The 144,179-nt window shown below is 38.5% G+C and overlaps 9 protein-coding genes and 1 non-coding gene across 11 annotated transcripts in view; 5 read left to right on the plus strand and 5 right to left on the minus strand.

Annotated features, from left to right (window-relative positions):
• Window positions 1–330: 330 nt before the first annotated feature.
• On the minus strand, window positions 331–18,605 carry LOC135480583 (WD repeat-containing protein 46-like). Its single transcript, XM_064760455.1, has 15 exons — window positions 18,582–18,605; window positions 16,759–16,974; window positions 15,449–15,526; window positions 15,024–15,133; window positions 13,908–13,992; window positions 12,370–12,431; window positions 10,484–10,588; window positions 9,441–9,591; window positions 8,501–8,636; window positions 6,910–7,009; window positions 4,234–4,387; window positions 3,330–3,477; window positions 2,399–2,493; window positions 1,279–1,374; window positions 331–980 (listed from the first exon to the last, which is right to left on the minus strand). The coding sequence occupies exons 1-15, from the start codon at window positions 18,597–18,599 to the stop codon at window positions 753–755; spliced, it is 1,782 nt and encodes a 593-aa protein (XP_064616525.1). The 5' UTR covers window positions 18,600–18,605; the 3' UTR covers window positions 331–752.
• A 438-nt stretch (window positions 18,606–19,043) lies between these two features.
• LOC135480195 (cell division cycle 7-related protein kinase-like) lies at window positions 19,044–33,046 on the plus strand. The gene is made up of 11 exons (XM_064759963.1): window positions 19,044–19,126; window positions 19,763–19,910; window positions 21,855–21,941; window positions 22,415–22,547; window positions 23,148–23,241; window positions 24,128–24,270; window positions 25,714–25,849; window positions 26,888–27,186; window positions 27,586–27,668; window positions 28,533–28,682; window positions 29,419–33,046. Exons 2-11 carry the CDS (start codon window positions 19,763–19,765, stop codon window positions 29,715–29,717), a joined length of 1,572 nt encoding a protein of 523 aa, XP_064616033.1. The 5' UTR covers window positions 19,044–19,126; the 3' UTR covers window positions 29,718–33,046.
• Window positions 33,047–40,283: 7,237 nt separating this feature from the next.
• Window positions 40,284–72,491, plus strand: LOC135481077 (glycerophosphocholine phosphodiesterase GPCPD1-like). Of its 2 annotated transcripts, none has more exons than XM_064761009.1 (16): window positions 40,284–41,518; window positions 48,867–49,291; window positions 50,107–50,267; window positions 50,553–50,609; window positions 51,397–51,740; window positions 52,883–53,048; window positions 53,621–53,756; window positions 57,564–57,618; window positions 59,910–60,002; window positions 60,655–60,729; window positions 63,404–63,440; window positions 64,310–64,425; window positions 65,769–65,899; window positions 67,170–67,302; window positions 68,466–68,626; window positions 69,940–72,491. In XM_064761009.1, the coding sequence occupies exons 2-16, from the start codon at window positions 49,140–49,142 to the stop codon at window positions 70,082–70,084; spliced, it is 1,962 nt and encodes a 653-aa protein (XP_064617079.1). In that variant the 5' UTR covers window positions 40,284–41,518; window positions 48,867–49,139; the 3' UTR covers window positions 70,085–72,491. The 2 variants fall into 2 exon arrangements, with proteins under 2 accessions (XP_064617079.1, XP_064617078.1); XM_064761008.1 differs by lacking the exon at window positions 40,284–41,518 and adding an exon at window positions 43,122–43,256.
• A 4,849-nt stretch (window positions 72,492–77,340) lies between these two features.
• LOC135480251 (ATP-binding cassette sub-family F member 1-like) lies at window positions 77,341–98,718 on the minus strand. Its single transcript, XM_064760036.1, is given in 20 exon segments — window positions 77,341–78,385; window positions 79,864–80,014; window positions 80,016–80,099; window positions 82,348–82,419; window positions 83,698–83,730; window positions 84,758–84,828; window positions 85,258–85,332; window positions 86,126–86,300; window positions 86,991–87,103; window positions 87,753–87,877; window positions 88,629–88,712; window positions 89,396–89,544; window positions 90,435–90,574; window positions 92,290–92,375; window positions 92,844–92,944; window positions 93,422–93,529; window positions 94,744–94,808; window positions 96,138–96,308; window positions 97,169–97,253; window positions 98,426–98,718. Coding segments are annotated over 20 exon segments (2,211 nt in total). The 5' UTR covers window positions 98,579–98,718; the 3' UTR covers window positions 77,341–78,215.
• A 235-nt stretch (window positions 98,719–98,953) lies between these two features.
• On the plus strand, window positions 98,954–99,025 carry Trnae-cuc (transfer RNA glutamic acid (anticodon CUC)). Its single transcript has one exon. It is a non-coding gene; the product is annotated as a tRNA-Glu (tRNA).
• A 999-nt stretch (window positions 99,026–100,024) lies between these two features.
• LOC135480253 (surfeit locus protein 1-like) lies at window positions 100,025–115,014 on the minus strand. The gene is made up of 9 exons (XM_064760037.1): window positions 114,823–115,014; window positions 113,663–113,776; window positions 113,174–113,295; window positions 111,906–112,094; window positions 109,779–109,851; window positions 106,695–106,742; window positions 105,496–105,610; window positions 104,691–104,772; window positions 100,025–102,372 (listed from the first exon to the last, which is right to left on the minus strand). Exons 1-9 carry the CDS (start codon window positions 114,895–114,897, stop codon window positions 102,270–102,272), a joined length of 921 nt encoding a protein of 306 aa, XP_064616107.1. The 5' UTR covers window positions 114,898–115,014; the 3' UTR covers window positions 100,025–102,269.
• Window positions 115,015–115,132: 118 nt separating this feature from the next.
• LOC135480590 (prefoldin subunit 6-like) lies at window positions 115,133–121,210 on the plus strand. The gene is made up of 4 exons (XM_064760463.1): window positions 115,133–115,236; window positions 117,074–117,144; window positions 118,591–118,715; window positions 119,727–121,210. Exons 1-4 carry the CDS (start codon window positions 115,167–115,169, stop codon window positions 119,845–119,847), a joined length of 387 nt encoding a protein of 128 aa, XP_064616533.1. The 5' UTR covers window positions 115,133–115,166; the 3' UTR covers window positions 119,848–121,210.
• An 873-nt stretch (window positions 121,211–122,083) lies between these two features.
• LOC135480587 (leucine-rich repeat neuronal protein 2-like) lies at window positions 122,084–131,406 on the plus strand. Its single transcript, XM_064760460.1, has 3 exons — window positions 122,084–122,238; window positions 127,218–128,484; window positions 129,265–131,406. The coding sequence occupies exons 2-3, from the start codon at window positions 127,265–127,267 to the stop codon at window positions 129,587–129,589; spliced, it is 1,545 nt and encodes a 514-aa protein (XP_064616530.1). The 5' UTR covers window positions 122,084–122,238; window positions 127,218–127,264; the 3' UTR covers window positions 129,590–131,406.
• A 1,975-nt stretch (window positions 131,407–133,381) lies between these two features.
• Window positions 133,382–137,440, minus strand: LOC135480942 (intermediate filament protein A-like). The gene is made up of 6 exons (XM_064760874.1): window positions 137,427–137,440; window positions 136,905–136,975; window positions 136,545–136,681; window positions 135,927–136,031; window positions 135,254–135,364; window positions 133,382–133,417 (listed from the first exon to the last, which is right to left on the minus strand). Exons 1-6 carry the CDS (start codon window positions 137,438–137,440, stop codon window positions 133,382–133,384), a joined length of 474 nt encoding a protein of 157 aa, XP_064616944.1.
• Window positions 137,441–137,667: 227 nt separating this feature from the next.
• The window catches only part of LOC135480943 (60 kDa neurofilament protein-like), a 7,176-nt gene continuing 664 nt past the window's right edge, over window positions 137,668–144,179 (minus strand). The window contains exons 2-6 of the mRNA XM_064760875.1: window positions 140,340–140,526; window positions 139,736–139,831; window positions 139,012–139,173; window positions 138,256–138,387; window positions 137,668–137,892 (exon numbers count right to left, since the gene is read on the minus strand). Coding sequence (XP_064616945.1) covers window positions 137,668–137,892; window positions 138,256–138,387; window positions 139,012–139,173; window positions 139,736–139,831; window positions 140,340–140,526 — 802 coding nt within the window. The remainder of the gene's footprint in view (window positions 137,893–138,255; window positions 138,388–139,011; window positions 139,174–139,735; window positions 139,832–140,339; window positions 140,527–144,179) is intronic.

The raw sequence follows: 144,179 nt of genomic DNA on the forward strand, positions 1-144,179 counted from the left end.
CGTTGAACTTAACAATTTTTCAGTCATATGGCGATAAAGAGTCACTAAATGTGTGTACATATACTTTGTCTTTTTGTGGTAGGGTGCTGTCCATGTTGCCAAAGTGCTGCCGCCACTGAAATATCATGCAGAAGAAACCAGACATGACACCCCACCTTGTCACATTACAATGATACCGGGCCTACCAGTCCTGTTTTCTTTTTTTATATTCTCAGTTCTGAGTGGCAACTGAGGCAGTAGCAAGTACCATTTTTTGGTATGACTCAGCCTGGTTTTGAACCAGGGTTTCCCGACTCTGATGTGGACCAGAAATTAAAAGCAACAAGGAGCTGCCACATTGGTTGTCTTTACTTAAAAAACATATTTAATTACAGATTGTACTTGAAGCTGGTGTTACTTCATTTATACAATGATTACTTTTTGCAACTATTTTGAAACTGTAATTATTAGAGAAACAGAAATCAACTTTAAGTCTCAAGCTAACAGCCACCATATCTCTTCAAGTTTTTGGTAAACTTCTGAGCATAAACTGACATGGCTGTAGACAGGTTGACACTATCCATGAGTAAAATATTATAAACTTGAAGTCACTGTTAACTGATCAGCATTCTATTCCCAGTTTAAGGTGATACAGTCTGAAGATACAGGTAGCTTGCAACAAGTCTGCTGTTTGAACTCCCATCTTGGAGTGAAGTAAATAAATCACGTCAGCATAGTTCAAGTGTCAGCTTGTACTCTCAAGTCAACTGCTGTCAGCTTGGTTTCTTCTTGAATCTGTCTAACACGTTACCAGAACCTTTATTGTCCTTGGATAACTGTCTTTCTTTGATCTGTTTCTCTTTTTCTACAATCAGTTCCTTCACAATTGCTCGTTTACTGAACTCCTGGAATCCCTTTTTCCTCTTTTCCACTCGCCCTGTTTTACTTCGGCCCTTTTTCTTGTATTTTGGCACAAAGTCAACTTTCTGTGGCTTAAGGAACTGAAAATTGAAGACAGTCAGAGTCAGGGCCCATTTTCACAAAAATTCAAAACTCCATTTTTTCATCCCAGTCCTGGTAAATGATGTTAGTGATACCATTGAATTCTACAGATGCACATGCATAAAGTTTCTGGAAAAGATATTTGCTTGAAATCTCGAGTTCAGAGGTCTGAACAGAGTTAAAGCATGACTGAATTTTGTAGAAAACTCAGCTAAGTTAGTTTCTCAGAAGGTATATTTGCACTGTAGCAGTGGAAAGTTTTTCAATTCTCCTGAGAACAAGAAAACATTGACTCACAATAAGTTTATTCTTCTCCTGGATTGTCTCTTGTAATGTTTTCCCGTCCACTTTCCCGATTTTGGTCGTGTCCAGGTGTATCATGTCTGGGGATATCTACAACATCAGACAAATTTTCTTTATTATGTGGAAATGCAATATTCAGGCCCGTCAGTAAAGTTACATGACCTGGTATTTCTATAGTTTGGTTATACCTACCAAGAAAACCCTACAAGTCCAAATTAACAACCGATCCGAAATCTCGCATATGTTGTCTCCATGTTGTCTTCGGCTCCTCATTAAGAGAAATGCCCATGTTAAATTTATTTCATTTATTTCATTGTTGTTTAATGTCTACTTAAGAATTTTTCACTCATTTGATGGTGGTCATGTACGGAGGGAACTGAGAGCCCGGGATAAACCACCGACCTTTGGCAGGTTACTGACAAACGTTCCCAGATGTGACGCACAGATAAGCACACCATACTGGTGAAAGACAACTGATTTTTAACAATAATAATCGAACAAACCACAAAGATGCCGTTAACTGCTTATTTTGAGAGCAGGGGAATCTGCCGAAGGGTGGAGTTGAACCTGCATCTTGTGTGGCTCTGCCATGGAAAGGCAAGCTCCTTTATACGGTAGTTCAGACCTACTCTTCCCATGTTAAAAGATAGGATGTCCGGTCAACTGACTGAACAGCCAACTGTGTGATTTATAGAGCTGCTTGTCATGCAAAAATAAGACATGATGGATCTAGTTTTGGAGCTAACAGAGGTTTAATGGTCAAATCACAAATGAGAACATAAAACTATTGGGTCAAATTCCAATATGGTGATTCTTAAGTGCCGCACCCATGCACAGCACACCAAAAATGTTAAAATTACCCTAAATCTAACGCTATTAGACACAACCTTATCACTAAAAGCTGGTTCTTCAGTTCCAAGCTCACGCTAAAAGTCATTTAAGAACAGCCTAATTCACACTAATGAAGCCTTTTGACGGTCATGTTGTGTACAAGGTTGATTTTTTTACCAATAGATACCTGGAGATACAGTGATAATAAAATGTTAATTCTTATGTTCCGACTCCATGCTCAAATCCACTCAAGAACAGGTCAATTCTATCACCTCTCACTCACCTTTTCTAATAACATTTTCACCTCAGCCTGCCGTCTCTGAGACTTGGTCTGGTAAGGGTTTGTCTCCATGGCATCAAAGTTAGCTTCCCCAGCACCTTGGTGAAAAATTTACACACAATTATTTGTTTATTTATTTTATTGGTGTTTTACGCCGTACTCAACAATATTTCACTTATACGACGGCGCCCAGCATTATGGCGGGTGGAAACCGGGCAGAGACCGGGGGAAACCCACGGCCATCCGCTGGTTGCTGGCAGACTTTCCCACGTATGGCCAGAGAGGAAGCCAGCATGAGCTGGACTTAAACTCACAGCGACCGCATTGGTGAGAGACTCCTGGGTCATTACACTGCGCTAGTGTGCTAACCGACTGAGCCATGGAGGCCCCACACACAATTAAAACAAACACATTATAGCTGTGTGTCTTTTTCTAGTGGCCATAATATGATAATGTTATCATAATCATCATGCTGCCTCACTCAAACACCATACCAATGACACCCATCTCAGTCACACTGTACTAGTACCAGACTGAGTACATGTAGTATGTGTGTATGTATGCTTGGGATATAACGTCGTACTTAACAATTTTCCAGCCATATGACAACGAGTAGTCATTAGGCGTGTGTACATATATTGTGTCTTCTTGATGCCTAATGCATAACACGAAGAAAAAGAGCATCAACACATGTGCGTTATCCAAATTCAATTCATCTGTGATAATGGAGATTAGTTGGGTTAAATCCTCTGGTTAATAGTAGTATTCCCGTCACTCCTGAGACGCAATCTAACAAACATTAGACTGCACTAATGGCCACACCAGCATCCTCGGGCAGTTATTGTCACTAGGGCTCCACAAGTAGTCAGATTGTGGAAACCTACAAATTTTCTTCCCATGATGATAATGACCTCAGCACTTAGTTAGCACTTACCCGGAATGAGCAAACTGGTAAAGCCCTGTCCATGACCCACACCCAAGACATCCTCAAAGGGACAGAACTGCATCCCTCGTATTCCAGCATGGAGACGATGTGTTAAATAAGGGGAGCTAACCTGATTCCGACAACAGTCTTCGTACACCTGTAAGAACAAAGCAGTGATTTATTTGTTTGCTCTGGTATGCGTGGGTAAAATGTACATTTTTAAAAACAAAATGTACAAAAATTTTGTGCACAGCTTGACCTTGGGCAAGATTAAGCACAAATAATCCATTAAATTTTACTGGTGATACAGATCCAGGGACAGAAAGGTAGAGCATTGTCCATTTATCTGTGTATTTCTACACTTTAGCTGTGGCACAGGTTTTGCATTCTCAAAGTGCCTTCTAGTATGAGTAGCGGTCTTCACTACACTCAAGTATATTTCACGGTAAAGTTAGGAGGTTGATAAGGTTTGAAGGTGAAGAGACTGACAGAGCCCGAAATTTATTTATTTATTTATTTATTTATTTATCTGATTGGTGTTTTACGCCGTACTCAAGAATATTTCACTTATATGACAGTGGCCAGCATTATAGTGGGTGGAAACTGGGCAGAGCCCGGGGGAAACCCATGACCATCCACAAGTTGCTAACAGACCTTCCCACATACGGCCGGAGAGGAAGCCAGCATTAGCTGGACTTGAACTGACAGCGACCTCATTGGTGAGAGACTACTGGGTCATTACCTAGCGCTAGCGCGCTAACCAACTGAGTTACGGAGGCCCCTGGAGACCGAAAGAAACGGTCACATTTCACCTCGGGTCTTCCTGACATTAAGTTGCAGCCTACTAATGACCCTCAAAAGTTTCTTCATAATATCAGTCTAAGGATTCTGTGGAGGCATAGTTGTTACAAACCTCCACAACATTGCCTATTCCCGCTGCTAAAATTTCTCTTTGGCTGAAGGAAAGGTGGCTTGCTCCTGCTCCTACTTTGTACGACTGTAACATCTTGAACGTCCGTAAGTCCCAAATCTTGATGGTTCTGTCAGTGCCAGAGGTAGCCAAATAACTAAATACAAGGAAAATATAAAATATATATAAAAATATATGTAAAATATAAAATATAAAAACAAGAAAAATAAAAACAAGAAAAATGCTGATTTAGCACCATACATGAAAATTTTTGACTTTCACAATGGTGGTCAAAATTTATAAGTAGAGGAGAACCCAGAGAAAATCACTACCTTCTGTAATTTACTATTTTAGCCCACTGTTAGTTGCAGGCCGTGTGCAAATATATATATTAAATAGAGATGACCTTTCAAACAACATCCAGTGTGTCATGTAGCACACCGGCCGGTACGTTTACCGCCACGAGTAATAGCATTTCAGCCTGTATATTTCCACAAATTAAAGAATTTGAGTTTGTTTACTTGTTAGACTTGGTTCTGTGATTTATTTAAAGGTGAACTATTGGTATTTCCTTCAGTGATGAAAGTGTTATTTCACACAGTTTATAGATATTGCTTCTGTTTTCACATTTTTCATATTTTTCAGACGCCATGACATCGAAAAAGAAACATTTGTTTCATGACGTTCCAATCTGCGCAGTATGACATCAAGATACATGCAGTCCGTTGGCAACCTGCAGATGGTTGTGGGTTTCCCCCGGCTTCCGCCCACCATAATGCTGACCGCCGTCGTATAAGTGAAATAATCTTGAGTACGCCATAAAACACCAATCAAATAAATATTATTACATGCACAGTGTACTTTTACATTGCTACGTCACTCAACAATGAGGCACGATGTCATAAATACCTAAGCTTGAAATAACTAGGTCAAATGCAACGGAATAAGCTTGCCGTTGATTGGTGTAAAATACATGACCTCTGCAGAGGAAAGGAAAGAGAACGGCAGCATGAAATACACCATTTTTGTACCATTTTCTTCATTTTTTGGAGGGGGTAGAACAGACTTGAACACCTTTGTCTTGGTATTTGTTGTGTAACCCAGTACAGATGAACCTTATTTCCCACTAAGTCAAATCCTGAGAATGCGAACCTTGATTCATACAGAGCCTGTACAAAACAAGGTTCAGCGGTATCGGCTTACACAACAAACACTGCTATGGCAGTGTCAAACACTTAAAGGGGAAGAAAATTTAAATATCAATCAAATACCATTAAAAAAAGTGTGCATGCCGTAAAACAATTCTAACATGTACCTTAAGTTGATAAAATATAAATAAAGTCAGCGCCAAAATCTGCTGTCGGCGACTCCATTTTGCCCAAGAACTAGTCCTGAAGTCTTCTGTGTTAGGAGGAAAATTGCTGTTGAAAACCGCCAAAGTGCAGTTCGTACATTTGCGGTAGAACTCTTCTTTCCAGAAGGTAGTGAATAGTACAGCTCGTTTTCCTCTTGATGATCAGGAAACCGGAATGTTGAATGTAGGTTCCAAGTTTACACGAACAAGCTGGCAGTTTTAACAACTCTCACTGGCTGAGAGGCAACACACCCCCAGCATACAGTACAGGGTGTTAAAGATGGAGGACGCGATGGACTCAGCAATTTATGCGAGCTTTGCCATTTTCAGGCTTTGCGTGTACGGCAAGTAAAAATTGCAAAATTATGCAGCAGGCACCACCAGACAGTGCTCTTTTCAAGCTATAATGTCATGTTTTTAAGTTTTCTTCTTCTTTAAACCTCTTAACTTGAAGCTGAACCCAAACCAGTCAGAATGCAAGATGGGAGGACGAACTACACAGAAGGTCCAAATAACAGCGGAACGCATCGTTTTCTTCTGTGACATTGCAGTGCGTGTGTACACGTTTTACGAGCACATGTGCACAGATAACTGTGACGTAATAAAGAAAAGAGCAAATGAGTTCACAGCTTTGGGTCGTCTTGATACAGGCGGGAAGGAGTTTTACGAGTTCCCCACTGTACATTTATCAGTGGAAGTGAAAAAACAATGATTTATTGAATATGCATGTGAAGGCCCTAATGGTATATAAATCTGGAGTGAGTGAGTGACTGAGTGAGTGAGTGCGTGCTTGGGGTTTAACATCGTACTCAACAATTTTTCAGTCATATGACGACGAAGGAAACCTTAGTGTGCATGTAACGTGCCTCCTTGTTGCAAGACAGATTTCCACCGCTCTTTTATATAGTGCTGCTTCACTGAGACGCCTTACCGAAGGCAAGTAAGCAGCCCCACCCGAGCCATTATACTGATACAGGTCAACCAGTCGTCCCACGATCCCCTTCATGCTGAACGTCAAGTAAGGAACTTACAACTTCCTCTTTTAAGGTCTTAGGTGTGACTCAACCCAGGATAGACCCTGGATCTACTGCTCCCGAAGCGGACTCTCTACCACCTGTATTATGGGGGCTGCTTATAAATTTGGAATACCATGGCCATCAATTCTTTGCAACATAAATTTTAACTCACTCTTCAGGGTCAACAAACATAAATCACGGAACAGCAAAGCATAACATCATATCCTTCATTTTTTGGGAGCATATATGACTGATTACAAAAAGTCAGAATATTGCGTGTGTTTTTTAATGACTGTAACACAGACTTACTTTCCTTTCCGGTCCACATCGATGGACCTTACACCACCAGGGTGACACAGCATCGTTACCAGAGGTTCCTTTATATTTGGTGACCACATCGTCACTGTACCTGTGTGGGATGAACAAGATTAGTGACATACAATAATAATACCTGCATGGGAATAAATCAGTCACTCTAATTTAATACTTCACAACACAAACGCACAAAAAAAATAAATAAAAATAAATAATCACTGTATTTCACCCACAAAAGTTTGGACAACAAAGGCACTTTCAGAAGCACACAAAGGCCTCAATATGACACTTTCTATGCGAGCATTCAAATTTTTCTGATAAGGCATTAATCAAATTTCACCAAAAACTTCTTATTTGAGACCACAAGGTAAATGAATTGATTAGAATCAAGCAAAATGTGGCACTTGCAAAAAAAAAAGTTCAGGTGAAATACAGTAAGCAAAAATTCTGAGAAAAATCTGAGAATTTTTGTTAATACACAACAGAACATCATTCCAAAAGGTTGTTAAATGATTGTACTATCGATTTATGACAAATCACATTTTCACTTTACTACACAATACACATGCACATATTAATCACTCATTCTAAGACGTGGGGTTACGCTTTCATCTCTGTCCGTCTGTAGTCATGGTATCTCTTCTTCAAATATTAATTCATTTTGACAAATGTGAAAGTTAAATTCAAAAAAACTGAAAATCAATTTTAAAACTTACTAACAGCTTCAAAGAGGAATTCTTAAATACAGTAATGTCAATAACTGTTGCATGTAACTCTCATAAAATCCGTTCTTCGGGAAATATTTATTTGTTTATTTAATTGGTGTTTTACGCCATGCTCCAGAATATTTCACTTATATGACAGTGGCCAGAATTATCGTGGGAGGAAACGGGGCAGAGCCCGGTGGAAACCCACGACCATTCGCAGGTTGCTGCAAGACCCCTCTTCAGGAAATAAGCCAACCTGCAGTACAAACAACCTTTGACCTTTCACAACTCCTGTGTTTCAACTAAAACTTTACATTTATCAAGTTACACATTTTGATTTGTATGGCCATTTAAGAGTTTTTTTTTTGAAGTTTGATTAATTTCTTATCAGAAAAACTTAAGTTTTAGCATTAAAATGTACATGTATCATTTTAATGCGTTTATGTGCTTCTCAAAGTGTATTTTTGTAAACCAAACATTTAGTAAAATGAGCCTGTGGATGGTTGTGGGTTTCCCTAGGACTCTCTCCTGTTTACTACCACCATAATGCTGGTTGCCGTTGTATAAGTGAAATATTCCTGAGTATGGCGTAAAACACCAATCAAACAAATAAATAAATAATTAAATAAATAAATAATTAAATAAACTAGATGAAATGCAGTTAGTCCTTTACCACACTGTAGGCTTCCCAAAGACAACCCCCTAGGCAACCTACCAGCACACTAATAGCATTTTACACTGAAATGCCACTTCTCAACCTTTCTTCTTTGGAGAAAAAAATGGATTGCATTTGTACACAACATTTACTTTGAGAAAAAAAAAAAAACCCAAAAATCGTTGACTCTGTGCCCAGAGACAGTACTTTAACGTGTACCTACCCCTTGAATGTCCCAGACAGATGATGGCATTACTTGGGTTCTGGCACATGACATCGAGGCGGCCCATGCCTGTCTGGAACCCTGTGACCTTCTGACCCACAGACACGTCCAAGTAAGACAGATAACCTTTCATATTCTGAGGGGAGGAACCCAGGAAGGAATTGTCAGCAGTGTACCACGATGAAGACACAACAAAAAGGCACCATACTCAGTCTCACTTCTTATACTGACCAAATTTTATTTATTTATTTATTTGATTGGTGTTTTATGCTATACTGAAGAATATTTCACTTATATGACGGCGACCACCATCGTGGTGGGAAGAAACCGGGCAGACCATGGTGGCAGACCTTCCCATGTACTATACTGACATAAAGAAACTGTGACGAAGTATGAACTGGGTCAGGTGAGATGCCGGCAATGCCACTGTACGAACAGAGCCTATGTGATACCACAGTTATACCACTGTTCAAAGCTGTTCTGTTCTACACTCATCAACACTGAAATGTATATTCACACGCCCTTAATACCGCTGTAGAGCCTCTTTTCGCGGAATGCGTATTTCCCTGTGATGCAAAAAAGTGTGATCTAACATGGCAGTCAGTATCTTACACACTGTCAGAGTTACGGACTTACGTGCACATTTTAGCCAACATCAGTAGTTTAGACGACGTGGAATTTTTTTTACAAAGTGTCTTAGCACGTGGTGTGTTTCTGTCAAATCAATAATGTGGTAGACGAAACAGAACCAAATCTGTAATCTCACATTTCAGCCTCCATAGCTTATCCACGCTTTAGCTCTTTCTTCTCTATGAAATCCTACCCCGCAAAGCCCACTTGAGTCAACTCAGCCCATAATAAACTCCATTTCGATTTTTTACTTCCTAACTGCTATGCACTTTACAATTATTGGCAGCAGTAAGTGTCTTAGTTTACTCACAGAGCTGACCAGCAGAAAGTGGTACGGCAGAAATTCAAGTCGCAGAACTGAGTCTAAGGCCTTCAAACAGTGGAGTTCTATACCCTGGTTGTCGTACACGTAAGTCCACTGACGCTGAGCAGCCGCAAACAATGTCTCCTGATGTAACCATCTGTAACACAACACATTACAATCATTCAGCTTGTCAACGGACATTTAGGGGAACCAAACCTGCTGCTCATTGTTCTTCACATCTTCTGTCTCTTGTCTTTGGCTCTCAAAAACTGCAGTGTTTGACCAAACTTCCACATTCCTCACAGGACATGGTTCAATGTCTGCTCAATTTCAACAACTGAAAATTTCAGACAAACTTTCATACTCCTCACAGGCCAAGCTTCAACAAGTGAGAATTTCAGACACACTTTCATACTCCTCACAGTGTAAACTTCAACAAGTGAAAATTTCACACACTTTTATACGCCTCACAGTGCAAGCTTCAACTAGAAAAAATTTCAGACACACTTTCATACTCCTCACAGTGCAAACTTTAACAAGTTAAAATTTCAACAATGCTTTCATACTCCTCAGAATGGAGGGTGCCGTTCAGTGGTGAATGCTACTTATAGTGGTGGTTGTCTGCCAAACTACATGACCTGGCACTCTAAACCACATGTCAATCAATGAGACAGAAATACTGTAACATATTAAGAGAGTGGATTAGTCTTGCAAAACTTCATACTCTCTCACAGTACCTGGTGTGCAGCAGTTGGTCATGCAAGGAAGTGGTCACAATGCTCTGGACACAACCAAAAATGACATCAGTAAAATTTGCTTTGCTCTCCATGGCATGACTTGTATGGAGCCACTTTAGAAAAACACTCATTTTTAATTTCTTGTAACTGTTATCGTATGCAATGCTTTTCAAGTCATTGTGACATAACGATATGTCATTTACAACGAAAGTCTTGAAAGTTACAAAAACATTTTGGCTCCAAAACTTTTGTATAAGCACTGCTTGATTTCTAGAATATTTTCTTTAATGTGTAACATTAACAGATACTTACTTTACATCATTAACTGTTTCCATGACATTAATCTCACACATCAGCTTTTTCGTCAGCCAATCAATAGCAGCCACATGACCTTTGTTCCCACCAATCAACAAGTATCTGAAAAATTAAAAAAAAAATACAATTTAATTGTATATATCTAAATATAAAAAATTTGATGATTTGTCATGATACAGAGCCCATACTGTATGTGCACGTGAATTTACTTTTTTATCCTTTTTTTTTTCTCAGGCTGTGTTCGAGAATATATGAACAATGTAGTTCAGGATTATTGGTAGATGGGGAAACCAGTTCCAGGGACCTGTTTTCACAAAGCTGTCGCAAAGTTGTGTCAGCTGTAATTTACATGACAACATGTAGTGAAGATACATGTTACCATGGTGAATGCACTTCCACGTTTTGAAAAGTTTTTATTGAGCCAGCCCCTTGAGACAGTCAACGTTCTTTGCCAGGTAGCTTACATCCGGAGGATATGTTCATACGCTGTATCAAACAATAACATTTTATCTATTTGAGAACAAAAATAGACCTGGAATCACGGAAAAGCAAAATTTCCTGCAGTTTTTTTCCTAAATGGTTCCTGCAGTTTTTGTCCTAGATGTTGTGGTGATGGTAAAGACCCTCAAAATTAAATTCTTGGCTTTTACAAGCCTAGACAAAGTTTTAAAGACTTTCTGGTTATTATGTAGCTATTGTTACCCTGCACCTAATCTATTTATTTTATTTATTTGATTGGAGTTTTACGCCATGGTGTGAAACACCTCACTTATACGACAGCGACCAGCTTTATGGTGGCAGGAAGCCGAGCAGAGCTCAGGGGAAACCCATGACCAACCACAAGTTGCTGGCAGACCTTTCCACTTATGGCTGAAGAGGAAGCCAGCATTAGTTGGACTTGAACTCACAGTGACCGCATTGGTGAGAGACCCCTGGGTCACTGCGCCGTACTAACCCCCTCAGCCACGGAGACCCCCTCTAATCTATTTAAGTAGCAGACTAACTAATTAGCTAATTGACCAATTCCTACCACACTACATGTACCTTGCCCACCTACCAACCAACATCACTAATTTGACTCAATTAATCAATCAAAATCAAAATGAATTAATAATTTTAAATGAATGAATGAATGTTTGTGGTTTAAATCTTACTGAACCATTTTCAATCATATGACAATGAAGAGTCGTTAGGTGTATGTACATATACTGTGTCTTTTTGTGTCAGGAAGGACTGCAAGCCGCCAAAGTGCCGCTGAAAGCATCATGCTGAAAACACATGACACCTCACCCAGTCACACTATACTGACACCGGGCCAACCAGTCATGTTTCCTTGCTCTAACCCCTCAGTGCCGAGCACGAAGCGATGCAGTAGAAAGCACTATTTTTTAAAGTCTTTGGTATGACCGGGCACGATTTTAATCCCGGGTCTCCTGGCTTCGAAGCGATGTTCTAACAATTGGCCACTGAAGCGGTATAAAATCAATAACAGTTTCAGTGAGTATCACGCGTGTGATGTAAGCAGGCCATGCACACATTGACAGGTACAAGTCAAGCGTAAACAGAGCAGAGCTGTCTAAGATTTCGTTCGTCAAAATTTTGTTCAAAATCAACTTACCATTTAAAAACTAACAGTGGATGTGGGTGAGAAGGGATGGAAGTGCTTGGATGTAGGTGAAACAAGGAGATAAGGTGGACAATTTAGCTTTAGCAAAAACTCTCAATGACTAGAACTGCAGCATGCCGTCAAGCATATCAAATTACCTGTTGCAAGTTCTAGTCAGAAAATTTGGTTTAATACTGACCATGACATATCCATTTTCGACAGATATTTACACATCCAACCAACATTAACCAACATGAAAATAAAATGTGAAACAAACCTTCCGTTTCTTGTGTAATTCAATCTGTACGGACCAAACTGTGGTAGTTTTAAATCAAAAAACTGTAGGAAGAAAGTCGGGAAAAACACGCTTAGAAGTAGTACCAGGAGAATTTCAGCTCATAGTGTAACAATGTGCTAGATAATAGACATGTTTAGCTAATTATACATGTATATTATTTATTATTTATTTCATTGATACTATAATGGTGAGAGGAAACCACACAGAGCCTGAAGAAAACCCACGATCATCTGCAGGTTGAATGGAGAGAGTGAGTGAGTGCTTGGGGTTTAACATCATACTTAACAATTTTTCAGTTATATGACGATGAAGGAATCCTTAGAGTGCATGTAATGAGCCTCCTTGTTGCAGGACGGATTTCCACTGCTCTTATCTAGCGCTGCTTCACTGAGACGCCTAACCAAAGGCAAGTAAGCCGCCCTGCAGGAGCCATGATACTGATAGAGGTCAACCAGTCGTTGCACTATCCCCCACATGCTGAACGCCAAGCGATGAAGTTACAACTTCCTCTTTTAAGGTCTTAGGTGTGACTCGATCCAGGATTGACCCTGGATCTACCCTCCCGAAGCGGACGCTCTAGCAGGTTGAATGAAGTTAGCTACATGTTAATGATAAAGTCAGCCAGAAGCTATTTTTTGGTGAACAGCTGGTTATAACATCACGAAACTAATAAACATATATCTTGATATAAATCTAGTTAACTCAAACAATAATCAAGAATATTTCAATGATATTGACAGCTGTCAATAATGAACAGAGCCCTGTACCTTACCTGGTACATTACCCACCTAAAAACCAAGTCATAGTCAAACAAGCGAGTTATAGTTTTGAACCCTGGCCTTGACCTCATTACTGACTAGTAAAGGTTACATCCCAATCCATTTTAGTTCCAGACAACATTTGGGTTCCCAAACTCTTTGGCGCCTAAATTTAAAACTAACAAGTAAACTGAACAGAAAATATCATGGTTTAGCAATATAATTTTTACTTTTCATACAAATTTGGGATTAGAACATCAATTTGTTTTCTAAATAGGCAATAGTCTTGTCAGTCAGCAAGGAGCTGTTTTATGCCAACAATAATCAAAATTCTAGGGTCCTCCGTGGGCGGGGTGGTTAATGCGCCAGCTTGGCGCAATGGCGCAGAAGCCTCTCACCAATGAGGTTGCCGTGAGGTCAAGTCCAGCTCATGCTGGCTTCCTCTCCTGCCGTAAGTGGGAAGATCTGCCAGTGACCTGTGGTTTCCCCCCGACCATAATGCTGGCCGCAATATTCTTGAGTATGGCGTAAAACACCAATCAAATAAATAAATAAATATAAGTGAAATATACGGCGTTAAACATCAATCAATCAAAGAAATAAATTGTACTTCTTTGCGATAATGGTGTAAATCGCTTCTTTGATGTATCTCCCGCCATAATGCTGGATGTCATCATCGTCGTATATGTTTAAGTCAAATATTCTCGAGTAAAAAAAAAAATAAATAAAATAAATAATTCCAATAAATCTGTGACTTACCTTCTGAGCACTGTTGATGTCCACACTGTTCTGTATGTCATGCTGGGAGATGTTCGTAGTTGGTTCACGATCAGCCGCTAGAAAACTGACGAAAACAAGACAAGAAAAATCGGATTTATTTTACACACAGCACGAAGGGATATGGTAAATGAGCTAAAATTTTGCCCAGGAAAGAGCCGCACATTTGCCTGATGCTGAAAATCCTCTTGACCTTAGAAAGGTTTATTAATTTATATATTTGTTTGATTAGTGTCTTATGCCATACTCAAGAATATTTCACTTATACGACCACATTATGATGAGAGGAAACCAGGCAGAGCCCTCGGGAAATTCACAACAAGGTTGCTGGCAGACCTTCCCACGAACGGCGGGAGAGGAAGCCAGCATGAGGTGATCTTGAACTGAATTGAATTTAAACAGAATTGAAAGTTTATTCACCATACGTGAATATATGTATAATGATATATCTCGTAAATAGCGGGAATAAAGTCTGAGGGACTTGTTCTATCCCTGACTCACAGCAATCGCATTGATGAAAGCCTTATAAAGGCAACTGAGGTTTGTTTGAAGATGATAATCTACTGGAGTCTTTTACCATATTTCAATTATATGACAGCAGTCAAGTTTATGTTTGGAGGAAATGGAAGTGTCTGGGGTAATTAAAAAACCTGAGTGGACGAAGCTGACAAACCTCCTGACTTAAAAAAAGCAGTCGAAATGACGGGAGCTGGATTTGAACACACTACCCACTGGTTAACGGCTAAATATATGTAGTTCCAGCGAGCCTGTATCTTAATCATCTGACAATACTGAGTGTTAAACCATTCTAGACTCAAAAGTCGAATGTGGATTCGATGTAAAAAAACCATAAATTGAAAGCCTGTGTAAACATCTTCAATATACAATGAGAAACCTTTACTTTTAGTGTTCAGCAAAAATATGTTTTCATCGATTAAAATCAAGAATCCGTGTACCTTTTTGTATGTTTAAGGATCAAAATTGAAATAGATAATATATCATCCTAAGTTTAACTTAATGGCAGTAAAACATGGCCTGGTTTGGGATGAAGTTAATGTCCCGACACTGCATTTCATTATGGTTACCATGACTACATACCCTGCTTCCTCAGACAAGAAGACTTCTGATTGAACAGCAGCTTTCAAGGAGTTCTGTATCCTATCCTCCTCTAAGCTAAATTTAGCTTTATGATAGCGTGTCCTTGCACTCTGTGAGAGAGAACGATAAACATGATAAATAAAAACAGGAGTGAATGATTTTTTCAAGCCTTCAATGGAGACTGTGTCGTGTAAGTCCTTCTAATTTGGTTGCAAATCACTGCAGACAAAAATCTTCACAATTTGCAAGGTCATTTGGAGTAAGTTTCAATTGAGTACCATGAAGGAAAAAAAAAAAATCAGAAAGACCGAACAAAAATTTGCTCTTAAATTTTTATGTCAAAAGGCGGCAATAAATCTGTGAAAAATAAAACAGAGCATTAAATCTGAACTTAAATCTGGGAGTATGTCCCATGTGTTTAATACCTTGTCCATCTGATCTCCTCGAGAATATTTCTGAAACTTGTCGCTAGGCAAAGGTGCTTCACCTGGAAATGGATCAGCCTAGAAAAAAAAACAAAACATGTAAGCCGTAAAGAAGACAACTACAAGGGAAGACTAGAAACAACATGCACTGATTACTAAGTATAAATATTTTTATATTTACTTGTGTTAATTAGCTCTGTAAGAGTACGAGTTGGTCAAATTTTCGATCATCATCTTTCAACATGTTATTGAGGGGCAGCTTCTTCTTCATCCTTTGTCATACTATCCTTCAGCACAGATGATAGGTAAAACGGTGTGACAGGGTATTACCAGTTACATCATGAATCAGTGATAGGATTGACTTAGTGATAGGATTGACTCAGTGATAGGACTGACTCATTGATAGGATTGGCTCATTGATAGGATACGGAAACACATAACACCTCGCCCAATATGAGGATTACTGAAACCAACCATTGCGATATGCTATCACTGAGTAACTGTAACCAATTTATCCTGCAAAAGACCCACCAATTTAGCAAATAAGACCAATGTATATGTGAATCGTTTCAGCAATGTGACAAATGTTTTTGCACTGGAATAAAGGGAGATAACCTAGTCAGCAGCTATATGACATTAGCTGCAAGATAAGGGAATATACACGTCCCCGACCTGACTGTTGCTGTCCAATGAAAACGTAGTGTTTTCTTTGATGTCGGATATAAAGTTATCTTCCCTGTCTGTAGGACATCACACTCTCACTTATATTTCAAAATACATGTACGTCACCAAATACATGTACCACACCACATTTCAAGGACATACAAAGGGGTCTTTCAAATCATTAAAAATCAATGATGTGATATTGAGTAAATAAATAGGTATTATGACTTAATTGTTAATTTGAACAGTGCTTTCTCCAGTAAAAGTCATATTACAAAGCTGTAATATATTCCTTGTAGCCGAGCCATCTGAATGTTGACAATTAAAATCATGCTGAAGCATAATAATTTTATCTATGCTCTATGTCTGGATTTTTAGTGTAGGCTCACCTGCAAAACACAAAATGTAAGTGGGAAGGTCTGACAGCAACCTGCGGATGGTTGTGGGTTTCCCCCGGGCTCTGCCCAGTTTCCACCCGCCATAATGCTGGCCTCTGTCTCATAAGTGAAACATTCTTGAGTACAGCATAAAACACCAATTAAACAAATAAATTAATAAAATAAAATAAATTACAAAATAAAACTGTTGCTACCAAATGTCAGAATTATTGGAACAAGTACCATATCTGACCACAAACAGTTCATCACCTGTCGGAGATTCTTCGTCTTTGTTTTACTTTTTCTCCTCCTGTCTGCAATCTTCGTCCTTTTAATATTTGCATCATCATCCAACACGTTTATAACAGAAGCCTCATCATGACGGACAGTCTCGGCCTTTCCTTCCTTTGACTTCTTCTTCTGCTTTTCTTTAACAACATCTTCAGAAGAACTTTCAAAATACCGATTGGCTACTCGTGACTTTTTCTAGATTGACAAAAAGAAAAAAAAAGAAAAATATATATATATAAAAATAAACATGCATCAATTTACTTTACTGGTGCTTTAGAATATTTCACTTACACAAACTAGCAAGGTTTATGAGGAATCGGGAGGAAATTAGGGAAACCACTTCACCTCGCAAGGTACCTGACAAACCTAATGACTTAAAGCCTCACCTAAACCCTGGATCTGAACTGCAGAACTAATTGAAGAAAGAACAGTAAACTTCTATTAGCCCTAACCACATGTATCAGAAAATATTCATTCAAGTCTTTCTTGCTAAAATTGGAAAGTATATCTTTTTTAGATGGTGGTATGAATTATGGTTTGAAGTGTTCAGTGTGTTACTCAGTTTCACGTGATCAGGAATGGAATGATTTGGGAATGGTTAAGAGACACCAATTAAAGGAAGAACCAACTATGAACTTTTCACCATGAGTATCTGAGGAGGGGTTCACTGACCAGCAATCGAAGGACAAACATAATCTTTACAATGGCCAATGGTTTAATCATCTGATTTCCCAATGAGCTGATACTACACCGTAAGTTTATTAATGCAGGGTACTTTAGAAAATGATGAATTCTGGGATATAACAGTCATATATGGGGATCTACGAAGACTAAGGTGCTATTTACATATTGATTTCCGCATAATTTTTCCCCACAGGCACATGCTTTTGCTGATTTTTCATTGGATAAAAATGAATGCAGAGATGTTCAATTTACATACAAAGAAAAACAACTTAAGTAAGATGTTCTTCATTCTAGTCTCTGTCATGCGACGTTGTTATCCATGAGTTTTCTGCGCTCAAGTGTTCGCAGTTCATACATTTCAGAAAGTCATGTTTTGCTTGATTTGAAAAGCTCTGGGTTTGAACTTTCATCAGGCAGCATGTTGGGTCTGAAGCTGGATGCTTAAACTACTAGAACACTCAGGTTATTTTGAAAGAATGTATTTTGTTGACGTGTTTAAGACAGCTGAATACAGTAAGGGTTGAATGTGCATGTGCTTGTGTCACATGCTTTTGTCACATGGACTACATCTGAAAAGGTACGTGGGAAGGTCTTCCAACAATCTGTGGATGGTTGTGGGTTTCCCCCGGGTTCTGCCTGGTTTCTTCCCACCATAATGCTTGTTAATATTAACAAGAAGTTAATATTCTTGAGTACGGCGTAAAACACCAATCAAATAAATACGTCTAAAAAGAGTCTCATTTAGGGAAGCAAGAATGAATTGACGTAAGTAGTGACGTAGAAAGTTACGCGTAAAGAACGCCCTAGTCTTTACAATAGCCCATATATGTGTCAAGTGAAGCTATAAAACATGTGATAAAACATGTGATAATACGTGAACAGGCTACCATATGATACATCATTTACATGTACTATGATCTAGATGTTCTCGTTTTGTGGATAGGCTACCAATGGCTTTGCCTGCGTCGTTTACATTGGTGTGAATCAATAAGAACACAGGACTGGTCTACAATCAAAGCTGTTTGGGTTTAATGGCCTGAATATCAAGTCACTGTTGTTACCAACGATCCTACCATTACTACAGCAAAGAAAGTGAGATCTAAATCACCAGTTACAACCTTCACTTTCTTGTCCATCTTTCCCACGTGTGTAGTCAAAACAGGAAGTGGCTGGGGATGACATTTGAGGGAATTATGGGGAGTGGTTCTCCGCGTTACGATATATTTCGTGTACTTCTGTTTCGTCGGTGAAAATGGAACTGTTTGAATCTTAGAGCATACATACTTAGGTCTACATCGATATTTTCCAGGGAAATGGTTACATGGAAAATAAAATACATATAATAAAATACAAATTTCAAATAAGGCAAAAATCAATCGAAATATCCCACATCGGGGAGTAGGGGATATACATTTTTAAACTTCACCCGGAAACGAAAATCATAACCATTTTCATTCATTAGCCCCAATTACATGTTTTCTTGTCAGAAGAAGCTACATAAGCCTTTGTCTGTCATTTTGCCTGTCGCTTATTTTCTCTATAGATACATAAAAAGAAGAAACAACCCATCTCAAGAAAATCTGAAAGTCCGCTTTTCGATTCTTTCACTTCTCAATTTGTACAATCCTGCCCACTTGGCGCCCTATTCGGGGTCCATTCGAAGGTTTGTTGTCTGATTCTTTCTTCCTCGATTTCTTTTTTGATGTCAGGATTCTAAATTCTCTTGAATGATGTAGCGAAGAGAAAATCGTAACATTTTCGTCAGTCGGTCCAATTATACTCCCCCCCCTCATTCGGTTACTTTGAAGAAGGTACACTGTATGATATCGTCACTTGCAAGTGTAACTTGCTGATGCGGTGATAATCATAACTTTATTATGAATTTCAGCAGCGGAATTTTGAGTAGAAAACAAACAAGCTTATATGTAGACTGGAAAGACTGCCCTCACCCCACCCTCATTTTATCATCTATCTTGACTGATCGTCGCCTTCTCTCAGCTGATAGATTTGTCATCCTTGATTTAATTGTGTGGGATCCATTGTATTTTACGGTGACCCATATACGACATTTTCGTTTTTTCTTAACTTTTGTAACTTTTTCTTAGCTTTCCACCTGGGTGGAAACTCACGTGATACAAGAAGCCTTGGAGGGGAGGGGTGGCTATGACTCATCTGTGATTCTATTTTACAAATTTAAATAAGTATTTGAACAGATACGGGAGATAAGTAACAACAAGCCTTGAAAACCCAAAACCTGCACAGGATCTTTGTTTAATGTGAATGTTCTTTGTGTTTGCAGATGAAGAGAATGCCTGGGTACTCGGGTAGCACCGAGGTAGTGGACAGTGCTGGCAGTGACCATGAGGATGCCATGGGTCAGAATTTGGTGCACACCCCGCGCAAGAGACGGAGGGATGTTATACCACTTAGTCCTTCAGAACTACCTGGTTTGTACACCAAGTTTGTTGTGTGTTTTTTTGGGTGAGGTGACACTAAAAAATCAAAAAATGGAATAAAGATAAAACTTGAAATTCACCTTTTTAGCTCGCCTGTACGAGCGGAGGCAGTGGCGGTGTCCATTTTGGTTAGTTTGGCAAGTTTTTGGCCAATCATAGGGTTGCAGTGGCCACCCATAGTACAGAGATAGCCAGTTGTCGGTAGCGATTTACATATCAAAGACCAAGGAAGTTTTTTTTGCCTTCTAGCCTACATTTCCTCAGCCATTAATGTTCATAGTACATGGTAGCCAAATGCATTTCGCGATTTGCATATCAGAGTCCTCTGCGGTAATTTGGTGCACGGACTCCTCGGTGTCCTTTTACCACTGTAATGATTTACCACTCATAGCATACAAAGTCACTACTTTGCAGTCCTTACGATAAGCAGTCATAGTTGTGACGTTATAATAATTCTGGCCTTTCTGGTTGATTAAATGGCAAGACCTTAGCACTATGTGTGTGTGACAGTCAGTCATTCTACGTTATGTGTGTTTAGAGATTAATCTTTGATCGTATCACATGACTTGAACCCTACGCAGTTGTATGAACTGCTCAATCAGGCAAGCTACTGGTATCCTCTGAATGCCTTATTTTGTCCAGTCTTTATATTTTTTATGTTTTGTTCCTGTTTTTCAAGGCTTTTCGATCATGTTTTCAGCGGGAAAATTTACTTTGGCAATCCTCATTTCCCAAAAATTGGATGATTTTTATACACCGCGCCATTAGGCAGGGCATATAAAGTTTGTATACTATACTGTATACTATATAAATAGATATGATTTCGTGTCCGGGCTGTAACTCCAACAGTTTTCCACATGGAGTTTTAATGTTTAGTGGATACATAGGTACACAGATGACCTCACCTCTCACACTTGTCCGTTTTCTCGGTTGGTATGGTAACCAGATAAACATTTCCCTATGTATACTATATATATAGATATGATTTTGTGTCTGGGCTATTATTCCAACAGTTTTCCACATAGAATTTTAATTTTTGGTGGATACATACACAGTTGACGATGTGTCGTGGCTCACATTTGTCCATTTCCGCAGTTGTCAATCAGTTACCAAATTGCCCTTTCCCTATGTTAACTACATAAATAGATAAGATTTCGTGTCCGGGTTATAACCCCAACAATTTTCTACATAGAATTTTATTTTTTGGTTGATACATAGACATGCTGATGACGATGTGTCACGACACATGCTTGTGCATTTCCACAGTTGTCATGGTAACCATATAGCCATTTTCCTTGAATGTACTATATAAATAGATTTGATTTTCGTTTCCGGTCTACAACTCCAACAATTTTCCACATGAAGCTTGGATTTGAGGTGGATACCTTTGTCCACTTGCGATCAAGTTTCCCCTCAGGGATTATACTCACTACAATGCTGCTGGTAGAAAAAGCCCTACTGTATCATGTGACCTGTCAGAGGTGTTAAACAACTATTGTTGATCACATTTACTATGTTATGGACGTCTGGAAAAAAGTTTTACAAGAAGTAAGTTAGAGTAGATGAACGATGGAGAAAATTGAGAAGCCGAATGTGTATGAACTCACAAAGTTTCTAAAGTAAAGAGGTGTCATTTGTGCCTCCTGACAAGATATGTGATTGGTAAATTAATGTAAACTAGGTGCCTAACACTTTTTTTACAAGTCACATGATAGAGTAGGGCTGTTCTTACGACAAGAGTTTAAACTCGAAACTTCCCGATTGTTTATTCATTATCGTGAAGGAGGAGCGTATTTATATATTTTTTAATGTACTGAAGCTGCAGTCGTATAAGTGAAATATTCTTCAGTACGGCGTAAAACATCAATCAAAAAAATAAATAAATGTACTGTTACTTATGTATTTATATACTTTTCTGCACTACTCTTGTTACAGAATATGTTCAGGATGAAATTGATGATCTGTATGATGATGTACCAGAAGTGAAAAACTTGTTCAAGATTGTTGATAAGATTGGAGAAGGTAAATATGGCTTTGCTCATATTGTCATGTCTCTTGGCTAAGTAGGTGTAATTTTAATTTCCAAGAAAATAGTGCCAAGAGAGCAGAGTGATTTTTAAATTGTTTTGAAGAGTCACTATTGATTTCAAAATTATGGGATATGCTCAGTTTGGTATTGCTGGGTAATGTTGACTTGGGTAATGCCGTGTCCGCTGTGTTTTCCTAGATTTTAGTTACTGTAAACCTTCAACCTTTTCAACCACTGAAACACTACTTTCAGTGGAATTTGTACATACAGTTATTACATAAATGACACAAAAAGTGGTATGCTTATGTCATTAAAGATATGAACTTCTTAAAAATGTGCAAATTATTTCTCTACACCCCATAGTTCTCTCAGAATGTTTCAGTATTATGGTCGCAGTGGTGGTTGAAAAGGTTGAAGAATTAAGGATTGTTACATGAAATTTAATTTATGAGGACTGTGTTGTCAGGCACATTCAGCTCTGTGTTTCTGGCCAGGCTCAGGAAATATCCGAACGCAGAGCCATTCGCTCTCAAGCACATCATACCCACAAGCCACCCATCAAGGATAGAACAGGAGCTGAGCTGTCTACAGGAAATAGGGTTGGTATTTGTTGTTTGAATATAATTTGCTTGTTTGGGGCTTTATGCCCAATAAGAGTTTTGTTGTTACTAGGGATTTATACTTTCTTGATGTAGTATAGATTCTGGTGTTGAAAATTGGGTGGCCACTCAGGGTTTTGAACCAGCGACCTCAGAGTTGGGGCCTTAGTTGTCAGCATGTATTGCAGGGCATTTGGTTTCTGACTCTGGGATTGCTGAAACCCATGGTGATCAGCCAATTTGTAGCACTAGAATTTGTTTTATGTTCAGAAAGTGTAATCCCTAGTAATGATGAAACTGTTATGTAAAAATCCAGTTTCAAAATGACATTTACCAGCCTGGTTTTACTCCCATTCAAAACTGTTTTCAGATGTAAATATGAGGGAAACCTCAGTAGTTTCTAATGGGCTCTGCCAGTGTCTTCCACCCATGTCACAACTGCTGTTGTAGGAGTGAGATATTTTTTAATTAATGGCAGGTTGTGCTTGGATCCCTCCACCCATAGACCTGACATTTTCAAATACATGACAAATTCTGGAGTACAGTGTATGGTCAGCCAGTGAAATTAATAAATGTGGCGTATATTCTTCTCTGTTTTAGGGGTGTTGACAATGTGATGGGAGTGCGCTTATGCCTGAGACAGAAAGACCACGTTGTGATTGTTATGCCTTATTTCCCTCATGACAAATTCCAGGTATGCACTCTGTGAATCTCAGATCACAAAGCGATCTTAGACCTAAGTAAAAATTTTAATCATTAAATTTCGTATGTTCCTTTCAGTATTTTAAATGAAATTTGTTGAACAATAACCTACCCAGAATTTATGTTGTCAAGCAATATTTTAACCTTGTTACATGAGAAATATCTGTTTTAAAGTGATTTGTAATGTCTCCTTAAGTCTAAGATAGATTCTTGATCCTTTGGCCTGGTTCCAAAGAACATAATAAGTTAATGATCAGAGTGGAGAAAAAAAACTGTTAAAGGGTCACAACCCTGCCCCAATAATTTCAGCAAACTGCTGAATGAACAGCCGAACAAGATTTGACGGTACCTAGAGTTATTATATTGTTTGTTTAGACTGCAATTTATCTTGTTCGTTAAAGGACCTTAGGAAATGAATATTAGGATAGGTCTCATTCTTATACATGTGTATGGCTGTTGAAGTTAGTAGAATTAATATACAGTATGTCTTGGTGTTACTGGTTCTCTGGAAAGAGTGTCAGTTAGGCTAAAGTCAACCACTTTCTAAAGAAAAGTAAAGTTAAGAAACAAACTACATTTTGTTTGGCGGATTAAAGTAAGTGATAAGGGAGAGGTGGCATATACTTTAAATCCCTAGGTCCTGCAAGTGTGAAGCAGTATCTTGAGCCATTATTACATCAATAATGGATGGTTGCACAACATGTACAAGTTTTCAGTGTTGGTTTCTCTTATATCATCTTGCTGTCTTCTATGTGACGTCATCATGATGAGCTGGGAAAGGAACATTTGACATCGATGAAATGACGTCAGGGTCCTTGCTATGGGATGTTCGACAGGTCCCCATTATTAATGATTATTTGTATTTTATTTTATTGCAGGATTATGTACAGGGCCTGAACGTATCAGAGGTGCGGGACTACATGTGGAATTTACTGCTGGCCTTGAGCAGGGTTCACCAGTTTGATATCATACACAGAGATGTCAAGCCCAGCAACTTTCTATACAACAGAGCCACTAAACAGTAAGCCACTCTGGAATGCCCACTTATTGGAACAAACTAGAATTTGATTGGAAGTGATCTTTTTATCACCTTACTCATATTTTATTTGTGTGGTGTTTTAGACCATTCTCAAGAATTGTTTGTGTGTATGATGGCAGTCAGGTGTGTTAGGGAAGGTAACCACTAAACCCTGCAAGGTACGTGATAAGCTTAGGTGATGGAAAGTTGCACCCACAGCAGCAGGAGCTGTTAGGTTTAATTCATGGTGCAGTAATTGTTATTGAATTTTACCTGTCCTATTGAAGCACAATGACCAGGCACACCAATTTATTTCTTTTATTTATTTGATTGATGTTTTACGCCATACTCAAGAATATTTCACTTATACGACGGTGGCCAGCATTATGGTGGGTGAAAACCGAGCATAGCCCTGGGGAAAGCCATGACCATCTGCAGGTTGCTGACAGACCTTCCCATGTACGGCCAGAGAGGAAGCCAGCATGAGCTGGACTTGAAATCACAGCGACCACATTAGTGAGAGACTCCTGGGTCATCACGCTGCGCTAGCGCGCTAACCAACTGAGGCACAGAGGCCCCGATCAGGCACACCAAAGTTGTTGCACCAATGACCCCAGCTCATTCTGGCATTCCCTCATGTTGTACATGGAAAGATCTGTCAGCAACGTGCGGATGGTCTTGATTTAGTTTCCTCCTTGTACGTGGGAAGGTTTGCCAGCAACCTGCGGATGGTCGTGGGTATCTGCCAGGCTCAGCCCGGTTTCCTCCCACCATAATACTGGCCAACATCATATAAATGAAATATTCCTGAGTATAGCGTAAAACACCGATCTAGGAAATAAATAGTTTCCTTCCACCATAATTCCTGCCTTTGTATATGTGAAATATTCTTCTCACCAATGAAATAAATGAATAAATGAAATTTTTCTTCAAAGGTTATTTGATTCAAAGAGTTAATGCCCCCAGATACACATGATTAGCATGAGAAATCTGCATGCGGAGGCTGACATTTTTGATTTATTTATTTATTTGATTGGTGTTTTACGCCGAACTCAAGAATATTTCACTTATACGATGGCGGCCAGCATTATGGTGGGAGGAAACCGGGCAGAGCCCGGTTAAACTGACACCTTTCAGTGAATCTTTTCAGATTCAGGCTAAATTAAAGAAGATGTAATTTATGCTTTGACAGTAACATACTAGTATTTATGACATACATATGCTAAAGAATACTTTTCAGACTGGTCAACTTTGTCACTCAGAAAAATTCTAAAATTGTCTATGTACATGTAAATGTTTCACTGTGGAGTGTCTTGGGTTTCCCCGCAGGCTCAGCCCAGTTTCCTCCCACCATAATGCTGGCTGCCATTGTATAAGTGAAATAAACACCAGTCAAATGAAAAAATAAATGTAAAAGTTGCATTAACAATGATGTCCTTTTTCCAGATTTGCCTTGGTGGATTTTGGATTAGCACACAAAGCTCCTGTTTTAAAAATGCAGACTGCCGAAAAGGACGGTGTTAAAAGTCAGTCGTCGTCTACCACACGAAGGCAACCTCTCCACGAAACTACTGACAACCAGGTAGGAACAGGTCACACTGACATCAGTCAGTAGATTAACCTGCAGAACATAACCACGTGCCAGACTGAATCAGGTTTTTTTTTTTAATACAATACTAATTTTATGTTATGTTTTACGGCAAGCTGACACTAAAAAATTAAAAAATGGAATAAAAATAAAACTGAAAAACCACTTTCTGGGAAAATTTTCTGGGACAGTCTACATTTCCCACAAATTAGGCAATTTTTAAGTTTTATATGTATTTTTATATCCTCTGATAACATTGTAAAAAGATTTGTTATGCCCATTAAACAACAATTCAAATTGTTTTGTCCGAAAGTCAACAATACTGGTAGCTCTATAAGCCAAATCAGCATTTCAGGAGTCTAGCAATTTCATGCAGGTTTGGGTGAGCCAAGGTGGGCACTGTCATGGCTAAGTGGCGTGATTTTTCAAGACCATAATTACTCTCTTTTAATTATGCATTTTGCTCAGTTGAGTCCGTTGGCTGTACAGCAGCTTTAGCAAATACTATAAAATAAAATCTGTAGCTGCATGATTTTGTGAGGGCCGCCATGTTGTCTCACGTTAACCTGTGTGAACTCACGACACTTCAGAAATTCAGCTTACGTGCCGGTGTAAGGAGGGAGAAAGAAGGTGTTGCTCACAAAGTATGACACCTGAAGAATAGAATGTGCAAGTGTTTTGCAGTTTTGGCGTATTCCCGCGGCTTCAGACAGAACTGGCCGTGCGTTTATACTGGTTTGCACCTCATCTGCAACTCTATTGGTCCATCTTACACATGTCCTGTTTTAGACACAGCACATCATCATATTAAAGTCATAAAATGACTATAAAATTGCTGAGGGTTTTCGTCTCTTGGTTGTCTTGTACGTTGTACTCCTCTGATTTTAATTTGGAAAGTTTTTATGTATTGATTTTATTGTATTATAGTTTTGATATGTCAGTTCCGCACTTGATCACAATAACAGTATGTCAGGATCTGCATTTCTCTAATGAATAGGCTCAGTATTTTCAATAATTGTATTTTGTTTCCAGTGTGTAGCTGATAAAGCCACGCCCATCTTGAAAAACCACTCCTCTAAGCCGCCGATCACTAAACCCAACTATCAGACTCCGCCCACACCTGAGATGGGCAAGCTTGGAGCTCTGAGACAGAAGAAATCCCCACGGCGGTTTCTCTTGGCTCGACGAATGCTCCTAGCCAATCAGAAGATAGGAGAGGGCAAGAAGTGTGACACGGTTCAGGCGCGGCATATCGGCAGCCCGAGGCAGAATTTGGCGGTTACATGTCAGTGCTATGGACAACCTAGAGTGTGCAGTCAGTGCACAGGAAGGTATGATGGGTTTTGATTGGGTATCCCTCTACTAAAAGTGAAGTATAACCTAATATGCACTGTACAACACCAGAAATGTTGGCCATTACCTTCAAATATGAATTCAGATATTTTAAGACTTTTCTATAACCTATTTTACCTAAGTTCATAATCCCAATACTCATTTCTGATTTAAAAGGAAACCTTATCATTTACAAACAAAAACTTGCAAATAAAACTTATGATTCATAGAATTTTGTTAAAATGATCCCAACTTGAGAAAGTTTTCCTACATGTCCTTTAACGGATGCGTTATCACAGAATCTGTGAAACCTGATCTGACTACTTTGCTTAAGATGATTTTTGGTGGGATCATTATTTCCTTGTATAGTGCTGAAGCTTTTGTTGTTGTTGTTGTAGAAGTAACCAGGTTGCCCCTCGAGCAGGAACACCTGGTTTTCGGTCACCTGAGGTCCTCATGAAATGCCCAGATCAGTCTACAGGTAAATTTAGAAGCACCCAATTAAAGATCAAGGTGATATCCTTATGTTACCAGAGTTCAGACTTTAAATCTGGCCGTAGCTGATTAACAGACTCGTGTTCAAAATGAAACCATTCTTATTTCCGTTTATGTTCACTTTTGATGTTGAGCTTCTGTTGAGTAAAGCTTTGATATGACTGTGTTTCAGCTTTCATACACCTTGGTATTTGTCTTTCATCTGTCATACTTTGTAACTTGGTTTTGTTTTACACGTGTCTCAGACTCATCAGTGGGTTAGTGGTTACCCTCTGGTGTCTCAGTATTTCATCTTTGTTACACTTTGATGTCCATGTGATTCAGCATTCTTACACTTTTGCTTCTCTTTGTTTTTTTGTTTTTTTTATGTGTTTCAGCTGTTAAACTTTGATATCACTGTTCTTCAGCCATCTTGCACTTTGACATCTTTCTGTTTCAGCTGTTACACGTCAATGTACAAGTGTTTCAGTTTTGTTACACTTTGATGTCTCTTGCATTCAGAGGGTTGTTACCTTTTTGTGTTTCTTTGTTTTAGCTTTGTTACACTTTGATATCTCTGTGGTTCAGCTTTTTAACACTTTGAAGTCTCTTGCTTGAAGAACATGGTCACACTGTGTGTGTTTGTTTTAGCTATGTTACAGTTTGATGTCTGTGTGGTTCAGCTCTGTAACACTTCAACGATTTAGCTTTGTTACACTTTGATGTCTCTGTGGTTCAGCTTAGTTACACTTTGATGGTTCAGCTTTGTAAGACTTTGACGGTTCAGCTTTGTTGCACTTTGATGTCTCTGGTTCAGCTTTGTAACACATTTGCAGTCCAGCTTAGTCTCTTCTATGTCCATTTGTTTCAGCTGTGGATGTCTGGTCAGCAGGGGTAATTTTCCTGTCCTTGTTAAGTGGTCGCTATCCATTTTTCCGTGCCAACGATGACATGACAGCCTTGGCTCAAATTGTCAGTGTCATGGGTAGTGAAGAGGTAAAAGCTGCTGCAAAAACCTATGGTAAGTCTGGGAGAGACACGTCATTGAGGGTGCAATAACATGGTATGTGTAATATAACCCTTGTGTCTCCCACATAGGATGGTCTGACAAAAACCTGCGGATGGTTGTGGGTCCCCCCTGCCCCCACGCCCCCATCCCCACCATGATGCTGGCCACAACTATAAGTGAAATATTCTTGAGTACGGCGAAAAACACCAATCAAATAAATAAATGAAGCTCTTGTATATGATATAACATGGCCCTGGCTAGTTCTCATCAGAACTGACCAATCACAGGTTAGAACGAATCCAACTCCCACTGGTTTGGCAGTGGCTATGTCTGAAGGTTTGCTAGGTCTTGTTCTCTCCAACCATAAACCTGACTGCTGACGTATAAATGTAAATATGTATGGCATTAAACACTCATTTAGGTAACTTAATACATCCTTCAGTTGTAATTGAATAGAATTTGTTCAAGCCCATTTGTCTCTCACCAATATGGTGTGGGTGTCTTCACATCACTTGTTGGAAGTTGTGTGAATGATTTGCTGAAGGCTTGTGAGGCCACTGTCAAATGTCTAGTGCCCATCAGAACAAAATCTTGAGTATAGTGTTAAACAGCAATCAAATAAAAAAAAAAATAGTTTTGGGGATAGCCAAATCCTTTAATATACTTATCAGTAAAAAAACCTAGCTATTGATGCAAAACTGTTTGAATCATCCTTTCAAGTTTCACATAGTTTTTATTTTCTTTGCAGGTAAACTTTTAACCTGTAATCCGTCCATTCCAAGACTTGACATAAAACAGATGTGCACCAAGCTGCGCAGCGTTTCAAACGAATCCAAGCTTCGCAGCGTTTCCAAGGATCCCAAACTACACAGCAGGCGTCATAGTGATGCGTCTTCAGACAAGGAAAACAAGCCTAAAGATTTCAGTTTCCCGGACTCTGGCTTCGACCTTTTGTTGCGACTCCTTGATCTTAATCCACACACAAGAATCACAGCTGTGGAAGCACTGCAGCATCCATTTTTCCAGTCAGAAGGTGTGGTAGTATGACACAGGAGCTGATTAGACAAATAATCACATTAGGAAAAGTTGGGAATATGCAATATGGGAATAAATGCAAGGTTTAATTCTAAGGAAGCTCCTTCAATATGACTTTCTCAATGATAACCGTGAGGTTTCAGATTTCTAAAGGGGGCAAGAAAAGACACATTAAATGTATGTTTGAAACAGAAGAGCCTTTAGCATTTTGCAAATACAGTGCACAATTTTAATTGGCATAACATCAACTACTGGGACGGATTCCACAAAGCTACTTCTAACTTAAGTCAAAATTGAAAGACACTCTAAGATGCTTAGTTTTTGATACTGGAAGTAAAAATTCAGACGCGTTTTGTCATCAGACAACATTGATAGGATGGACCATAATTTTAGTTTCTAATGCTGAAATAAAAGCTTTAAGATTTTTAAGTTGTGAAATTGGCCCCCAGACCTGCTTGCATGAAATCCTCTTATTATTACCTGAACTTAACTACCATGGCAACCAGGTAATTTTCCTCTTTTTATCAAGAGAACAAAAAAATAGAAATCCTATTAACTTTATAGGAACCTTGACTGTCTTAGTACATCAGGGGTCGAAGTAGAAAAAACATTTTTGGGTGCACTTCGGCAGCCACATTTACAAAGTGGCTGTACAGGTACATTTTCTTGGGTGCTCAGGCTAAAAGGTGGGTGCGATATGTGCACCCTTTATCTACTGGATAACTTTGAAAAAGCAAAGAGGCAAGTGGAACTGAAAGTTGATTATTATGAAAGGAACACAGGTTTATCATTCAAATAACCACAAAACAATACTGCCCTCGCCAGAATACGTGTGCATGTCTGTACAATAAAAATTTCAGTGTGTGTCAGCATAATAACCCGGTACATATATCAGTCTGTTTATAGCTGTCAACTAAGCTGCAGGCAACTTCGTGTTTGAGTGAGCTATGCCATAACAGTGCTCCAGCTGTTTTGTTGTGCAGTGAAGTGCAGCACTTTCATGTTGGAGCTACGTTGCATTTATGAGTTCTTCCTGTAGTATTTTGGCACTGATTGATAGTTGTCATTGAATGAAAGCTTTATTTTGCACTTTTTCACCGTCTGTGGTGTCCTAATCTAATCTAACAAGATAATTTATTATCTTCATATCAAAAAAAAAATCTTTCATGGTCTAAAACTCATTTAGAACATCGCTGTGGGGAATATAAGAAACAAAATGGGAAAATTCAAACATGCAATTGTATGTTCTTAATATCTCAAAACATTTAACGTTTTTCCGTGCGACACATTTTGCTTGATATTGACTGCGTCATCTCACTTATAGGGCTCCTTAAGAGATTTTACTGAACTGATGAATTTCTAATCAGAAAAATGTATTTGTATAGAAGATATCCGTTAAAGGCCTTTATGTGCCTCTGGAAGTGTGTTCTGACAATCCAAACCTTAAGTGAAATGAAGTAAGTAGTTGGAGAAATATGCAACGATTGAAGAGATGTAAACTCATAATTAACAAAACAAAAAGAGATAAAATTTTTTTTTTTTTTTTTTACAAAAAGTTGCTAGGCAACTTTTGTTGACATTAATATACGGATCACTTATCTCACCGTGTTCAGAGGCAGAGTTGACATCTCTCTTCGTTTGAAACTTCCCGAGTTCACAAACGTTCAGCTTCTTCATTTTTCCATCATTCGTCTACTCTAAACAACTTTTTGTGAACTTTTTCCAAACACCCATGTTATAGTAAATGCGACCAGTGGTAATTGTCTAACATATCTGATAGGTCACGTCACTTTTTTTTATTTTACCTGTAGCGATAAGAGTTCTATCCAGAGACTCCTCTAGTGCCAGAACAGTGGTAAAAACAATTGTATGTTGATCTGCATATATGTTATTCATCAAAATTACATTTCTCACTTTCATACGCACATGTCCCATTGACATGAACCTTTAAAATCCTCTTTATGCAAATTCCATCTGTCTGTTACATATTAATATACATGAGCATTGTAGTGGAGAGCCAAGAAATAAAGTTAAGGTGAAAAAGAAGGTTATCTCTTCTGCACTGAAGTCTGAAAAAAAAAAAAAAAACAGTCTGTACTATGTGAGTTCATGCGATAAATTGTGCTACAAACAAGTGACGGCCATGATACAGTTAGTATTTGTTTCATAAAGTCGTAGCTTGTCTTAAATTTCCATGTGATGAACCACAGGCACTTAGAATCGATCAATAAAATAAAAATACAAAATTCTTGTTACATATGTATAAATGTTTAAAGAGGCTTTATTTATGACCAATCAGAATCCATAAAAATAGCCAATCCTGTTTGGGGGTATAACTGTTCAGTACATTTAAGCCTGATTCAGACTTTATGCTCAAGTTTGAAGTTTTGCATTAAGAATTGTCATGGAGCTAAACTGAACATTTCTGAAGTGCAGTTGTACAATTGTGTTAAATGTCAAGAATGAGAGGCTGTTGGATCAGGGTTTTTTTTTTTTTTTTCAACACGACCAGTGTTGCATGTGCTCAGAACTGGATAGACATGTGTATTGTAGTATTTTGTTTTTTTACTCTGATCGGTCCCAAGTGCCTGTGGTGATGACAACATTTTGCATCTTCTTGTAGAAAATCTGTGCGATGTTTGAGAACATATAGACTTGATGTTTTTTTCCTGAGTGTGTAAGCTAGCACAGGTGCCTGCCCTCGTAGCTTGTATCCTAGCTTTATAATATGCTACTGCAATAGCAAAGACGTCACACAACAAGGGCAGGCGCCTGTGTTGTAAGGTTGCAAAAAAAAAAACAGCATAGGAGTGTGAATTTCTCAGATATAAAGTTTGGGATCAGCTTTTGTTTCCCCAAGTGTTCAAGCCATTTGGCCTCATCATTTTCATAGTGGTAGCTGATTGTGGCAGATGTTGTTTTTGAAGCTTGTCTTTTGAAGGTGTAGGTTCAATCCTAGCCTTGGACAGGGAATTTGTAGATTCCACTGGTTTTCACCATTGTAATGTGCAACTCTGTATATATGTCACACATGGGAAAGGTTGTCAGTAACTTGCCAAAGGTAGATGGTTTATCTCCCTTAAAACTAAAGTCAGTGAAAAAGTTTGGTGTACTAGGCTTGAAACAACAAATGAAATAAAAAAAAAAAATCTCACAGTAGTTGTAAACTGTGATATTCTGTTATGCATGAATATGGCGTGCATCTTGTAGGTCACGAGAGCTATTTATTTGTTCAACACAGGCAACATATTTTTGTACAGAACTATTTTTATTGCCAATGAATTATCAAAATGTTACGACACTAATTTATCATTTAACTTGGAATAAAAACACCCCTTTATGCAGTATGGCAGAGTTGTTCTGTTGTTCCTTCATGTATGATGGGATAGAAAAGTAATCATCACTAAATCATGTAACTTTGAACGTATCTTTTTTTTTGTATTTTGAGTTAAAGTGCATTCTAAGGACTATATTTTTGTATTGGAGACCGTGTTCAGCGACACCATCTTTACTTTCCAGTTTTCATTCACTCAAAAGGGAGACAATCATGAATGATCAACACTGGCAAACAGTGAAGATACCAAATTATTAGTTAAGACGACTGCATAGGTGATACTTACATGCACACAAGCTCCATAGCGAATTTTGGATAGTACCAAAAATTGGGTTTAGAATGGAAGTTTTTTTCATTATATTAGATGAATAATGAAATCAGATTTGTTACCTTTATATGTAGGCAAATAACCCAAGAATACCTGAGCATAACGATACATATTTGAGCATACTGATATTCATGTATGCAAATAGCTCAGCATACCCATACTGGTATGTGCAAAAATGTCTAAGCATTGTGGTATCTGAGTATGGCAGCAATACCTATGCATGGTCATACCTGAATATATGGACACCTGTATATATGAATACCTGAGGATAGTTATAGCTGTGAGCATGAATACTTATATACACTGACGTGTATGTGAATATCTTAATACAGTGACCTCTGTGTTTGTGAACACCTGAGTACACTAACGCCTGTGTATGTGTATACCTGAATACACTAGCTGACACCTGTGTATACAAAAAGCTGCATGCGTAGGCCTACACTGACACCTGTAAATGTGAATACCTAAATACAGTGACACCTGCATGAGTATGTGAATACCAAGTACACTGACAACAGTATATGTGAGAGTACCTGAGCATAAGGATAGGTGTGTACTGATATGTGAATGTGAATAACTTTCCAGATCATAAGGCAATAAGATCATACTGACAGTTTCACTGGCAATATTCAGTTTGATTCAAGTAAGCAATGAGATCTGATATCCAATAAGATTTAGTAAGATTTTGAATCGTGTTAGCTTGTCAGTAAATTCTGAAAGCATATAAGAAAACATATAAGTAAATATGTACACATAATTTAAAACATTCTAAAATCAGCCAAAGAGCACAAAATGAACACGAAATTCTTTACTTGACCATTTGACCTGTGTAAATTCCAGATAAAAAAAAAACAGATCAAAACATTGCCAGGGACGGAGATGCTCGATTGGAATAGCCTCTCTGACTGCATCCTCTGAGGCATTTCTCGGACATTGGCGTAGCCCGTTTTGGCGTTTGGGGAGCCAGTTTGTTATGAACACTGTGATTGGTCAATCAATTGTGCGTTTCCAAAGGTCAAAACAAGGAACGACGGGGCGTATGGATGGCCGGAGGTAGGTTGTCTAAGTTCTTTTTTTTTCTTCTCTTAATTGTCCTTATTCCATGGAATTTTGGCCGTCTTGTCGTTTTTCAAATTATTTGCAGCGTTGAATGCGAAAAGGAATTAGCGTCGGTCTGCACATAGCGAGTTTTGCGACAGCGATTGTGAAAGGCTACAACAACAACAATATTATTTTGTCGTGATCTCCCTTTCCCTGTGATCTGATTAGGTATTTTTTCTCTTTCCAATCAGGCTGGTTTATAGAGAGCAGAAGAATGTGTTAATATTTTGATCAATTTCTTACCGGCTGCTTCAGAGATTTCTCTGAACTGCATGAAAATGAAGATAGGACCTACATCAGCTTATGAAATTAAACTGGAATGGGAACTGGGACTGGTTCATGAGCGAATATAAGAAAATATGAATGATTCGCAACTTGAAAACCAAGCGAAGTCCATGATAGGTAAAATGTATGTTTTATATGACGTGTATGTAGTTAGGAATTGTTATTTTGATCATTATGATGAGCTGAGAAAAAAAATGTTGTAGAGATGTCTAAAATGCTTGTCCAATTTGTTTTTAGATCAGACTCCTATTTAACAGTATTAATATTATTAAGGTCACAACTCATTTATACCCAGCTACAAAAAGTATACATGTTAGTTAAACCATGACTGATGAGGACTATGTAACATTGCATGGAGGCACACACATAGTTTTCAAGAAAGTGTCAAGTGAAAGTGTCACTGCAGAAAATGGACTTTCTGTAGACCATGGATACTGTAATGTAAGCCTGTCCACTGATTGGTTGAGCACAGGTGAAGAAAGATGGTGTGTGTAAGACATGCCAAGAGAAGAGAAGGGTGGTTTCGTCAATGGCACATGCTGGTATATCTGCACTTACAACAAATATGGGTCATCTACATCCAAAGAAGCACTCACAGTTAACTTTTTTTGTCTGTCTAAATATAAACTAGGATATAAATGTGTGGCGTGTGTGTGTACATTTCCATACACTGAGTATAGTGTGTATGGAATACACTGTTAACATGGTTATTAACATTACTGTCCCCAGGATCAAGAAGCAATCCTAGACAAAAATTCAATATTTCAAATCAGTTTAAAATTGTTATTTCTGATGCAGCAAGATCAAAATATTGCTTGATAATGTAAATTCCGGATAAGTTACTGTAGAACAAATTTCAGCTAAAATGAGAAAAAAGGACATGCCAGATTTAATGATTAAAATTTTGACTTGTTAGTCTGAGATAGTTTTATGATCCCTGGGTGTGATGTATATCATATCAGTATAAACATGCATACATTATATATAAGCTGAAGGCTCTGTCGTAAATTTGTGTATGTGTGATGCAGTAACCTACAGGTAATCTACATATTGAATTTCAATCCTCAGTTCGAAAAAAAAAAATAAATACCAGAAAAAATAAAAGACATTTACATATTTAGGTTGTTCCTTACCATCGTTAGTGTGCTACGCTTAATTAGTCTAATGTGTTTGATATTGTATGCTAATGATACGGCAGAGGCCCTTTAAATCCCAAGAGTGCTGGGTACTTTCTTCTGCAGTTATAACCTCCACAGTTTCCTACCTGACATTTTCTCAGTCAGCAATGACTTTAGGCGAGGCGATCGCATTTTTGGGGGCCCAAAATCAGCTTCATGTCTGCTCAAATTGGTCATTTTTGAGATGGTAAACCGGCAAAATTTTGAACAGGTCCTCATTTACAGTAGGATGCCCTGTAGAAGTAAGTGTTGAGACAACAACAACAAAGAAATTAACATATGTTCATATCTTACAAATGTTGAAATGGATGTATACCTTTGTAGATTATACATTCAGTGTGGTGATGAACTTGGTAGTCCGATCACACTGTTGAGTGATACAGATATATATTGTTTACATTCATTCAATGGCCATGCTGACCTCTTGGTACCCATGGTAGGTGTGTAGATGCCTCAAGTGTGCAGTGTATTGAATTGAATACATCTGCACTGGCGCCATTACATGTGTATGTCAACGTGCCCCACAGCAGGACTTGGTTCACCGAGTTTACCACGATCAGTGAGGTTATTGATAGTCATCAGAGCTGGTATTACAGGCTGCAGTCATTTTCGTCATTAATTTGATAGTAGGTGTAGATTAAATTCATGGACATTTTTTCTACTCAGGCTGTTATGGATGTGTTTGTACTGTTTTGTCACATTAAGAGTAGATTAAAGGTGTGTACCCCTAGCTACGCTTATTTAGAATGATGCTGCACCCTGCATCTAACATGTCCATCCTGCCCTTTTTGTTTTAACACAGTATAACTAGATAGGTACTGAAATGAATGAATGGATAATTATGGCTTAATGCGTCATTGGCAATATTTCAGCAATATTACGGTGAGCAATAGGAAATGGAAATTGCCACCCTGGCCCTATTTTGACGAATGTTCTTTTGCATCCTGCCCCTTTTGATTTCTAGCTAGCTATGTTTAATAAATGTTGTCTGCTGGCTTCTCCAGTTATTACAGGAGATTAAGGATGTTTTCAGAATGAAGATAATTCACTGTGTATTTATAACATTAAATATTTCACAAGTCTAAGGTACTGTACATATAACACTGTACAAAAATTGTCAATCGCTCATCTGTCTTTGTTGTTACATGTAGCTGTGGATTGTGGTGGGATTCCTCCCACCATACTACTGGCCACCATCATATAAGTGAAATATTCCTGAATACGGCTTGAAACAGCGATCAGATAAATAAATAATCTTTGTTTGTAGAACATTGTGAAGTCATTGATGGTGGACTTTGTTTATGTTTAAAAAAATGTAGGGCAGGTTTGGCATCAAAGTGATATAAAATCCAAGGAGAAGAAATCGTGGTGTTTTCAGCAAATTCTGGACTGCCTCGATGTGTGCAGTTTGTGTGTACTCAGTGTAAATGAATGGTATACGTGGATGTACATGCTGTATGGTTAGGTCTGAATGTACACCTGTATAATATGTTACACAAAGCATAAAACAATCGGCCACAATGGCTCAGTTGGTCGAGTGTCTGCTTTGGGGGCGGGAGATTCAGGGTCAATCCTGGGTCGAGTCACACCTAAGACCTTAAAAGAGGAAGTTGTAGCTTCCTTGCTTGGCAATCAGCGTTCAGGGGAAGTGCAACGACTGGTTGACCCTTATCAGTATAATGGCCCAGGTGGTGCGGCTTACTTGCCTTCGGTAAGTCGTCTCAGTGAAGCAACACTAGATAAAAGAGTGGTGGAAATCCATCCTGCAACAAGGAGGCATATTAAATGCAGCCAAAGAACTCATTCATTGTCTTGCGGCTGAAAAATTGTTAAGTATGAAATTAAATCCCAAGCGGTCAACTCACAAAAGTTTTCCGTATGTTTTGGTACGACTGGCTCTTGCAGACCATGAAACATGCATTCTTGCTCAGTGAGATGTGAGCGTGTGTATTTGTTTTGTCACACATATGGACAATCCCGTGAATACACTCTCCCCCCCCCCACCCCCCACCCCCGCTGTGCCCAAGTACAAAAAATCACAACTAGATACACTTTGCAGAATAATAGGCTAAACTATACATGAAATACAGTACGTGTTATGTACATGTACCCTAGTTCATCAACCTTTTCAACTGCTGCAACCAATATTTTGAGACGTCCGAGAGAACTATGGGGCGTGGAGAAATAATTTGTACAGTGTTATGAAGCTTGCGCCTTTAGTGCCACAAACAGATCATTTTAGTGTCACTTTCTGATATGATAACTGTATGCATAAATTCCACTTAAAAATGTTATAGATTGATAAGGTTGGAGATTTACAGTACATGTACCTGTACCTGTAATACATTTTACTTACGTATGCGTGCAAGTTTTTGACCAATCAGTGAAATCAATCATTTGTCGTAATGCCTAAAGAAGTGTACATTGCAGTGACTAAAAAAAATGGTTATTGGTGCATGATTCATAGCTCCAGCTGACTTGTGTTGCCCTTGAGCCCTAGGGGTAGGCTGTCAGATTTGTACAGGTATCGTAGCCAAAGGCAAAGTTAATATCTATGATTTATCTATATTGCATCACATTTCCCACTGTTTAATAAAATACTCATGTAAATGATGGGCTAAATGCATAAATGCTACACATGTACACGTAACGTTTTGCTGAATCCATTACGTTTAATTTGAGCAAAAATTTGAAGAGAAGGTGTCGTTGTTTGAAATAGTAAGGCGTTTAGTAAGAGAAAATCCTTAACCATAACATCTGATCTAGACCTGACCAGTGAAGGCTGCGTTTCCACAGACATGCGGTTGGACCTGACCAGCTAAGGCTGCGATTTCATGGACGTGCAGTTGGACCTGACCAGCTAAGGCTGCGTTTCCACAGACGTGCAGTTGGACCTGACCAGCTAAGGCTGCGGTTGGACCTGACCAGCTAAGGCTGTGTTTCTGCAGATGTGCGGTGGGAGCTGTCCAGCTAAGGCTGTGTTTCCACGGTGATGTGGTTGCGTTTGTATTACGTCTTGTGGGTTGGTGCATTTGTGACATTGTTCCCACGGCCCAGGCATTGACAACTGAGATTTTACTTTCGCCTTCAATCATCTGCTGCATTGAAAATATAACACGTTCAATCTGCTCTGCAATAATGCATGTACACTGTATTAAAAACTCAATCAGAGTCCGTGATAACACTCCAGCGTATTTATGTTATATCCATTCTCGGAAAAAATCAACGAATGATTAATCCCAAGTGCATTCACGTGTACACAGCATAAGGGAGTCTTTAGAATCAAGAAAACTCTACTAATGCTGGTAATTTTTACCACTTGTTTAAGCCTTCATAAAAATATCTGTACATGTTCCAAGTGTCTGAATGATGTCGTGTACCAAAATCATTTTCGTCATAGAGTTCCTGTTGACCTGATTGTGAAAGAGGGGTGTCAAATTGTCTAGTTGAATGACATAGTCTGAGCATTCGACAAATCGCATCCATGTAATGAAATAGGCCATATATTTTCATACAACTAGTTCATTTTGAGCCAATGAAACAATTCGCATTGTGTAAATGCGGCTTGACACAAGCATGTTCATGTTCTGAAGAAGAAATGGGCCAAATTATTTTGCCAGTCTGTAGAGAAGATCGCCAGTCATGTGAGATATTTGCCATTTGGCTTCAGCAAAGTCTGATCATTGTGCTACACAAGACGCCTGATGGGTTCATATACATGTATCATGATATGGCTGTAACTTATACGTGTATTTTGGGGCTTCAACTTGTGCCATGGACCATGTGCTTTATACATGAATCATGGACTCTGATCATTGTGCTACACAAGACGCCTGATGGTTTCATATACATGTATCATGATATGGCTGTAACTTATACGTGTATTTTGGGGCTTCAACTTGTGCCATGGACCATGTGCTTTATACATGAATCATGGACTCTGATCATTGTGCTACACAAGACGCCTGATGGTTTCATATACATGTATCATGATATGGCTGTAACTTATACGTGTATTTTGGGGCTTCAACTTGTGCCATGGACCATGTGCTTTATACATGAACCATGGACATGGAGATTGCGCTTTAATGGTCTCTTACAAGGATTTGTGTTTGTGTTTGTTCGTCATACTGTGTGCTCTGTTGCATATAACTGTCTCTAGGTACCGGTATATTCACCAGTGACATGGTGTAGTACATCTTCGTGCACATGAGCATTCATTACTCTAAGTACATTTACATGTACATGTATCAAAGAAATGGACACAATATGGATCTATAGTGTGCAGACTGATTGAATGCATAGACTGTGTGCACTGTTGCAAAGAGTCTGCATGTACATACATGTATGATATACTCTGTAGGTAGTACAGTGATGCACAGTATTTTCCAGTAACTATAGGCCTACTATGTTGATCTGTGTGCGCAGTACATTTTAGATAGGCTTGCAATTCTCAATTAGCATATTGTAGTTGCAGACTATATAAATCTACATTAGTATCTATATGTATAAAATATGCCTCAAAAATGAATTTGATTTTACCACCATAATCTTCAGTGGAGAGTTCTTGTCATGTACCAGTGTACATGTACTTCAATTTCTAGGTACATGTATTTCCTTTTACCCATAATTTATGCTGACATAGAAAAACCACCAGTTATCTCTTCGTTGATCTGTATGTACTTGGCGGAGCTTCTCAGTAGCACACAGTATACATGTACACATACATGTAGGTCATTTTGATGAAAAAGTAGGGTGTTGGGAATAAAATGTCATGAATGTATAGTGTGAAACATGTGAATACGGCCAGTGTGACCCAAACTATTCTAACCTTCACATTCACAAGACCCTTATACATGTAGTCCAAACATGAACAGACAAAACTAAACAAAGAAGCCATATGGATTACCCTTATGATATAGGTATACAAAGTGGTGTTCATATTAGCTTTAGATCTCTGTGTTTGTCAGGGCTCTTTGATAACAGTTGGTACATACAGGACATTTGTTTTACCTGGACATTAAAGTGTGTAAATGTGGAGCTGGTCACTCCCCTTAGGCAAAAGACCGTATCCATAAGTCTAACTCAACCTCTGCTGAAAAGCCTGCACATTTGGCATACAGTGATGTAAACACAGCTGTTTAAAATAATCCTGGGCAACCAATGGAAACGGCCCTACTATCTCTTGACGGGAAGTCATAAACAGTCAAAGACATCTTTAGCTTACGACAATGATGCGATTCAATGTCCACGCCAAAGAAATGGAAATATTCTGTGGATTTCAAGGTATACTGTAAAATCTGTTTAGCACAACTAGTATCAGCAGTGAACAGTCGTGTTGTGGTAGCCCAGAGGCGTGATTTGACAACGGAAAGCAAGATCTCTGAAAGAGTTCCTGGAGTTTCCATTTTGTCTTCCCCTGGCGTTGTTTTGGCGATAGGAGAATGGGAATCAAGCAAGCCAAGACTGAGAGAGTGGCTTGGATGGCCGTCGATTGACAGCCATCTCCATGCATGTTTGTTGATGTAATTACACATGCTATGCGCAGTAGATGACAGAATGGCATCAGAAATGTATAGTATGCCATGTATGTATCTTATATCAGTAAGAAGTTGATCTTGGTTTTCTTAAAAATGTTGAGTCATGGAATATGGCGTGTACACATCTGTTGTGAACAAAACACAACAGAAGAGTGAAAATGCATCCTTAATGTGAAAACCATGCATTGACACATCTACAGTACATGTACACACAAATGTGATTTCTTTTCTTTTGTCATAATCCAAATGATATCAGACTAAGTAAAAGCATTTCATCTCAAGATCAGATATATAGTGTCAGTGTTTATTGTTTATCTTACTTTCCCATCTTGCTAAAGCAGGTATTTCATTTAAGGTTAACTGTTGAAATGTATATTTCCCTCACAATACCTTATGGAAAATGGTCTTAAAGAGATTTTTTGTCTGCAGCTTTCTTTAGAGCCCTTACTCCTTGCTCATATGACTGGTCACTTGGTGGCAGATATAATCTATATGAACTGCATGTCATTGTGTCAAACATGGGAAAGTTCATCAGCAACTTGCCAAAGGTTGGTGGTTTATATCAGCGACTCCACTCATAAAAAAATTCTTGAGTGTGGTTTTCAGCAGTCAGATAAATAAATAAACCAGGTACATTCAGTGTAAATCAACTGTACAGGTGTATAATACTGCTTGGCCACGCCATTTCTCTTTGATGTTTTCATAGAACGCCTGGTTTATTTCAGCTGCAGGTTTCAGGTAGAACACTTAGAACAGTAACCAGTACAAATATGAAGTGAAATAAATGATGGCTGAGTGAATCCCTCTTTGTAGTAAACATTTTTTCTTTGAGGACGGACAAACACACCCTTACTCCACCCTATTACCAACAGCTTCTACTTGTGTCTTATTTTTAATAGCAGGGTACAGGGCATGGCTCTGTGTTCAGGTGCTGAACTCCTAATTGCTGTGCAGGTTCAGTTCAGGAATGTTCAGATTCCCTTGCTCTCATTGTGACAATAAGTGGTTAAGTCTACATACATGTGGGTGTAAGGCCGTAGTACCATTCAGCGAGGCTTCTGTACTTAACACAAATTTACGTAACGTCTTAACTTTAGAGCTGTTTGTTTTTTGCTATCAGTATACATGTACAGATTTATTTTTGAGACAAAAGAGTACATATACATGAAGGTGTAAACTGTTCGGACAGCGATTAAAATAGTCACCTAAGATCTAGAATAAGGTCACAAGTTAAGACTACAACATGCTGCATGTAAGCTTATACAGATACACTGTATATATGTAGTTCCTGGTGTAACTTATTGTTACATCACACATATACTGCGTGTCAGATTCAAAGGGCAGTATGGCATGCAGTGTGTGAATTACATGTAATAACATGTGGATAGAGATAATAAATGAGACAGGAGGAGATGGGGGGAGGAGGGATACATGGTGCAGTGAGTGCACCCAGGGGGGTGGGGATTTATGTCTATCCACCAGTTCAGTCTTGTTTATTCCTGTCCCCATTATTTTTTTATGTATTTACCTCACTGGGTCTCTCCTGATCATCAGTGTTTAAGAGAGGGAGCGACCTTCACCCTTCACCCTGTTCACACAACCCTGTGATTGGCCTGATACAGTAAGCACACTGACTGGCGGCCCTACAGATACAAGCACATGGCTTTGCTATAACTCAGCCTAAGCATAACACATCTGTACTGGAGAGGAATTCCATTCAAGTTTAGCTAATCCTGCACCAATCCATAGAACATCACACACAGTGAAAATGGTTGCTTTTTGTGGGTAAGTTTTCTTTTTACACATATACGTACCTACATCTACATGTAAGTGTATGTACTGACCCCAGAGTGAAAACACTCACCACACCGCAGAGAATTTACATGTACATGTACATGTGGAACACGTGTGTGGTTACATAAGCATGTGGAACATATGTGGTTACACGTTCATGTATTTGTTGGGGCTTATGACTTCCTTGCACAAATAACTTATATGTAGGTGGTAATTTTCCTTTTATGCACACAAACACTTGTACTTGGGTACGTGTACATGTATGTAGATATAGTATATCAAAGCACGCGTGTGTGTGCACATGTACATCTAATGTGCTACTGTGAGCTGTGCATTTACATCTACGTGTATTTATTTGTTTATTTAATTGGTGTTTTACGCCATACTCAGAAATATTTCACTTATATGATGGAAGCCAGCAGTATGGTGGGAGGAAACCAGAAATGCCGGAAGAAACCCATGGTCGTCTGCAGGTTGCTGGCAGACCTTCCTACGTGCAGTTGGAGAGAAAGCCAGCATGCATCTGCATGTATTGTGCTATAGTGGGCTGTACTTGTACATGTATATTGTCCTAACAAACTAATTTAGTAGTAACTATCCTAAGGTAACAGATAAAGGTAAGAGCCGTGTCTCCTCAGCTCATGTTTGTAACAACCCACATGCAGTTCATCAGCATGCGCCCTGCAGTGAACTAACTGTACATACATTTCCTGATATTTGAACTCTTGACCCTATGACAGCAGGTACATGTGCACGTACTGTGAAGCTCTAATTCATTTCAAGCTGTACATGTATAAAAAGTCTGGCTTCATCTGAATGAAAAGAAGTATACATGTACATGTGAGTACTGTGAAAAACACAGTGCTGATTTGAGCATGATAGTGTCCGTCACCTGAGGGGGGCATTTGTATTGAAGTAGGACAGTGCAGTGTCCATTATACATGTATACATGTACCTTCACATAGTGCAAGCTTGGTGACTCATAAACAACTCCTACATGTCATATCATATGTATGAGCTGCACTAGTCAGACTAGTAAACAGAGCTGTGCAGTGAATCTCTGTTAATAATGTCTGTAGTGCCCACAAGCTTTAACGAGTATTCATGTACTTGGGTACCTGGTTGCGGGATTACGAGGCAAACTTAGAGTGAAGTCAGAATTTTAAATCACTTTAAACTTGCTATTTCTTATGTAACAAGGTCAAAAATATTGCTTGACAATGTATATTATGGGTAAATTATTGTAAACCAAATTTCAGCTAAAATCACCTAAAGGAACAGACCAATATTAAAGACTGAAATTTTGAGTTAAATCAAAGATGGCTTCATGATCCAAAGGCCTGAATATTTTTAGTCTGTATAGATCTACATGTAGGTGCATGTATATATTCTTGTCCACTAAGAGCCAGTGACAAGTGTGGTTTGTTGTGATCTAGCCCAAGACCTCAGTCTAAGGGTGGCTTATGTACCTATACACTGATACTCTGATCTACCCCTAACCCTGTATTAAAAGATTACAGCCGAAATCCTTGGCTAGTTATGATCAGGTGTGTGACGTTTGATGTTTGATTTCCTTGTCTGTCTGTAATGAACCTGTGAACAGGATTTACAAAGGTGCAGTGTATTACTGCGGATTGACCGTTTTACTTGAACGGTGCTTACCCAGCTTGAACTCAGTGGTGTGAACGGATAAAACTGTTTTAAGAATGGAGGCTGGATTGACCTCTACAAAGGCCGGGTCAGCTAGGCTAAGGTCACACTGATTGTGTCAGTCTGCTACTAGGAAACAACTACTGCTGTCATGCATGTACATATTACATCATGGTGAGATTAATAGCACTGTACAGACATCATTATGAACATACTGTATTTCACATAAAGTTTAACATTTTTCAGGTGACACATTTTCCTTGATTCTTACTGATTCATCCACCTTATAGGGCCACTTAAGAGTTGTGAAGCGTTGTTAATTTCTTATCGGAAACACTTAAGCATCATTGTCAGGTGTATCACGTAAAGACCTTTATGTGGTACTGAAAGTGCATTTTTACATAAGTAAAATACAGTTTTTATGTACATGTATATATACAACATGTATATATCAGAGGCAAATCTCAAGTTTATCTACAGGGCCCAATTGTTTGAAAGTGTATTAAATAAGTGAAGTCATGTTTTATATTTAAAATCTTAGTCAAACTAAGCAGCCTATATGCACTTGTCCAAAGTCAGAGTATGACAGTAGCAGTTTTATTATATGTTGCTACGCAATTATTTTGGGCTAAGTACAAAATTGAACACTTGGCTTAGAATTAAAGCTGGTATGAAGTATTAAAACGGTTTTGAACAACCAGGCCCTGGCTTTTCCCAGATACCAGCAGGGCTGAAGACAAAGAATTACATTCCTCTCTCAGTTTTGTTGTTTAGGGTTGTGTTTTATTGACCAGTGCCGATACCATTAGTATTATAAAGGTATATAGTGTAGGTGATTGATATCGTGCTCCAGGCATGGGTTCTTGCCCAGTCATGCCAGTTAGCAAAATTTAGCCTATGAGAGACCTCAGATGTACACTCTCCACGCCAGTAGAGGTTCTGTTTATGTGCTAGCCTCTATTGGTGTAGGGCATGCATGTACCACTAGGCCTGTCAGGCATCACAGATGTTTCACTTGTGCTCTGCTTCTGGCAGATGATGGTTTTTTAAGCCTCTGGGGAAAAAATTTCAAAAAGTTGTTGGTTTGGAGTAACAGTAGGCTTGCTTATGAATATTGGGTGTGCAGGTACGGTGGGTTGGCTTATAATGGATACATGTATGTTGTCAGAACTGAGTGGAGTTAGGTGAAAATCTGACGGAATCAAAGTGAAATTTACATGTAATCTTTGTGGCATTTCGGCAAGGTTTTTGTGTTTTACATCCTGATTCTGATCATCCTTTACATCCTGGTTCTTTACAACCAATTCATATGCATGTACATGTACTATAGGATTTTATAAGGTTTAGTTTTTTTTGACTTATTTGGGAATCTGGACAAGTCGTGGCAGAGTGTGAGTCAGAACCAATTTCGCCCCACCCAAAAGTTGCAGATTTTACCTGAGTTTTCAGATGTCTATTGATTTTAAAAAGGTGCTGTGAAATGTAAGTTTCAGCACCAAAAGTAACATTTTATGACATTTGTTAGCCTCAAAATGTGCACTTGTTGGGGTCAACATTTGCTGTATATTGTGTGCTAAGCATAGTGCAATTGACACATGTACATGGTGATGGATGTATATAGATTCATTGACATATGCAGTTCTTTCACAAGAGCTCGAGCATTGCCAGATGTGGAGGCAGGTGCTCTAAGGCCTTTCCCATTCCAGATGGTGAAATGTTTTGCTAGGACAAATTCTTCTGATGTTAAAACAACAACAACAATGAAAAAGTACATGTACACATGTATATGAAATGAATGCATACGTAGATGTTTTTCAAATGTGGGTCCATCCTTAAAAAATTCTTTGTTGTGCATAACCCAGCAGGACCCTATGATCAGAAGATATAAATGAGGTCTGTAGGGAACCGATTTTAATTCTGGTGAATTAAAAATATAGGGATTTCAAAGAAATCTATAGTTACACCCAATGTAAGAGAAAGTTTTAAGGATGACTTGAATCTTGGAAATCTTGACAGGTTGGTCACTGTTGTTACATGTAAATTACAACAGTTTCTGGTTTGGAAGGCCTTCAAGCCAGCTGGCAGGAAGTGTGATATGTACACATGTATGCTACCTGGAGAGTTTTTGTATGTATACAAATATGTGTACCCTCACAACATTTTCGTTAGGGCACCAGCTCAGCTGACATTATGTAAATGCATTACCTGTGCCCTGATTCCTCAACAATTTCTCGTATGAGCAGTGCAATTCATGCACATTGATATTGGAGACAAAACTGTATTGGTTGGATTGGCCAGTTTTAGGGCTTTACGAAAAATATAATGTTATCTGTCAACACAGAATAAAGCCTTTAGAATATGCTTGAATACACACCTTGCAAACATGCTAAAAGGTTGAAGAATTACAATACCGAAAATTTGATTCGGTTTGAGCTCATCGATTTTTGGCCCCAAATCTCCTGTATAGCCTCTTCAATTCATTTACACAAATACACCATACAAGTTTGTATGTGTTTTAAAACCATTGATGTGGGAGATTCAGTGAAAGGCTTGCATAATCACCTCAATATGGTCAGACCCTCAATCAAAGAACCTCACACGAAAGTTTTTCTTGGTATTTTGGGGAAATTTTCTAAAATTTAAAAAAATTTATTGGGAAATCCGTATCTTTTTACTTTCCCCGAATAACAAAAAAGAATCCCTTAGCCAACTGATTCTGTTTCGTCTGGTAGGGCCTAATTCAAAATGTTCTTTTTAAGGACAATCTCAGGGTATTACATGCACTGTAAGACCTTTCCCGGATGCCAGGGCTGCTTGCGTGACATGTACATACGTTTACATTTATTCACAGGATCATGCCAGATGTGTAGCTACGTGAAGCAGGCTGTTTCACAACTAAGTGTGTTAACTGGGCTATGTACAAAAACGAGACGCAGGCTAATGTAGGTTAATTCTATTCGTTGTGCCCAGTTCTTGAAATTGCACTCAGGGTTTTTGTGTGAAATATTCACATTAGCTTACGTATGGTTAGACTCGCGCACACTGATGTAATGTAAACTCCCAAAGAGCACGTATGTAACAGCATAATGGTTTATTATGCATGGTTTGTAGAATACACAGTGCTATATACATGTACTAGACCAGTTCTAGGTTATCACCCATCATAGACAGAGGAAGCGTTCTGCTTAGGTTCGCCGCACTCTGCCAGTGCAGGTTATGGATATACTTGTACATTCAGTTACCCAGCAGTGGATCATAAGTAATGTCACAGGACCCACGGGTGACAAGCTATAGCAGACATTACTAGCGGTAGGGGCCTCCGTGGCTCAGTTGGTTAGCGCACTAGCGCAGTGTAATGACCCAGGAGTCCCTCACCAATGCGGTCGCTGTGAGTTCAAGTCCAGCTCAGACTGCCTTTCTCTCCGGCCGTAAGTGGGAAGGTCTGACAGCAATCTGCGGATGGTCGTAGGTTTCCCCTGGGCTATGCCCAGTTTCCACCCACCATAATGCTGGCCGCCGTCGTATAAGGGAAATATTCTTGAGTACGGGGTGAAACACCAATCAAATAAATAAATAAATAAATAAATACATTACTTGCGGTATTCTGATCAGTGTGAAGCCAGAGCTGACCAGGACCATCTCCTATAGCGGCATACCCTGTTACCGATGTACAGCAATGGACCACTAGGCTTGGCCAAGTACATGTTCACAGTTGCTTCCATGGCTGGAGTACTGCTTTCCTCCTACGCATACATGCAATATTTGCGCTGTTAATGCATCTGGCTAGCTGCATTAAGGGGGTAATGCAATGTAATGGGTAACCAGTGTAAAGCAATTGGACATGTTGGGTAATGGTTTTTTCCAGGTGACAAATGTACACAGTGAGTTAACACATGCACGTTCCAAGTCTTTATTTGCATGAATATAATCATTTCTTAATTCTCATTTCAGGTTTTTGGCTTCCATGTCTGAAAATGGCGGCTCCCGAATTTAAACAGTCACATTTACAGCACCATCCACAGACACTGTGTCACATGACCAGATTGTCTGAATTTGAGACTGTTTTGGAGCAGTTGTGACCTTAAACTCACCCTTAACAGACTGTTGCATCGGTGCCATTTGAAATCATGGACAAATACATGTGCTAACAAGTACAGCCAAAGCTAGGAGGGACAAGCTGAGGACTTACTCTCGTTTGGTTGTGAACTTTTAATATCTGTGAAAATGATGAGTTCCACTTTTGATGTGACCTTCAGGGTCAAGGTCACCACAAAGCGAGGTGAGCAGGTGTGTGTTGTTGGTGACTGTGAGCAACTCGGTGATTGGATGGCCCACAAGGCGCTGCCGCTCAGCTTGGAGCGCTGGGATAATAACGAGTAAGTAATTCAAAATGAATGCTATTTGAAACCATGAAACAATTGTTGTTGTTTTTTTCAAACACATGAATGAAAACTTTAATTTTGCCAAAACACAAAATCACATTCTCACTTGTAACTGATGCGTTTTTTTACAGTTTGATTTATTTATTTATTTCATCGGTGTTTCACTTATACGATGGCGGCCAGCATTATGGTGGGAGGAAACAGGGTAGAGCTTAGATGAAACCACAACCATCCCGTAGGTTGCTGCCACACATTCCAATGTATGGCAGAATAGGAAGCCAGCATGAGCTCAGCTAAACATGAACTCACAAATTCTGTTGTGTCATTGCGTCATGCTGGCAAATTAACCACCTCGACCATGCTGGTGCCCCATTCATTTTGGTGACTAAACTTACATATGCCCTTAAATTTCGTCCACCTGATCCTGGGGGTTCTATTGAGTTTAGAAAGGTGTTTTGAGCTTTGCTTGAAATATGGGATGATATTCAACTGGAAAAGGTGCTGCTCCAGAAATAATATTTTGCCACGATTATTTACCTCTATAAATGCACGTGTGGGTCAAATTTCAGGTAATTTAGTGTGCTTGTATAAATAATTAAATAAATTCCAGGAAAAACTTTTGCACCCATATAAATTGACCAAAGTAATTTTGGGGCATTCAGCCCCCCCTCTAGTTATCACCAGACACTGAGTGCAAGTGGCCTGAGGGGTCTGCAATAGGTAACACATTGGTACCCTTGTTCCCAGCTTGAAGCAACCATCTGATAAATAAATAGATGTACATGTAATGTACCTGATGTTCGTTACAGGGAGATTTGGTCGAGGGTGGTAAAGCTACCTGGTCATCGTGACTACCAGTATCGTTACTTCCTGTGCACGATGCGGGAGTCCGACAACGAGGATTCAGACAAAAGTGTCCTCGTCACCAAGTGGGAGACCAACATTAAACCACGGACTTTTTCTCCGAGAGGTAAATGTTTTGTTGAGCATCCATGTAACCTGACCTCATCGGAAAAATAAGAGTACACTCGTAGGGACATTTATATTTACTTTGGCAAATGAAAAAAGATGGGGATTTTGAAATCATTGTCTAAGACAATTTTTTTTTTAAATCTTAATAAAAGCCGTTAAGATTTTTTTCTGTCAAATTATGCCCAATGAACTTATTTTTAATGAAGGTCTATTATGAGAATGACTCAGTTACACATAAGAGTGAATTTCTGTTCTCACATTTCCTCTCTTCTCACTGTTTCAGCATATTGTATTCACCCTGAAGATTGTGAGACACAGACATCTATATTTGGTCGTTTTGGTAAGTCGGCAAGGACATAAATATGGCAAGGTCGTCAGTTATGCAGTTATGAGTAGCCGTGTTAATGTCTGCTGTATTTCCTCATTGACTGAATAGTGAGAAGTGTTACAAGACATATAGCTTGGCTAATTAGAGGTTGTATCCCCAAATTGTGGGCTGGATATTTGGGGGGTTGCTACCTTAAATAATTTAGGTACTAGCTTTACATGTTTACACTTTATCCAAGTATTAGATCCAAACTTCCTCTTCGGTTATACCTGGGAAGGTCTGCCAGCAACCTGCAGATGGTCATGGATTACTCCTGAGCTTTGCTCAGTTTCCTCCCACCATAATGCTGGCCGCCAGCTTACAAGTGATATAGAAGGTCTTGCAGCAACCTGCGGATGGTCGTGGGTTTCCCCCAGGCTCTACCCAGTTTCCTCCCACAGTAATGCTGGCTGCTGTCGTAAAAGTGAAATATTTTTGAGTACGGCATAAAACACCAATCAAATAAATAAATGAATAAATACAAATGAAATATTCTTTCACTGTGTAAAAAAACAATCAGATAAGTGAACAAATTTATGGCTGATCACTGAGTTCAAGTATTGAAACTAAGCAGTCTCCAAATCTTAGTTCTCACCAGTTTACTAAGCAATACTATTTTTTGTGGTGAGGGTAGGGTGGAGGGTCAAGTGAATCTGAATAATATATTTCATAATTGTTAGTAATTATTGAAACTAAACTAGATTTAGTTTCATGTAAATTTTCATGTAAATAGACTCCCATGATTTTTCTTTTTTTACAGACGGACGAACCAGTGTGTCTCGAGGGTGGCTAACAAGCCAGACGGAGATTCAGCTGCGTTTCTACGGCAACCCCATCCAGATGTGGAAAGCCCGTCATCGTGAACAGATGTACCGCATTAAGTGCACCGCGCTTGACCACCGCTACAAGGACTTTGTGGATGTGGAAAGCGGACTCGAGGAAGAAAGTCGTGATGACCTCCCATCATGCTCGTCTACACAGTTGTGGATCTCCGTTCTGAACGACCAGGAATCGCAGCCTGAGGAACCACACATGCACGGCAATCTGCTCCGCGATGGAGAGTACATGGTGTTCAGGGCCCAGACTTTTGAACCGGAGTACCTGGTATGTGTGGAGGAATATCTGGAGGATTAAATATTTATATACCCATAGTATAGGAAGTTGATTGTGGTTGAGTGTTTAAGACGCTTGTCTTTCAGTAGTTATGAAACACACAAGGTGCAGGTTCAATCCCGGCCTCGGGTAGGGAATTTATGGATTCTATCACCCTCACTGACAATAAGTGGTCAACAATGCATGAGTCACCATTGATTTGAGACCATTTGTTTTGCAACACTCGGGTGTAATATCTATGTCAGATGTGGAATAGTTTATCAGTAGTGTTGCAATACAAATATCAACCCTTTGCTGTGTAGGGCCTCGTACTTTGCATTGAGGTGGGGCCTCCGTGGCTCAGTTGGTTAACGCGCTATCACAGTGTAATGACAGAGGAGCCTCTCACCAATGTGGTCGCTGTGAGTTCAAGCCCAGCTCATGCCAGCAACCTGTGGATGGTCGTGGGTTTCGAGCCTGGTTTCCTCTCACCACAATGCTGACCGCTGTTGTCTGAGTGAAATATTCTTGAGTACGGTGTAAAACACCAATCAAATAAATAAATAAATTTACATTGAGGTGCCTGCAGCCTTCTAGTTAATGTAGTGTTTTAAATTTTCACCTTTTGTCTGTGGAACTCCAGACTAATAGTACATGACATTAATGATTTTGCTCTTGAGTTGCCAAAAAATCATGTTGTATGGATACCAGGGCCTTCTTTCATAAAACTTCTTATCTTGTTGTGCTGAAGCAAATAGGTTTTGCTTGGTCAACACAAATGTAATGCTAGGCTTATGTAGTGTTTGACTTCACCGTTTTGGGGAATCACTCCATGTAGCGACCTGGGCAATTAACTGAACTTTAGAACTTTGTGAAAGCAGGCCCTGTATAAGAAAGCTAGCAAACCATGAGGGATTAAACAATGGGTGACTCGTAAAACTTCTTCCTACATGTATCAGGACGGTCCAAAGGTGTAAACTTGTTTGTTCTTTCCCTTATTATGTCACAAATTATCGGTGTACGTGTACTCATAAAACATAAATGAAGTACACTGAAACGTCACAGAAGAAAGCAGTGTGTTCAGCTGTCATTTGGACTTTCTGTGTATCTTGTCCACGAGTCTCCCATTAAACGTTTTTTTTGTCTTGTTGTAGGGTTTCCAGTTAGACTTTTATGTACACAACCCGTCTGGTAGTCCTGAAGATGTGCCCAAACATGTGGGCTACTCCTATCTTCTACCCTTTCACATCCAGGACACTTTGGGCAAGAAAACTGTGCCGATCTCTGGCTTAAAGCACAAACCAATTGGTCAAATCAGTGGTGAGTACCCTGCTACAAGTGTTGCACTCACGGTCATTATGGCAAAGGGTGTCACTTTTGTATGGGTACAGTATATTTGCATTGTGAAGAAGAATCAGGCCCTGCATATGAATTTTAAAATGCAATACAATGGGTTTCTTGCCCAATGTCTGTGATGTTGTGATGTGATTGATGTATGCAAAACACACTCATTGTTTCTTGCATGTACCATAAATGCTGCATCATTTAATTGTATGCCAACCTTCATTTCGTAAATAGACAAGTTCAAGTATTCCAAGACCAAATAAAGTACAATTGTAATACCCACGTGTTCAGTTACAAGCTGAACTTTTATTGAAGCTGGAATTCTTCATTTCATTCAGGATATCTTTTCCCAGTGTTATCATACAAGTTTCGAGTAAATTGTCAGCAAAACTTTGTGTAACTGTATCAGTATATTAACCTGTCTACAATAGCTCTTTTTCTTTATATGCTTGTGAATAACTAGTCATTTGAATCACCCTGATCCTTTAATTTCTTGAAATAGAATTTAAGTTAAAAGCTTACAAAAATGTCTGCATGTATTCTTGTAGTGGAACATTTCATTGCCAAGCCAATGACCAACTTCCAGTGCTCGATGGAGACGTCCTTTGCGCTCCACTGGAAGCGTGATCGCGGTCCTCTGGACATCGGGCACCGTGGGATGGGTGTCAGTCACGAGAGCAAATGGTAAGTAAACTTGACAAAGGGAGGGACCCGTGGGTACATCATTATCCAGCAGCAGACTCCCCTCATGGTGTTAGCCTTAGGAGCTAAGGGTTCTTGGGTAAACATCAAGAAACCAGATTTTGGGATCTAGATATTTCTGATTTTTTATTTTTTACAGTTCAGCAAAAATAATTTTCCTGGTTAGGCTGAATAGTACATTTGCCACAATTACTTCTATTCAGATAACTTTTTTCATGATGTAGACTTTTGCGCTGATTTCAGTCTTGCTACGGGATTTATATTTTGTGTGATTTTAAATTTATAAGGTTTTAGGCTGGAGCTAAGTTAAAGACATCTCCTTAGGGTGTTGCAGGTTTTACTCTGGAGTTTCACACCATCACTGCACAGATATAAATTTTTCTTTGTTATTTTGAGCGTTTATTTCACCTTTGCCAGCATGGTCAGTTGGTTATGACAATCAACTGTGAACATTGGATTTTGGGCTTATGCTATGGATTACAATTTAGTGATTTTAATCTGTTCCTTTGGCTGAATAAAAAATATATAGATGGAATTTGCTGGGCTCCTGTGATCTTGCGATTCATATTCCCTGGTTAGTTGAAGTAATCGGGAGCAATTAGATTGAAGGTGACCAAGTATATTTGTTTATTTTTGGGTACCCTGGACGGAAGGGTAAATTTGATGGGTGTTCGTCATATTGCATGCATTTCAGGTCAGGTTGACACAGCTTTTATGGAAAACTGTTTTTTTTTTCCTGCTTGTCTGACAATGTTTGATGTTGCAGTTTGGAGAAATGGAGGCTAGGGGTGAGGGATTTAATTATGTAATTCTTGTTTTACTCCATACTTGTGAATATTTCACTTCGACGACGGGAGGTAGGTTGCTGCTGACCTTCCCACGCATGGCGGAAGAGTAAGCCAGCACGAGCTTGATGAACTCACAGCATCGGCAGTGGTGAGAGGCTCCTGGGTCATTGTGCGACTCTGGCATGCTAGCCACATCTGCCACGGAGGCCTTGGGAGGTTTGGGGATGTCTCCTTTCTTGTTCAAACTGTAGTGGTAAAGATGGTGTTTTTAAAAAAGCACCTCTATTTTTGGCATTTATAATCATTATTAACAGAGCAGAGACTTGCCCTATGTCTCTTTTTACTTGCTTCTCTGCAGTTTGATTGGTACTCACTTTGGCTTGTTTGTTGTATTAATGCATTTAGTTGTACAGTAAGCTTTGTTGATTGTTTGTGTACATTTTTGCCCTAAGGATGCTGTGGCATAGTATCTGAGGTATGGCAAGTAGGTTAGGAACAGAGACAGGCTCCATGTACAATCTGTTCCTTTCATGTTACTCATGTGAATTCAGTTACAGACTTTTATTTGTAAAGTTTACTTTGTAGGACATGACATGGTTAGTGAAGTGAGGTTTTGTCCTGGGATCATCTTTCTTTCACAGGTGTCTAAATCTTTTTGTTTGTCTCTGAAGTTTCAGTGTTTTTGGTGAAGTTCACTTTTTACAGAAAAAGGATATTTCCATGAGTTTGTCGAAGGGATCTCTAAAACACAGCTTCAGTGATTTACTTAACAGGGTATTTTTTAAAGGTGAATCATTGATTTAAGTGCATGGCCTGGCAAGATGTGCATCAAGGCATGCTGGGTTATCGGGGGTCAGTTTCATGATGCAGATGGTAAATGTCCTGTAGTTTTGTGATTCCTTTTCCTCATTCTGAGAATTTTTTTGGAGGTTTGTTTGGAAAGGAAGAGTATCATATACTGAGAAAATGTAAGTTTCATAATCAAGAGTAATATTTTGCTTGCCTTAATACAGCCCTTTTTTGGAAGGACAAGATTTTATTTTGTTTACCGTACTTACTGTTTAGTAGCACTTGGCAAAGTTCACATTGTCATTGTAGCTAAGGGCTTACTTTAGGAAATGTGCTTCATGAAGCACATTTTTAAAATGTGGTGAGGGTTTTTGCAGTACAGTTTCAGACTGATCAAATGTAACAGTAACCATGATGTACACATAGTTACAAGTAACCAAATAATAGGAGATCCTTTTCAAATTTTGAAGAAATTGTCGCAGCTGTACTTTATTGTTCTGTTGGAACGCTCATATGTTAAATGCTGTGGGTGCTGAGGCTTAGGTGTGGAAGGAAGCAAACAAGGTGGGTGGATGTGTATTTGGGTACCTGTATGTATTTGGGTGTGCGAGTATGTGTTGGAAGAGCATGATTTGGTTGAGAATGTCAGCTGACTCAGGTACAAGTAGATACACTTATTGGAACATTGAATGTTATGAGACCTGTCGCGTTTTACATAGGAACACCGCTGTTGCCAGTCTAGGCTTACCATTCACCTGGGACTTTTCTTCATATTCTTGCTTGTATTGGTCAACCAAAACTTGTGACCACCAACCTTTTTGTACAATCGTAAATACTTTCAACCCAGTGTAGTGTCAGAAATGTGAGCTGAGAGTATTGCCCTAATGGTTGTGGGAAAAAATTGACATGGCCAGGACAGTATGGACCTACTGTAAGACTTCAACTTTTTCAATGTCTGAAGCGCTTCTTTCAGTGGAATTTATTCATACAATTATCATGAAAATGATTTATTTATTTATTTATTTATTTATTTATTTATTTATTTATTTGATTGGTGTTTTACGCCATACTCAAGAATATTCATGAAAATGACAACAGAATGATTTGTTTGTGTCACTACAAGATGCAAGCTTCCAAAAAACTGTAGCAAAGAGTTTTTTAAACTTGGAAGGTTGTAGCAATGCTGTCTATGCGAACTGAGAACTGGGATCAGTGTGACACATGGGAAGAGTGATTATTAGAACTCTGATTTAAGTAAGAATTGTAGTAGGAACAATAATGTAATTCTGTAGTCATTCAGCTGCCTGTTGGGATGTACTTGTGGTGTTTTGAGTGCATAGAGCTATCGGCTCTAGAAAACGTGCTGTTATGCTGAAATCGCCCTTCTTGTCACCATATGACAGGTGGAACTGTCAACATTTAAGTTGTGGAAACAGTGATGTAACCATGAGGGTGCTAGAACAAGTGGATCTGATGGAAACAAAGTACATGTGCACTGTAAAAACAGCTGTACATGTACACTGTAAAAACAGCTGTGCATGTACACTGCTGTGCATGTATTTGACCTAAAATTTTGCCCAGAACTTAGATGCTCATTTTCTTCTTTACATGAGAAGTCTTCAGTTATTCTTAAAAATGCGTATTGAAGCTTATTTAGAAAGTACATGCAGGATGACATCGATGTGGAAAATGAAAGTTTTAGCACCAGAAATAATAATTGTGACCGATATTTGCAAGTAAAAATGCACCTGTTGGGGCAGATTTTTAAGTCAAGTATGTCTGTATTATTATGTTAGAGTAGAGTATGGCTGGGCGTATCGAGCCATCATTGAAAATTGCTTTGTTGGAGGTAACCACAAACGATCAGATAAAACTGTAAGTCATTAGGAATATTTGTCTTTTTTTTTTTATTTCAGATATTAATGAAAAGAATTGGAATTTTGAAGAAAAAAAATTTTTACGTAAAAATCAAAAATTTAAGTTCCATGAAAATCCCAATAAAAACTGAAAAACAAAAATAAAATCAATAAATATAATTTTTTTTGGAAGGTGGGTTGGGTTGGGTTGGGTTACCCCCATCAAATGTATTTGTAATGATGACCTTGAAGAGAGAGTGTGTGAAAGTGTTAATTGAAGAGTGAGCATTTTGATTGTGTTTAAAAGGGAGTGCCTCTATGTGATGCCCAATATCTTGAGTAACCATATCTTTCAGGTTAGCGGCCGTTCGGGAGAACACTGTTGCGTCTCTGGCAGCTGCATCTAGTCACGTAGGTCCTAAGAGATGGTCATAAGCTTAAAATTTAGAACAAATTCTAATTCACTGTTGAACTGTTTTTATGTATTTCTTTTGTCATTATTTATCGTTATGATGATCAGCAGTGGTATCATGGTGATTGCTGTCAATACTACTAACCCTGATTTACTACTAAAATTTATTAAAAAAATTTCTGTTCTGCAAATGTTTTCGTTGTGGAAAGGTAGGGCATTTGTGCAGTTGTTGTATATTGATATGTACAAGGAAGATTGGGTCTTCTTTTGAGAGCTTTTAGCAATCGTCCGTGATACCACTGCACATATGTTTTTCTTTGCTGTTGAAATACCGTTACACTCATAACAATTATTATCAATGAAAACCTTGTACTGTTCGAAAAGACCACTCTGGGTTTCCTAATTGTTGTTTAACATCTATTGTTAACTTGGTTATCATATTCGTTGGTTGATATGGACATGTTATTGTAAAGTTGTGTCTTAACCCTTCATTGTTGAGCCATCATCACACAAGTACATTTAAACTTTTTTTTCATGCAAACACGTTCAAATTCCAATATCATCATTTCTGTCAGTTTCATTGCTTCTGTTGTTCTGTTCACTTATAGCAGTGTCATTGCTTATATCCATCACACATACTGTAGCCATTTTAGCAGTTGCCTCACTTTTTCCAATCTTATCAGTTCTCTTTTTCTCTTTTTCTTTTTGTCTATTCTTCTGGTTCATAATTTCAACCAAAACCGCATTAGTATACAAAAAACATACTACATGTACATTACTTCACCTTTGTTAGATCTTTGTGACTTCTGCATCTGTGCTTCCTATAAACTGTTCAGTTAATACTTTTCTTTTTCTTTGTGATCACATTGCCTTTCCATGTCCATTCTTACCAAATATTTGCACATTCTGCAATTCCTTCCTGTGTGAGTTCTTGTTTTGAAAATTGGTCTTGAGGCTACTGACTTGGAACATCCATAATGTTTGAGAGGGCTGGTAAACAAATCATCACCTTATACCCAATATTTCTCATACTTTTCAATTTCTCTATCTATATTTTTGAAGACTGAAAGTACTACAATATTTACAATTACATATCTTAAACATACCCTTCTTGTAATGCCCACACTCATTCACCCCACTCACTCCTGAAGGCTCATTTCTACATGCACTCTTCATACATGTACATGTCTCAGCCGTGTCACAGTTTCATATCCTTCATTTATCTTCTTTACACTTTTGCTCTTTACAACTCGCGTGCTAGCATTCCAAGTTCACAATAACATTTGTGTGGACAGTTTATAATAGTAATATTATTATTGTGTTCACATAACGTTCATATTTTCCAAATTAACACATAATGCTCCCATGTTAATTCTTTCTATTTCATGTTAACCTTTTGTATTTTCCTTGTTAGCTCCTTGCATTTTCCATGTTTACACACTATTACTTGTCCATGTTTACACATTATTACTTATCCATTTTTACACATTATTACTTATCCATTTTTACACATACTTATCCATGTTTACATTTTATACTTATCCATGTTTACACATTATTACTTATCCATATTTACACATACTTATCCATGTTTACACATTATTACCTGTCCATGTTCACACCTACTTATCCATGTTTACAGATAACAATCACATGTGTACTTTGTGCGTTCTATATTTACACTTCATGTTTTACATGTTCACTCTTCATGTTCTCCACATTCATATTCCATGTGTATTTCGTGTGTACATTTCACATTTTCCTAGTGAACACTTCACACAAATCACCCTTGTTCACACTGAAGAACTTGACAACAGCACACAATAACAGCACTGTCCTGTAAAATGATGACAATGATGATGATAGAGTAGTTAATGAGGACAGCCACATCATACATCTTCATTATCATTACCAATATTTTTGTAGGATCTTTAGAATTTAGTGGCCATATTAATTACAGGTAGAGTTTGGTGTGTATGGTTAGTTACCTGTCATTGCTAAGATATTCATATATGTACATGTATGTAAATTAATGATTTAACACAAAATAAAGTTGTACGTAGTTATACTTGAACCTTTTTGCCTTAATTAAAAGTCATGCGTTTTTTTTGTGTGTTTTGGGGGTTTAAATCTGAACAGTTACAGGTGAAAAGGTTCAAGGATCAATGAAAATTAATGCAATTCACACACAAATTCAATAAACACCCAAACATCCACTTTTACCAAATGCAGTGTAATAGTGGGTGTGGTTGTTACCATGGTAACATTATGTCTTTGTGCTGGTTGTCAGGGGGCGGACTTTGTGGAGTTTGATGTACAGCTGAGTAAGGACTGGATCCCTGTGGTGTATCACGACTTCCAGGTTTGCCTGGCCATCAGGAAGGTGAGTAATGAGTCCTGCAGATACAGGTCTGTGTTTTGTGGATTTTTGGATCCACGTAACCAGGGTCACATGAAGGCAATTACTGTGTTTCGTCTAAAGCTTGGCCTGAAAAATAGTTCGAAATTGGCCTACATTTAAATGATTAGACAGTTTAAAAAATGTTATTGTTTGGATTATTTGATACATCCACTGTTAAATAAGAGCACTGTGAGGAGTAGGGAAGCTTGGCTGAAAATTGCAGTTATTGCAACCTAGACAGAAAGAAGACAAAAATGGCTGTTGACAGATTTTTCCACTTTTACTGTCCTTGAAAAATGGGTCAACGATGATAGTGTGGGTGTTTGAGCCTAACATTCATGAAAGACCACTTGTCTTTCACCAGTATGACGTGCCTGTGTCACATGTGAGAAGCTCAACAGGTACAAGTTTAGTGGTTGGGCCAGAACTCCGTTTTCCTCCACCTATAAAACTGACAGTCATCGGATAACCGCAGTACTCTTAAATGTGGTGTGCAACAACAGTCGGATAAATGAATGAAGAAATTGAAAGAAGAGACACTTTTTGTGAACTTAGATTATGTAATAAGTTATTTTCTCTCATACAACTTTTTACATTTATCAGCACGATAAATGGATTTCTTTTCTATTTTCAGCGGAAAACAGAAGAACATGAGCTGTTTGAAATCCCAGTGAAAGATCTTACAGCTGAAAAGTTACAGTCCATGAAGGTTAGCCTTTTTTGTAAAACATGGGGAATATGCATAAAAAAGGGAATGTGGGAAACATGGAAATATTCGTGCACAAAACAGGAAAAGTGTAAAACATGAGGAATATTCATAAAATAAGGAATGTGGAAAACATAGGAAATATTCATGTACAAAACAGGAAAAGTGTGAAACATGAGGAATATTCATAAAATAGGGAATGTGGGAAACATAGGAAATATTCATGTACAAAACAGGAAAAGTGTAAAACATGAGGAATATTCATAAAATAAGGAATGTGGAAAACATAGGAAATATTCATGTACAAAACAGGAAAAGTGTGAAACATGAGGAATATTCATAAAATAGGGAATGTGGGAAACATAGGAAATATTCATGTACAAAACAGGAAAAGTGTGAAACATGAGGAATATTCATAAAATAAGGAATGTGGAAAACATAGGAAATGTTCATGTACAAAACAGGAAAAGTGTGAAACATGAGGAATATTCATAAAATAGGGAATGTGGAAAACATAGGAAATGTTCATGCACAAAACTGGAAAAGTGTGAAACATGAGGAATATTCATAAAATAGGGAATGTGGGAAACATAGGAAATATTCATGTACAAAACAGGAAAAGTGTGAAACATGAGGAATATTCATAAAATAGGGAATGTGGGAAACATAGGAAATATTCATGTACAAAACAGGAAAAGTGTGAAACATGAGGAATATGCATAAAAAAGGGAATGTGGGAAACATAGGAAATATTCATGCACAAAACAGGAAAAGTGTAAAACATGAGGAATATTCATAAAATAAGGAATGTGGAAAACATAGGAAATATTCATGTACAAAACAGGAAAAGTGTGAAACATGAGGAATATTCATAAAATAGGGAATGTGGGAAACATAGGAAATATTCATGTACAAAACAGGAAAAGTGTGAAACATGAGGAATATGCATAAAAAAGGGAATGTGGGAAACATAGGAAATATTCATGCACAAAACAGGAAAAGTGTAAAACATGAGGAATATTCATAAAATAAGGAATGTGGAAAACATAGGAAATATTCATGTACAAAACAGGAAAAGTGTGAAACATGAGGAATATTCATAAAATAGGGAATGTGGGAAACATAGGAAATATTCATGTACAAAACAGGAAAAGTGTGAAACATGAGGAATATGCATAAAAAAGGGAATGTGGGAAACATGGAAATATTCATGCACAAAACAGGAAAAGTGTAAAACATGAGGAATATTCATAAAATAAGGAATGTGGAAAACATAGGAAATATTCATGTACAAAACAGGAAAAGTGTGAAACATGAGGAATATGCATAAAAAAGGGAATGTGGGAAACATGGAAATATTCATGCACAAAACAGGAAAAGTGTAAAACATGAGGAATATTCATAAAATAAGGAATGTGGAAAACATAGGAAATATTCATGTACAAAACAGGAAAAGTGTGAAACATGAGGAATATGCATAAAAAAGGGAATGTGGGAAACATGGAAATATTCATGCACAAAACAGGAAAAGTGTAAAACATGAGGAATATTCATAAAATAAGGAATGTGGAAAACATAGGAAATATTCATGTACAAAACAGGAAAAGTGTGAAACATGAGGAATATTCATAAAATAGGGAAATTGGGGAAACATAGGAAATATTCATGTACAAAACAGGAAAAGTGTGAAACATGAGGAATATTCATAAAATAGGGAATGTGGGAAACATAGGAAATATTCATGTACAAAACAGGAAAAGTGTGAAACATGAGGAATATTCATAAAATAGGGAATGTGGGAAACATAGGAAATGTTCATGTACAAAACTGGAAAAGTGTGAAACATGGGGACTGTTCAAAACAGTGAATACTGAGTATTTCAAAAGGACTACAGCTTGAATTTGTAGTTCCGATTGAAGTGTTAATGTTTTTTGATGAACATTCTGTTCTGACAACTCTATAATTACTATAAGAGCTGTATGAAATTCAGTATTTTTTATTAAGAATTAATTATTAGCCTTTGCTAATATGTGCTAGAATCTGGCAGGTAGAACCTGTGAGTGGTCATACGTTTTCCCCAGGTTGTGGACAGAGTTTGGTTTCCTCCCACCATAATGAGTTAAACACTCTTGAATATGGCAATAAAACTGTAATCAAATAAATAAATAAATATAAGTATTTGAAAGTGAACATGCACACTTCCTGCCTTTTGTACAATGATAATGTGAAGGATAATGCAATCAGGAAAACCAGCCCCTTCTGTGGTGTCTGATTTTTTATAACATTTTGTGTGTAAATTCATTTTGTGGAATCTCAAGACAGGCTCTGGAACCAGCCAGAGGCTTTTTTCAAGTGTTGCATTTTAAACAGTTCCTTTACTTTGATTAGCTGTTGGTTTCTGCACAGTAAAAACTTCAAATATTTCCTGATTTAGATATACGTAAATGTTTTTTTTCACAGATTCATTTCCTGCGTTAAAGTCTAGAAAATATTGTAATCTATATGTAAATTTGCATATTTCTAATGGGATATAAATTATCTGAATTATTTCAGTGCGTCGTGTATATTTAATAGAGACCCAATCCATAACGCATACATCTAATCCAATGAAGTGTTTGTGTGTAAAGTGATGTTTTGTTGGCTCAGGGTTACGATGTGTTGATATTATGTTTCACAGGTGGCTCACCGAACAGAGAAGACCCTCAAGCATCTAGGTGAGTGCAGACATCTGCTATTGACTTCTGATGCCAGGTTGGCAGATTGGCAAATATATATATGACCTCTTTTTTTTTTTTTTGTTCACCAATCAGAAGACTTTTATGTATATGCAGCCACATTTTCGCTCTCACCTTCATTCACATTTCTGTACATTTGACTGTTCTTCAAATACATTATAGCTGCTACTCCATTTGTCTTTTAATTCACATTCCTTCCCCGTTACTTTGGCAGTATATTCTTCCATTCTTAAGTATTCAGCTTTTTCTTTAAAGTAGATTTTCTACATGTGATGGTATTTGGATTTTTTTTTTGTCTCAGAAATCGACTTTTTTGCGAATATAGCCTAAGTAGTGTTCATTATTGTTTTTTCATTGGATAAGTGTAGAGTTACTGTAGCATTGTCAATTATTTTGCACTATTTTAGAAACGTTTAAGAAACAGAATGTAACAGTTTCATGACATTTCAATCTGAGATAAGTGCCATTATACATTAGTAGTTATCTTGTAGAAGTGCCATTATACAATAGTAGATATCTTCTAGAAGTGCAGTTATACATTAGTAGTCATCTTCTAGAAGTGCCATTATACATTAGTAGTCATCTTCTAGAAGTGCCATTATACATTAGTAGTTATCTTCTAGAAGTGCCATTATGCATTAGTAGTCATCTTCTAGAAGTGCCATTATGCATTGGTAGTCATCTTCTAGAAGTGCCATTATGCATTGGTAGTCTTCTTCTAGAAGTGCCATTATGCATTTGTAGTCATCCTCTAGAAGTGCCGTTATGCATTGGTAGTCATCTTCTAGAAGTGCCATTATGCATTAGTAGTCATCTTCTAGAAGTTATCTTCTGTTTTTTAACTTCAGATATTGACTTGGAGCCAGGAGACCTGCAGCCCTTCCCCACACTGGAGAGAGTGTTTGAGGCCCTAGACCCTCATGTCGGCTTTAACGTCGAGATCAAATATGCTATGCAGGATAAGGTAAGTAACTGTTCCTTTGCTGTGTTAACTGCACATTATCTCATGAATAAGAAGTAATCTGTGTCAGCTGAACTTGTTTTAGTTTAAGGTTTAGTTTGTGAAAAGAGACACACATGTCTTGTTACACTAACAGATTTCTTACTAACTATCAGATTATATGACAGACTTTGCACAAACTTAAAAATTATTGTATATTACTGTAATTCTTCAACCTTCTCGCAAGGCGACCTTTCTTCAACCTTCTCACAAGGCGACCTTTCTTCAACCTTCTCACAAGGCGACCTTTCTTCAATCTTCTTGTGCAAGGTTATTATTGAGCCATATTTTGAAGGCATTATTGTCTGTAGACTGATAAAGTTATACGTTTTGTGAAGCCCTGAAATTGGCCAATCCAACAAATGTAGTTTTGTCTCCATAATCAAACTACAAATGTGCTCAAATTGTACTGATAGTTGCTTTTTCATCTGTGAAAAGGTGGGGGAATTGGGATAATTCCCCCAAAAAATAAATGAACAAAAATAAGCTACTGTATTTAACATTGAATAAATCACTCGAATTGGGGTAATCTCAAAAAAAGAACAAAAATAAACTGCCATATTTAACTTATGTTGAATAAATCACTAGAATTGGGGTAATGTAAAAAAAACAAAAAAAAAAACAAAAATAAACTGCCATGTTTAGCTTACATTGAATAAATCACTCGAATTGGGGTAATCTGAAAAAAAAAGAACAAAAGTAAACTGCCATATTTAACTTATATTGAATAAATCACTAGAATTGGGGTAATCTAAAAAAAAATGATCAAAAATAAAGTTTTGTATTTCACCTAAAGTTTAGTTTTTTTCTAATGACATAATTTGTGGGATTCAGCCACTTAAGAATTTTTGTGTAGTTTGATTAAGAGATACTTATCAGAAAAACTTGAGTGTCGGCATTTTCTTTTTTTCATTTGTTAACTTGCTTTTTCCCAACGAAAATAATGTTCCTTTTGTTTATTGTTCTTAAAAACTAACAACACAGACGCCACTGCACACCATGGCTTAGGCAGAACTACATGTAGGTAAAAAGGGAAAAAACAGAGTGATGTTAACTACAATTTATTTGATATCACCGGGGTAAATTGCTGTGTTGTAATCATCTTTAATATATATCACATGATTGCAAAGACCGTACATGGGAAGGTCTGTCAGCAACCTGCGGATGCTCGTGGGTTTCCCCTGAGCTCTGCCCGGTTTCCTTCAGCCAAAATATAGAAATATTCTTGAGTACGGTGTATAACACCAATCAAATAAATAAATAAATCAATGCAAAGGGATATAACTCATGTCTTACTTCTCTTACAGACGGGTAAATTTGAGCAAGATCATTACTTTGAGCGGAACATGTATGTGGATCGTATCTTGGAGGTGATCATGAAAGAGGCCGGCACACGAAGAGTTGTCCTCTCTTGTTTTGATCCCGATGTTTGCATCCTGTAAGTGAAATCAAGACGTGTCCTATAACAGTGAACGTTTTCTGGATTATGCAAAGCAGCTGGGTTTTTTTTTGAAGTGAATGTTACTCTGATTTGAACAGGTTTTTTTTTTTTGGTTTTTTTTTAATTTGTGTTCAGTTCAAATGATTAATGGGCTCTCCACCTGAACAAAACATTTTAGGCTTCAAAATCTTGGAACTGTGCATCAAAACTGCATCCTTTGGTCGAATTTGTTGACAGGACTCATTTTAACTGCACCTTAAATAGGCCCCTCTTTAAAGTGAAACAGTCACCTCTATTAAAGTAAAAGAAATCTAAGATAAATCTAAGAAGCAAGATTTAGATATTAGAATTCTATGGTAGGCTTTATGAGCCATACTGACGGTATCTAAGAACTCTTTTTTTTTCACCTGATGCTCACCAGAAGGAATGAGTTTTTGAGAACTTTATTTCAGTAATCTGTTACTTATGGGTAAAAACAGTTATTCCAACATTCAGTGTTGTGATTATAGTTGGAAAAACTTCTTACGAAGTTAGTGTTCCTAAACTCTGGTAGTATGGTCCATAAAGTCCACCTTAGAATTCAAGTTTGAACACCTTTACCTCTCTTCAAAAAAATCTGTTGAGTTAAGCAAGCACCTCTATTGAGTTAAACAGTCAGCTCTATTTAGTTAAGGAAGCCTCTCTATTAAGTTTAACAGTCAGCTCTATTGAGTTAAGCCAGTACCTCTATTAAGTTAAACAGTCAGCTCTATTGAGTTAAGCAAGCACCTCTGTTAAGTTAAACAATCAGCTCTATTTAGTTAAGCAAGCCTCCAGCTCATGCTGGCTTCCTTTCCAGCCATAAGTGGGAAGGTCTGCTAGCAACCTGCGGATGGTCGTGGGTTTCCCCCGGGCTCTGCACGATTTCCACCCACCATAATGCTGGCCGCCGTGGTACAAGTCAAATGTTCTTGAGTGTGACGTAAAACACCAATCAAATAAATAAATAGTTAAGCAAGCCTCTCTATTAAGTTAAACAGTCAGCTCTGTTGAGTTAAGCAAGCAGCCTATTAAGTTAAACAGTCAGCTCTATTTAGTTAAGCAAGCACCTCTATTAAGTTAAACAGTCAGCTCTATTGAGTTAAGCAAGCACCTCTATTAGGTTAAACAATCATCTCTATTAAGCAAGCACCTGTATTAAATGAAACAGTCACCTCTATTAAGTTAAACAAGCATCTGTATGAAGCCAAACAGTCTGTAACTGAATGTTGTGTTGTGTTCGTAACAGGTTGAGATTGAAGCAGAACAAATACCCAGTCCTGTTCCTCACCCAGGATGTGGAGAAGTGGGTACCCTTCATGGACAAGAGAACGCTCAGTATTTCAGATGCTGTCCATCTGGCACGAGCTCATCAGTTCCTGGTGAGTCACTGTAGTAAATAGATGGCAGCTATTCCATTCAAATTCCTTACCAGAAATTTTCTTCATAAGATTCTATTGGACCTTGAAATTTAGATTTTGAATTTTGGTGAAAGATTTTTAATCTAGGTGATGTTCCCATGCTTATTGATTGTCCTGGCTTCCTCTCCGGTCATACATGAGAAGGTTTACCAGCAACTCGCGGATGGTCATGGGTTTCATGAGTCATATAAGTGAAGTAATGAAATTTGAAACCAATGAAATAAATAAGTAAAATGAATGTCAGACATAGTGGACATTCCGGTATAAAGCTGCTGAAAGTCCTTATAGAAAGTACTTGTTTGTGTGTTTGTTTGTTTTCCAATGTTAAATGTTACATTACACTTTCTTAGACTGATAAATAAACTAGTAGAATAGTACCCATTAATCTCCACTTGAAGGTTTATACTTACTGTAATTCTTCACCCTGTCCCCATGTTTCCAAGGTGTTTATTCAGGCATTTTCTAAAGGCATTATTCCATGTAGACTGATAAAATGACACCTTTTTGTGAAGCCATGAAATTGGCCTATCCAACCCAATGTATTTTTCTGCCTGGTTTTCCCCAAAATTAAATTATATTTTTGATTTATTTACAATTGTATTTTTTTCTCCAAAAACTGAATTATAAACATGCTTAAATTGCTCAGAAAGTTGCTTTTTCATATGCGAAAATGTTGAGGAATTATGCTAAATCTATTGGTCCTTGAAATTCTTGAAAACATTGGACACAAGATTCTTTTAAGTTTAGGAAAATATTTTCTTTTCATGGTTGATAACCCTAGGTGTTGTTTTTTGGGAAGGAAATTTTATTTACTACAAGAATGTTACTGTAGGTGAAGATGAATCGGTATGTGCTGCTGGTTGCAAATGAGTATGGGAGTGCTGCTGGTTGAAAATGAGTCTGCAAATGCTGCTGGTTGAAAATGAGTCTGCGAGTGCTGCTGGTTAAAAATGAGTCTACAAGTGCTGCTGATTGAAAATTAGTCTGTGAGTGATGCTGGTTGGAAATGAGTCTGAGTGATGCTGGTTGAAAATGAGTCAGTGAGTGATGCTGGTTGACAATGAGTGTTAGTTATGTGTTTGTTGAAAATAAAGTCTTGATTGAGTAATTGTGTTTATTGACAGGGTGTGAATGTGGAGTCTGAGCTGCTGTTGAAGGACTTGAAACTGGTGGAGACGATAAAGAACATGGGGCTTGTACTTTTCTGCTGGGGAGACGCCAACAACGACCCGGAAGCCATGAAATTGCTCAAAGAGAAAGGGGTGGATGCCATGATACATGACAGGTCAGTATTAAAGCCTGTGAGCACAGAAGCAAAATGACATTAAGTGGGAAGAAGTGCCTGGTTAATCAAAGTTGTACATCAGATTCTGTATTTCGCCTGAAATTTGGTGTGTAAAATGGCATTTTCGGAAGCACATTAAGGCTTTATAGTGTTACTCTTGGTGCCTACACTTGCAGTTTTTGTGGTAAGAAATTCATCAAACTTTACAAAAAAAAACAACAACTTTGAAGTGGCCCTCTTTTAAGGTGAATCCAGTGAAATGTGACACTTGACAAAAAGTAAACTATATGCAGCACTGTAGTTCATTGCCTAATATATTTAGTGAATATCGCTCAGAAACTGTGCAAATACAAATTAAAAACAAATTTAGTTCCTGTAAAAAAAATGCATGTGGGTGTTCACGTACTGACAGCTTCTCTACTCCTCCCGTCGTACGTGGGAATGTCAGCCAGCATCCTGCTGGTGGCCGTGGGTTTTCCCCCGGGCTCTGCCCAACTTTCTTCCACCATAATGGTAGCCGCCATCGTGTAAGTGACATATTCTTGAGTACGGCGTGAAACACCAATCAAAATAAGTAAATATATCTGCTGTACTAATGGGCAGTAATTGTTAATCTTTTCGGATGAAATACAGTTTAATAGACCCAGGATTGTAAGAGTGTAGGGAAAATTCCTAATAATTACAGGTACAGTACATGTATTCAACAAGCTCGATGTTTTGCAAAATCCACACAAAGTTTAAGAAGACATCTGAATGAACATATCCGCAAAGTCGCAGCTTGTCCAGATGAAGTTTCAATACCAGCTTTGCAACATGCATAACTTTTTATCTTGTAATACTGTCGGATATAAATTCTCAAAATTTTCCAGTTCATAGCTCAAAGATAACCATAGTCTAATTGCTGTATCATTGGTTTTGCACAGCTGTGGCATAGAGAATTGAATATCCACCTCATAATAGCTCTGGGCCTCAATCCCAAGTTGTATCATACCCAAGACTTCAGAAGTGTAAACCTTACAGATTCCCCTTGTGTAGGATTTACTTGAAAATTTCACAACTTAAAATACTCAAAAATACTTTTTGCATTTCATTCATTATCTGAGAAGGTATTTCAGTTTTTTGACTTTCTAGGGCCATGCTAATGGCAAATATATGTGTTGATTTTCAGTTGTCCTGTCTTATTGATATTAAACTAACATATTTCAGGGCAGGCCAGGAAACATAGTTCTGATATTCTACTGTCTGTAACTAAGTTTAAGCCTTCTAAGGCATTGTAACTAAACTAACATCCTGTTCTTTTTTTTTTTCTTTAGGATTGATATTTTTAAGGATAACAAGGAGAATGTGTTCAAGATGGAGTACGACAAAAAGATGGAACTTTTGAAGGACATGGGAATGTTGAGAGGAGATGCACACGACGACAACCGTTCTGATAGCTCGCCAGGCTCTTCATCGTAAAGTGACTAGCTGCGACCTTGACCACTGATTCAAGGTCAGGCTTAATGTGGTAGCTTGCGGGTGACACCAACGTCTGAAATGAACAGATGATTTGATCTGCAGATTTTTTTGTTGTCTTCAACAGTTCCATTCACAATGCAACCAACACCTGAACTCTGAAGCAAGCAGAGATAATTTGGAGAAGATTGTTATGGTGTTCACGTACATTTTGGACTAAATAACATCTCTATGAACTCCTGTTTCTTGAGTTGGCTGCTGTAGTTTCTTGTAGAGATGCGCTGTGCCTTTACTGTAGTAGAGACAACTCATGTTGCCTCTTGCACAGACCAGAACAAGATTGTTGCCAGTTTTTGTTGCCCCTGTCGTTCCCTGATTTGAAGCAGGCAACAAAACCTGTTGTTGCTTCTTCAGAACAGAGCTACCAACAATGGTTGGATCTTTCTGTTATAAACAATCATCTATCAAAGAAGGATAAGATAGTTTATTTATATATGATTACTCTTTTCTTTTCTTTGTTTTTTTTTATAATTAGAAACACTAATTATTACATGTCCTACATCGTTGCTTGTTATTAATACATAATTCTGGGGGTGTAAAGTGAGCTTATTTCTCCTGTCTCTATTAAAACTTGGGTGTTTATTGTAGTGCTCATTTGGTTATGAAGAGTAAATTGCATCAGTGTAAATTGCATGGTTAGGTTAAGAAGTTTTCCATTCACAGAACAGTGGATCTTACATATTCCTACCCTTGATCAAGCAGAACTTGATTCCAAAATGTAAAGCTCGCAAATTAATCTCTTAGAAAAGAAGCAAACTAGGCTGATTTTTGTATTGCAAATACAATGAACATGATTTGATATTAATTGGAATACATTAATTAAGCTTTGCAAAGTGAAATTTTTCCATGAAAAAAAAAGAAAACCAAAACTGTTAGAAAGGATATCAGAAAATTTTTGTTGTGGACACATTGGTGTCTTCAGGAACAACTTGCTGAAGTAGGGAATATACCAAAAAACAACAGTTAAACACAAATACTCATGTCGTTGAAATAAATGAAAATGCATCAACCTGAATATACCCCAGAATATACACCATTGAATTTTTGTTTTGTTTAATCATCAAATTGGGAAACATTGTGTCCATATATCTAATCTTAGCTTGAAAGTTTGGACTCGTTTGTATATTTGGTACAACATGTGAGATAAGTGATGATCTAACTGCACAGGTGTGTTATTAGTGGAACTTACCTCATGTTCTTCAGTTTTATGAAGATCTAGGGGTTGAGGTATTGATTTCCAATCATATTCAGTCGCTTATTCATAAATTTTGTATCCACCAAATGGTAATCAATATGTGTTTTGTAAAAACCACTGCTCACATGATCAACATGAATTTTGTTAAATTTATACTGAGTCGACATAAATTTTGGTTACGAAGATATAGAGAATGTAATTTTTGGTTGTCAGAATATCCGGGATGTAATATAGGATTATTCAGGAATTCAGAATGTAATTTTGGGGTTTCCAGATTTCCAGAATGTAATATTGACTTATCCAGATATGCTAATGTAATTTTTGTTTATCAAGATAGCTAGAATGTAATTTGAAGACAGAGACGTTGCCAGAATAAAATTTCTCGTATAAAATCGGATTGTCAAAGAAAAATATTATTTTCTGTTCTCAGAGTATGCATATGACAATTTTCAATACCAAAGAATTATGTCAGATCGTCCAGTTGTACCATATGAATGGCCCAGTAGAGAATGTATATAAATGAATTGTATCTTTGGCAGTGTGCTTTCCATTTGTACACGTACTCTATATCTGTAAACGTTCTTTGGCAGGGTATTTCTTTTTAGGGACTGGAAGATTCTGTCTCCACGTTTTAGTTTCAGGGTATTCAGACGGCAACTTTTTGGAATAAATGTTCAGCTTTTATTCCACCTGCATTAATATGCATGTGAATTTGATACTCCTAACATTATTGTATCCGCCACTCCCCCCCCCCACCCCCCAAAAAAACAACTCTATTATTTATGAAGAATTGAGAATAAATAGCACCATGTTTAAAATCTGTGCTCATTGGTGGAATTATTTTTATCTGGCGTACACAGTGTATAGATAGGTGTGTATGTTTGTGTATGTACACGTTTCAGGTAACATTATAGGATCTGTCTTACCTAAAATAAAGGTAAGCTGATGTGGCCAGGTGGTTTAGTGCCATTAGTATGTGCAAAATTTATTTAATGCCACATTTTTGTGTTGAAATGAAATGTTCCAGAACGTTTGGCGGGGACGCCTGTTGGTGCATTTGTCTCGAATTAAAGTATATCAAGGGTAATAGTAATGAAACATAACATATTTAGAAATATTGTAAATTCACTTATTTTTTTTTTTTTTTTTTTTTGAGGGAGGAGGGGGGGAGGGATATGGGAATATCCTTTGCTTTTAATATCAGTGGAATTTTTTTTTGGAATTCCAGTTTTATGCATGCATGTCTTAGTTTTATTTGGTTATATTTCAGGCCTATTGTTTTAATTTCAGTTTTATTTTATGCTTATCATTGATTAAATGAAGTATCTGTACCTGTAATATTGTATGATTTTAACTCTATGATAAAATTGAAATCATACATCAATAGATGCCAGTATATATCTTATGAATATTACATCAATGTGCAAATTACAATTTAAAAACGCCCATCGAAGCCCAAACAAAAGTTTTACTCACCAGAGCTGAACAAAGTTCATAGGCTGATACTCTCTCCATTGTGAGACAGCAAATTTCTAGAAACATTTCTCAGCAACCAAATATAAATATAGGGTCAGAATTAAGTGATCATCAAGGAATTTTGCACGCATGTTAATGAAGTGTTACCTGTCATTGTGGCTCATTTACACATACAAGTAACACAGAGCTAATAATCTTGTTTGGTTTTCTCAACTGTAGTAAAAATGCCTGTAGTAACATGGTTCAGGGGTAGACAACTCCAGTGTTTCCATCTTTCACTTGAATGTACAGATATATAAACTGCTAAGGGATGCTTTTGTTTATGGATGTTATGACTATGTGGCTTGCTTATATAGTGTCGGCTTTGCTGCTTGTAGACTGACCTAAAACCAGTCGACGGCAGTTTTGCTTACATTTTCTCCTGTTTAAGGGAGGTAACTGTAGGTAAAATATTGTCACTGTGTGACAGAATCCAAGGTACTATATTCCCAAGATACTTATTCAGTACGGTAGTGGATGTGTGGGTAGCATACACTTTATATCTATGACACAACGCAAGATTTAAGAATGAGTTGTCTTTTTTTGAAGCTCAACTCACACTTGACTGACTTTAATTAATCCTGGGCTTAGGTGATCAAGCAGAAATGCACCTGAATAAAACCAGTTTCTAATTCTATCGTAACGCACTGCTCTTGTGGTCTCATTTCACAGGCTTTATGCCATTTTTATTAGTCCATACCTTTAATTCTCTCCGTGTTCTTTGTCAGTGTAAAAGCTCTCACTTGTTTTCTCTCCGGTAATGTGTGGGAAGGTCTGGCAACAACCTGTGGATGGTTAAGAGTTTCCCTCTGGCTCTGACAAGTTTTCTCCCACCATAATGCCGTCATCATATGAGTGAAATATTCCTGAGTATAACTTAAAACACAAATGAATGAATTGTCATGTAAAAGCCAGAAATGGCCCATTCTGTCCATGTATCATGTATAATCTACAATTTAAGTGTTTGATCCAGAAACCTCTGGTTAAGATTAAGGCTAAATATATAGTTAGGCAATTTTTGGATTACACGATACAGCTGATGTCTGATACTAAAACATGTAAATTTTAGGTGTAATCTCACCAAACATTGTCTAACCTATGTGTATCACTGCTTGAAGCATGTGCAGAACATGAGGTTTCAAATCACAGGAGTGGGGCTTGGCTTACTTGGAGTTGTTATGTGCACAACTTCCAGCCAATATCAAAGCGGACGTGTGTTCAATCCCAGCCTTGGAATGGGGAAGTTGAGATTTCTCTGCTCATTCTTGGAACGTTCTTAGTGCAGTAAGTGGTCAGTGGTGGTTGCCAGGCAAACATAATTTCCACCGAAGACCACTTCTCTGGCTATTTCGCTTGTCTTACATGAGAAGTTCTATGAATAACTTGACGAAGTAAACTGACTGCCATTGTAGAAGTCAAAAGCTCTTACATGTATGTATGACACATACAATAAATTTAGTGATAAGTCTTGGTGAGCTGCTGAAGATAAGCTCAGACAATTCATTGGCAATATTAACATATAGGGCTGAAGCGGGTTCTTCGTTCATGCGAGGTTTACATGGGGGAGCTCATGCACGAACGGGAAAAATGTAGTGTAGCCTAGCAACTTACATCTCACAATAATTCTTCTTGTATCCGTAAGCAATCTTTCCCACAGTATAGAGAATGTCAGCCTGGATGAAGTCAGAGCTTACGTATTTGTACATGTAACCTTTTAATGTTGATTTTATTTATTTGATAGATATTTTATGCCGCACTCAAGAATATTTCATTTATACCACAGCGGCCAGCATTATCACGGGAGAAAACCGGGCAGAGCCCAGGGAAACCTATGTCTCTTAGCAGGTTGCTGACAGAGCCTCCAACGTACGGAACGAAGAAAAAATTCAGCATGAGCTGGACTCGAACTCACAGTGACTGCCATGGCAAGAGGCTTATGGGTTATTGTGCTGCGCTGGCACGCTAACCACCAAAGCCCCTGTTATGTTGACACAGGCCCAATAGTAACACTCTGCTAGCTCATCCTAGACAACCAACAGCGCACGTGCTGCTCTCACATCACTGCATGCCACCACATGGCTATCTTGATCTTTATAACCTGTTTGTTGCAGACAGGCTTTGTTTAGGCTTAGCCTCAACCATTAATGTCCTCCAGTGAAATTATAATCAGTAAAATTTTATTATCAGTAAAATTTTTTTCAGGTGTCCGACATCTTGTACATACTTTAGATAAAGAGAATGCATGTGTATGAAGTATTATTAGAGACAAAAGTTTTGTTTTCTGACATCACTTCCTGCCTCATCGCAGTGACCCCAGTGACCTCAGCATTGTTGAAGATTTCTGTACATAATTTGCTATTGGAGGCAACGATGTAAAATGAACGTAGAGAGCTGTGCATGCACTGTAAGATCGAATATGAAGTTCTGGTATATCTACATAGCCTCTCATGTGGCCATAGCTGAGGAGCTGTCCAGCAAATTTATTTATTTGATTGATCTTTTAGGCCGTACTCAAGAATATTTCACTTAAACAACAGTGGTCAGCATTATGGTGAGGGGAAACCAGGCATCCGCAGACCATTCACAGGTTGCTGGCAGACCTTCCCATATACGACCTGAGAGGAAGCCACAATGGGCTGGAATTCAACTCACAGCGCCCGCATTGGTGAATGGTTCCTGGGTCATTGCATCACGCTGGTGTACTAACCCTCTTGGCCACCCATCCTGCAAACATTACACCAAGGAGTAGTCATGTGGTGTTGGTCAATGTTAGGGAAATTCCCCACGTGCAACTGTACATGCATAGGCAGTAGTCAAGCAGAATTTTGGTTGATGTAGGGGAATTCCCCACATTACCACAAGGAGTTGTAATGTGGTGTTGGTCAACGTTAGGGGAATTCCCCACATGCAACTGTACATACATAGGCAACAGAGTCAAGCAGAATTTTGGTTGATGTAGGGGAATTCCCCACATTACAGCAACGAGTAGTCATGTGGTGTTGGTCAATGTTAGGGGAATTCCCCACATGCAACTGTACATACATAGGCAATAGAGTCAAGCAGAATTTTGGTTGATGTAGGGGGAATTTCCCACATTCCAGCAAGGAGTTGTCATGTGGTGTTGGTCAATGTTAGGGGAATTGCCCACATGCAACTGTACATACATAGGCAGTAGAGTCAAGCAGAATTTTGGTTGATGTAGGGGAATTCCCCACATTTCAGCAAGGAGTTGTCATGTGGTGTTGGTCAATGTTAAGGGAATTCCCCACATGCAACTGTACATACATAGGCAGTAGAGTCAAGCAGAATTTTGGTTGATGTAGGGGAATTCCCCACATACAGCTTCCACATAGTCATGCTAAATTCTGGTGAATGCAAAGGATTTCTCCACAAACATAACAATGTACCTGCCGCCATGGAGAGTAGTTTTTGCTTGTGTTATCAAATTTTTATTCCATCAGAATTGAATGCAGATCACCTACCCTAATTCCTCAATCTTTTCACTTAGAAAAGAGCAACTTTTAGTGCAATTTATGCACATTTTTAAGCTGATTTTGGAGAAAAAAAAAACACATTGGTTGGTCAGTTTCAGTTCTTCACAAAAAGTGTAATTTTATCAGTCAGCACACAGTAATGCGATCACAACGTGTTTTGAATAAACACCTTGAAAAAATGTGAAAAGGTTGAAGAAATACAGTTTACATCTCATTTCGTCTTGGCTGTCCGTCATTAAGCAAGCTCCTATATGACAGGATACTGTATTTATTAATATTCACCGGGTATCAGGTTTGTTCGAGATCACAATCATTTCACCAATCAGCTGATTTTGGAGTTGAAAATCTGTGTCAAATAATATTGCTTTCGGAGCGGACATTCATCGTGCATGGAAGTTTGTCAGTTACCAAACATATGAAACTGGATCACTGCCAGATGAGTGAAATATTCTTGAGTGGGTGAGTGCTTGTGGTTTAACAATGTACTTAATAATTTTTTAGTCATGTGACGACGAAGGAATCCCTAGAGTGCCTGTAATGTGCCTCCTTGTTGCAGGACGGATTTGCTGCTTCACTGATCCACCTTACCGAAGGCAAGTAAGCCGCCCTGCCCGAGCCATTATACTGATATGGGTCAACCAGTCAATGCACTATACCCTTCATGCTGAACGCCAAGCTAGGAAGTTACAACTTCCTATTTTAAGGTCACAGGTGTGACTCAACCCAGGACTGACCCTGGATCTGCCGCTCCCGAAGCAGACGCTTCTGTGCTATCAGAGCCAGTAAAATATTCTTGAATATGACATCAGACACTTACTAACCACATCAAATCTTACGAGCTTTCTGATATGGCTGAAAGTGGAACACAGCAGCAGAGGTTCTCTTCAATTTCAGACCTATCTTTCTCAGTGTGAGCAAAAGACATTAATATGAACGGCAAACTTTAATCAACACAGCTGCTACGAGATAACAATATGCTTTATTAATTTACATGTATTCCATTTTTGTTTCCAAAAATTTATTTTAAATAGACAGCACATTTTTTTCTTATTATTTGACAGCACTTGTAACTTTTCCTCAAATTGTATGACTAACTGCAGCATGATAAAATCTCAAATTTCTTGTTTCCATAATTAGCTAACGACTGAATGGAAATTCAGATATCAATTTTGTCACCCAAAATAGAGCCTTTATGATTCTATAATGAGACATAGAGGGCAAAGGGCTGGAAATTCAGATAATGACAAGACTGAGAAATATGGTAAATTACTCCCTATGAAAGAACATTTTTAGGAGCAACTATGGGTCATAAAATATTGCTTTCGGGGCGGACATTAATCGCTTGTTCTGAATAGGATTGCATCCTACCTTTCAAACAAACTCCTAGTCTCAAGCTAAATGTACAACTCAGTCATCAGAGATTAGATGTAATACATCTAAAACCAGAGAAACCCTAAACCTGAGATGAGAGATTACATAGACGGCTGATTGGCTGGAAGATGCCACATGGGTGTCACATGATCTTTTTGTGATTTGCACAATTAAAAACTTTTTCTACTGAACAGGTCCATACTGTAAAAGTAGCCATAAAATGAGCTGTATATTTGTTTATTCATATTTTCCAGAAATATTCTGTGATATTTTACTGTTCTTTAGAACTCGTCATACAACTGGACTAATGTTCTGTGCAATAAAACAATGTGCAAACCAGTTTCTTGGACTGGAAACATTTCAACATCGTACCACTTTCACACTTAGAAATGTTGGAACCAAGTTTCAGGGTTTTTTTTTCCCTCAGGCTTTTGATGCGATCCATAATTTCTCCTGTTCATTAATTCAACAATGAAATGTCTAAATACTTCTGCTTTCATCAAGTTTGCCCGGCAGGTGGTGCTATCTCCTCCCCTAACGTCTCCAGAAGTTCGCGTCTGTATTCGTCGAAATCACCCTCTATTTCATTGATTGTCTTGTCTTCGACAACCCAAAGCTGACATTCTGTCTCCCGAATCAACCTTTCGTCGTGAGTCACAATGATGACGCCTAAAACAGAGGAACCAATCAAATGAATGGATTTTCTCATGGAGAGCAGCTTAAGTTGAATACCAGATCTTCAATGTTTGCAGGCTTCTGTGGTTAGGTTTATGATGGCTGTGTGAAGCTTCACTGTCAAAATAATTTACTAACTACACGTAATCTCTTACATAAATCTTTGTATTTCTGCTTCATCATGTTTCACAAAAAAATTACACAACTTTTCTCTTTTTAGACTGTCATAACCCAGCTATCTCCTTCAACAACATTTCATTGAATGTAACAGTTTGTGTGACAGCGTTACACGCACTTGGACAGCCAAATGAATGATCCATATCATAATAATGTCCAGACATTCTAAATCACAGGGAAACCAACCCTGATATTTTTGGACAAATTATAAAAACTATTAAGATTTGTGCAGCTACATTCTGCCACACCTAAGCTATGGTTTTAAAAGGATATCGAATCACTTCTCAATGACTGGTGTGAGACATAGGCAAAGCTGAATATTAGGTATAATACATTTATTCCAGCCTGACCAAGGATGCAAGATTTAACCCAGCAAATCCTATCTGCACTGTCAGCCAATCAGCTTCGATTCTGTATCCAGTACAACACTTTTTCTAGGCCACAGGTTACACGTACACAGCAAAGCTGAGAGTTTGGTGTGCACTTATGCATGCAGAACAGCCCACAAAACAGGTCGTATCGTGTGGTACTGTAGCAGATCGGTACTCTGTGACAACTTCATCATGGTACGACATGGTTAGGGGCTATCCAATACCGAGTAGTTCCCTGTGGTTGTTGCTGGTGGCTACAGTGCAGTTATTAGCCAACAGGGTTAGGGCTGCAGCTGCACTGCATGCAGTTCAAGAGCCTGTTTCACAAAACTGTTGCAACACGATATCTCTTGAAAGATAAGCCATAAGCGGTTTGCGAATGTTTCAAAAACTAGGCCCCCTTGTGTAGGGCAATATCATGCAACTGCAACACAGTGCCACAATTAAGGTTCGAAACTGTGTAATGGAATAACATATTTTACCAAAAATTTTTGTCCGTGATCAATTTGCACGATTTTTTACCGTTCTACTGATTTTAGAAAAACCTTTGGAGTTTCGCAGGAAAAGTAGGGTGATGTCTTCCAGGAAATTGTTAATTTTTTATTACCAACAGTAGCGTTTTACAATCGTCATTTGCCTGTAATATTGCACTTTTTGGGGGAGCAAATTTTGTTTAATATACTGAATGCTTTCTGGAACATACTGTATTTGCCCCAAAACTTACTAAAACCACGTCCATTTTAGAGGTCAAAAAATATTACTTTTGGTTTCAAAACTTACATTTTTTCATAAGGGTATCATCCTACCTTCTAAACCTCAAAATGCATATCTAAGATCAATAGACCTCTCAAAATCAGGCAAAATGAGTAACTCAGTCATTAAAAAAATTTTATGTCTAACTCAGTAAATGACCTTTGACCTTACCTCCTTTATACTCATTAATGGCCTCTGCCAGAGCATCGATGGACTCAATATCCAGGTTGTTGGTAGGTTCGTCCAGGATGAGAACGTCCGGCGCTCTACAGGACAACTCCGCTAATGCCACCCGTGACTTCTGACCTCCAGACAGGTCCCCTGTTTTTGATAGTGTGCGCATGACTGGCCAGTCCAAACCTTCCCAGTGTCTTCCTCGCTAGCTGGTAATCCATGTTAAATAGCCTCTGAAATACGACACAACATATGAATGGTTAGGTACTGAATTTGGTTTACAGAATTTAAGAAAATTTTCCGCTAATTCCTCAACCTTTTCGCATATGAAAGAGCAACTTTCAGTGCAATTTATGCACATTGGTTGGATTGCCCAGTTTCAGGGCTTCACAAAAGAGTAATTTTACCAGTCAACACAGAGTAATTCCTTCAGAAAATGCTTGACAAAACACCTTGCAAAAATGTGAAAACGGTGAAGAATTACAGGAATGCGAAAGTTTTTTTTTTAAAAATCAAATGTGTTGCAATAGTTCTAAAAGATAACCAATGTACTTATTTATTTGGTCATTGTTTCAACTCTACACTCAAGAATGTTCCATATTCATGATGGTTATCTGTTTTACATGCATGATTCTGAGGCCAACCCCCCCCCCCCCCCCTCCCCCCCAAAAATTGAAATCCTCCTTGACATGCTATAGCCTTGGATTAAATGACTGACTGGTGTTTTACGTCACATGAGCAATATCTCAACAAAGGAAGAACACAACACTTGTAGACATCACATGACATATAAACCACAGTGCCTCCATCAGTCACCTATTTACGATAAGCTTTTCTAGACAACTGGAACCCTATCCTTTTGACACCCATGGACCCATGGGGCCTTTAGCTTTAGCCTCTGGGGACAAGCTATTACAGGCGAGTGCATGGTGGTCAACGTCATACTTAATGCAGCAGAGATAAATTTCCACAGCACTTTATTTACACCCCTCTTCCGGTAGGACTCGCACTATCCAATGAGAGTGAAATAAATTGGGGTTAGGGGGCTGCACGCCCCTGACTGCCGACAACCCTGCATTGGCGGCAATGACTTCATCATGACACATAGTGTATTTACTGTAATTCCTCATTAATTTTGCAAATGATGCTGTCTAATTTGTTTTATTCTACATAATGTAGTTTCAAGCATATTTATTACTTGGACAAACTGCAAGTTGTGGAGGATTTACACTATTAACATTCATTTTATGTGACAGAACAAGATCAATTCATATTTAATTGTATGGTATAAAACACCAATTAAATTATAAAATATTTAATTGAAAGAGAGGACCGCCAAGCATTTATTTACAGAACTTGAACACTGTTCAGGTTTTCCCTGTCCTTGCCCTTTCTAAACATTTTAAATAACTCACTTGCGCACGTACAGCTGCCACCTGAAGCAGGCGTGTTAAATTTTTTGCACAGTTTACAGAACAAGTACTGAGGATATGTGCTGGGCATTCTCTGTAAATTCATCTTTATTGAGCAACCAATCAATGTTCAGCACAAGGAGTTGTTGTTAGCTTTGGGGCTCTGTACAACTGGTTCTGGCACAACAGCTTGGCTGCGAATTTCCTCAATCAGAGTTTCTACCACTGAATGATAGATTCCGTAATCAAAGTCAGAACGCCAGAGATGATGTGGTTGTCCAAAAAGAAGATGCCATCGAAGAGCTTGTCCCAAGAAACGTTTAGCTTAGCTTAGGCTGTGTTGCCATGGGCTCGTTTTTTTTTTTTTTTGCCCCTCTTGAGCTGCTGGGCATAACACTTGTAAGCTTTCGTTTCGACACATACACAAATCGAACTGCTGTAAAAGACTTGACACACACACTCAGGCGATGTCTGAACTCTCCATTACTTGGTTTTTGTGCAATAGAGCACTTCTTACGCGATACGACCAGCTGAATGCCGAACCATGTAGAATGATTGGAAAGAAAGAAATGCAGCCTGGCGCAATGATCTTTTTAAGAAAGGCAGCGGGACAGAGTTTTATAAGGGCAGGGTGTTGTGCCCCTCCAGAAACGCCTAGCAAGGGGTCTAGTAAATAACGGAAATATTTGTAAAAATACCACCCATGATTAAGAAACGGAATTTTAATCTGAAGATTGGAAGATAGGAATATAAAAAACAGAATTCTATTTTAAAACGGAAGAATATCTTGTCTGATTTTATGGGTCAAGGAAATCGGACCGTTCAGGATAAACCACCGACCACTGGCAAGTTATTGATGAACTTTCCCACAAGTGATGTACAGATAATCACACGACATTGGTAGATGACAAGTGGTCTTCGAGTTTTACGTGGTCACTTTTTGCAAAAAGCATTTTTTGTCACCAGATTCCCCACAAGGTGAAAATGGAAAATCTAAAAATTCCCTGTTCAACATCAGGAATAAATTCCCACACTGTGTGTCTGAAAGGACATATAAACTTTTTCTCACCTGTAAATACTCCACAGGTGATTCGTCCAGGTTCAGTTGATCTCCGGAGTGCTGATCGTATTTACCTATCCTCTGTAAAATGATAGCAATGCAGAATTTAATCCACAATATTCAGATTAAAATTAAAAAACAGATTATCACAACCCCAGAATATAAACTGGATTATGTGAAACACATGTTAAATGCAGAGAAGAATGGCTATGGCTTAACTCAACATTCACCAAATATCAGCCATATCATGAGGGGTACATTCAAAGATTATTAAAACAATGTAACACAGCTTGTTACAACAATGTAACACAGCTTGTTACAACAATGTAACACAGTCTGTAAAAGAAAAAAAGAAAAAAGAAACACAGCTTGTTACAACAATGTAACACAGTCTGTTATAACAATGTAACACAGCTTGTTACAACAATGTAACACAGCTTGTTATAACAATGTAACACAGATTATTATAAACACAGCTTATTGTAACAAAGTAACACACAGCTCATTTTAACAATGTAGCACAGCTTCTTATAGCAGTGTAACACAGCTCATTATAACAATGTCACACAGCTTCAACATCACAAAAAACATTACAAGACTATACATTATAAAACAGCTTACCCAGGAAGAAAAAGAAAATAAATGTAAATGCTTTCCTGTTTACTGCAACATAGGGGGAATCAAGGATCAACTTTCAATCTTACTTATTTATTTACTGATTAACATTTGATTTAATATTTATTAGTGGAAGCCACGTTAATGGGTGTGCCTGAAGAAAACTACTGTCCGCTTCAGCAACATCACTGCTAAATAGCCAAAGACAAGCACCAAAAAATACACTTTGGATCATTTACCTGGCAATGTCCAATTAATTCTGATATTATTCACATTAGTAAAATGTAAAGTAATTTTATGAGGTCATCTCGCTAAAGAAACAGTGGCAAAGAAAAATCTATTCGAGAAAAAGGCAACTAATCTATAGTAGTTAGTAGAGATTATTTGTTTTTGTTTGTACTTTACTCAAAACTTTTTAAATTTATATGTTTACAACACAGTTCAATTTCATGGTTGGAGGAAATAGGAATGCCCTGAAAAAAACCACTAACCTTTGGCAAATTACTGATGAACTTTCCTATGTCAGAAGTACAGACATGCCCACCATATACCAGAATGTTCTTTAACGAAAATAATTGGATAGCACAAACGGCAACAGGGCACCGTTCATGAGAATATGGCCACCTAAAAATTCCCTGTCCAATTCCGGGATTGAACCCGCACTTTCTGTGTGCCTCGTGGTTGGATATAGCACGTATCATCACTGAGGCTCCTTACTCAAGATGAACACAAAATAAAACTTACCAATCTGTGGTTTTTCCTCACTTCACCTTTCGTCTGCAACACACACAAATAAATCAAACAGGTATTATGAATTTAATCAAAGTAAACACGAACATCAAGAAAAGAGATTTAAAAATAATTTTGGAACATCATTGACAGCATGGAAAACATTGCCAACAGCATGGTACACACCACAGACAGCATGGTACACACCACAGAAACCATGGTACACACCACAGACACCATGGTACACACCAGACAGCATGGAACACATCAATGACAGAATGAAACACATCATAGACAGCATGGAACACATCACTGACAGCATAAACACATCACTGACAGCATGGGACACACCACAGACAGCATAGAGCAGCACTGACAGCATGGGACACAGCACTGAGAGCATGGGACACAGCGCTGACAGAATGGGACACACCACAGACAGCATGGAGCAGCACTGACAGCATGGGACACAGCACTGACAGCATGGGACACAGCACTGAGAGCATGGGACACAGCACTGACATCATGGGACACAGCACTGAGAGCATGGGACACAGCACTGACAGCATGTGACACATCAATGACTCACAACAAACAGCAGTATTCATAAAGATTTGTTGATGGGTGTTTAATGTCACTTTTAACAATGACTTTTCAGTCTTATCACAACACTGTTTGACTGATGTTTTAAGGCGTGCTCAAGAATATTTCACTTATAAAATGACAGCCACCATTATGTTGGGAGGAAACCAGACAGATCTCTTGGGGTAACCATCAGCAGTTTGCCAAAAGACCATTCCACATACAACCAGGGATGAAGCCTACCTAAGCTGGACTTGAACTCACAGAGATTGCATTGGTGATAGACTCCTGGGTCACAGTGCCTCTATAGCACACTAGCAACTCGGCGAAGAATGCCACACCCTTGGATTGAACTCCTAATCTACAGCCAATGCTTTAATCTCTACACCGCTAACACATAGAACAGTGTGATCAGTAAATTACCTATCATAATGAGCTATAAAATTTTTGTCAATTTAACCATGGCTATTGATTAGAAAAATCAAATACTTACAGGCTCTAAAACTCCAGTTAACAATTTCAAAAAGGTACTTTTTCCGACACCATTTGGGCCAACAATTGCAACTGAAAGAGAAAACACCTTTCTTTGTTTAACCATCTTCAATGGTTCATGTCATGATTACCTTAATAAACTCTTTCTTAGCCTTAGAGGAAGAACACAGCTATAATTAAGAACTGCAAAGGCCTGGAAATACACTAAAGTAATTAATACTTTCTATGAAATATTTTCTCACAATAAGGCATACAGATATACATCCAACTCATGAACTCAAAAATATTCAAATGTCAACTTGTAGAGTTCCATCCCTTAAAAGCATTTTGCTGTTATGTTAACTGCTAGAAATCCATAAAGAGCCTGTCCATCTGGCGGATAATAAGGTACTTTATTTATTTATTTTTTGATTTATTTATTTCTTAAAAATCTAGACTGAATAAATTTCCTTCCTGAGATTGAGTGACAAGGTAAAACCATGCACTAATGGGGTGACCTACCTCTTGACGACATGTCAATACCAAAATCCAGATCTTTGAATATCAGCGGCATTCCAGGATAGTTAAAAGACACACCTGGAAAAGCAGAATTCAAATATCTATGTACTGTTTAGTGTAAATTCGTTACATTTCAAATTATATTATAAAATACACAAAAATCAAACGGAAACAAATTTTTTTGCTGTGTTGTCATGGGCTCGTTTTTTTTTGCCCGTCTTGAGCTGCAGGGCATAATGCTTGTAAGCTTTCATTTCGACACACACACACACGTGAAAATAATGGCAAATTAAACGACTGAAAAAAGCTTGACACACGCACTCAGGCAATGTTTGAACTCTCCATTATTCAGTTTTTGTGCAGTAGAGCACTTATTATACAATACGACCAGCTGAATGCCGAGCCATGGAGAATGAAACAATGTATCTAGTGTTGACGCTGCGGGACTGACAGTTAGGCCCAACAACAACAACGCAAGTTTTAGCAGACACTTGTACCCTCACTGGCGGAGTTTCATTGTTTGAAGAACTAGCCTTTTGTTTTTTTCCAATCTTGATGTTTCTAACACTTTTTCAGGCTTTTTGATCAGGTAATTATTCTTTTATTTAATTGGTGTTTTACGCCTTACTCAGAAATATTTTATGAAGCCAACATCATGGTGGCATGAAACCTTTTGGCCAGGTAAATATGTCTTGAACAGGAATAAATTGCAGGGACAGTGCACATTTCCCCAAAATTAGAGACCAGTTTCATTTTCATTTTGAGACCCTCCAAAAATAGGGAAGAAAATATAGTTTTTTCATCTGTCAATAAAGACTTGAATGGCGTCTTAAGTGAAAATATATATAACAGGAGATGACTTGTGCCTTACCATGAGCTCCCAAAATGGGTGGACTCAGTTCTGGGGGGTCAGGGAAAGTAAACTTGACGACGTATTCCCGTGGTCGCTGCAGAAGTTCTGTAGGTTTATCATCTTCATCCATCATGCTCTGCTTTGTTTTGTTCTTCTGCTGTTTTCTCGTCAGAGCCTCTTTCTGTTTGGCTTCCTGTAACCATGGCAACAAAATGATGTCATGCAAATGCTTTCTGTGATAATCCTTTACAATAAAATTTTCAAAGAACAGCTTTGAAGTGAAAAAAAAACAAAAAAACCTGCAAGTCTCAATTAGGGCATTAATTTTGGGTGATACTGAAATAGAAAGCCTTCTTTCAATGCCGTCACTGGCTGTGGCATTTTAAAAGACATTTTCTACTCTCTCCATGACAGACTTTTTGAATATATCCATTCTAGCTGTCAAAAAACACGATGTCGAAAAGTGATGTAATCTGTGTTAGCCAATAAACACTCTGCATGAGAAAATTACCTTGGGACAAACGAGTACAAATTTTCATTGGTCGAACTGGAGGTGTGCCTTTATTAATTATTTTCACAGGTTGAAATAAAACTCCATCAGCAATACCTGGCATTCCCCATCGCCCACAAGTGAACCATAAAGAGTCATCGTCCCTAAGACCCCATCTCCATCAATAAATTTGGTAAAATTTGGCCTGTATTCACCTTTCCCCATGGTTCATTCACAGTTTTTCAATTTGTTATTCTGGATTACATTAATTAGCCATCTATATCAGATTTGTGAGCTCATCCAACAAATGACAGAGGGCATTTACCACCAACCGACGATATTTACTTCCATGGCAAATAACAAAGAACGATTTAACAACAAGAATTTAATTACAGCAGCTTTGGCAGATTTTCCCGATGCTTTCAATTCTTTCAGTCGCTTCTCCTGTTTGTCATATTCCTTCTGCTGTTCCTTCCTCTTCTGCACCAACATCTTCTTGAATTTAGCTTCAACAGACAAAACATAAGATCCTCAGCACCAGTGCTGTCCTCCCCAATGTATGATCCGTGGATTGACTGATTACTGGATCAATTCTTGCCTTATGTCATAATCCTGAACTTTATTCCTCAACTACACAATGTCTGAGCTATCTAAATAAGTTACTCATCATAACTACCTCTGAGTACAAACAGTTACTCACAATAACTGCCTGTAAGTACAGTCACTCACAATAACTGCCTGTGAGTACAAACAGTTACTCACAATAATACCTCTGCATTCAAACAGTTACTCACAATAATTGTCTCTGAGTACTAATAGTTACTCACAATAACTGCCTCTGCATTCAAACAGTTACTCACAATAATTGCCTCTGCATTCAAACAGTTACTCACAATAATTTCCTCTGAGTACTAATAGTTACTCACAATAATTGCCTCTGCATTCAAACAGTTACTCACAATAATTGCCTGAGTACTAATAGTTACTCACAATAATTGCCTCTGTATTCAAACAGTTACTCACAAAAATTGCCTCTGAGTACTAATAGTTACTCACAATAATTGCCTCTGAGTACTAATAGTTACTCACAATAATTGCCTCTGCATTCAAACAGTTACTCACAAAAATTGCCTCTGAGTACTAATAGTTACTCACAATAATTGCCTCTGTATTCAAACAGCTTCTGCTGATCCAGATGAATAATATCTGTACAGACGTTGTCAAGGAAGCTCTGGTCATGAGACACAACAAGCAGAGTTTTCTTCCATTGCTGGAGATAGCTGAAACAGGCAGCACAGATACAAACTTGTTTTATGCCACACAAAGCAAAGCAAGGGTTTCTCACTATAAATTACAGTATAATAAAAGAACACATCCACTCATACATACTCAACTATGACTGTTCCACCCAAAGCACTTCCTTGGATTAATGGCTGGACTGACTTATGTTTAATATTTTAGTCAAGAATTCTTTACTTCTATGACAGCTGTCAGGTTTTTGAATGGAGTACACTGAAGTGCCTGGAGTATTTATTTCTTTATTTGATTTGGTGTTTTATGTCGTATTCAAGAATATTTCACTTATATGATGGAAGCCAGCATTATGGTGGGAGGAAACCGTGCAGAGCCTGGGGGAAACCCACGACCATCTGCAGGTTGCTGGCAGACCTTTCCACAGACCAGGCAGAGAGCCTCGGTAGAGTGGTTAATGTACATCTGTCCTTCAATCGCTAGGTCACATCAGTTGTAAGCTCAATCCTGACACTCAACAGAGAATTTGTAGATTCCCCGTTCTTGCTGCTTCTTGGGCTGTGATGACAACAAACAGGCCACGACACATATAGAGGCCAACTGTGCAGCCTAAAATTCTCTTAAGACCACTTGTCTTCCACGAATATAGTATGCATATCTACATGTCACACAGGGGAAAGTTCATCAGTAGCTTGCCAAATGTTGGTGGTTTACTCTGAGCACTTTAACCACCCAACCAGATAAGTAAACACATGAGGATGGTATTCCCTGTATACTCACTTGTCCAGCCAAATGACCGCGTTCAGATCCAGATGATTAGTGGGTTCATCCAGTAACAGCAGTGTGGGCTCTAGAAACAAGGCTCTGCAAAGTAATACTAATACTGTTAAATCTGGGTTCAGATACTGTTAAATCTGGGTTCAAATACTGTTAAATCTGGGTTCAAATACGTACTGTTAAATCTGAGTTCAAATACATACTGTTAAATCTGGGTTCAAATATGTACTGTTAAAACTGGGTTCAAATAATAACTGTTAAATCTGGGTTTAAATCTGGGTACAACTACCAACAATTTGAAGATTGAAGATATGATTTGATTTACTTTGATTGGTGTTTTATGCCAAACTCAAAAATATTTCACTTATTCAATGGCAGACAGCATTATGGTGGGAGGAAACCAGCAAGGGCCCGAATGAAGCCCGCAACAACCTATAGGTTGCTGACAGACCTTCCCATGTACCACTGCAAGATCAGTATACAACTTTGGCGGTGCTGCGATCCAATAAGTAGTGAACAGTAAGTGCTAAACAAGTCCAGTTAGACACTACCACTAACAATGTTTAACATGGGATACTTTCAGTTAATATTTTTTTCATGCATTTTTAGATCAATTTTGACACATCAGTTTTTAAACACATTCACTAATTTGCTACTTTCATAAGATTCATTATTAAAAAGCTTTCTTTAAATACACCTGGCCTGGTCTTTATGCCTGGTTTTGAACTCTTTGTCTTGTATGTGAGAACTCCTTAGAGATATCTACTGACCGGGCTAGTGATACTCTCATTCTCCAGCCTCCCGACAAGTCCAGTGTCGGTCTCTCCATCATGTTTTTTGTAAATCCCAAACCGTTCAGGATTCGCCGCGCTTTAGCCTCCGCTGCGTCTGCTCCAATAGCACTTAATTCCTCATACACCTGAAAAGATCAAATTGTCAAAAGTAAACCACACTTTTGTTTCGTGGGCTGCTATTTTCTTCTGACAATGAAGAACATAGTAGATGTAAAGTGAGTAAACAAGTCAGTCCATGTGGTGTACTCTTTTGTTCTTTTCTGCAACAAATTGTCGCATGTCTGAGTTTTCGACATCAGCTAGATATCACTTTTCCTAACAACATTTTGGTATTTCACACGTCATGACGTCAAAAAAGAAGCATTTTGTTTTATGATGTTTCTGTCCAAGTTCAGCAGGATGATGGTAAAATACAAGTTTAGTCATCTTTAACTACGTCACACATCAAGACATGATGTAATACTTTTTCATATACAAAAAACCATGTTGCTGTCAAAATATAAATAATAAACAGAATATTGGACAGTGAAAGTTAAACATCATAAATAATTCTCGTGAATGATGAACACTCTCATTATCACTCAAAAAATACTTATAAATATTCAATCTTCACTGTGCAGACTCCTCTATCTTCTTTTCTCGTCTGACAGCAACCTGCGAATGGTCGTGGGTTTCCCCCGGGCTGTGCCTGGTTTCCTCCCACCATAATGCTGGCCAACGTCATATAAGTAAAACATTCTTGAGTACGGCGTAGAACACCAATCTAAATAAGTTGAATAAATAAAATCTTTGTATTCTCTAACAGTTGCAAGTCACAGTTTCTGCATAACTGACGGCTGATCTTGATAACGGTTATCAAAATATTTATACACTGGTCCAGATTCAATAAAGAAATTGTGGAACAAATATTGGTCAATTAACAATCTGTTGTATAAAAAATTAACACCAAAAAGCCCAATGCCAATAAGTAACCTATCAATGTCCAACACAAACTATGCATATCACTAAGTAATACCTCTTTTAATTTGTCATTCAGACTTGTGTTGCCTTTGTCGATCTCTGCCATTAACCGTTTTTCCTCTGCTAACAATGCCTCACGTTTCTTGTCAGCCTTCAGAACAACGTCTATAGATTTCATCGAACTAGCCTGAACCTCTGGAATAACGAATAAATAATGATACAATGGCCACAAGTCGCACAACAGAAAAATTCTTCAGTTTGGCAGTAATAAATAAAACCTGTATGAGTAACTTCTGATACCAGAGCTCATCTGTAGGAGATATCAATGCAGAACTTAGCTCAATGCACAGAATACTGAACTCACCAATTTTGTACTCTATGGGACATATCTTTCATATCATTGTGCTTTACATGCATATAAAACCTGAACTCAACTCATGCAGTACATTTTCAGTGAGTGAGTGAGTGCTTGGGATTAAACGTCGTACTTAACAATTTTTCAGTCATGACGACGAAGGAATCCTCAGAGTGCATGTAATGTGCCTCCTTGTTGCAGGACGGATTTCCACGTCTCTTTCATTTAATGCTGCTTCACTGAGACCCCTCACCGAAGGCAAGTAAGCCGCACCACCCGAGCCATTATACTAATACGGGTTAACCAATTGTTGCACTATCCCTTTCATGCTGAACGGCAAGCGAGGAAGTTACAACTTCCTCTTTTAAGGTCTTAGGTGTGACTCGACCCAGGACTGACCCTGGATCTAACGCCCCCAAAGCAGAACCTCTACCAACTGTGCTATCATCCTTAAAATTTACCTTATTAATTCTAGAAGGCCTTAGATACACTAATTTTTGTAATTTTAATTTTTTGTTAATTTTGTAATTTACGGTAATTGACACACACACAGCGAATCAAAGAGGGAACATCCCCGTCACGTTATTGTGTTTTACATGTATACAAAATCTCAGCTCAAAACATGCAGATACCACCATCCCTACCATTTACTTTAACATTGCTTTCCCGGTTATTGGACCCTGATACTTGCGGTACAACACAAGTTACCAGTGTAGTTTGTGCAGGTTAGCGACAAATAAATATAAATGATAAAACTGTACACTTTATGGGCATCAAATCGTGACTGTATTGCTCCGTTAGTTACGGCCCTGTTTCTGTTTTACTTCCAATTCAGGAGCATATGCTCCACTCCTTACACTTTGTTTTACATCATAACTCACAGCAATGCGAGATTGCGGTTGTTTAAGAGTTTTCACCTGAAATCTTTCATCTACCGATTCATTTGATTAATGCTGTATCCAATTTCCAATATTATTTGCCATGTGAAACACTTTGATATAGGCATACTGCAGTGATGTAGAGTTCAGGGCTTGGAAACACTGCCAGTGAGGACTCTACAGCAGTGTTCTTAAAAAAAACTGAGGAGGAAAAAATCTGGGCCTAAGCCGTCTAGTCTGATGTTTACTCTTGCATTTCTAATAACGTATCGTGTGCAAGCTGGTAAAATATTACACACACACACTGCAAGAAAACAATATTCAATTTAGCTATGGTGGCCTTCGTGGCCGAGGGAGTTTGCAGCCCTGCACGGCGCAATGACCCAGGAGCCTCTCACCAATGTGGTTGCTATCAGTTCAAGTCTAGCTCCTGCTGGCTTCCTCTCCAGCCACATGTGTGAAGGTCTTCCAGCAACCTGCGGATGGTTGTAGATTTCCCCCAGGCTCTGCTCGGTATTCTCCTAAAATAATGCTGGCCGCCGTCGTATAAGTGAAATATTCTTGATTATGGCGTAAGACACCAATGAAATAAATACATAAATAAATTCAGCTCAGACCGACGTCAACTGCGTGGGGTAAAAGATACCCATTACTTGGATACCTGAAGAAGATCTTACCTTGCTCACAATATAGCACATCAATGCTGGGAGGGATATTAAGAGCACGACTGGCTATATGCGTTAAGAGAGTTGTCTTCCCATGCCTGAAATGAACAGCGGTGATGATAAACTGTAGTAGTGTGCTTCACTCCAGCTTTTTCTCCACCACAGGATTGCTGGTGACATTATTTACTGAACACTTATCTAACCTTGTACCAGAAAGGGAAACTTCTCAACTCATTCAGCTCCTCAATTCTCTGCATCATTTGTCCACTAAATTACTTTTTGCGAAACTTTTTTTCAGATGCCCTTATTCTAGTAAATGTGATCAATAATAGTTGTCTACATTTATGACAGGTCACATGTTACAATAAGACCTTTTTTACCTTTAGCCATAAAAGAGTTCTAACTCAAAACTCCCTTATTTCTCTGTGGATGGGTTAGTATATATGTGTTTTTTTCTTTTCTGTGTTGCATATTTCCTTAACCGTGCCTTAACTCTGGAGAGTTGTGGTAATACAAATTACCTCCCATGATTTGAAGGACAAAGATTTTTCGCCGATGAATCTTACCCATTTGGTCCTACCAGGCCGTATCGTCTTCCCGAAGTGATGTTCAGAGACGCATTCACAAATAAATCTTTCCCTCGAGCAGAAATGGAGAATTTTTCAATCTGAAAAGTAAGCAGATAAAAAGCGTAATTATGCTGTGGTCGTTTAGATCTGTTTTCGTTCGAAGTTACTTGATTTTCTGTCTGTTCTATTAATTAATAGCTTAAATTTTTTTAACCACTTCTTCATGTTTTTAATCATTTGCTTATCTTTTTAACCATTTCCTTACCTTTTAACCATTTCCTTATCTTTTTAACCATTTCCTTATCTTTTTAACCATTTTTAACCATTTCCTTATCTTTTTAACCGTTGCCTTATCTTTTTAACATTTCCTTATCTTTTCAACCATTTTTAACCATTTCCTTATCTATTTAACCATTTCCTTTTCACCATTTCCTTACCTTTTTAACCATTTTCTTACCTTTTTAATCATTTCCTTACCTTTTTAACCATTTTAACCATTTCCTTATCTTTTTACCATTTTTAACCATTTCCTTATCCTTGAGTACAAGCTCTCCCTAGCCGTGTAACCAACTCACTTTAATATCTTGGCTGTCCAGCACCGTAGCTTTAGAAGACTTCTCCGCTTGGGACACAGAAAACTGATCTGCAGCTCCAGCTAATTCCATCTGTTTCTGAAACTCCATCTGATAAAAACAAAAATTAATTATTACTTTACTGCAAAACTTCAGACACAACACAAATATTATAGACACTGGGCTATATTTTACGACGGCCATGACTTCGTATAATACAGAGGAGATGGGTTAACCACTAGGGCTTGTTGTGAATCCGAATAAACTATAATTTCAGCACAGCTCTCAAAGCTGTGTAAAATACATTTAGATTTTCTGCATTTGAAGAGGGTACTTGAGACTGTTTCGCACTGCAATAAATTTATCTTGTAGAAGACGAAGGCAAGAGCAACTGATGTCATGGATCCCTCTACATCAACATGGAGGCAGAATATGACGACGAAGGAATCATTAGGGTGCATGTACGTGTAATGTGCCTCCTTGTTGCAGGACGGATTTCCACCGCTCTTTTATTTAGTGCTGCTTCACTGAGATGATTTACCGAAGGCAAGTAAGCCGCCCCGCCCGAGCCATTATACTGATACGGGTCAACCAGTTGCACTATCCCCTTCATGCTGAGCGCCAAACGAGGAAGTTACAACTTCCTCTTTTGAAGTCTTAGGTGTGACTCGATCAAGGATTGATCCTGGATCTACCGGTCCCGAATCAATTTTAAGTACATCACCTCAACACTTTGGTCGCTGTCATGTGACCGAAAAAATTGTTAAGTACGACGTTAAACCCCAAGCATTCACTCACTCACTCACTCAACACTTTGGTGTTTAAGCACAATCATTCATTCATTCTTGCTTGCTTTATCTGCGAATTGCTTCCGTGATGTCATTGTTTTGACAGGCAAACAAAGGGAGGTAACTTTGTAAACAGACGCCAATGGCATCGACTGTAGGATTAGGAAATATGTCCTTCCCCATATGACCATTAATGTCCAATGAAAACTGTGCATTTTGTTGGGCGCAGGATAAAAATCAAATGTGCAACTTCATTTGTGGAATACCAGCGCCCTTACATATCCTGTACCAATGAGAGCCTTGTTGTACGCTGCACAGTTGTAGCAGTATTATACTTCTGGTAAATCAGCAATCAAAGGATATTATAGTCTTACACAGGACACAAATACCTGCATATAATTATGTGGATAAAATTTTCTACTGTATTTTGTATTTTTTAACAGTGAAACAAAAAAAAATTAAGTTTCAGGTCGAAATAAGGACATTTTAAATGGCTCTCCTTCCATTAAGTTGCAAAATATTTCTTTTGATACTTACCTTTTTCTTAAGTTTCTTTAATTCTTTTTTACTTAGTTTAGGCTTGTTTTCATCTGAAACCTCCTCTAAAAACACAAGCAACATAAATTCATAATCCACTACAGACACGGAACATTTGAATTTTCTACTTGCACTATCTTTATTGTTCAAGAACCAGCGATCTGTAAGCAAGACGGTGTTGAACTAAGAAAAGCCAAAGTCAGCAAAGCGGGAAATATCCGACTTCCTGTTGATCTATCTCTGGAGACTCGCGTCCAAGCCGGACTGAACTATGTTCTCTTGTGAAACAGGAGTCCAATGTTTCCAGTTTGCTAACAAAACATCATCGAATGTGCAGCTTGGTAATCTCGTCCCCATTTTATCTAGTATGACACGTTTGAAAAGCTATGTTTACTGTCTTGATCCATCAGGCAGAAATAACCCATCCACCAGATTCAACAACTCATGAATATTAATATAGATAAACTATCCAATCATAAAGTAAAACTATAATTTTCCTAATGATGAAAGGCAAGAACGAAACAACAACAACACATATGGGTTGTCTGCCAGCACACACAGCCAAAGGCAGGTAAAAACTGATAACAAGCACTTTCCACTCCTCAAATGAATAGGGATATATAAAAAAAAAAAAAAAAGAAAAAAAAAAAAAGAAAACAAAACAGTAGAAACAGCTAGCTACTCCATGACTTGCTGTACTGTTAAAATATTGTCTGCCAGCACACACGGCCTAAGGCAGGTAAAAACTGATAACAAGCACTTTCCACTCCTCAAAGGAATAGGGATATATAAAAAAAAAAAAAAGAAAAAAAAAAAAGAAAACAAAACAGTAGAAACAGCTAGCTACTCCATGGCTTGCTGTACTGTTAAAACATGATTTAAAAATATTTTGAGACTTTCATTGCTTCCTCAATTTGGCCCGCCATGTGTTTAGGTGCTTAAGTGTTAAGTATACAGTACATTTGATTGGTCATTCTGAAATTTTCTATTTGCATATATCACTTGCCAGCCTGAGCAGCTCCATTAAGTTATTGTAGAAAGTCACTATATCAAAGTAGTGAAAATGAAAGTGCAGCCATATAAGCAGTTTAATGGCGAAACAGAGTCGCATATTTACAGCCATTCCAGAAAACTTTTGGGTGCACAAACAAAATCAAGTTGTGTTAAAGCTAACAAGTACAAAAACAGGATGGTTTACCAATAAGAAGTTGAATTTTTATACAAATTTCTTTCATTCACACACTTCTCAAAAATCAGGCTTTTGTATCTCGTGTTTACGTCACTTTCAAAGTTTGGGATCAAAACCTTCATTTTTTTGTCTAGATATGGCCCTGGGTAAGGTAATTTGGATTACTGCTGCAAATCTCCAGCTAGTGTTTATTATTGTTGCTTACCTTGAGCGGGAATATCGTCGTCAACAACAGCACACCTGTCCATCTCTTCTTCCTCCTCACCATCAACCTCATTGTCCTCATCTGCCTCATCCTCCACAACCTCAACCTTCTTGTTCTGGCCTTTCTTACCTCCCTTTGTACGTGGAGCTGTAGTCTCAGGGGCAGCCGTGTCTGAATCAATCATCAATATGGCACTTTATATTAAAAGCATTCCACTTTAACAATTCAATACTCAAATAGCCATGTGATTTTTAATTATTTATTTAACTGTTGCTCAATGCCATACTCAAGATTTCACCACTAACATTATAACAGTCAGTTATGGGTCGAGAGAACTTGAGTGCTTTCTTTTAAAACATCTACCTCCGGAAAGTTACGATACGAGTGTGTCTATATATGTTGCACGGACATGCACATATATTCGTGGAAGACAAGTGATCTGCAATGCATTTTAGACTCTGCAAAGGGCCACACAAGTGTTAATGACCACTCCTGGTCACCCAAGGCTCCACAAACAGTGACACCTGGCAAATGTACAAATTTCCTTCCCAAAGCCGGATTTGAACACCCACCATTTTTTTCCTGGTGATACTCATAAAAATTTTTTCAGAGAGAAACAAATCCAATACTGCATTGTGAAACATGCTGTTCTTGTTTGATATCAGCAGATATGCTGTAAAGCTTTTAAATTATTAAATTTATTCAGATTAACATACAGGTGGCATATTTTTGTGCACTGATCATTCTGGTGAATCAGGCAGATTATTACAAACTGCATCGACTGAATTTTTTATGGCAGTCATTACTCAACTACGTTTTCTTTTCATTTTGATAATCTAAAAGGCATTTAAACCTTCTCACAGGATTTAAGTGAGTGAGTGCTTGAGAGAAAATGATATGCATGACTGTTTTATGACTTTCTCCAAAATTTTCCACATTCATAATGGAGACTTTTATTCCTGAATACTGTATTCAGGATTTTTCTTCACTATGGCAACCTTGATAATTGAGTCACATGTATCTGTGGTTACCTTCTTCTTTTTCGTCTCCTCCTCCTCCACCATCATCATCCAGAAACGCAAATTTTTCTTTCATCGTTTTTTTCTTTGCTTTGTCCTGGGTAACAATCAAAAAATACAATTTAGGATCAAATTTGGCAAGCTTCAGGCATACTTTCAGCCTTTACATAAGCACACCCGCTCACTATTACAAACAGGTTTCTTTAAAACCAAGATGACTTGAGAATTCAGTGTATACTAGCCCAAGACCTCGGTCTATGGGTGGCTTATATATACTGAAACGTGGGGACCGCTAGCCACCCTAATCCGGAGAGTTATGTGGATTCGATTTCGGAATAATGCTTTCTAACTCCTACAATAAGACACAATTGTAAATTATCTTCAACTTACAGAGAAACAGAGACTGTTCTGGTGAACATAATTTACTGGAGTTTTACCTGGTAAATACATGTATTGGTTCATTTTGTACGGATTTTTGTGGGGTGCAGAGTTTCTACGCGCTAAGCTGTTTTTAAATGCCACTATTTTAACCTGGATGACTCCTCAGCTGTGACCTACGCCTAACCCCACATTAAAAGATATCAGCCGAGATCTTTGGCTCAGTGCATACCAAGTAGAAATACAGACTTCAGTTTTCAAATATGTTGAGGCTAATAGTATACTGCGTCTATTTGTGAATTACCATAAAATATTGAGCCCGTGAAACCATGCAAATAAGTGATCAGTGTTGTGCTTGTGGTAAATTGAGAATCAAAAAGGTAAGGAACATGTGAGACTGTAAACCAACTGCCATACAGACCTGTTTGATGGGTAATTTTTGCCGCAAACGCAGTGACAAACTGCTATGGCAACTGCATCAGGTTTTTTCAATGGAGCACACTCTGACGTTGGTTTAGAGTCATTTAAACTGGAGTGTCCAGGGCAAACCACCAACCTTTGGCAAGTTACTAATGAACTTTCCCACTTGTGATACACTGATATGCACACCATATTGATTGAGACAAGAATTCTTCAAGGATCAAGTGCTCTGACTGTTTACAGTCAAACAAGGCCGCACAAACTGTGAGAATGGGGGAATCTACGATCTGTCCTACTGATGTCAGTATGGTACACCGCAGGCTGTCTTTTACAACAATTTAAGGCAGAGCAATTTTTTGGTCTGAAGTTATTTCCCCATTACTTGTGTACGCAAATTCGATATCAGAATGCAACACCTAAGCTAACAACCAGGTTTTAACTTCACTCCACTTGAGTTATATCACATATTACCTTTTTCTTTCCCTTTTTCCCAGTGGCCAATTCCTCGTCCTCGCCGTCTTCTGTGCTCAAACCTTTCATTTCTTTTTCCAGCTGGGGATCTTCGTCGGGATCGTTCCAGTCGTCATCGGCAGTTTTCTTCTTGGCTTTGGCTTTTTTCGGCATTTTTTTGTTCGCTTGTCGTGAAATCTCTTCTGATAGAAGAATAAATTATTTCAGGATCGACCACCGGTTCTAAACTGATACAGAAACTTAGCAGAACAAATCAAAATGTGACACAAGCGATCAGTGATCACACACGTTTCTCGACGGCACATGGGGATTGCAACAACGGAAGTGACATCACGATCTGTGTACAGTAAATTCTCCCAACTAGGCCTACTACTGGTGCCAACTGTAAAATTTTAGATGTGTAAGACATATCAGGAAATACAACAAATTTATCTTTTAATTACTGAATACAATGCAAATACACAAGAAAGTAGCGGTTTAAGTTTTCAATAGGATATTATACCGTTTATTTCTCCACCATTTCAGCTCTCCCATGTGGTCTAGTGGTTAGGATTCCGCGCTCTCACCGCGGCGGCCGGGGTTCGATTCCCCGCATGGGAAGAAATTTTGCTTTCTTTTTCATTTTTTTTCCCCCTGCTTTCACCTACCCACTTTTAAAAAGAAACTGATGTGCTGTTTTGCCAAAGTGAGGCTCGTCGACAAGCTGCACAAAAAGGGTTCAAATCATAGTAGAACAAATGCATTGGTTTCTTCTGTGACACTACAGTGATTAGGGTACCACCTAGGTTTTTTATGAACACATGTACACTAATGATTGTGACACACAGGAAATAATAAAAGAGTTTATAGCTTAATTTTGACTGCTATATTCCTAAATTCAAGAAGGAGTTGTAGGAGTTCTCCATTTGTCAAACAAGTAAAGCAAGGTGATAAAAGTAGCATTTGGTACATACTGCTGCTGAAATTAAGATTTCTTTTTTTTTCTTTCATTCATGTCATGGGCCTGTTTCACAACTTTCAGTTGTGCTGTGAACTTATCTTCATTGTGGCCTGGGCATTATATCACCAAGGTAGTTACATACAGCCTACCTAACATTACATACGTCTTATAGTAACAGTATACCTGCTTGCCTATTTGTTTCAATACCTTATGTCACTTTTCTGGAAAGATAATTTTCAACAATTTCAAGAAAAATATAGATATATTCTGGCAGTGTATCCCTTTACTAAACAACCTGAACAGGGAGTATTGCCTGTCAGATACCTGACACAACTCAAATGCTAATCTCCAACTTAAACACTAATCTCCAAATGCCAAGTGAAAAGTACGTAGAGAAACTTGAATTGAACTTTCATCTTCTACTATAAAGTAGCTGTCACAAAACCTCATAAATCAATTATTTGTAGCTATAAATCATGTCACCTTTAGGTGCTACGAGCTATATATGCCATTTATGAAAATGTTCTGAGACATTTTATGACTACAAAGTTTTGTGAAAGTAACCCATGTATCTGTCTGTATGAACACCGTTTATGAAAGCATCGTTTATGAAAGTTTATGAAATACGATGTCATTCCATAGGTTTTGTATTTGTATTACTTTATTGCAGATGCCTTGTTACTTTACAGGCAAGACAATTAATTTTCGAAATTACCAGAACACGTACCTACATAACCTAGCTGGTTTCAGAACCAACCTACACAAACAGGTGAGAATTTCACACCACGGAAGAAATTATGACAATTTAATTGAAAAGCTATATACATCTCTAATAAAAATTTACTGTTGTTCGTGAATACAAGCATATGCATGTTTATATCATTGGTTGCTTATACCATAATCTAATATATTTCACTGGTATGATGCCTGTCAAGTTCATAGATGGAGAAAACATGGTGGAACTTGGACAAAAACCCATTTTGAACTTCCTACTGAACGTCCTGACTGCAGTCGGCAGTTGGATTTGAACCTGCACCCCCATCAGTCAACTTTCGTGAAAATCACATTATGCATAAACACAGCACGAAGGAGGAACCTTCTGCCCTTTTCACGTGGAACTTATCCACTGTACTCAATTTACTGAATTAACAATTTCTGAGTTTAAATAATTTTTAATCAGCAAGTGAACTGTCATGTGGAATACACAGAGGAAAACAGCAGACTTCTTATCACTGAAGTAAGACGGTGTTCGGCACAATTTAAATAGACAGTGTACGAACGACAGGCCAAAACGACCTACCCTAATTCCGTAACCTTTTTGCCAAAGAGTAACTTCCAGTGCAATTTATACACATTTTTATGTTACTTTGGAGACAGAACTACATTGGTTGGATTGGCTAATTTCAGAATTTTACAAAAAGTGCAATTTTATCAGTTTCCACAGATTAATGCTTTCAGAATATGCTCGAGTAAACACAATTTGCAAAAACACCTTGCACATATGCAAAAAGGTTGAAGAATTACAGTAATAATACTAATGTCCAAAAACCCACGACGGCATTCCACAGGGGTTACACTCTGTTCTGACGTTTTACTTCTTTTATTTCATTTTTTATGTTCAAATGAATTGTGCCAATGATCTTATGGTGCAAGAAATTAAAAGCTACTGAAACTACAACTGGTAAATCATCACCTTGATTGCAATCAATATCAGATATCAGTTCATGCTTTGATTAAGACATTGTTATTTGAATTGATCAACATTTACTATCTACAGGTTGACACCTCTAATTTTGGACGATCTCATTTTGACTTTAAATCCAATTTTTTTTGTGTTTTACAGAATTCAAAAATGGAATAAAAGTATAGCTGAAAATTCACTTTTTTAATTTTGTTCGATTTCTTTATGATTTTCCTCAGGCTGCTTTTTGTAGGCTTTCTTATCAAATATGTCTTCCGTACAAAAAATTGCCAAGATATGTAGTCCACAATTTCTCCCGAAAAATGTTTTGTCTTTGAACCATATGACCGTGTGGTACGAGTCATGCGACATTTTGTTTCAGATTTCACTAAAATGGCGTATCCCATAGCCTCGTAAGAATGCCTGATTAAAGGTTGATTTACAAAGTTACCGAGGACATCAGAAAAACATGTTTGTGGCTGTTAAGGTTTGTTTCTGCCGTCTTCTGAAATAACTGAAGTAATATGATCTGCTGTCTTTTCTTTTAAGATTAAACCTACGTATATGGGTCCTGCGTGGAAATGATCTTAATACTTGTGTCAGTTAACTGCATCAATCTGACCTATTGTTCACTCTTAAATCAGGCCACACCAATTTAAATTGTTGTTTTATTTATTTATTTGATTTATTTGATTGGTGTTTTACTCCGTATTCAAGAATATTTCACTTACACGATGGCGGCCAGCAATATGGTGGGAGGAAACCGGGCAGAGCCCGGCGGAAACCTACGACCATCTGCAGGTTGCTGACAGACTTTCCCACGTATTGTTGTTTTATGAGGAGAATAAATCTTTTTTTAATGTTGAAGGAAGGCATAAAAATAAATCTTGAAAAATCATCTAATTTTTGGGAAATATGGAATATCTCAGCAAATTTTTCCTGTTTTGAAGACATATTTACATAAGAGGAAAGCCTTGCAAAAACTATAAAATCATAAAAACAACAAGACTGGACAAAATAAAAAGGTGGATTTTCAGTTTAATTTTTATTCCATTTCTGGCATTTTTAGTGTCATCTTGGCAATAAAACACAAAAATACATGAAATACATGCCTTACGGAAATGTTGACTTTGACAAAAGTCAAAATATACAGTACTGTCTCTGTACTCTACTGCATTCCACACAGTCTGTTAACAGATAAATTTTCACTGACACCCAGTCCCTTATTTCTGCATCTTTTTGATGTAGGTAAACATGGTATCTGGGGGAGGAGGTTGACGGTAGCGTCTGTACCACATCCATAATGTGATTGCACTCAGAGAGTACCTGTGGGTGGGGAAAAAAAATAGGTCAGACTTATGAGAAACTACACTGATGATGAGGAATACAAAGCACCCAAAGTAAACCATTGACCTATGCCAGGTACATAATAATCTTAAAACAGCAGCTAGAGCTGGATTTGAACACAGGAACTCATTGGTTAAAAACCTGACAGTTGCAGTGAATGCCTTAACCAGTTTCAGCCGGTTAGGGCTGTGTCAGTTTGTCTTAAAGGAAAAGAAAATTGAAATATCAAACATATACCATTGAAATGAGTATGCATTTCCTCACATGTGCACGCTATAAAAAAATTCTAATATATACCTCAAGTTGATGAATTATAAATAAAGTCAGCGCCAAAATCCCATGTGGGCAACTCTATTTTGCCTAAGAACTAGTCCTGAAGTCTTCTGTGTTAGGAGGAGAATTGCCATCAGAAACTGCCATAGTGCAGTTCGTACATTCCCATTAGAACTCTTCATCCCAGATGGTAGAGAATAGTACAGTTTGTTTTCAGTTCTCAACAATGGCGGATGTTTCAATTGATTTCAAGTTCGGACAACTCTTTTATCGGGGAAGTGCAGTCAAATAAGGATGGTATTCAAGCTTCGGTGATTTCTGCTTGACGATCGGGAAACCGGAATCTTGGACGTAGGTTCAAAATTTACACAAACAAACTGGCAGTTTTAACGACTCCCATTGGTTGAGGGGCTGAGAGGCAAGATGGAGGACGCGATGGACAGCTATTTATGCCAGCTTTGCTGTTTTCAGGCTTTATGGGTATGGCAAGGAAAAATTGCAAAATGATGCAGCAGGCACCACCAGATAGAAAAAAAATTTGCTCTTTTCAGCCTATAGTGCCATTTTTTAAAATTTTCTTTTCCTTTAAGATATGGTATCCATATGGTTGTAAATAACCTAATCTGAATGTCAATAAACATTCTCACTCAAATATTTTAGTACCCTCAGCTCACATGATATCAAATGTTTTACATCAATGTAAAACACAAAACGTAGCTTTCTGTAACACATCAGTTCTGTCATTCGCTTCATCATAGTGGTTGCCTTCATGCCACCTACTAAAAAAAAACTTTACTATGTTCATTTAATGACATACAAGTAGTGAGGAATTTATCATGACAAAACAATCTGTTTTATAAATGGAGCAAGCAGGGTATCGTCAGCAAGTTACTGACAAACTTTCACAAGTCACCTGGGGCCCCGTTTCACAAAGTGGATGTAACGTTTCATTCAGTTAACTTCCATGGCAACCAGTACTGTAGGTATTACATCACCATGGTAGTTGTGTGGATGTAACGCAGCATGCACATTGTGAAACAGGCTTGCATGACGTGTGCAAACAAGAAGCGGTCTTCAACAAATGGAGTGAGTGAGTGAGTGCTTGGGGTTTAACGTCGCACTTAACAATATTTCAGTCATAAGACGATGAAGGAATCCTTAGAGTGCATGCAATGTGCCTCCTTGTTGCAGGACGGATTTCCACCGTTTATTTATCTAGTGCCGCTTCGCTGAGACGTCTTACCGAAGGCAAGTAAGCCGCCCAACCTGAGACATTATACTGATAAGAGTCAACCAGTAGTTGCACTATCCCCTTCATGCTGAACGCCAAGCGAGGAAGTTACAACTTCCTCTTTTAAAGTCTTAGGTGTGACTCGACCCAGGATTGACCCTGGATCTACCGCTCCTGAAGCGGACAGCAGCTTAATGGTAAATAAGTCATAGAATGATCAAGTGAACATTACAGATCAGAGTCTTCTTGGAGCTCAGACCCTCAGAGACTATAATCCATTTGTAATAATCATGTGATCATGCTGCTATGACTACTTATCGCATTCCTTTTGTCTTAAAGCAACCACCAGAAGTTTGATTCCCAATCTCTCGCACTTAACTGCTTGATGTTGATGCTTTTCAATCGCTAGGTCACTCAAGTGATGAAGTGAGTTATATTCCATTCTCAGACTGGGAAATTCCAAGTTTTCTATTTACCGTTGTTCTCAGGGCTTTGGTAGCAACATGAAAGTGAAAGTAGCTGAAGATGCTCGTCTGTCTAGTCTTACATGAAGTTTCACTAATGATATAGGACTGTCGCTCCTGAAGCGGACGCTCTACCAACTGTGCTATCGGGGCCGGTCTCATCAATGAAAGCACACATTTAAGTACACAATTTATGTGTTAAATGATACAATGATACAATTTTGATCAAGAATGCATGATTTGATTACATCATTCCTGCGTGAAAAAAATGTGTTCCAAGTTACATGTATTATGCCAAAATTTAGCCCACACGATCATTGCTTACGTACCACGTGATGATATAGCTCAGGTGTTCATTTCTCAGTGTCACTCTAGTCTGGCCTCCTATTGGTCCCTCAGGATGAGTGCTGTCTGCAGCCATGGCAACAGTCATGATTTAAATTCCAAATAGACATATAAATGATATGGCATTTGAATACATTTTGAGCATCAAAAATTGGAAGTTCATTATGGGAATACAGTTTCACAACCTGGAGATACGCCAGAGTCTATATAATAATGAGCACAGCGTAATGACCCAGGGGCCTCTCACCAATGCGGTCGCTGTGAGTTCAAGTCCAGCTCATGCTGGCTTCTTCTCCGGCCATAAGTGGGAAGGTCTGCGGCAACCTGCGGATGGTCGTGGGTTACCCCCAGGCTCTGCCTGGTTTCCACCCACCATAATGCTGGTCGCTGTCGTATAAGTGAAATATTCTTAAGTACGGTGTAAAACACCAATCAAGTAAATAAATAAATGAACATAATAACGATGCCATCAGTCCTAATGTTAACAATCAAAACACACAGGATTGTCCTATTTCAAACTCTTAAAAGAATCAGTTTTTCAAGCGCAGTGATCTCATTAAAAACCAAGATAAAAACAGAAGCAGCATAATCCGCAAATTCTAAAGCAGCTTTTTCGACACGTTTCTATTCTGGAGGTAGAGACAAAATTTGAACTAAAGGAGAGGTTCTGCAGGTAAAGTGAGAAAGCTAAAATATATACAGAACAAAGCTAAAATATATAACAGACAGACATTGTTCCGTAATACAACCTGTATAAATACAAAACTAAGCACACAAAAAAAAACTTACTTCTGTCTGCATCTATGAAAACAGGTGCAGTGCCTAAGAGGTCGGCCATTTTTTCCACATCTCGTAACAACCAGATAACAGCGTTAGGTTTCCCCTTCGTGAAAAATGGAGGGCGCTACAACAACAGTCACATAAAATGTTATTCAGCATCTTTTATTAACTTACGCTATACTTACACGACTGGCATTTAATGCATTACTCAAGAACATTTACGTAAGTACGTTTATTTATGATCCTGTTTTCCTGTATGTGGCAGCAGTTATGATTATTGGTGTAGCTAACCAGAGTGCTTGACGGAAACCAGAGTGCCTGAAGGAAACCAGAGTGGCCGGAGGAAACCAGAGTGCCTGGAGGAAGCCAGAGTGCACTGGAGGAAACAACCGACCTTCACCTAGTACCTGTTCCGCCTCCACATTTAAGCCGCAGCTGAATCAGTGAGAGCTGGATTTGAGCATACAAACTCATTGGTTCAGGGTCTGACAGTCACTGCCATCAGTTTAACCACCTGCGCCAATGAGTGTTCCAATCAGTCAGATTTACTGGCTGGAAAACAACTCCTCCTACCAAGTATCTGAGCAAATTTTCTGACATAGAGCTAAGGAATTGAGTTCAAAATCAGGGGCTCAATTAGAAGATTTCTTAATTAGTGGTTTATGCCTTTAATCAAAAGTTGTTTTTTGTGTCAGTGTGATGTAGGTGTGTAGTCAAGGCAACATGGCTGAAATCTGATTGTTTTAATTAGTGTTTTAATTAGAGTTTTATGCCGTTCTCAAAAATATTTTACTTATACAATGGCAGCCAGCATAACTGTAGGAGGAAATCGCTCAAAGCCTGAAGGAAACCCACGATTATCCGCAGGCTGCTGGCAGACCTTTCCATGTACGGCTGGAGAGGAAGCCACCATGAGCTGGACTTGAACGATGAAATTTGAGCATGGACTGTCGATTAAATGGCAAGACAACAATTTGTTTGTATAAATGATGTTACAGAAAATATTGCAGATCGCATAGCTGCCACAAGTTGGTAAACACTGAATCAGAAATTATGTAAATTAGACAGTAACTCTTTGGTCCTTTGTGGAAAAGAAGTTGTCAGTTCACATAAAGCAACGTTCACATGTTGGGACGGTTGAGGCGATTTTGAAGCATTGTTAGCGTTATACAAAGTCTATAAACAAAGGAATTTTAATGCATGCCTACCTTTTCAGTGTGCCTGAGAATGCCTACTAGCTCTATTTCATCCTCAATCTGTAAATAAGGGAGGAAACGTGAAACAATAACAGAGTGAGGTTGATGGCTTATTGTCACAGAGATAGTTATTCATACCTGTACCTCAAAGAGATACTGCTTGTTATTCAAACCTGCCTGTATCTAGAGAGATACAGCTTGTTATTCACACCTGCCTGTATCTAGAGAGATAGAGCTTGTTATACATTCCTCCCTGTATCTCAGAGATACAGCTTTTTACGCACACCTGCCTGTATCTCAAAGGGATACAACTTGTTATTCATACCTGCCTGTATCTCAGAGATATAGCTTGTTACTTATACCTGTCTGTATCTCAAAGAGATACAGCTTGTTATTCACACCTGCCTGTATCGCAAAGGGATACAACTTGTTATTCACACCTGCCTGTATCTCAGAGATATAGCTTGTTATTTATAACTGCCTGTATCTCAAAGAGATACAGCTTGTTATTCACACCTGCCTGTATCTCAAAGGGATACAACTTGTTATTCATACCTGCCTGTACCTCAGCGACAGAGCTTTTTATTCATACCTGCCTGTAATTCAGAGATGTACATGTACAGCTTATTATTCATACCTGCTTGAATCTCAGAGATACAGAGTGTTATTTATACCTGTCTGTACCTCAAAGATATATAGCTTGTTATTCATACCTGACTGTACCCCAAAATACAGTGTGTTATTCTTACCTCTCTACATAGCACAGATACAACTTGTTATTCATACCTGCCTGTATCTCAGAGATACAGCGTGTTATTCACACCTGCATTTATCTCAGAGATACAGCGTGGTATTCACACCTGCATTTATCTCAGAGATACAGCGTGTTATTCATACCTGTCTATATCTCTCCGTGTAATTCACACCTGCATTTATCTCAGATACAGCTTGTTGCTCATACCTGCCTATATCTCTCCGTGTAATTCACACCTGCATGTATCTCAGAGTGATACAGCTTGTTATTCGTACCTGTCTATACCTCAAACAGATACAGCATGTTATTCGTACCTGTCTATACCTCAAACAGACACAGCATGTCATTCATACCTATCTATACCTCAAACAGATACAGCATGTCATTCACACCTGTCTATACCTCAAACGGATACAGCATGTCATTCGTACCTGTCTATACCTCAAACAGATACAGCATGTTATTCGTACCTGTCTATACCTCAAACAGATACAGCATGTTATTCGTACCTGTCTATACCTCAAACGGATACAGCATGTCATTCGTACCTGTCTATACCTCAAACAGATACAGCATGTTATTCGTACCTGTCTATACCTCAAACAGATACAGCATGTTATTCGTACCTGTCTATACCTCAAACAGACACAGCATGTCATTCATACCTATCTATACCTCAAACAGATACAGCATGTCATTCACACCTGTCTATACCTCAAACGGATACAGCATGTCATTCGTACCTGTCTATACCTCAAACAGATACAGCATGTTATTCGTACCTGTCTATACCTCAAACAGACACAGCATGTCATTCATACCTATCTATACCTCAAACAGATACAGCATGTCATTCACACCTGTCTATACCTCAAACAGATACAGCATGTTATTCGTACCTGTCTATACCTCAAACGGATACAGCATGTCATTCGTACCTGTCTATACCTCAAACAGATACAGCATGTTATTCGTACCTGTCTATACCTCAAACAGATACAGCATGTTATTCGTACCTGTCTATACCTCAAACAGACACAGCATGTCATTCATACCTATCTATACCTCAAACAGATACAGCATGTCATTCATACCTGTCTATACCTCAAACAGATAGAGCATGTTATTCGTACCTGTCTATACCTCAAACAGATACAGCATGTCATTCATACCTATCTATACCTCAAACGGATACAGCATGTCATTCATACCTGTCTATACCTCAAACAGATACAGCATGTCATTCACACCTATCTATACCTCAAACAGATACAGCATGTCATTCGTACCTGTCTATACCTCAAACAGATACAGCATGTCATTCATACCTGTCTATACCTCAAACAGATACAGCATGTCATTCATACCTGTCTATACCTCAAACAGATACAGCATGTCATTCATACCTGTCTATACCTCAAACAGATACAGCATGTCATTCATACCTATCTATACCTCAAACGGATACAGCATGTCATGCATACCTGTCTATACCTCAAACAGATACAGCATGTTATTCGTACCTGTCTATACCTCAAACAGATACAGCATGTCATTCGTACCTGTCTATACCTCAAACAGATACAGCATGTCATTCATACCTGTCTATACCTCAAACAGATACAGCATGTCATTCATACCTGTCTATACCTCAAACAGATACAGCATGTCATTCATACCTATCTATACCTCAAACGGATACAGCATGTCATGCATACCTGTCTATACCTCAAACAGATACAGCATGTTATTCGTACCTGTCTGTACCTCAAACAGATACAGCATGTCATTCATACCTGTCTGTACCTCAAACAGATACAGCATGTCATTCATACCTGTCTATACCTCAAACAGATACAGCATGTCATTCATACCTGTCTATACCTCAAACAGATACAGCATGTCATTCATACCTGTCTATACCTCAAACAGATACAGCATGTCATTCATACCTGTCTATACCTCAAACAGATACAGCATGTTATTCGTACCTGTCTATACCTCAAACAGATACAGTATGTCATTCATACCTGTCTATACCTCAAACAGATACAGCATGTCATTCATACCTGTCTATACCTCAAACAGATACAGCGTGTTATTCGTACCTGTTTATACCTCAAACAGATACAGCATGTCATTCATACCTGTCTATACCTCAAACAGATACAGCATGTCATTCACACCTGTCTATACCTCAAACAGATACAGCTTGTCATTCATACCTGTCTATACCTCAAACAGATACAGCATGTTATTCATACCTGTCTATACCTCAAACAGATACAGCATGTCATTCACACCTGTCTATACCTCAAACAGATACAGCATGTTATTCGTACCTGCCCACCCTTTCTGGTTTCTGGATTCTTCCTGTCGTTTGGTATCCAGCCACGATTCACCAAGATTGTCAAACTGTAACATTTATTATTGATTATTAATTGATTTATTTGATTGTCGATTAATCCCATACCAAATAAAATTTTTTCACTTTTTGGACGAGTCAGGTGGACGACTACCGACGTTGTACTGATGAACTTTCTTACATGTGATGTGTGCACACCATATTGGTGGAAGACGTTAGACTGCTCAAACAGCCACACATGTCCTTCATCACATATTAACTGTTGTGAACAATAAAAGCTGGGACTAGTATATACACAAACTGTATGCCATAAATCTCCCATAATTTCGCCCACAAAAGTGCATTTTTGGTTGATTTATTTGATTTACTTGATTGTTGTTTACGCTGTATTCAAGAATATTTCACTCATATGATGGCGGCCGGCATTATGGTGGGAGGAAACTGGGCAGAGCCCGGGGCACACCCACGACCATCCGCAGGTGCATTTATGGTGTTGATACATACATTTTTCCAGCAGGGTATCATTATACCTTCCAAACCAACCTTTAAAGTACTTTTGGTAGAATCATTAGAATTCTCATAAATATGGTAGAGTAATTGAAAATGTTTGTCATGGATGAAATTTATTTATTTATTTATTCGATTGGTGTTTTACGCCGTACTCAAGAATATTTCACTTATACAACAGTGGCCAGCATTATGGTGGGAGGAAACCTGGGCTAAACCATCTGCAAGTTGCTGGCAGACCTTCCCACGTACGGCCAGTGGATGAAATTTTAGGTCATTTAAGGTATTTCACACCTAACAATCCGTGCATGAATCAGGAAATAAATCGGAATCTGAAAAACTATGTTGTTTATGGTAATAGTCCATTTTCTCCAGCACTGCCTTCTCTAAGTCTTCTATTTTTTAGGACACCTGATCTACTGTTTTTAGCACACATACCGGTAACTGTAGCAGAAATGTTTGGTTTATTTTCTTTCACATGGTTAGTCCATCTAATGAACAACATATTCATATCTTTATTTTCCCCAAAACTGGGAGAGAAATGTAATTGTTTGCTTTCAGTACTACTAATATCTACTTCTTAAAAATTGGAAGTAGTAGGGTATGTGATAAAATAAAACGCAGAGTGCACCTACATGTAAAAAGGTCTGGAAAAAGTCACATTTATAGCTTTCAAGAAGTTTAAACAGCCAAAATTTTACTAATAATAATATGCGACATGTGGACTTTCAGTTTCACCAGCTTTCAGTGTGTTTGCTTCGAGCTAATCCCATGAGCTACACTGATATATTCACCTGCTTGGAAAGAAGAACATGCCCTTTGATCTTACCAACTTTTTCAAAACATTTGCTTGGGGGTATGCATTCAAACGTTCTCTCTCTATTAAACTGGGAAAAATTGTCTTCTTTTAGCCCGGCTCATTTTCTAGTCAGTTTTCAATTAATGAGGAATTCCAACTGATATCTTTCCTGTGTGATTTTATGTAACATTAGGTTACCTAAAGTACTTGTATACAACATCTTGCATCTTGTACGAGATCATTTCGGATTCTCTGTACATTTACCCCCCAAAACCATTAAAGACAGTCTTTTATATCCTGTATTCGCTATTCACTATTTTGTCTGTGTACTTGAGTTGATGCTATGTATGCAAGCCTAATTCCTGCAGTAGGGGAGTTTCCAGTTGGAACTCTTTTGTCATCAAAGGTAAAAACAGTCCTACTGTGTCATGTGACTTGTGAATAATGTTAGGTGAAAAATGTTTGGCAACCTTTGTTGACATTAATTTACTGATCACCTGTATCACCCTTTTTACAGAGCCACAAATGACTCCTCTTTCCTTTAGAAACTTCTGGAATTCACAAACTTTCAGATCCTCAATTTTCTCCATCATTCATCTACTCTAAATTACGTTTGATGACACTTTTTTCAGGTGCTCTACGTTATTGCAAATGTGATCAAAAATAGTTGCCTAACAGTTCTGACAGGTCACTGGTAACGTAATAATGTGTTACAAGAGAGCTGTGATCAACCTATCTCAGGCTGAAGTCACTATTGCATGGGAAAAAAAACCCATTCTGTTGGACCAGATAACTTACTCTCTGTCTGACAGCCTGAAGGGTGTGACGACGTTAAGTCCGCTTTTGTGTGTGTGAGACATCATTCCATGGCCCGACTCAACTTGCACGTTTGATCGTGGACCAATATACAACTCCTTCGAGTGGTCGAAGCGACCCCTGACCTTTATTCGACGATACTGCATTTCTTCAGACTCCAGTTCTGTGAGGCTGAAATCAACGAGAAACATGGAATTAAAGAGAGCAAGTAAGCAGTAGTTTTGCTACGGCGTAGTTTCCAGTAACATTTAGTACTCTTTTATCGCTAGAGGAACAAAAAGTTGTACTGTACCATGTGACCTGTCAGAAATGATAGGCAACTATTTTTGATTACATATACTGTAACAGAGGCCTCTGAAAAAAGTTTTGTAAAAAGGCCATTTAAAATAGACAAAAAATTTTAAAAAAAATGGGGAGCTGAGTGGTCTTGAACTTAACCTCGAGGGACTTGAATACCAAAAGAGTTCAATGTCAAAACAATATAGGATTTCCCAGATATACAGCAGCAAAGTGACTTCCCTTTGCAAAGTCACTCCACCCAGTTCATGACTGTATTTCAATGACATGAAAAGAAACACAAGAATAATCGGCCCTGAATCAGAATAACAAAAAAATCTCTTTGCCTCGTTACATAGCTGTATAAAGGAGCAAAGAGACATTATTTTGTAAAAACAAAACCCCACCTGACGATTTCACAAATTCTTTGCTATTTTAATCTTGTTGCTGTCCACTTAAATTATCTCCAGTTGAATTTATGGCCAATTTTCTGTAAGGGGTGTCTTGTAAAGGTAGGAGTTATACGTATAAAATTTTTACCTGGCGAGGACGAATAAATAATGATCCAGTGCACCCCAGTGCATCAGCACTAATGCTTTAACCAGGTGAGATGGGATGGACCCAGCTGGCCATATTCTGAATCCTAAACTTCGCTCTAAAGCAACACCAATTAAATTTTTTTTTTGTTATGGGTTGAATGAATCTTTTTTCAGTGTCTAAGAGTATCAAAATAAAAATAAAAATGAAAAAATCACCTAATTCTTGGAAAATGTGGATTTTTGTAGCAATTTTTCCTGTTTATGTATTTATGTGATTGGAAAGCCTTGATAAACAGGGAAATCATAAAAATATCAAGATAGGACAGAACAAAAAATGAATTTATAATTATATAATTTTTTTTTCTGTTTTTTCGATTTCTTAGAGTCAGCTTGCACATAAAACATAAAAAAAATAAATTGTGTCGCATAACTTACTCAAGTGGTATTTCTATAGGTTCCGCTGTGGTTCTCCTCTCTAGGGATTCGATGAGATCTAATTTCCATCTCCGTCGCTTCACCTGCCAAGTACCCAGACAGAAGGCCGCAGCGGGAATTATCTGAAGAGAGAAGGGTTATACTGAATGCGAGGAATTCAATCCTTGTGAGTTGGTGGTGGGGGTGGGGGGCGGGGGGCGGGGTGAGGAGAGAGGATCTCATGATCGGATGGTCATGGGTTTCCCAAAGACCCTGATCGGTTTACTCCCGTCACAATGCGGGCTGCTGGTGTAAAACACCAATCAAAATAATACCTGAGGGTCAATTATGGGCTAAGCCAGGCTAGTGTGTGAAGGTGGGAAGGGAGGGGTGTGTTTTACTGGAAGGGCGTATAATCAGGTACAACCTAACATATATCTCTATATCACTGACTTCACTAATTCACGGGCTGTGAATCTGTGCTGCCCATACATACATCCACACCCTCACCAGTAAGACATATCCACTGTCCCCGAAAGAACTTCTTGTGACCGCGGCTCCGCGAAGACGGGGTTTCTGAAGTCTCTCCTCTTCTGTCACCCATCTCCTGATCATGTGACTCACCTGTGGAAAACAATTACTTATCACCTTATTGTGTACAAAAGTGACGTGAACCAAAAATGACAATCTGGGCTATCGTAGATAGAGTCATCTAAAGGGTCTTCTGAACTGATTGATTGATTGATTTAATGGTGTAAATGACGTACTAAGGATTTTCACGTACACTTACTGATGGATTAGCAGGCAGTTTGATGGATCGTGGAAACTGGAAGATCCATCCTTTGGCAAGTTAAGTTTTTGGCAACACAATACAGGTGACATCATCATGCACTATGAAGCTCCTCATTAATTTAATCATGAAAGTAAAATACCTGTACCGGTATTCTATAATCTAGCCCCGTAACTGAATGTATGTATGTAGGCCTATGTTTGGGGTTCTATGTCATACCTAACAATTTTTCAGGCATATGATCATGAGGTCATTAGCTGTGTGTGCATATACTGTGCATATCCTTGTGGCAGTGGGAGTCCATGCCACCAAAGAGTTGCCACCATGCACTGATGTACATGTACCATGCCGAAGAAACTAAAGCCATGACACCTAGCCCCCAACCAGTCACATTATACTGATACCATTTATTTATTTATTTTATTGGTATTTAACCCCGTATTGAAGAATATTTCACTTATACGACGGAAACCCACAACCATCCGCAGGCTACTGACAAACCTTCCCACGTACGGCCAGAGTATACTGATACCAGGCCAACCAATCCTGTTTCCTTGATCTAGCCGCCCAATGCTGGACACCAAGCAAGGCAGTAAACATGTACCTTTTATAAAGTTTTGGTATGTCCCGACCCAGGTTTGATCCCGGGTCTCATGACTTTGAGGCAGAAGCATTAACCATATTTGGTCATGCATCGAAGCGGTTCATTTCCGAGCTGTCCAGCTTAAACGACAGGATGTCAAAACTCTTATTCACGCTTCCACTTTACACTTGCAGTTTTCTACGTCAATTTTTGCACGTGGTCAAAATTTACACATGGGTTATTTGTGATCAGCCTACATGAGCATGATCTTGCTGATTGCTGTAGGCCTACCGGTACCTGATTTTGCCTCTGATGCGATTCTGACAAACGAATGACACCTAATTTACGAAGTGTTCTCAGCAAAGAATTCATTTTCCTCAGCTGTATTCATTGGGCTAATCGTTGCAGTCAAATTTCGCTGTCTGGCAATATCCGAGATAAAACCCAGAAAGCTTTAGTTTTGCTGTCACTTTCAGCTGTTCACTTGTTTTCGCAACACGCACATGGCTACATGCGGGGCTGTGATGATGCTAATGTTAACGAGGCTGTGATTGGTTAGGCCTTGCGAACCCTATGAGATTGACCAATCAAAGCGGTTCTTAAACGCATTGGCGGAGAAGAGAAGCAACAGAGTTGTCAATATGTCTGGCGGTGAAAACTTGCAGAAAAAGCTTCAAGGAGAGCTAGAGAAATATCAGGCTGCTCAGAAAGGTGTTCTTTAATTGATATAGCACACTTAAACTGATAACTAAAACATGTGAACTGATTAATCAGTTGAATTGGTGTCGACTGGTTTGCATTGAGCTGTTATGCTGTTGACTTGCTGTAGGCTGATATGTTCGAGTGACCAGTATTCGTGACGCTAAACTACGTTCATAGTTCAGTGTCCTGTTTCATTCATATATTTCACTCATCTGTCTCCATACTCAAGAATTTTTCACTTACAAGATGGTGGCCTGTCGTGGCCGGAGGAAACCCGAGTGTCTGGGTTAAACCACCAACCGATCTTTCGCGCATTACTTTTGACATATGAACCGGCTCGGATAGCACAGTTGGTAGAGCGTCCGCTTCGGGACCGGTAGATCCAGGATCAATCCTTGGTCGAGTCACACCTAAGACTTTAAAAGAGGAAGTTGTAACTTCCTCGCTTGGCGTTCAGCATGAAGGGGATAGTGCAACGACTGGTTGACCCGTATCAGTATAATGGCTCGGGTGGGGCGGCTTACTTGCCTTCGGTAAGTCGTCTCAGTGATGCAGCACTAAATAAAAGAGCGGTGGAAATCCGTCCTGCAACAAGAAGGCACAATTACACGTGCATGCACCCTAATGATTCCTTCGTCGTCATATGACTGAAAAATTGTTGAGTACGACGTTAAACCCCAAGCACTCACTCACGCACTCACTTTTGACATATCTTATTCATAGTTTCGAGCACCAGGTGCCTCTCAAGGAGCTGGAGGTGATTAATACCATGGAGCTCTGCCAGTATTTTGCATAAGTTGATGGATGTATATGGCAGTATATGGAAGCTGTGGTGACAAACTACATCCTGAAAGGCGGCACGCGGCATAACTTCATTCAATAGAGGCATTTTTATTGAAGAGTAAGCCCTCACGTCCTGTAATGTGTAGACAAGAATCCATGGTTTAATGCCAAGGATCCATGGTTAAACTCAAAGGATCCATAGTTAAATACCAAGGACCCATGACTAAATGCCAAGGATCCATGGTTAAACTCAAAGGATCCATAGTTAAATACCAAGGACCCATGACTAAATGCCAAGGATCCATGGTTAAACTCAAAGGATCCATAGTTAAATACCAAGGACCCATGACTAAATGCCAAGGATCCATGGTTAAACTCGAAGGATCCATAGTTAAATACCAAGGACCCATGACTAAATGCCAAGGATTAAACACCACGGATCAGTGCTATAAGAGCAATAGTTACCCTGCAAATTTTGAAACAGTGAAGCAGCACTAGATAAAAGAGCGGTCTTGCAACAAGGAGACACATTACATGCACTCTAAGGATTCTTTCGTCATCATATCACTGAAAAATTGTTAAATACGACATTAAACCCCAAGCACTCACTCACTCACTCATTCACGTAGTGTTCAAGAAAACTTATGTTTCCTGCAGAGCGGACAAATACCCACGTCCAAAGACCCTTTTCGAACTGTCAAAATCACCTTCACAGAGAATGAAATGAAACGTACAGTCATCATGAGAAGGGTTCATTGGACCTGTGTCGTGTGAGATCCATCAAAGAAAGACTGACAGTACATGTTTCTGAGTGTCCTGTCAAAAGCCTAGAAAGTAAATCGGGCACAACCTCATTTCATAATCATGACAATCGTCATGTAGATTGCCACCCTCATCCATTGGTGGAATGCAGTTATATAGAAAGTTTTCATACTTTTTCTACCCATTGGTCAACATTCCTCAGTCCTGTGATGAAGATTAAGCTCTGACCGTGATGTGTGCATCAAGAGCTGTTATCTTTACCTTATTTGTGTATTTTTGTTTCTGTTTTCCTTTTGCTCAGATTTACAGAAGTACCTGTCAGCCAGACAACAGCTGGATGCTCAGCTCAATGAGAACAACATGGTGAAGGATGTAAGTTAATTTATCTATTTATTTATTTGATTGGTATTTTACGCCGTACTCAAGAATATTTCACTTATGCGACAGTGGCCAGCATTATGGTGGATGAAAACCAAGCAGAACCCGGGAGAAACCCACAACCATCCGCAGGTTGCTGCAGACCTTCCCACGTACGACCGGAGAGGAAGCCAGCATAAACTGGAATTGAACTCACAGTGACCGCATTGGTGAGGGACTCCTGGGTCATTACGCTGCGCTAGTGCGCTAACGGACTGAGCCATGAAGGCCCCTGTAAGTTAATTGGTAGTGTTACTGCGGCATCAGTGTGTTAGCCAGGATGGTAAAAGTGACAGTTCAAAACACCTCATTTCTGTCTGCGGGCACATGCTTTTTGACATTGAAATTTTTTAAGTTTAATGAGGAGCTTCATAGTGCATGATGGTGTGTCTGAGTGTGCACATGTGGCAGGTTAGGGACCCAAAAGTGGTTTCTTACCAAGTTTGATTTTTGTGAACACTACATTCGTATATTTCTAAAAAAATTACTGCTGATCGACATAGGTGCGTACGCGTAGGCCCTGGTTATTAGGAGAATTACTAAGGAGGTTTACCTGCTGTGAATTTTGTAAGACGGGTCATAAGTAAATGCACATTCTCAGATCTCAGGTTAAGCTTTTTTTTTTTTTTTAGCTCCTGTATAATATCAACCATATGTGGATCTCCAACATACAGTGATAGAAAGTTATGTTTTGTTTTTGTTTGTTTTTATATTTCTTTTTCACCTGTGTACATCTACAAAGGGCCTACTGATGGAAGGTTGAAGGTGGAAGGTTGTATTGATTTCAGTTTTATACGCTTTGTGAATGTTTCTTAATGATTTTAGTTGATAGACTTTCAATTCAAAAGTTTACAGTTAGATAAACTTTAGTTTGTTTTCTGTAGTAAACATATTCTCTAGAAATTAAGCTTCCACGCAGGGCAGCAATTTCTGGTATACAGGGTTTCTGTGATGTCATTGCTTATGAGATTTATGGACTGACAGATTTACCATTTTTGTAATCGAGAAAAGTTTCATGTAGGGCTACAATTTTTATGCACATGCCAGGCTGCAGTGGCGACCCATAGTTCACGAAAAGCCAATCATGGGAAGCGATTTGCATATCAAAGACCGCTCCCGTGAGTTGTAACGCCCCACAATAAAGTTTTTCTTACTACCATAGCTCAACATTTGCTCAGCCATTCGCAGCCTTGGAATTGTTCACAGATTGACTCATGCAGTTCACAATTTGCATACCAAAGACCACTGCCTCAGTTTTGTGCAGGAACTCCCCCACAGTGACGTCTTTGCCATCACATCACTTTACAACTCTTATCTTTATTCTTATTCCAGTGTCTGAACGAGCTGGTGGGATTCTCTGAATGCCTTGTTCTATGTTTTTTGTTTGTCTTTTGTTTACAGGAGCTTGAAAAACTGGAAAAGGGAGAAAACGTGTTCAAATTGATCGGTCCAGTATTGGTTAAGCAAGAGCTAACAGAGGCTAAACAGAATGTACAGAAGAGGATAGAATACATCACATCTGAAGTGTAAGTAGTTATGATAAGATTAATAGTGTATATCGAAATATACTAAAGTAGCAGGCTGCAGGTAGCTGTTATCCACCTTCTAATGGGGGCTCCGTGGCCGAGGGGGTTAGCACATCAGCCCTGCGCAATGACCCAGGAGCGTCTCACAAATGCGGTCGCTGTCAGTTCCAGTCCAACTCCTGGGTTTTCCCTGGCTGTGCCTGGTGAATAGAGAGCATCACATCTGAAGTGTAAGTTTGTTGAAGAAGTGAATGGAGAACATCACATCGGAAGTGTAAGGATTGCGAAGAAGTTAATAGGGAATATAACAGTGAAGTGTAATTATTATGAAGAAGTGAATAGAGAGCATCACATCTGAAGTTTAAATAATATGAAGAAGTCAATAGAGACCATCACGTCTGAAGTGTAAGTATTGTGGAGAAGTGAATAGAGAGCATCACATCTGAAGCATAAGCGATGCAAAGTAGTGAATAGAGAACATCACATCTGAACTGTATTCAAGTATTGCGTAGAAGTTAATAGAGAACTTGGGCGCATATTAGCGTATTGTGAAGAAGTGAGACCATCATGTGTGAAGTGTAAGTATTATGAAGAAGTGAATAGAGAACATATTGTTTGAAGTGTTTAAAAGTATTGTGAAGAAGTGAGTAGAGAACATGACATCTGAATTGCAAGTAGTGTGAAAAAGTGAATAGGGAACGTGACGGGAAGTGTTAGTATTGTAATAGAGAACTTGACATTGAAGTGTTTCAAAATATTGTGAAGACGTGAATTTAATATTTCACATTTGGAGTGTTCTGAAATTGTGAAGAAGCAGTTGGAAAGTAACCTATTTATGTAGGGCTTTAAGAGAATGGGGTTGTTATGTCCCTTTTTGGCAAATTTATGGCTGTTTTCATTCTGTTATGATTGTTGTCATTTTTCTGACGATAGAAGACATACTTCAATAAAGCTTTTTTTTTCTCCCCACAGTAGCCTAGAACTCTCAGAACTGATTTTGCTTGGTTTCAGAAAAAGGCATGATAATACGATAAAGGATTTGGAAAAGACACAAGAATCCCATCGTGAAAATCTTACAAAGTTACAACTCCAGTTCCAACAGGCACAAGTGAAAGCTGCAGCCAGATCTTAGGGACACCATCTGCTGCCAGATCTTAGGGGCAACCATCTGCTGCCAGATACAGCTGATCTTAGGGCACCCAGCAGCTGCATTTGGGGACCTTTATGCCGTGGAATAGTCGAAGATATTTAAGAGAATGGTCAAGCAAATGAAGATGTTCTATGTGATAATGATGGAAAAGGGAAGTTTGTTTTGGATTTTGGGAAGCCTGTATTCCCAGTCATAAACCCTGAAAGCCGAGAAAAATGTGCCAGTGTTTAAATATGGAAGTCAAGCATTCCTTCAGACTAGTTCACATATATGGCATATGAGCCAGCAAGACGCTTGCTCTGTGGTGATTGAGGCCTCCCGGAAACAACTCTTGAATGCTTACTAGTGCTAATCAATTCAGTAGAATAGAACAACATCAACATAGCTTACAAAAAATCTTTCGGATGAATACAAGATTTTGAATACATGTGTATAACAAAGAAATGCCAGGTATTTTGATGGCTATGACTTTTAAGAAACTTTGGTAAGATGTACGTTTTCTGTCATGCTGGCTTCCTGGGGTCATGTGGGAATGTCTGCCAGCAAACTGCGGATGGGCGTCTGTTTCATCGAGACAAGTTCTTCCCAATATAATGCTGGCTGTAGTGGCATAAGTGAAGTTAAAATACTCTTGAGTTCGGAATTAAAACATCAGTCAAATGGATAAATAAATTTATTCTTTGTTAATGGTTCTACCGGGTTAGACAATTTCAGGACAAGCAGCTTCATTATTATATTTGCCGAATGAAACTTCTCAGGATAAAAGATTACTGAGTGGAAGCAGCTTCATGTGTTCGAAAACAATTCACACCTGACACACCTGCTTTTACTGTTCATGGGGACTTGATAACAATTAATCTACTGAGATCAAGATGCCATTTGTATTCAAGCCTTTGTTCTCAACTTCTCTTCCTCCTATAAAGTATGTGTATCTGTCGTATGAGAGAAACATTGCAAACCTCGTTGGTTTATCGGGACATTCTCGCTGTGTCCGTTCAAGTCCAGCTCATGCTGGCTTCCAGTCCGGTCCTACGTGGCAAGATCTCCAGCAACCTGCGGATGGTTGTGGGTTTCCCACTGACTCTATCCAGTGTCCTCCCACCGTAATGCAGGCCGCCGTCGTAGAAGTGAAATATTCTTGAGTACCGCGTAAAAACACCAATCAAATAAATAAATGAATAAATAAATAAACTGTCCGGTTTCCCCTTCCTATAAAACAGGCCGCCATGACATAATAGATGTGGAACGTTCTTGGGTATTGAGTAAAAATTAGTCGTAGACATGGGTAATGGTATGTAGAAAGTGCCTTCAGACATTTCAAATAAAGGTGGCAGCCCACGAGGCCCGCCACATCTGGTCAGGTATGCCAGGAAAGTTTCTGATTCAAAGCTTTTTCATCATTATTCATCATTGGTTGTGTTTTCACTAAAGTCTTTCTTTCACGATCGACATTGCGGGAATCGCTAGATGTTGTGTGATTTGGGTCAATAGGTGAGGACTGGTATAGGCTTATTTATGTATGGTTTAGAGCTGTGTCAAAGTCCAGTTGATTTCTTCATTGGGCAGTGTATATAATGAGGATTACACATCCTTTAAATGACGCAATCAAATTTATCCAGATTACGCAATGATTTTATGTTTGACTTTGTAACTATCCTTATTACAAATAGGTTTGAACTCGTATATCACATACATACCACTTTGAACAGTCGTCAGTATAGCCTCAGGATTTTCAACGAATACAAAGATACAAAACGGCAGAACACAGGTTTACTTAAGTTTATAAATTTAATTTACTCTTGTAGAATCTTATAGTAATATGAACTATTAACGGCAGGGATGTATACATCTGGATCAGGACGTTTTAGACATGCGTGGACATGGAATCATATCTGTATTTTTGTTTTAGTTTACTTATAAGTGTCGTTACAAATTAGTGTAGGCTATATTGATGCGTTGACAAATGGCAAAATAGAACTATCTTCTCTATGTACAAGGAAGCTTGCAGTCGTCTTCATGTGACGGTGAACGTCATACCATATATACCAGGCAGATGTACGAAGAGAGATTGTACAGATTATGAATATACGCTCTTCTCAAGGTTTGTCAAGCGTTATAAATATTTGACTACCTGTATTTGATTTAGCCGTGACAGAGTTTTCCCCGTTATCTGTTATCTGCTGACGGTCCAGAGTTCATACCTGAGATTTACCTGTAATCAAGGGACAGGTGAAGCTAAGGTTGTTAACTGCATTACCTTAATGCACGGGATATAGTGGACGGAGGTTGACTCAATTCACAGATTGTGGGCAGCTTCCTTTTCCTGCTCGATGCTTCGTTTACGCGAGGCTAGCTTATACGCTCGGAACAGTTGTAAGTTCTTAACGCAATTAGATGTTCTATAGGATTAATGATGTTTGAGAAAACATGCTATTGTATATGACAAAATGTTTTACTGGAAAGATTTCATTGCAGACACAACTGTTGGCTTCTGTAAGTTAACTGCTAACTGCGTATAGAAGCAATTAAGTTTGACCTTTGCAAGTAGGCCCCTAAGTACGCTTACGTTGTACCAAACGACTTACACCGAGTGTCCAAACTAGTTAGAACAAGCAACTAGGTTAAACCAAATAACTTAGATCGTTCATATAAACTATACCAGCCATCTACAAGTAGTTAGACAAAGCAAGTTAGATCGGAGAGATAGGTTCGATCATAGCAATTGGATTAGACCACCATGCAATTGCATTAGACCTGAGGCTATTATATTAGTCCTAAGTTAGACCCCAAATCAATGAACTATATGTAAGACCAAGCTGTTAGGCGATAAAACAAGCAACGAAGTTAGACCGCAGCAATGAAGTTAGACCCAGTTATGTCGTGGCAACAAGTAAGTTAGACCCAACAACAAGTTATGCCAATCAACTATATGTAGGACCAAGCCGTTAGACGTTAAAACAAGCAAACGAAGTTAGACTCAGCAACGAAGTGAGACCAACGAATGAAGTGAGACCCAGCAACAGAGTTAGAACCAGCAAAGAAGTTAGACAAAGCTGCTAAGTTTCATAAGGCAACGAAGTTACACCCAACAACTAGTGAAACCAATCAACTATATGTAAGACCAAAAGGTAAGTTAGATCCAACAGCGAAGTTTGACCAAGTAACGAAGTTAGACCCAGCAACGAAGTTAGGCAAGGCAGTGACTTTCGACCAAGCAACTTACTTAGACCCAGCAACTACTTCAGACCGGACAAGTTTTAATTAAACCATGGAACTGTAAATCAGACCATGCACCTAAGTTAGACCATGCAACTAAGTTAGACCATGCACCTAAGCTAGACCATGCACCTAAGTTAGACCATGCAACTAAGTTAGACCATGCACCCAAGTTAGACCATGCACCTAAGTTAGACCATGCACCCAAGTTAGACCATGCACCTAAGTTAGACCATGCAACAAAGTTAGACCATGCACCTAAGTTAGACCATGCACCTAAGTTAGACCATGCACCTAAGTTTGACCATGCAACTAAGTTAGACCATGCACCTAAGTTAGACCATGCAACTTAGTTAGACCATGCACCTAAGTTAGACCATGCACCCAAGTTAGACCATGCACCTAAGTTAGACCATGCACCCAAGTTAGACCATGCACCTAAGTTAGACCATGCACCCAAGTTAGACCATGCACCTAAGTTAGACCATGCAACAAAGTTAGACCATGCACCCAAGTTAGACCTTGCACCTAAGTTAGACCATGCACCTAAGTTAGACCATGCAACTAAGTTAGACCATGCACCTAAGTTAGACCATGCAACTTAGTTGACAAAGCAAACCCAAACTACAGCTAAAGAGTAAATCAAACAGACTTCAGACCTAATTCACATCAAAGTTGTTCAAATACCTCAGAGCAACCCATTTAATCCTTTCTTTCAATTGGATATAACACCCGGGAACAAAGAATTTAATCTTCATATATAGTGGTAAGAAAAACTTCATTTGAAATGATAAAGGGGTTAACTTGTAACAAACGAAGTCTGCTCTTCTTATCGAAAACCCTGTCACCCAGGTTTTATATCAGGTGAAATCAGAATGATATCAGTGGGTTGTGACCATGACTAAATGCCTCATGCGGTATTTTCACATCTGGAAAATAGCGCGGATATGAAATGGGACAAGCTGCTATATGGATTATAATGAAATAATCATCAAAGATAAACAAAAAGATTCGCAGTGAAAGACACATAAAACCGCTTGTATTCCTGGTAAATATGAAGTAAATTGAATTTAATAAAAAAAACAAGCAAAAAAAAAAACAAGCAAAAAAAAAAACCAAAAAAAACAGATAGACCAAAATAAATAAAGAAATAAATCAGTAAATGAAAAAAAAAACACTGCTAATATATACGTCAACATCTTAAATGGTAAGTTTCCAACAGGCTGATGTCTATTTTCAAAGGAACGTTATTGTTAAAGATTTCTCACAAACGACGACACAATTTATTTCTACTATACAGTAAATTAATCCGTTCGTGTAGCTTCTCTTTTAAGCTTTGCTTATGCTGTATTCAAAATAACCCATTCGTCATCTTATAATTTTTAAATTATTCTAAATAAAAAGCTTTCGAAATACACAGTTAAAGTCTTGTATCACTTACCAGGGTTAATATTTTGACATCTTTTTAGTGAATTTCTAGAGTTTTTAATTTTACTGTTCTTCCTACCAGGTTATTTTTTTCCATATCACATCCATATGCATGAAACACCAATCAAAGAAAGATATAAATTCTTTCCTATTCCTAAAATAAAACGAAATTTAAACCTCATTCTGTTATCCTGTATGGGAGCGGGCAGTGGACGAATGTTTAGCGCATGCCCACCTTAATTTACCTTAAACAGTGGTTTACACATGCCAGCTGCTCCGGTTTCTTCCTCTTATAAAACTGAACGTCGTCATATAAGTGAAAAATTTTGACCTTCGCATTAAACAACAATGTAACAATATACCCTTTAAATAGTGTAAGTATGCGGTCGCTGTGAGTTCAAGTTCAGCTTTCTCTCCGGCCGTACGTTGGAAGGTCTGCCAGTAACCTGCTGATGGTTGTGGGTTTCCCCCGGTTTCCTCCCACCATAATGCTGGGGGCCGTCGTATAAGTGAAATATTCTTGAGTACGGCGTAAAACACCTATCAAATAAATAAATAAATAAATAAATAAATAAATAGTGAAAGTAAAAATTGGTACACTCAAGAAAAAGTAATGTATTAATTTTAGCAGAAAGTCTCTTGTCTGAGTGATGCCAAGAACGTATTCTGTTATTATAACACAATACTGTGTCATATTCAACATAATATCCTGTTAGTTTAATAGAATATTTATGGTGAATTAATAGAATATGTGAGTTATATTTACCAGAATAATTTGCTGCAATAGCAGAATACATTCTAGCATCACTCGTCACAATTTCTATTAAATTTAACAGATTATTTTTTTTAAGTGTAGGCCCGTATATAGGTTGATTGAACAAGTTGCTCTGTGCCCTGAGAGTTCAGTGCACGCGTCCTGAACACTAATAGTCCGCCTGAGTGTCTCCTCTGACAACGTAAAGAAGTTAATGGGTCGTTCTTTCGTTGGTTTGTTACCTGTTTACGATGACCTGTTATTTCTAGTCCTCGGTCCTATCCGTGCTTTACGGTCGAGTCAATATGTATCACCAGGTTGTCTTGACATCACCTTTAGTCACATGTTCAGCTACGCAAATTTTCCTTGTAGATGTCAGTTTTTAGTATATTTGGTAGTTATTCCAGAAACGTATTTATTTCATTTTTGTTCAACGCCACTGATGAAAATTCCCACGCGGGTGCATGCAATGTCGCTATAGTCTATATTCATCGAGATGAATTCGATCGCAACATGTACTGGATAGGTTAAAGTTGCTTTAAATAGGTTAAATATTTCTAGAGAGGGGGGAATCCGTAAATTCCATGTTCAGCTCCGGGTTTGAACCACCCTCGTGAGTTTGAGACTAAAGACAGACATTTGTAACCATCCACTGACCCATACCCAATGCTATTTGCCTGGTGTTTTATATGCTGCTTGTACCTCGAGTTATTCAATTGCGCGATATAGGTCTACACTTACGCATCTATTGCAAATTTCAGGCAACTATAAAAGCCCCGATGGAACGCCAATATTTTAATTTTTGTTGACAACATCTGTATACTGAAGGCATTAAGTTGATTACCCAATGCTTCGATCCTCTTCTGACGGCTCTCATGGGTCGAGCGAACTAAAGTTACTCGCGCGAGTCCACGCTCTCCTGAAAGAATTATAACAGTGGGATGACATATTCTGACATTCATGTATATCGTATTGGTTAAATTTAATCGGTTGCGTTTTGGCTATTTAAAGAATTCCCGATTCGTAATTTAAAGCTATTTATCCATCAATTTTCCCTGTTCAGTGCGAATCGATCATCGAGCACCCCATCGATTGTGAGATATCGTGAAAACATTTTCATCACCTAGGTTCTTGTGAGCACCGATTTTGGGCGGGAGAACCATATTTCTGTAGCTATTGTTCATGAGGCTGTGGTGTCATGCAAGAGTAGGCCGAGGGGCTCTATATTCATCGTGTTCAGCTGGAGATATGAACACTTGCAATCAAAGGGCAACTGAGACACATATTTTGATTATCTACAACCTGTATGCTTGCACAGTACACTTGAATACTTATTTCACTCAGTGACCCAGAACACAACTTGCGTCTTTCCAGTATCATTGAAAGCTGTCCACTGCTTCTCCTTGCAAGGTCCTGTCTTAATTGCGTAATTTATGGACTTTCTTAGTTCTTTGGTGGCTTTCTGTTGAACGTTGTTTTGGTAATTGGCCTTGCATGCGCTTATTGACCCGGCTGGGATATGAATGTGTCGATGCCTAGATACATATGTAGATGGCCTTCCATTAATAACCAATGTCAGCCGTAGATTGGAAAAGGTGTACAGTGGAATGAAATATGAATAATTCCCTCAGCATTTTTGTTTCATGATCTAAACACATGTATCACAGAACAGATTTTCATTTATTTATTTATTTATTTATTTATTTATTTATTTTGATTGGTGTTTTACGCCGTACTCAAGAATATTCCACTTATACGACGGCGGCCAGCATCATGGTGGGAGGAAGCCGGGCTGAGCCCGGGGGAAACCCACGGCCATCCGCACATATCTGGAAGACCTACCCACGGATTCGTATGTAAGTGTATTTCGCGAAACAAAGGTATATATTTTTAAGCTGCTAAAAACATCTTACTTACAACTAAGCCACTCAATCATTTATATTTTTACATAAAGTTTCAGGTTGAACGAATGCCACTTGGAAAAAGAAACGTGATATCACGATGGAGGGGCCTTCAAAGTGGGCGTGGCTTCTGAAAGTTGCCTCCCTTATTCTGATTTCTGGAATTGGCCGCACCGTTGCACTCTGGGATTGCCGTGGAAACGTCACTTACGTCGAGTGTCGCGGGAAAAATTTGTCTACTTTACCAAACACCGATGACTTGGTGACACATTTGGACACGAGCCAAAACAATTTGCAAAAAATCGAATCACTGCAATATCCTGAACTCGTTTTTCTTAACATGAGTAACAATTTGATATACCATATACACAATGACGCTTTCGAGGGCATGGGAAACCTTAAAACTTTGGACCTTTCTTTTAATGCTTTGAGTGGGTCTAATTTCACAGAGGACACATTTGCAAATCTAGTCGCTTTGGAGGCTCTTTATTTACAAGGGAATCCCATATCCGCCATACGCGTCAGAACTCTGGACTCACAGGCAATGCCAAAACTGAAGCTGCTGGATTTGAGTTTTTGTGGACTTGTTCAACTGAGTGGATTTGCGGATTCTGATATCCAGTACCTCGATTTCCTTTCTTTGCGAGGGAATCGGCTGACGGAAGCTGATATTGACGTGTTTCAAGGCGTTTCCTTCCTGGAAAAGCTAGACATGAGGGATAATCCGATTCATCGGATAAATAAGCAGCCGTTTTATCATCTTTTCCACCTGAGGGAGCTATTGTTGGACAGTTGTCAGATCAGTACTCTAGGCGAGGATGCGTTTGTCGGATTGGATAATTTACAAGTCTTGTCCTTGCGGAACAACTCTTTGAGTGAACTGCACTGGAAATCTCTTCTCCCACTGGACAAGCTGCAGGAACTGATTTTGAGCGAAAATCCCATCAAAATCATCGACACGAATTTCGTGTTGAATGTCAAGCATATTAATTGGATGGTACAAACTCTGCGAATGGATAACATGCCTTACTTGAATTCGATTGGTCAGGACGCCTTTTCCAACCTCCAGGAGCTAAGTGTTATCTCCCTTGTGAACAACAGTCTCTTGACCAGTATTTCAGCCTCTGCATTCCGTATTCCATATGGTTCCCTAAAAACAATTTACCTCACCAACAGCGGCCTTAGCACTCTACCCTCCGATGCCATGGACTGGGACAATTTACAGTGGGTGGACATGCGGGGTAATCCGTGGTACTGTGACTGCAAGTTTCGCTGGATATTCTACGTCAAAGGCATTACAAATAAAACAAGTCCAATAATGTAAGTACCCGGTGTTTACGGCAAATTTAGCACAAACAATTGCGTTTTCAGAAATGGCATTCAACCTGATTACACTTTCTCGGCAGCATATCTGCGTACATTTCAATCAACCTTAAAACATCGTTTTAAGAACTCTCAAACTCAGGAGTGGGTTTCCCCTAGGCTGTGCCCGGTTTCCACCCACCATAATGCTGAATGGAAAAATTGGCAACTTAATCATTGACGAAATTTTAGGTCAATAATAATATAAACCGAGCAGATATTTAGCTTACCGAATAAGATACACTTTACACTAATAAAAACACGGTGTTATCTTTTCAGTCAAATAACTTAGGTCGATTATTGTCTGTAAGGAGGAAAAGTGATTACGGACATTTGACAAAATTTATTCTGTTCTGGAAAAGACTATCATGAAAAGTGAATGTGAACTGTATAGCATGAAACACCTTGGACAGCTATTATAACAGAACACATTATCTGAAGTGGCGATGCAATATGTAAAATACAAAACTTATGCATATTTGACTAATCATAATTGACCTTGAACTTCCTACTAGCCATATGAAGTGCCCGTTTCCTACAAGCAGCAAACAAAATGTTAGTGTTTTTTTGTAAATATTCTATTGATGAAATTACATAAGTAGATTGATTGATTTATTTCCTATATACTTATTTTTTATGTTTAGGAGTTAAACATCTGATGTATACAAATTGTGTTCAATTCAGCGCTTACATGCTGACCATTAGGGTTTATGTTATGGTATCTTATGACTGTTTCAGCTGCCAAGGCCCCGCCGAGTACTACGGTGCCGAGCTCCTCCGCCTTTCCCCAGGGAGCCTGGGCTGCGTGAACAGGGCAGCTAAGGTCGCCCTAGGCATCCTATTAATCGCCTGTATCTGCATGGCCTTAGGATTCGGCGTCTACTTTATCCTTCAGTGGCGCCGTAAAAGTCGTTACACTATGAAGGACGTGATGTGCTGTGCGTGCGTTCGCAAGAAGGATGAACGTTACATCTCCGTGTACCAGAATGACGACTTCGAACCGTTTGCTAGGATAACCTTTACCGATGAAGACGACCGCTCTAAAACCGCCGTGGATGTGTGAAGTGTGACACCATTTGACGATATTTGAGGTATTTTATGGCTGCTCTCAAAAAGTATATTATATTATATTTCAAAACATAGATTTCATTCGAAGAAAAACAGCTTGGAGAATAACGGAAACAGAGTCCTATCCTACTCTTCCCATGCAGAGGTCTGTAGCCTTCCGTCTGCTAGAAATGATAGATTCGAATGGTCTGTCACGGAGTTGGTACTTTTGTCCTTACAGGGATATCAGCTTAAGAATCTTGTATCATATTTCATTTGTCAAGCAATTTTTTTCAGCTGACCAATTTCTACTTTATGCCAAACATACTTTGCAGTGTTCTACAGTTCTAGCAATTTAGCAAGGTGTGTGTATTTTTCTTTTTCATGTCCATAAAGTGGAAATAACTGGCAATTATTTAGGCATAATTATTAATTATTATTAATCTTTTTACATTTAACACAGTGTTTTTATGTACATAATGAGCTATGACAATGTCGCTTATCCTTCCAGGCGGCAAATGAAGATTATAGTGGTGACAATGCAATTTTATAGAATTGCGTTATCATGCAGTATTGACAAAACCGCTTTCTTGACAAATTAGCTTTGTTCAGATTGCATCCCAACTGGGCGAAAAGAATATTGTGTTTTGTAGACTTTGTAAAAGTGCTTTTGTTTAGTTCTCTGCTTTCTGAGAGTGATTGTGTCGTGTTTTTTTTCTCGTTATTATGTGGACGAGGCCTCATATCCGAACTGCTATGTTGAAAGATTCACTATGCCTTCTGTGGGAGATATCTTTAAATAACTCTGAGAATTCACATTGAAGAAAAAAGACGAACAACAGATGTCATGGCCTTTGTATGCATCGTATTCGGGAAGGGGGCAGTGAAGACCAGTCATAAAGGCCGGATTAACAATAAGCTGAAGGTGGACTATGAAAAATAGCTGCCTGAAGATAGGCTATGCAATCTTTGTAAAGGCCGCGTTTGAGAGGAGTAGCCTTATGTTTTTGAATGTAATCACTTTGGGTTTGTTTCGTTTTTTTGTCCATAATATGGCTCATCCATAATGATTGTGTACAACGCTGCTCTAGATGTTATACCTGTGTGAGAATAAGAATCTGTTTGTAATTAATAAACTGGTAAATTCGTCAATAAAATCTCGATAGAGTGCAAAAAATCCTACGGATATAATGTCTGTGTAATGAGATATCCGTATTTGTAAAATGTTTAAATGTCTGTTATTGTTGTATAGCCTCATATGTCCGGTAACGGTTGTGAGGAGAAATAAACCTGTATCTGAATCCGACGATTCAGGTGAATATATCAGATATATACAGATATCAGACACAGACAGATATATATTGTCTGATATATTCACCTAAGGGAGTGGCGCCATTTGTGATCATCAGAGGAGAAATGCATATTCGCTGAATAGTCTACCGGTCAACTACATCCCATATCTGTAGAAGGCATGTTAGTCGAGTGGTCTACACGGTTGACATGTATTGGTGAAGATTTGGGCCTGACTTTGATGTCGCTGGTTCGAAAACCGCAAAAAATCTGTAAATTTACTTCTGCAGGTTTTTACAAAATTCTTTACTGCAGTGATGTAAATACAAAATACAGTGAAATTCGCTTTGTCGAAAGTTTGTAGTCCTTGACCAAAAACGAAATGTGTTTTAATATAGCTGTTGATATAGGCTGAAGTTTCCAAATCCAAGATCCACAAATAATCCGCGAGCAACTGTTGAAGCTGTAGTATTTTTACGAACCAATACACAAGCTGTTTTGTGAATGTTTAATACGCCCTGATATGTACAATGTGAATCATATTCGATCAAATATTAAACCTATTTTCATTTTAAAAAAAATAATAAAAAAAACAGTTTGTGATTGTTGATTTGTCCTGTAGATCCGTGCTCAAAACGCTGTTCTTCCATGGCTTTGAATTCGTGGAGTTTAGAGGATTAGGAGAAATCTTGAATACATGTATGTTCCCAAGGAATTCGGGGATCGTGGACCAGGGTCACCCCTAAAACCTTAAAAGAGGAAGTTGTAGCTTCCTTGCTTGGCGTTCAGCATTAAGGGGACAGTGCAACGATTGGTTGATCCGTTATCAGTATAATCGCTCGGGTGACGATTATACTACCCCATTTTGACACAACCAATTTAAAATTTAAAATTTTGAATAAATAGAAAGTTATTAAGTTACATTCGAAAATAATTCGAACTCCAATACTGCGTATGTCTACAGACATTTACATTATATACAAAGGGACAACACTGTCGTCTCTTAACAGTGAAATATATATTTATCTATTTTAAAATCATTCTCTCCGGATCGCCACCAAAGCTTAATGGCTTGGTACTTATAGCTCAAGGAAAACCTGTGCACACAAATTCATCCAAAACCGTGTAATTTCCCATAAAAAACGATAGACACAAAGACGGTCAGGCAGCATATGCAAATATAGACAAATATATGCCATGAAAAGCACAACCTTCTTTGGTGAAAGTAACGTCGATATCAAACAAAAAAAAAATTGACAACTACCTTTTTATTTCACAACATCCAAAAAATAGCATTCTGGTACCGTATTTATAATATGCTTTACACTGTATAAACTAACCAAATACGTCTGATTTCAACAGTTGCGAGTAGCCATACAATTACATAGAAAACATTTGAATTCTTGCGTACTATCATAGCTCATCATACAACGGGTTTCTCAGATCACACACAGTGTATAGCGTCTGTCATTTATAACTCACTTTTACAGGCTTGACATGCATACTTTTTGCAATAAAACAAGTCAACATGGTCCATAAAAGCTGGCCACATACTTTTCAAACATGTGCCACATCGATCATTTGTCAGACGAAAAAGTTTTACAATCAGTTTCTTGAAATTAGGGAACCCTATCAAAAGATTAATACCACTGTTTATTAAAAATGTAGAAATACATATGAAAAATAAAAATTTTATTTTTTATTTTTTAGAAACACAGTGAAGAGAAGAAATATGTAATAAAAAAAGAAACAAAAAAATCTTTCAGTTAATAAAAACAAGAAATAATTGCGTGCTCTTATGTGATAAAAGGCGACTCAAACCAAGCAGAATGCTAGAAATTGCACTGTAAAATACATGCGATGCGAGACATCAGAAATTGAGACCAAACAGATGTGCACTAAATACTGGAAGACGTTTGCGCGTCGTAAAAATTACGAAACAGCGGCTGTATTGTGCAATGCACCAAATCTGAAGTCTTGGTGAGACGCCGTAATGGAAATACGAAACAACGGGTGTAAATAAGTGCACCAATATTCCTTGTGATGAGCGAGAGTGTAAATAGTATAGGAAACGAACAAATAAAGTAAAAAGTGATTGTAGAAATAGTATTGTGTTTTTCAATTAAGTAACAAATATCTTGCTATGTTATTGCTCTTTTTTGACGTTTTCACATAAAAACATTTTTTATATCTCATTTCGCTCCATGTTACACAAATCATGTTACGACACCATTTTATGACAACAATCTAGTTCTAGATGTACATCGTGATAACACGATGTACGTATGTGTACCAGGGCCGAGGTGATGTTGCAAATTTTGATGTGTCTGGGCTTTGCACATCCAGTATACATCATCCATCAAACGGTCCAACAATATATTTTTAAATCAAGATCAAATCCAAGTTCCATTGTCCCCCCCCCCCCCCGCCAAGATAAAGACATGGGGGGTTGATTCCCATGAAAAAGGAAGAAATTACGATCATTTGCGTTGTTGTATTCCAAATCACTTTCGGTCTCTTACATGACGAACTTTTGCACAATGGTTGCCTTTTCCTGCAATGAAAGAACATAATTTTCAGAACAATATTGCACAGGATTTTCATCTAGCTAGAACCAGCCCGTCAATACATATATTCATTTCATTTTCGGATGAAAAAACATGGGTCCTTTCACTTTATCTGTTCCCCTGACTAATATGTGGATCTTCTTAAGGGTGGGGGGGGGGGGGGGGTGAAAATGGGTAGGAATGTTTCGAGTTCGTATGTTCGTACATATGTATGCTACTGATACTACCATAAGCAAGAAAAACGTATAAAACTGTGATAAAACACTTTAATAATGTGCCCAGTATCTTCAATTTGTGGTCAGAACATATGTTTTTCGTCTCCTTATCAGACAAGGGAACTGAATCTACTGGATGCTTCTTGGATTAGGAACGAAAGAATCCAAGAATGGTAAGCGTGAGGTTGTAAAGAACTTACAATTTTGCGAACTCTAATTTTTATTATATCGTTTAACAAATGTAGTTCCTTATATATTTAATTTCCCTCCCATCGTCTTGGCTTGGTCCACAGGTAAGTTTTACAATACAAATGTTGAAAAGAATTGAATCACCGTGGAGATATAGGCGTATCTAGTAAATTACGAACTAGATTAATGTTTGGCGGAAGTATACACGTTGTGAGGTAGTGATGAAACTCATTATACTATGGCACCCGATTGAAGCTACTATACGTTACAGACTACATATATAGGTCAAGAAAGTCAACAATTGATAAACCCACGTCAAAACGATTCTGGGTGTTCTTTAAGGGCTTAGGCTAGTTAAGGTTTGAATTGCCCAATGGTCATTTCTGATACAGCTATAACCACGTTCATAGGTTGCGATTTATCGTATTCACAGGTCGAATTGGAGAAGTGGAAGGAAAATATTCTTAGGCATATAAGCTGCGTTTAAAAGATGCGATTTGTTGAATACAATACAATCGCATGGAAGCGCATGGGCAGACTGGACAATCGCGTCATGTGAGTTTACTCGGCTTAAAGACAAAGACCACTCTTAAACTAAGTATATATCACATGACAGACCATTAAAAACTATCCAGGAAAATAGCTGGATTTATTTTTTAAGAATTTTTTTAACCGAGTGAAACGGTATTAAAAGTTCAGATTCTACGGTTGTCTGTTGTGACCCAGAAGCTATCAGTTACGTCACATCTATACTTCTGGCTTGAAATAATTCGATTCAAGGTCAAATCGGCAAATGCATCCATGGTTCTATATGTATATGCATTTTGAATGCTGAAACGTAGCAGTCTAATATCTGTTAAGTAGCAAAAACTTAATGTGACGTCACTGGACCGGTAGTACTGTGGTCAGAAAAGGCCACCGTAGAATAAAATATTAAAATGCATTTTACAAGGTTAAAAAAACAAAAAAAAAAAAACAAATCCAACTATTTTCTGTGCCCACCCAATTATGTTTTAACGGTCTTTCATTTGATAGGCCTAGATACTTCATTTTATTGTTTTCTTTGCCTTCACAAACGATAAGTAGGCCTACAGGGTCATAGCATTAAACTTTGAAGTAATACAATAATATAGTGTTGAAAGCAAAAAATTACATTTGTCTCCCAGTTTTTTGAAGAAGTATACATATGAATATCATATTGAGTGGTCTAACCACGTGATAAAGAGAAATTAATACTCCTGCTACAATTACACGTATATTGGCTAAAAATAGCAGAGCAGGTGTTTCAAAATTAGAATCAGAAGTGTCATTTGTTAGAAAATAAGACAGATAATAAAAGAACAATTCATTTATTAAAAGCATAATCTATACACTATTAGCCCCATCAGCCATAGCTATGAACGAACTTAGATCACTCACCCCTCCGTCCGTATCGTACAGGTAGGTAGTGTTGTTCCCAACCCCCCAGTTGTCGAAGTTGGTGCACTTGTCCTTGGGTCCTCTCTTTGCCCTACCGTCCCGAGCCCAGATCTGTGAAGAGAGAGACGTATTTGTTATTGACGAATAAGACTGGTTGATTGATTGACTGTTTACTGCCATATAGGTCTACCCAAATAATTTCCGCCTAGTTAGTTTTACCACTGGAGGAAACTGCATGAAGTGCCTTGGTGTAAACCACAGACATTTGGACAGTTACTGAGGAGCTTTCCAACGTATTAGTGTAAAACAAGTGGTCTTTAACGAACGAAAGGCAGCGTTAACGACCATACAATAGCTCACCTACGAGTTAGAACAAGGAAATGTACAAATTGTATCCCAGTATTGACAATAAGGAAATTACATGAATATTCTGATATCATAGAAACTTGGTTTCCAGAATAAAGTACATGGAGGCCTAAATGAAGGATACTTGACCATCTGAAAAAATCAAAAAAAATCACTTAATACTATTTACAATTACATGTAAAATGAGTGAGAAAGTTAATATGAATGAAAAAATGAGAGCAGATTAATAGTTCAAAATTTTCGCTCAATTTCGTTTGTGTTCGCCAGTTTCCGACAACCTATTAAAACACTTGTAACAAAACAGCACCTTGACGGATCCACCGGGAGGTAACTCGCATTCATCAAACGTATACTCCAGCTGAGAGTTATCGGCCATAATACGTCTTACTTTCCACCCTGTCAATTGCATGACCTAAATGAAAAAAAAAAAAAGAAAAAAGAATGAGAAATAATTATAATTATTTATTTTTACGAAACAAATGTAAGTAGTATTCCCTTTCTCTTCGATACTAGTTGTTTTATTAATTAACAATAAAAATAATTGTTATTAATAAAGCGGCAATCGAAGCAGCGAGAGCCAGGTTTCAGCCGGTCACATTGTCCTGAGGACGTTGGGCTGTGCATGTCCACAACAACATGTGGCCAAGCTAACCGCCCATCCCTTTTAGTGTTTTTGATATAGTAGACGTATTCTTGTGGAAAATAACACAGATATTCAATACCATGTTCATAAGTTTCTGTAAACGATGCAATTTAAGTCTTTTCCATAACTCCTTTGGAAGCAAACCTCAGGAGTTTGGGATTTCCACTGTCATTATATTCGTCATTTAATAATAAACTTTTGAAAAGATTTTTTTGGTCACGTGAAAGAGGAACCTTCTCTTTCCTGATTTAATATTACTTTGATATGAATTTTTGAACATACCTTTCCGGTCTTCAAGGAGCCAGTGTTCTCGACAACAACATATCGTCCGTCGGGCGCAGTCTCGGAGAATCCGACTGGACCACGAGATGACCTTTGAACCGTGACTCTTCCGGTGGCCTCTCCGACGTTTACAGGTCCTGCTTATAAGGAAGAAATAGAACTAATTCAGCAAAAGGTTGGTGATAGTCGCCTCAGTTCCCAACAGTTAGAGAATTCATATACTGTGGAATGGAATTTTGAAAGTAGACAAAGTTAAAACACCTAAGACAACTAGAAAAGACAAAAAGAAATAGAAAAAAAGCAGTGGGCAATTCTATTCTGACTTAATTGCTCAGCAACTGATCCAAAGTTTCAACGTACCGGAAGTCAGTGGGTTTCTCGCAGAGTCTCCTTGACCCAATGACAGCTTCACCACATCCTTGAGGTTTAGTCTGTAACAACAACAAAAATACAACATTGGTATCTCGTGGATATCTAAACATCGTTGACTTCATGCTTGTTAATTCGTATCCTCATCACTCTTCCGGTTTAACTGACTTCTCTCTAAATTCTTGCGGAAACTTGTGACCACCACATACAACATATGTCTCATTTATTCCCTACTTTAAGATCCCAAGAATTAACCTCACCCCAGATCCTAAAAAAAAGAGGCCACTTTCACAAAAACTTCGTAAATCAGGTCTCGGGTAGACTTCAAAAATGACGTTGGCTATAAGTTACAGGCATTCTATACCTTCATAAAAGCCCCATATGCATACTCACGCAGAGCCACATATTCTTACACTGACCCCCAATATCCTTAGACCCCATAAACTCACACAGGCCTCCATATCCTCATACAGACCCCATATCCTTATACAGCTCTCATGTCGTCACACACACCCCAATATCCTCATACTGATCCTCATATCATCACAGAGACCCCATGTCCTAACACAGACCCTGATATCCTCACATAGACCTTGGCATCATCACACAGACCGCTCTATCTTCACACCGACCCCTATATCTTCACACAGAATTCCATATCCTCACACAGACCCGCTGATCCTCACATAGACCCGCTGATCCTCACACAGTCCTTGATATCCTCACAAAGACCCCTATATCCTCCCTACACTCCTCACCTGTTCTCCTCCACGTCTAGCAGTTTCCTGTAAGCCGCGATCTCCAGCTCCAGGGTGAGCTTGGCGTCCATCAGAGCCTGGATCTCCTGCAGGACTGATTCCAGTTCCTGCTGTAGGTGTTGGATCTGGTCCTTCAGGTGCTTTGTCTCGGCGTCATGCATCGTGTCCTTATCCTCCATCTGCTGGTTCAGACTCTTCACCTGTGACTCTAGGTACGCGTTCTGTAACAGGCATGGAGTCACGCATTGGATACAACATTATGTATTCAGGAATTTCGAATCAGGCCCTTTAATTGAGCTGGGAATAACCCAGGATGGCGTTATATCGGAAAAGGTGGAGACATAACGAGATAAGAATCCTGTACATTGGTAGAGAAGGTTTTTACTTCTTTTGACAAATGAAATGTTGAGTCTTACAATGAATGCTACACAAAATTGTCCAATTGTTTTAGTGTAAAGAAAGTTTAAACTGGCATGGAGTCCCAAAACGGACGTTGCATTATGTTATTCAACGAGAAAACGTACACCATTGCAGTCATAGGTTTGCCTGTTTGACTGATTGTTGATTGATGGGGATTCACTCACCCTGGCCTGGAGCTCAGACAGTTTAGATGTCAGGTCCATAATCTTAGATTTATTCCTTTTGCTCTCCTCCTTGGTCAAGTCGTTGTCACGTGACGGTGCGCTGTTCATCTGGCCCGCTCGGATTTCAAGTATCTGATCAGAAAAAAAATAATAAAATAAAATAAAATAAAAAATCAAACATAGGAATAAATGACTGTAAATGTGTTTTTCTTCTGATGAAGTCATTACGTTGATACACATGTGTTTGAATGACACTTTTACAATTTATCCAGGTGACTTTGCACCATTATCAGGGGTACTGCAAATCGCACTTCAAGAAACGGGATGGTATACCTGTGAATATGACGTATCAAATAATCTTCATTCAACAAAGTCACAACAAGTCACAAACTGCATGATTATTTCTTTTCTTTTGCATTTTTTATTTTCGCTTTGTACGAAATTAGTTAAGAAATTGAACTCGGACATATGTAAGAAATGTATGAAAGCATTAATTACGAAGTTACGTAATTGGAAGGAAAAGAACAATAAGTTCAACCGCCATCGTGGACAGCACTGTGGATTATTCTACCACCTCTGGCTGCGGAAAGTTTAGCGGTCCGGTTGCCGAGGCATTGCAGCCGGACAAAAGGTGGCGGAACCTAAATAAACTAAGACACGCAGAGCCTATTCAATGTGGCTGACTGCTTATTTAGAAAGTTTTCCACAGACCGCTAAACTTTACCAGTTCCATAATATTTAAAACCTTACACATACCTGGTTGTTGTATTTGGAGTCCATGTCATTGCGCATCTGGTCAAGTCGGTTGTCGTACTCAGCCTGTATTTCCCGAATAGCCTTGGACAACTCGCCCTTCCAGTATTCCCGGAGATCTCCACTGTCGTCACGGTTAGCCAGTGCCTGAAGGTCTCGGATTTCCTGATTAAACAAAGATGTAATTGACTGGTGTGTTCATTCTGCTGGTGTTTGTACACCATTTCACAACTCAACATTTTGACCTATGTGGATCAATATACGATAGGCGTAATTCCTGATTGAAGTCGTTGATTCTCACAGAAATTCCGGCATAAAGAATAGTAAATGATATTCAAATAGAGCCATGAATTCTGTAAAACATGGAGTTCGGTAAGAGAGCGAAATTAGGTAATAGCACGGAATTAAATAAAAAAAAAACGAAATTAAATACACTTGTGCTATCCATGTCAGGCAAAGTTTCACACTTTAGAGAACAAAATACACACAAAGCACTGTCCGTTGTCCAAATTCTGATTCCAAAGACCTGATTTCTTTTGAGAGAAACAGATGAAATTCGTGGTCAATATAAAGGCTAAAGGCGTAGGTATTGTGCAGCAAGACCGGTTCGTAAACGCCTCGTAATCATTTTAGGCAACAGAAGAACAAAGCATTTTCCTTCATCCAGTTTCTGCTTCCAAAACGAAGGCCTGGTTGTTTGGAAGAAACTATCAGGATGTAGACGTACCTGTTCGTACACACTTGTGATGAAGGCCAGCTCTTCTTCCAAAGACTGGCATTTGTTCGCCATGTTAATGTGGGCCACGGTTTCGTTGTCCAAATCCTAAAAAAAACAACAAAATTTAATTAAAATCTTTAAAATGTTTCGGTGACTGTGAAGGAAACTGAATGAAAAAGTAAGAGAATGGGTGAAGGAATTTATAACTATATTAGTTTATTTACTTCATTTCTGTTTAACGTTACATTTATTTTTCTCATAGAGGAGGAAGGAATCGTATAACTTGGAGCAAATCACACGTCATATTGGTAGAAGCCTGCAGATTTGCAGTAAACGTCGTGTAACACCACGCAAAAGAGCACCGTACTCAACAACATATTGTTACCTAGGCTTCAAGAGCAAGGGTAGCAATAGAAATCTTAAAAACCCATTTCCCGAGAATATCTTGAATTCACGTCTCGCGTGACTTATATCGATGGAAAGGTAAGCACCTTTACTCCTCGACCACGCCTCGCTATCTTCATTACTAAATTACAATTTTTTTTTCAAATCTGAATCATGATGAAGAATCTTGCACAAATGGTGAGAGCTGCAAATGATGTAAGTAGCCTACCCCTCTCAGTCTGGTGTTGTCGTCCTGTACTCTCTGCTGGTTAGCCCTGGCGTTCTTGCAATCGTCCTCGGCGTTCTGAATGCGGTCCTGCAGCGTGTTGTTCTCTGCCTCCAGCTGCCGCACCTTCCCCAGTGCGTCCTCGTACTTGTCCTTATAGTCATCCGCTCGGGCCTTCTCGTCCGCTGTCCTGTAGGTCAGAAAGAGGGAGAGATTTATTGACCGATTGAATTTATTTATTTATTTATTTGATTAGTGTTTTACGCCGTACTCAAGAATATTTCAATCATATGACGGTGGCCAGCGTTATGGTGGGAGGAAACCGGTCAGAGCCCAAGGGAAACCCACGACCATCCGCAGGTTGCTGCAGGACCCTTCAACGTACGGCCGGAGAGGAAGCCAGCATGAGATGGGCTCCTGGGTCATTACGCTGCGCTAGCGCGCTAACTAACTGAGCCATGGAGGCCCCCTGACCGATTGAATTAGGCCTACCTAATGATTAACTGAGTTCATGACTGCTTGATTCATTGACTGCTTGGTTGACTGCTTGATTGATTAAATGATTGACTGCTCGACTGATTGATTGATACAGATGAATTCCTGATGATTTGAATCAATGGCTGATTGACTGAAGAGAACGAATAACTCCATGCAACAACGAACGAGCGAATGTTCGAACCTGTGACGACGGCACGACAACGCTTTAACGGAATGAGTTAGCGATGTTGTACTTTTGAGTGCACTTGTTTCCAACAAGACTGCACAGTCTGACCGAGTGACTCTAAACGAGTGATGTCTAATCATTTGCAGCTAACATCGGTGCATTTTCTCCCTAACTCTGCTTAAGTCATAGTGCTAGAGCTGGGTGTTACTGCCGAAGCATATGCATGATCGGTTAGAATATAACCCTATCCGAGGTAAACTGACAAGATGCCGTATTTCACCTGTAATACGTGCGACCATTTGTCACTGGTCGCGTTTTACTCTCTATTTTGTAGTATTTTATACTATAGTTATAAATCATTTTTTCGGCAAGAACAATGTGATTGATTAGACAAATTTTTGTTGATCATTTTTGTTTTTCATTGAATTATCGATTTTCGGATTGTTCCAGAAAATGTTTTTCACGATATCCCCTCCCATGCATTACTCATCCCTTAATTCCACCTTTAAAACCTTTGGCGTATGACCTGGTCTAACTATGACCCCGTGGGTCCACAGGTTAACCGATTCGGTGATGGCCAGAGGTGATGACAAGTCATCACGTGTCACAGTCACGTGACACACTTAACAGGTCATCTGAACAGGCAGAAAAATTTCCCTGCGGCCACTTGATCGGCTAAGCCTCTAGTCCATGCATAAAGATTTCGGGGGTCTGGTTTACTAATGAATATTAATAGCGGCCTTTGATTAGACGTATATAAATTACGATACCTGCTAAGGTATGGTGAGTGTTAAATATTTCGCACCCATTTAATCGGCGATATACATTAATTTGCATATTCATGCATCATAAATACCGAAAGTTATGCATGTAGGCTCCTCGCTCAGAGGCAACGTGGACAGTTCCATACTGCTTATATATGGAATGTACTGTATGAATTGCCTAGAGGTGTTTGGAAATAACTCAAAAGTGCAAAAATACATAAATGGATAGGTAATGGAATATTCACGTTTAAATTCAGCATATCTTATGACCAATCTTTACATAGCTGAATCCACGTTCTTCTGCTACACAATCAGTCAGTCAAAAGACTGATGGACTGACTGATTGTGTTAGTACGGATGCTTAGTTATTATCATGCTAAACCACAACAGCAAACTACTGAGCTAAGCCGTAAAAATAAGTCCGAACTATAATTCGGGTTCTACTCTGCGGAATTTGAAAGGTTTGAATTGAACATTGCACTGATTTTAGTTGTTTTAAAATATGCTATATATTTATTTATTTATTTGACTGGTGTTTTACGCCGTACTCAAGAATATTTCACTTATACGACGGCGACCAGCATTATGGTGGGAGGAAAAGAAGCCTCTATCAAGACTTGATTTCCATGACATGCGTTGCTAAGCCAGGAATTTCGGTGTTTTCGAGTTGGAAAATTTCGAATTTATATGTAAGCGTCGAAAAAGACGTTCATATACCAGTCGACAACCAAAATGGGCGTTCCAGGTCAATAATCGCACGGTTAATTCCCAAAACGACGTTTGACACAAACTATCAAACTAAGAAAGTATATATAAAGCACGAAATTAGGCCGCAATCATGCAAAAAGAAGAAGGGATAATAGTTTTCAATTGATGTTGGAAAGACGCAAGGCATGTTCAAGGCGCACGAGGGAAAAAAGTCCAACCAGTGTGCGCCACTAATCCCCAGCTACAATCACTTCACCCTCTTTTTTTTTAAAGAAAACTCACTGTGGCCATGACCCGTATAGAAAAGTTATGCAGTTCATTGGATAGAGGGCGTGTCAAGAATCATCACGTGGTCTAAATATCACGCATACAAGTCAAACCAGTTTTAGGTCAATACGACCTCTTTGCAGTCCACAGAAGCACAGCAAATGTAGCCTTGGGTTACAAAAATTTAAGCTAAAATAGTCAGTTGAGTGGTTTCGGCCATATAGGCTATAATCACAGCTGTAGAAGTTCGTGTAAGAAACATTATATTCCATTTATATTATAATATTCTAACATTATATTATATTAGAGGGCTATTCAAACTAGTGACTAGGTTGTGAATCATAAAGGATACTCATGAATGGTAAACACAGTTTATTCAGGTTGTCAATCTGAGCTGCAACTGGGACTTGGTCTGTATTGATAACAAGGCGTCGAGATTCCATCCTGAACAGTTAGGTGATATGAGGAATAAAACATAGACTTGTCCTGCTTGTTTGCTTGCATGCTTTTCAAATATTCAAAATTCAGTCGTATCATACCTAATATTTTAACATGTATATATCCGTTCAATGACTACAGAATCTTTCCATAACACAGATTGTTTGAAAGAAAAAAAAAGGGCAGGTATTTTTGCGATGACGTGGCATTCAGCCACCCGAGTGATATTAGGTCGCTGGGTGGGCAGTGGGTGTTTTTGATCGTGTTGATTGACATGCCGAAACTACTGTCCAAACATCTCGTTTTCATTCGTTTCGTTTGAAACAATTAAACATGGGCGTTCACTTTGTAAACTATAGATCAACGTTGTAGAATGACAAATCGCAGGTTGTAATAACCGCCAACTCGCTCTGATTAATCAATTGATTGTTGTCTAACGCCATAAAAAATCAAAAATTTGTCAAAAATTTTTGGACAAACGATTGCGGTCAGTTTTATCTGGGGTCAAGAGTCTCTCAATCCCAGGTTTTATGGGGAGAGGAAACCACTGTGACAGAGTTAAACCTTTAGACAGCAATTGACGAACTTTCTCACTTATGTGATGTATAAACTTAAAACGCAAATTGGTGAAGGGTGTCCATTGTCAACGAACATAAAACCTTCCGAAAGGGACTCACAGGCACTGTCGAGCGTTTATTGTCAGCGAGGCCTGAGGAACACCGGGAGTGGATGACTATGATTTCATTGACAGAGGATTCTACTTGCATGGTTGGCTGCTTCATATGATTGCTGCAGTGATTTGAAGACCGGTTTACAGTCAACCAAAGTAGCACGACTGCAGATATGAAAGTCACGTCTGACATGCAGAAAATCCAAACAAAACTTGAAGGAAACTCTAAAAAAAATGTCATCGTATTCTAACTCGTGAGAACTATGTATAGACTACCTCAGTTCAGACAACTAACTTTTGGAACAAAGACGTTGCTAGTTGGAATCCAGCTT

Source organism: Liolophura sinensis, chromosome 13 (genome assembly GCF_032854445.1).
Source record: "Liolophura sinensis isolate JHLJ2023 chromosome 13, CUHK_Ljap_v2, whole genome shotgun sequence".
NCBI lineage: Eukaryota > Metazoa > Mollusca > Polyplacophora > Chitonida > Chitonidae > Liolophura > Liolophura sinensis.

Excerpts from the sequence above, each read along its gene's own strand:
- LOC135480583 (XM_064760455.1), bottom strand. Across the intron at positions 4,388-6,909 it reads GATGTGGACCGGAAAGGAAA|TTATTTGGCTACCTCTGGCA; the intron begins GTAAGTCTGTGT and ends CCTTGTATTTAG. Across the intron at positions 3,478-4,233 it reads GAATAGGCAATGTTGTGGAG|GTGTACGAAGACTGTTGTCG; the intron begins GTTTGTAACAAC and ends TTGTTCTTACAG.
- LOC135480195 (XM_064759963.1), top strand. The coding sequence starts at position 19,763 with ATGAAGAGAATGCCTGGGTACTCGGGTAGCACCGAGGTAGTGGACAGT. Across the intron at positions 22,548-23,147 it reads AGCTGTCTACAGGAAATAGG|GGGTGTTGACAATGTGATGG; the intron begins GTTGGTATTTGT and ends TCTCTGTTTTAG. Across the intron at positions 27,669-28,532 it reads ATGCCCAGATCAGTCTACAG|CTGTGGATGTCTGGTCAGCA; the intron begins GTAAATTTAGAA and ends CATTTGTTTCAG.
- LOC135481077 (XM_064761009.1), top strand. The coding sequence starts at position 49,140 with ATGATGAGTTCCACTTTTGATGTGACCTTCAGGGTCAAGGTCACCACA. Across the intron at positions 60,730-63,403 it reads AAAAGTTACAGTCCATGAAG|GTGGCTCACCGAACAGAGAA; the intron begins GTTAGCCTTTTT and ends TATGTTTCACAG. Across the intron at positions 67,303-68,465 it reads CACGAGCTCATCAGTTCCTG|GGTGTGAATGTGGAGTCTGA; the intron begins GTGAGTCACTGT and ends GTTTATTGACAG.
- LOC135480253 (XM_064760037.1), bottom strand. The coding sequence starts at position 114,897 with ATGAATTCTTTGCTGAGAACACTTCGTAAATTAGGTGTCATTCGTTTG. Across the intron at positions 109,852-111,905 it reads TTCAGGCTGTCAGACAGAGA|TTTGACAATCTTGGTGAATC; the intron begins GTAAGTTATCTG and ends TAAATGTTACAG. Across the intron at positions 106,743-109,778 it reads AAACCAGAAAGGGTGGGCAG|ATTGAGGATGAAATAGAGCT; the intron begins GTACGAATAACA and ends CCTTATTTACAG.
- LOC135480590 (XM_064760463.1), top strand. The coding sequence starts at position 115,167 with ATGTCTGGCGGTGAAAACTTGCAGAAAAAGCTTCAAGGAGAGCTAGAG. Across the intron at positions 115,237-117,073 it reads ATATCAGGCTGCTCAGAAAG|ATTTACAGAAGTACCTGTCA; the intron begins GTGTTCTTTAAT and ends CCTTTTGCTCAG. Across the intron at positions 117,145-118,590 it reads AGAACAACATGGTGAAGGAT|GAGCTTGAAAAACTGGAAAA; the intron begins GTAAGTTAATTT and ends TTTTGTTTACAG.
- LOC135480587 (XM_064760460.1), top strand. The coding sequence starts at position 127,265 with ATGGAGGGGCCTTCAAAGTGGGCGTGGCTTCTGAAAGTTGCCTCCCTT. Across the intron at positions 128,485-129,264 it reads AATAAAACAAGTCCAATAAT|CTGCCAAGGCCCCGCCGAGT; the intron begins GTAAGTACCCGG and ends TGACTGTTTCAG.
- LOC135480942 (XM_064760874.1), bottom strand. Across the intron at positions 136,682-136,904 it reads GAGAAACCCACTGACTTCCG|GACCTGTAAACGTCGGAGAG; the intron begins GTACGTTGAAAC and ends CCTTATAAGCAG. Across the intron at positions 133,418-135,253 it reads TGTACGATACGGACGGAGGG|GAAAAGGCAACCATTGTGCA; the intron begins GTGAGTGATCTA and ends CTTTCATTGCAG.